The 144179-nt window shown below is 41.8% G+C and overlaps 2 protein-coding genes across 6 annotated transcripts; one reads left to right on the top strand and one right to left on the bottom strand.

Annotated features, from left to right (window-relative positions):
- The first annotated feature begins 24253 nt into the window (after positions 1–24253).
- On the top strand, positions 24254–91009 carry Dcbld2 (discoidin, CUB and LCCL domain containing 2). 2 transcript variants are annotated; one of them, XM_028867536.2, is made up of 16 exons: positions 24254–24733; positions 38821–39048; positions 54127–54264; positions 65556–65607; positions 68959–69031; positions 69328–69461; positions 71550–71590; positions 72462–72677; positions 73407–73531; positions 77142–77292; positions 78255–78335; positions 78491–78616; positions 82080–82173; positions 85016–85065; positions 86175–86312; positions 87344–91009. In XM_028867536.2, exons 1-16 carry the CDS (start codon positions 24529–24531, stop codon positions 87811–87813), a joined length of 2322 nt encoding a protein of 773 aa, XP_028723369.1. In that variant the 5' UTR covers positions 24254–24528; the 3' UTR covers positions 87814–91009. The 2 variants fall into 2 exon arrangements, with proteins under 2 accessions (XP_028723369.1, XP_028723368.1); XM_028867535.2 differs by having other exon boundaries at positions 78255–78341.
- A 487-nt stretch (positions 91010–91496) lies between these two features.
- St3gal6 (ST3 beta-galactoside alpha-2,3-sialyltransferase 6) lies at positions 91497–136165 on the bottom strand. Of its 4 annotated transcripts, none has more exons than XM_028867540.2 (10): positions 136081–136165; positions 120196–120295; positions 112515–112589; positions 110142–110245; positions 108537–108600; positions 99576–99671; positions 96103–96289; positions 95859–95996; positions 94762–94914; positions 91497–92863 (listed from the first exon to the last, which is right to left on the bottom strand). In XM_028867540.2, exons 2-10 carry the CDS (start codon positions 120282–120284, stop codon positions 92777–92779), a joined length of 993 nt encoding a protein of 330 aa, XP_028723373.1. In that variant the 5' UTR covers positions 120285–120295; positions 136081–136165; the 3' UTR covers positions 91497–92776. The 4 variants fall into 4 exon arrangements, with proteins under 4 accessions (XP_028723373.1, XP_028723374.1, XP_028723372.1 ...); XM_028867541.2 differs by having other exon boundaries at positions 120196–120291; positions 136081–136160; XM_028867539.2 differs by lacking the exon at positions 136081–136165 and adding an exon at positions 127259–127571.
- Positions 136166–144179: the final 8014 nt, after the last annotated feature.

The following is a 144179-nucleotide window of genomic DNA, read 5'->3' as shown; positions in this document are numbered from 1 at the left end:
GTCATAATCTCCATTGGTAAAAACAAATCTATTAGTGATATGAAGGAAAGCATCATTGGACGGATTCAGTACTTGCATTTAGTAAACAAAATACACACCAGATGATACAATTATTTCTCAATTATAGTCAACATAGGAGCCTTATTGTCATTATTTTTGGGAGCACACACAACTTATCAGTATTTTTCATAATTGTCAGATTCAAAGTTGTAGAGGAGATTAAAGATTCTGAGTTTGACCCTTCTCTTATTAACAGACAACAAAAGAATTAAATTTCCCTTGCTCAAGAGCCCAGAGACAAAGTGAATGAAGCCAAGAGGCAAGATGAAAACATGCATGATTTTTCTCAAATTCTCCTGGAGGTCCCCTGCAGTGATGTTTATAAACTTTAGTTTTTCTATGTGTTGTGCAAGCATAAATTTTAGTTTCCCAGATATCTTAGAGTGAGATTCCTCAGTCATATGGCAAGCATGTATTTTTGGGGGGGGGGGGGCGGGTAGGAGACTTTTTTTTAAAGAAATTTTCTATTCATTTTGCATACCAAGCACAGATTCCCCTGTCCTCCCTCCTCCCACCACCTAGCCTTTCCCCCCTCAAAACACCCCCCATTCCCACCTCCACCTCCTCCAAAGCAAGGCCTCCCATGGGGAGTCAGCAGAGCCTGGTACATTCAGTTGAGACAGGTCCAAGTCCCTCCTCCCTGCACCAAGGCTGTGCAAAGTGTCTCACCATAGGCACTAGGCTCCAAAAAGCTGGCTCATGCACTAGGGACAGGTCCCAATCCCACTGCCTGGGGGACCCCTAAACAGTTCAGGCTCATCAACTGTCTCAGCAAGCATGTATTTTTAAAATATATTTAATTTTATAGGAAACTGCAAAACTCTCTTCCAAAGTGACTCTACTATTGTCTGTGGTTGCTCTGAATCCTTGTTAGTACTGACATTGCATCTCATTGTTCTCAGCACCTCTTTTATAAGGGTACCCTTCCTATCTGAGAAGACTCCACTCTCATGACCTATTCACCATCCAAAGGTCTCACTTCCCAATACCACCACTTGGAGAGGTAAACAGTTCAGTGTATGAATTCCAAGCAGTCAGACCATATCAGAGATGCTGACCTACTGCTCCAGTGCTTATGTGGAACATTTCTTATTCAAGAGAGCTACTAATGGTGTTCCTTTCCACTGCTGGTGTCCAGTTATTTATCAATACATGAAATACAATTGATATTTGCATGGTATTTTTATAACTCCTAACCATGCTAAACTCAATCACTTTTCCTAGGAATTTTTGCTTTGTTGTATTCTTTGTTGTAGTTTTCTTAGGATTCTGTAATAGGTAACAATAGGTTTCATTTCTAATTTCTATGTTTACTAATTTCACTGCATCGTGGCATTGGTTATGAAGTAGAATAAGGTAGAAAAGACCAATTGTTAGATACTGATTTACTGATTTAACTTTAGTAGTTTACTTAGAGCACTGCTTGTACTACCTATTTGCCGAACACAACTTCACTTGTTACCTGGAACAGAATGACCTGGAGGAATGGCTGAAACAATGGGCTGTTACACTTAACAAGCTGCTGGCTGCTGTAGTACGAATCTTAAAAGGTATTATTAATAAAAACAAACCCAGAGCCAGGTATTGGGGTGAATGCTGGAAGATCAGAGAAGCAGAACAAGCCATAGCCACCTCACCTTGCCAATTCCTCAGCTGATCCTGTTTCCTCAAACTGAAAGCCTCTGTGTCCTCATCCAAATGGCTCTCAGCTGAACTGCTGCTAAAAGCCTAAAAGCTTAACCAGGTCTAGTTCCTGGTTTTCATGCCTTATATACCTTTCTGCTTTTTGCCATCACTTCCTGGGATTAATGGCGTGAGTCACCATGCCTGGCTGTTTCCAGATCCAGATGGATCTCTGCCTCCAGAAGGCTAGGATTAAAGGTATGAGTGCCACCATTTTCTGGCCTCTCTGTCTGTCCAGTGGCTGTTCTGTTCTCTGACCCCAGATAAATTTATTAGGGTGCATGATATATTGGGGAACACGATATTACCACAGGCTGCGGTGTAGGCTTCTGTACAATCAATCTTGCTTGTCCATCTCATTGCTGTTTTAGAACATAAAATGAGAACACAGAGTAATCCAGGATTGAAGTCTTTCAGGAACTCTCTTTGGTGAAGATATATTAGATAGATAGATAGATAGATAGATAGATAGATAGATAGATAGACAGACAGATAGATAGAACTATTCCTTTCAGTGACAATTCCTCTTTTCTGCTCCTACTGGTGTCAGAAGAGAGCTTATTCCAGGAAGATTCCTACAACAGAACTGTTTGTATACTGGTGGATATAAGAGTTGTAATTAAACATCTATGCTGGTCAATTTTAATCAGAGTGACAAAATACCTGAGATGCCTTAAGAGAGGAAGGATTTGCTCTGACTCAGGAACTCAGAGGTTTCAGCCCATGATCACTTGACTACAGTGTTCTGGGGCCCCACATGGTGAGAGGAAACATCATGGTTGGCAGGGGGCATGAGATAAAGGAGAGAAGCTCAACTCATAATGGACAAGAGACAGAGAAGTATGCAGTAGAGTGAAAGGAAGGCTCTGGGGACAGGGTATACTGTTCATAGGCATCCTCCAGTGACCTGCTATGATTTATCAATGGGTTAGTCCATTGATAATATTAGTACCTTCATAACATATTCATCCCACAAAAGTGCTAGCTATCAAGCCTTCAATAAATGAGCCCATTCTGGTTTATTTTCATTCTTTGACAATTTCATACATGTATATGATGTATTTCAGTCACATTCACCCCATGTTCTCTCTTATCCCTCTCTCCCTCTCCATGTACCCCTTCTTCCCAACTAAACTCCCACATGAGCCTTCTTGAGCAATACTTCATATCCAAAGTATAAAGATTTCCATTGTCAAACTTCATCAAGCCCTTAGAGGGAGAATGGTGGCGGGGTTGCCTCTGTCCCACGGAAATTCTTCCTGGAGCCCCCATAGCCAGAGCCACTCTGTTTGTGTGGAGGGGAGAGGGACCTAAAGAAGAAGAAACTATGTCTCCCCACACACTACCTCCACTCCTGAGTGCAGCAGGAAGACTTCTTTCCCCTTCCTGAGTGACCAGGTAGACTCATTAGCAGAGGTTGGTCTTCAGAATTGCAGAGGTCTGGACCTCTTCATGAAACAAGGAGGTCTCTGCATGACTCTGGGAGAAACTTGTTGCCTCTATGTCAACCAGTTAGAGGTAATTAGAGAAAGTTTAGTCATGGTCAGACATAACCTTAAGGAAAGAGAAAAACGATGTCAAGAACCTGAGAATTGATAGCAATCCTTACTCTTCTGGTCCCCCTGGTTAACTACTCTACTTACAACCATTGCTGGGCCATTAATCCTTTTGCTCTCAGCTCCCACAGTACGACCATGCTTGTTCAACTGCCTACTTAACTATGTAAAACAGAGAGCAAATTCTGTTGTTAGTACTGAGGAACACTATAACCCCCTGCCCCATGATGAATCCGCAATTTGACTTATGCCCATAGAATCAGTGGGGAATGTAACAGGCTCCCAGATCTTAGCATGGTAAAGGCAGCAAGGCACCATTCTGACCTACAAAACCAGGACATAGACCCCAACATCTGCCAAAAATGAGAACAAAGACCTAACCCATCATAGTCCACACTTCTAGGAAAGTCCCTAAATGTACCATCCTTGCTCTTTTGGCTTCTGTAGCTGCTTCTTGCTAACTGTTCTTGCTAATTGGAGTCTGTCAACCAGGCTGTGGTTTTTGTTTGTAAAAAGCCAAGAACAGTAAGGCTCACGACTGCTATGATTTGGGCAAGTCCCACCAGCAGCCTCCAGCTGGCAAGTAAACACTTTCTATTCCTCTTTAAGCACGTCCCTGTGTGTTCTCTGGTGGGGTTACCTTGTACCATTAGTTTTTCATCAAGTGCTAGTTAACTATGATCATTTTATACATGTCCTTTATAAGAATAAGGATATTACTATCCATTCTAAGTTTGCTGCATTTCTGTAAAACTGAACGTTGGATATTTTCAACTGCTCTCTTGGACTACCTGAGTGGACCACATGGTTTTTCTTCTCTAGGGTGTTGTTATAAAAGATAACATTGATTAAATTTTCAAAACTTGAACCAAGTGTATATTCTTTTTTTTGATATTCATTTGTTTATTCTTTTTTTTTGATATTCATTTGTTTATTCTTTTTTTTATTTTACAACACCATTCAGTTCAACATAATAGCCACAGATTCCCCTGTTCTCCCCCTCTTGCCCCCCTTCCCCTCCCCCAGCCCACCCCCCATTCCCACCTCCTCCAGATCAAGGTCTCCCCGAGGACCGGGGTCGACCTGGTAGACTCAGTCCAGGCAGATCCATTCCTCCCTCCCAGACCAAGCCAAGTGTCCCTGCATAAGTCCCAGGATTCAAACAGCCAACTCATGCAACGAGCCCAGGACCCGGCACCAACGCACAGCTGCCTCCCAAACAGATCAAGCCAAATGACTGTCTCACCCATTCAGGGGGCCTGATCCAGTTGGGGCCCCTCAGCCTTTGGTTCATAGATCCTGTGCTTCCATTCATTTGGTTATTTGTCCCTGTGCTTTATCCAACCTTGGCTTCAACAATTCTCGCTCATATAAACCCTCTTCTTTCTCACTAATTAGACTCCCAGTGCTCCACCAGGGGCCCAGCCATGGATGTCTGCATCCAGATTCCTCAGTCCTTGGATGGGTTTATGGCACAACTATCAGGATGTCTGGCCATCCCATCACCAGAGTAGGTCAGTTCCTGCCGTCTCTCGACCATTGCCAGCAGTCTTTTGCGGGGGTATCTTTGTGGATCTCCGTGGGCCAAAGGACTTAACTGATGACATGACCCAATTGGACCTAATAGATATCTACAGAACATTCCATCCTAACAAGAAAGAATATACCTTCTTCTCAGCACCCCATGGAACTTTCTCTAAAATCGACCACATACTTGGCCACAAAGCAAATCTCAACAGATACAAAACAATTACAATAACCTCCTGTGTTCTATCAGACCACCATGGTTTAAAGTTAGATTTCAACAACACCAAGTGTATATTCTTATAATTAATCCCCCTTTGTTGTCTGTGGCCTCTTTTTACAGATTGCTAATTTTAGTGGACTCAATGTTGAGTATTTTTATATATGTGCCACTGAGAGGCACTGTAGCTGGGTTCTTCTGCTGTCTTTGACAGGTTTTGGGGTCATTTGCACTGACCACCTACAGTGAATTGGAACACGTTCTTTCTTCTGAAGTGTCTGTAGAAAACTGACATTTATTCTACTTAAATATTTGAATAATTCACTATTAAAACCATTTGAGGAAAGGACTGAAATTATAAACTAAATTTCTTTAGTAGTTATAGAGCTACTCAAATTACCTGTTTCATATTGGATGAACTATAACAGTTTGTGCTTTTGGAAAAATTGGTTCATTTCAACTGTGTTGTTTAATTTATATATTCAAAATTTTTGTGACATTACTTTACTATAATTTTGATGTCTGCTAGGTCAGTAGATCCTGTCATTCCTAATATATGTTATTTGCATGTTCTCTTGTTAGTCTTGCTAGAGGTTAATCAATTTTATTGATCTTTTCAAAGAAACGTCCTTTGTTTCACTGTTTTTATCTATGGTTTTACTGCTGTTGGGTTTACTGGTGTGTGTTATTTTCTTTGATATTTCACACTTTGCTTGCTTTGAGATTGTGCTAATTTTTTTTTCTGATTACTTAATATAGAAAGTGGGATTATTGATTTGAGAATATTCTTATTTTCTACACTTAAGCATTTTGTTTATTTAGCGCTATAAATTTCCTTACAGTTCTGTTTTAATGCATTTCATAAATTTTGACACTTTGTATTTTCTCTTTCATGGAGCACCGTGTATTTTTAAATTTTTCTTTAAGATATTGAAGTGTGGCAGACACTAGGTCCTGGGGCTATAAGATCCACACTTACCATTTACATGAAAATAAAATTATTAAAACATACTGGCAGTTATTTCTTGAGGGCAGTTGAACACTGCCTTTAAAATGCCCTATGTTCTTAATTACTTTTAAATAAATTATGAGAAATAAAATGGGAATAACAACATTTAAATGATGTTGACTTACATGAAATGACACCATTGTGCTATAACTATATGAAAACAGTTTCATGTTATTCCATGAATAAATCTTGTGAGATAATTCATATGAGTCTTCTTTAAACTTCTCATTATCAACCATTTTGGATTAAAGTTAATAAAGAAAAAATATGTAATACAAATCAGAGTCAGAAGTAGGACTCAGACTCTGATGAGGTTTTTTATGAGAATGGATTCCTAAGAGCAACTTAAAAAAGGAAGTTGTAACCTTGACTGGCTGAGTTGAAGTTTTTAGCATATCAGGTCAGGGTGTCAAAATGAACAAAAACTAAATGCCAAAGATGTGATTTCAGATAAGGACCACTTAGATAATTTCCAGTAGCAGATGATAATCTAGTATGCATTAGCCTGAATAATTTACATAACCAGCTGGTTATCAATCTACCTGGGCAAGGTTATTTTAATCTTATCTATTAAAGCAAGGATAATTGTGCTTTATATGTAGTAGTGTTGGTCAGATTTAACTAAGTAACCCATAGCCTGAGTGCTGGAATGAATTAGGGGCCCTATGTACATTAATTCTGCTTTCAATTCCTTCCTCCACAGAATGGGGTGTAGCACTGATTCTCACATGGACTTTGAAGTGTCTGGACCTCATTTTTCATGTGGTCACTGCCAAGTTATATAACTTCTTCATGCCTCAGTTTTGTTTGAAGAGAATTAACAATTATCCCCACCTCCTAAAATTGTTAAGATGATTAAATGAGGCAATATGTGTAATATACTTAGAATACTGAAGGACTAGGCATATTGCAAACACTTCCATAGTCTTGCTGTACTAGTAGTATCAGAAAGCTGGTTGATACTAAAATTTTCATTTTGAAGGAAAACAAAGGAAAGCAGATAAGGAACATGAGGATGGAAGGAAAAAGAGGAAAGTTTGGGGAGGCAAAGAGGAGACAGGAAGGGAGATGGGGGAGGGCAGGGAGAGGACAGGAGGGAGATAAGATTTAAATCACTCTCTTTTTTCTAAGAACTTGAAAGGATCTTCATGTACTAGATAGGATATATGCCACATGAAGTGTCTCTAGTAATGAAATCATGGAGTGTTTGGGACTTTCTTTTTTTATTTGTTTTGAGAATGAAAGCAGGCTATCAGGAAAGTCAGAGAGAAAGAAGGCTTTCATAATCAACAAGCAAGAGGTAGGCAAAGTAAGGACTGGAGAGAGAGGCTGTTCTACAGCGATATCCCAGCCTCATGGACTCCGATTCCAAGAAGAGAGATTGTGAGTGACAGACAATCACTTCATTTACCTCTCGGGTCTCTGGAGACAGTCCTCACAGAGAGTGTCTCCTGGAAGAACTCCTCTGGGGATTTTCCCTTTAATGGTTTGACGTCTTCATAGCAAACATGGTGAAAATAGGTTTTCCTTTGTCTCCTAAGTGTAGAACCTTATGGATTTCTTTTTAATCATCGCTGGCAGCCAGCTCTGCACGACAGCACTGCACACAAATACCACAGATGATGATGAATGGGCTGAGGAATTCGGGCTTGCATTGTACTGAAAGGGTAAGACAGTATGTCTATGCAATTGCTTCATCTCCCGTGGGAGAGACGTAGTTCAAAGAAATGTGAGCATAGATGACTCACAAGAAATTTTGTTGGGGTTATCCAGGAGTCACCTCTCTGATTACATTAAAATCTTCTACTTTCTTCAGTCACCATGGGTACTGTGGATTTCAACCAGGTTTAGATTATTAACTTTCATATTTTTTGTGGCATCTTCCCAAAGACAGAGAGCAATTACAAGCATGAAGGGGTCAGAGACATGTCCGTTTGAAAACTATTTTTCAACATTTTTTTTTCTAGCTGCACTATAAGGAATTTAGAGATTTCGTTTCAGGTATTATTCCTTCATATCTCGTTGCTAGCATTGCCTATCAGTATATGCTGACATGAGTCGTGAGAAGCACACACTAAGTTGACATTTCTAGTTAACAACCGTGTGAGTAACTTTTTTGGATTTGAAATAAAAACTATGCTTGGAAATCTGGGTATTGTAAAGCAATTTTATTGGGGTGATATTCTGATTGCTAACAGACAAGACGCTTAACAAATGGTATGGCCCAAATGCTTTTAGAACTGTGTGGTTGGTGTTCCATTCCTAGTGAAGAAAGTAGCTCGGATTATTGTCTTGTAATGTTTTCAAGGTTTTCACTATTTACCTGATTCTACCTGGTTGTGGTCTGAGATGCACCAGGCCACATTTGCATCATTTGATGATTTTCGAAATAAAATGCTGGTACTGTATACTGTACTGAGCAAGCTTCTATCTCAGCTAACACAGAGTGGTCCCTGGACCGTTAATGTCATGTCCTTAGCCTGAAACTGTTGCTCATGAACTCTAACACCAACTTAAGTAAAACATTCTGGTCTAGTCTTAGGGATCCGAGTGGCCAGAGTGCAATAGGACAGTTACCTTTGTCCTGAACCAAAAATTTCCTTTTCAGAAACATCTCACTTCTCTTCTGTTGAGATCCAGATTGTGAGCAACTAACAACATTGGTCCTTCTTCACATATATTATTAGTAAATCATTTATTTCTTTCCTTTGTAGTTTTTGCCAATATTTTAGCGAACAAAAATATCTATTCTGCCAGCTGAACTAGTACACCATGCGAAAGGCATCAAAAATTAAGGTTAAGTGGATGTGTTTTATGGCCAGATTTCTGGGTCCCAAACCTTACTTCTATCTTTTCCTTGCAGTGTGGCCTTAGACAAGACACTTGAGGTCCTTGCTCTATGTTCAAGTCCTTCATCTGAAAAGTAAGAATTAGATGAGCTAGTTTATATTAACTATGTATGAAAATAGGTATCACGAGCTATGATTGTGTTTCCAACCATTTTATTCAGCCTTGTCTCATAAAAAGTCTAGAATATCATAGTACATTTATTCATCAACACAAGCCATTAATAATAATGCAAATGGAGTGTGAGTGAGAACAGATCTTCAGGATTCTCCTTTACAACCAAGAAGATGTTGGCTTCCTATCCGGACCTTTGGCAGAATCAGCCTTGCCAAAGGAGAATTCTATAGAGAGAACACCACAGATCTAGCCACCAATTACTCAAAGATTATACTCTTCATTGTCCTAATTCTTCTGTAACAATCAATGCTTTTGAGCATCCCAAAGTGAGCCGGGCTTCAAATGGACTGTGGTATTCATATGAAAATGCTCGAAAGAGAATGCAATTTGGTATGCCTTTTTATAGCCTTGCAGTCTGGAAATGGAATGAGTATCAGGATGATCTAGAGTAGATAATGCATCAGGAAATCTTAGATTTGTCCTGAGCTGGGACTTTGTAGAGTATAGAGTCAAGGGCAGAGTGCCATCTGGGTTAGCACACATATACCATACAGTTGTCAAGGCAGGGAAGCACTGTAATTACTCATGACAAAAGCCAAAACAGAAGGGTTACCTCTAGAGTAAAAGTCTATCAAGGGCTCTTTAGGTCAGTTTCAAAGCTGTATGATTGACATACTGGCTTATTTTTTCCAGTTTCTCAATTCTAAACAAATTATTTAAAACAAAAATGAAACAGCAATGGGCTGATCCCTAGCTCACTTACGTACCCAGAAATGCTGATGGAGGTAGTACTGTATCAAAAGTACTTATCACTTGGTGTGGCACATACTCTATACATTCTTGATGAATTGGGGGGGGGGAGCAACAGAGGTAGTTCCCAGAAAGCACAATTATCCACCAAAATTTTCACAAAATTGGGTGCGAGAGGTCAAAATAGCCTACTCAAACAGTCTTAAAGTTCCCCTTCAGGAATCAATGAGCCTCAAGGCTGTAAACCCAGCAAGGATATAGACCAAGCATCCCATGAGGTGAATCATTTTAACAGCAGGATTTTCTCCTTTTCACTGTGTATCTAGAAATCATTACAGTTATCCTTTTGGTCTTCAAAGGAGAAAAGGCTTCATGTGTATGCCAGGGCTCTCTTTGACCTTGACCTGCTATATGAAGCTGGCTGCTGACCGCTGACTGGTGCTCTGGAAATTGCAGCTGCGTTCTTTCCCCTTTGTCCTGTGTGCTCTTCTTCCAGTTCTCCACACACGCCCCAGACCTAGGTCACTCTGACCCTCCCGTTCCTTTGGCCAGATTCTTTGCTCTTGCTTTTAATTCCTTCGCTCTAAAGTATTCCAGACTCTGAAGTGCAAATTTATCAAGCACCTGTTATGAAGTAGCATGTTAGTAGACATTTTGCCTGTATCAGCTTCGTAATTGTTGGCAACTACTGCATAGGGAAAGCTTTATTTGCCTTTGTGTAATCTGAGGCAGCTGCTATCCAGAGGTTATCGAGAAGGCAGAACTGGGATTTGAACCCAGACCGGCCTTACTCCAGATCGTATGTTCTTCGTACAACTTATCACACTCCTAGATTTTCTGTGCTCCCTTTATTATTTTCAAAATACATTTTGTACATGACAAAAGAAAGGAAAAAAGGGAGGGGAAAGAAACTAACACCCAGCCAAATCTTTGTCCAGTGTCGTTTAGGATTTTTATATTTTAGATTTAACATTTATATACAGCCATAAAATTTTCATTTTTTTTTATGTATTGCCCCTAAGAGGTTTTTTTTTGAGTCAATAACAGAAATATTTGGCATGTGGTTGTTACAAGCAAAAGACTGAATGTTTTCTACCTTTCTTTTGGTTCCCTTTGTTGAAATGCTCCTTTAGTTTTTCTAATCTCCTTCCCACAGTCTGGCATCCTCTCCACATTCCAGCCAGGGGAGTAGAATCACAGGCCCACCATCTCTCCACAATGCTTTGATTGTGGAGAGAGACAGAGCTCTCCTTTCAAAGCTGCTTCCGAAGTAGTGCCCCCCCACCCCCACAGTTCTGAGGTGCTGAGAACGGAATCCAATACCCCCTTGTCTTTGAATCAGGTAGAAAATGCCAAGCATTTAATGATGAGAACAGAGTAGGTTATTGCAGAGCAGGGGTCGGCTTTAGTGCCCATGAAGGGTTGGAACCTTCCATCCTGGCCAAGGGCTATCATTTTAGCTGCTGGGAGGTAGTGAGACACAGAGACCTAAGGAAGTGTTACGACGAGGGCAGAAGGAGTGTGACTATTTACTTACAAAGTAGAAATGCTCCAAGATGATATTCTCATCCACTAAAGCTGTGGATTGACTGATTTCCCACTGGGAAAAAGGGAAGAATGGGTGACAAGCCTCTAAGAGGCCCAGGACAGCCCCAGTCTCTACCTGGTTTTCCAGTGCCATTAGTGAGAGCTCCTTCTTAGAGAATCATGTCTGCATTTTGTGGCTTTATAGTATGGTGACTGCATGATATTTACCTAAAGTTGTCCCTGAATAAAAATTATTTTTTACACCCCGGTATAAAGACAAAAAATATTATATTCTTTGACCAAAGTAATACGTAGGGAAAAGCCTCAGACTCTGGAATCGCAATAATTAACAGAGAGAAAATTTAACCTAATCTCCAAACAAAGATTGGAGATATGTGTATGGGGTTTGCAGGATATTGTAGGGAGTCAAGGACATAGTCAACCACACCCAGATATAACAGACGCTGGTGAATCCTGTGACCAAGTTTCCACAAAAAGTAAGAGCTGGAGTAATGACAGAAGACAGGGAATTCTGCAAGGAAATCTCTTCAGCCACAATAAACAAAACAAAAGATGATCCTAAGAATTTCCCATATGACCATAGAGGTACTGCATCATCCAGTGACAAATGTGTCATTCCATAGACTATGTTGTGAATGCATTCTTTATGGACTCAAACAGTGCCTCTTCAACACAGCAACTAGTCTCCACAGCACACACATGGCAGCCTGAAAAGCAACATTGTTCCAGTTTCTACGTACCCCATGTTGGCCTAATTTTTGTAGATATACTTTTTATTAATTAAAATTCATTTCTGAAATCCTTACAGCCTGTTTATTCATTCAGATATGCTTATGAGTATTGTTTAAAGAAAAAAATTAATAGTATTAGCTACTTGGTATCTTTGAAAAAGGACAATCTCTCTGTCCCACCACCCAGTCACAAAGTGTATCACAGACCACACTTTCAAAGTGAAGGAGATAACATGGTGAACAGGAATTCATTAGGGACTTGCTTACACTGTGGAACAATTCACAATGTACAAGCTCTTATCAGTTCCAAGGCTCTGTTTCTTCCTTTGTGTGAAATTCTTCTGCTTTGCAAGGAATGCAATTAAAGGCATTGGTGCACAAGACAGAAGACAAGGATAGTCAAGGAGACTGCCATTATTATACTCCTGATATCATCAAAACAGGCAACTTTCAAACCATCACAGAGAATAAAGATGTCACGGTATGCTCCATGCTCCTTCACAGACATAGGTGCAGAGAATTCACATTTGTGCTAATTTTCTCAAACTGCCATGTCCTCATCCTTCTACTTCTTTTTCAAAGAACTGACGGGGGAAACACATTTTTTAGCAGACGAAAGTTTCAAAGATAGTTGAATTAAAATTTAAATATAAAGTCAAATTGATCTAAAGATTGTTTATAATAGTGCTTGGCATCAAAACAAAGGATGTAAACACCATGGAGTGACATCTCCAGCTCAGAATTATCTAAAATAATATTTTAACACAAGCCAAGAGCTAAGAACAATTAGCGTATTTCATATGGCAATGCTTAAGTCTTCAGATCACACCTCACCTGTTCCCTCCTTCATGCTTGGCCCATCCCATTTGCTTCTTTCAACCTTTATTCTGTTGAAATCTTGCCTATTCTTGTCTGTAAAGCCTTCCAGATCCCCCTGACAACATGCAATGTCACCATCCACTATATCTACTCCTAAGTCATCGTGGGGCCTTGAGCCTATTTTGTATTATACATATTTATGTGGTTGCCTGGCTTACCATTATAAGCCTCTTAAAGGAGACACCACTTCTTATTCATACTCATTTCTTATTCCAAGAGTGAAGAGTAAGTGTTAGAAATTAACTGAGATCTATTTCATTCAGTTGGGGACTAGAGAAGAGCAATTTTACTCTAATTCTGTGCTTCACATAAAAGGGACAGTAATTCTGACCTATAAGCAAAATCTTTACAGTAAGATCTCCTCTTAGAATGTGCTCAGTGTGTACCCACCTACGTTGTAGTTTGTTTTAACTGTCCAAGTACAATTGCATTTGTTTGCAAAGAACAGAAACCTGATAAGTAGTCCTAATTCGAGTTTCTTTTTTCTCCTTTAAAATAAATGTATTTATAGGAAGTAACTCGAGGGTAGGTCTGGATGCCGTTAGGATTTCTAATTCTTTCTGTATTTTCTACTCGGTAAACTTCGTCAAATATCGTCTGTCTTTGTATTCCAAACGACCCTTTGTACCTCCAGGATGTCAGGGAGAAAAGAGTGTAAGTGCCATCGCTGTGCAAGCCTTTCCTCCTTCCAAAAGTTTCCTGGAACCTTCCTTGATGGAATCTTATATTTTACTGGTCAGAACTGGGTCACTTGGACATCTTTACTTGTAAAATACTTTTCATGGATGTGCATATTCAACAGAGTACTTTGCATCCCAAATGAAATTAGAAGTCTCTCTATCAAAGGAGATAATAAAAATGACAATTAGACTTATAAGTAATTGTCACTAACAGATTCCTTATTAATCAATATCAAAATGTAGAAGAGGCTGAAAATTGAAAAAGAGAATGTATCTGTGTTAAATATTCATGTATGCTTTTACTGGTCCATTGTCGATTAAGATGAACAGTGAATGATGATTTCTTAGGGCTTAAAAACATGACACAGGTGTATACAATGTATCTCTTGATCTATGTATCTTGACAGATACATGAAGATACATGGAACTGCATAGAATTAAATGATACCAAAAAAATAGTGCCTTTACTGAGGATTGACTGCTACAAAACACTAAAACTTTTTAATGTGTCTCTTATTTAATCCTTAACAATTCTGAGTCAAGATTCCACATATCCCTCTTTTACAGATTATATGTATTATATGATGGAGGTTCACATCAGAACTTGGATGTGAACCCCAGATATATAATCTGGAATCTTGTGCACCTAATCAGGGAAAATGGCAGGGTAGTTTTGAAATTAGGAAAGGATAAATAAACATTACTAAGATGCTTCAGCATGGAGTGGTGGTGATGATGTCTCCTCAGAACACATCCACATCTAGAAAGAAAGATTGAGTCTAGGAAAAAACTAAAAGCAAAACATGGGGATAGAAAGTCATACCTGAAGGCTAAATAAGAACAGAATTTTTGTCTAAGTAAAAAATAATCACTATTCTTTTATCCATATATTGGTGATTTTTTTTTAAAACCTTCACTGTAAGTCTACTACAGTTTTGTCTACTGACATAAGATGCTCAAATCAATATAAAAACATCCCCTGTTCTCCAGTCTCCAGCAGCAAACAGCTTGGTAACTTAAGATTTAATCAGGTAAGTGGGTTAAATTTCATGTTTTTATGTTGCTCTACCAGCTCTGTAGAAATTAGCCTGCTGTTCTTCAGAACCACGTAGCCCTAAACCAATGCATGCTCTTGTCCATCAGGAAAGTGGCTGTTAAAATGTAAACTTTGCCTTTGGACTTCAGATCGATAGAATGGGCACCGTCACTGAATCAAGCCTGGCATACTACAGCCCACAGCAGGTATACAATAACAGTCAAGCCCATGCATAATACTGATAGGATAGAATGTTCCAGAATATAAGTGAAATTTCAGAATGGCCTATCCTTCACTATTTTTTTATTTTTTATTATTATTTTATTTATTTATTTATTTTTTGAGTTTTCGAGACAGGGTTTCTCTGTGTAGCTTTGCATCTTTCCTGGAACTCACTCTGTAGCCCAGACTGGCCTCAAACTCACAGAGATTCGCTGCCTCCCAAGTGCTGGGATTAAAGGCATGCACCACCACCACCGCCCGGCTTACTATTTCTTTAGATACCCACTGTGACACCAGGGTAGAGAAAGAGCAAAGTGTCCAAGCATTAAACCAACCGACATTCAGTTACCTGGCCACAGCTTCCTTTTCAGCTGTGATTCTTAAATTCCAGCCCTTTTGCCTCAAACCTCTTTTAGACTTGCATTAACTAGGTTAAGATAAGGACTGCCAATGCATTCTCTCTAAACACTAAATTCAGCTCCACACAACTCCAGAACCTGAGCTCGTATACTTTTCAGTATTTCAGACCTGAATTTTTTAATGAAAATTTAGAAAATGTAACAACAGGGGCATTGACTAACACAGCTTTCTAGACAGCCAACTATATCGAATAAGTGTGCAACAACCCAAATGCCCTTTAATTAAATACTTCACTTGTTCCCAAGTGGGAGCAAGCTTTAGAGACAACCTTACTCACTTAATGATAGACGCAAAATCCTCAAAATTGCATGGAGGAAGTGTGATCAAGTGAGAAAAAAAAAGCCATACACAAATGCTCACAGTAAACTTCCCTTGTGTGTCAACCAAGCTAAGTTCCAGCCTAGTCACTGACTAGTGTGCCCATACCTGTAGACAATTATATCCACCTCACTGAGAGCTAGGAGACATCAGCAGTACATTCATAAAATGCTTCATATTGTGTGATGCTTGTCCCTTCCTCCATTGGCTGGAGTGGCTGCTGAGCATGGGAGGTAGTGGTTCCATATTAAAGTTTATGATTCTTCATTGGTTGCTAGAAGGTACTTTATCCTTGTCACCAATAGCCTTCTGGAGAATTCCAGTAAACAAAAATTGTTATGGGTGATCTACTTGCTTAAGGAGAAGGGGTTACTATACAAGCATCATATCTGACCTACTGCTAAGGTTTAGACACTATCTGTAGCCTGGCTTGCTGCCCGTTTCAAAATTAGGGAGAAAATCTTACTGAGTAAAGAATTTGAATGTTTCATATACAGAATATATAGACATGGAAGTTAAAGAATAAGTTACAGAAGAGAGGGCATTATTACAGACCATAATATTTTTATATTTTATTATACATAACTGTTTCATTTTGTTTTCTATGAGTTTTCTATGAATTGTGTTACAGTTTCCATTCTGGGCATGTATAACATTAGTTTCTCTAAATGAATGGCTGCTATAACCATCCTGAGTGGTCACATGAGTTTGTTCATTTGGAGAGAATTTCAATTTAATTAAGCAGTGCTGTAGATATTATTAAAATCCGGGGCTAATTCAGTTTGGCTCTCTAGTGAGGAATATTATTTTGTAGGTGATTTAATTAATGGCATGCATATGTAACTAACAGTAGCTACAGCAAATATATTCATGAGTGATTCATGCTGTGTTTGAAGTACTTTCTGAATATTACTTTTGAATATAAGAGTAATGGAAAATAACAAAAAGACTAAATTGAATCCTGGATTACCTATTTGATAATATATTGGAAGAAAAAAACTAATGTCAAAATATTTAAATAAATATTTGGATGGGTGCTGTTCCAATCTATGCACTTTGTGCATGAACCCTAAATATGCAGGAAATGCATGGCCCTTTGTCACTACATGACTTTTTGTGACTTATTCTGTGATTTTTACAAAGGCCATGCTACTCCCATTTAGTCCAATTACTAATACAAGCTATGTGCATCAAATACTATTATACACACCCAAAATGAATCTTTGGATCCACAAATGTATGTGAAATATTGATTTAGAAGCAGCTGCAGCAAACAATACTATATAAGTGGTAAGAAAATAATTTTATTTCTTCAAAATTCCACACAGACTAGACATGCCCTATTCTTTGAGATGAGAAAAGATAACTAGTGTAGGGAAATGATACTCTCTTTTGTTTCTCTCCTAGAAGTTATCGCAGTCAGCAGTCAGTCCTTCAAAAGAAATGATTCGCCTCTCTCCTTTTGTGCTGTACGTTAGCTAGGAACCAAATAACAGTGTGTGTCAGTCAAATGCAATACTTAGAATGGTATTAAAATCTGACTCTCAATGCAGAAGGTCGTGGAAAATTAGGTTAATCTGAATAATATATCATTTCCTTTCCATCCACAATCTATCATTTTGCAAACCACAGTTAATAAAATGTCAAAAATAAAAAAGAACCTGCTTATATGAAAATATACATCTTCATCTCATTTACATGTTATTGTGTTAGGCGGGCTAACATTAGCTTGCCTGTGAATGCAGCATGAAAGGGATAATACATTTATTTGTTTTAAAAGACCTTATGTCTTCATTTTAAACACCAAAGGATTGATAGTAGAATCCTGTGTTGTTGACTTATTTTAAACTTAAAGAATTTAAATTAGAATTTGATTCAAGGACTGAAAACAAATAGTTGAAGGAAATGATGTGTGTATTCAAAACCTGCTGTTTCCACTTCCGTTCTCTTGGCTCATAGAATATTTAAAATTGATTATATTACTTACTTATCCTAGTATAATGGGTATTAGCTGCCTAGAAGATTGCAAATTCTCTATCTAGCTATGGCTACATTCCCAAATATATTAACCTAATAAGAATTGGAAATCCAGTTTTTTGTCAAAAGGGTGGGGAGTGGCATGGAGATATAAGTTTCTCAAACTTATGGTTCTAATAGTCCTGATCTCTCTTTATCTCTTGAGGATACTGCCCTTTTCTACAATATCAGTAAATTGGATACTGTCTTGATTGTATTTCCTCCCCAATGCCATAAGTTTCATCCAAATCAAGGCTATGACTAGCAAACTGGGAAAAAATCAAAGAAAAGATTGCAATGTATCATATGCAACAAATGCCTTGAAATCACTTACTGGATCTGTCTATTATCATAGCATCTATTTAATTTATTGTGTGAGTTAGTCAGCTATGACATGTAGTATGCCCTAGCCTCGAAGCTGCCCACCTCCCATGAGGCTGAGCTTGCAGGCATGGACCGTCACTCTTGACTTCGTCCTACTTTTATTTTTTTTTTTGGTTTTTCGAGACAGGGTTTCTCTGTGTAGCTTTGCGCCTTTCCTGGGACTCACTTGGTAGCCCAGGCTGGCCTCGAACTCACAGAGATCCGCCTGGCTCTGCCTCCCGAGTGCTGGGATTAAAGGCGTGCGCCACCACCGCCCGGCGTGACTTCGTCCTACTTTTAAAGGCATCTTGGAACTCATACAACTGGATAATTCCATTTCTCCACTCTTGGCAGCTGCAGCTCCCTGCCACATAGCTGACTGGCCTTATCTCTGCTGATTCCGTCTTCTTCTGGCTAATGTTACCTTCATTGCTCCAAGGTCCTGCTTGCTTCCTCCACAGAACAGAACAGTGGTTATTCTTTTAGCCCATCCATGCAGGCATTGCTGATATGAAGTTAGTCATTTTGGGAGTTGCTTTTCGAGCGCCCCTGAAGGTACATTTCTATTCAGAGTGAACATTTCCCAGAAACCGATTCTGTGTTCATCAGCTTCGTTGTTTTCTCCCTTCCCCACATTATGGAGCAGTTTGGAAATGGAGGACTTAGAATTTATCCAAGAGATAAAAGACAGCAGCAGAGCTGGGGACATGGTTCGGTGGGTGAAGCATTTACCACACACAGATGAGAAGGTCTGAGTTCAGATCCCCAGAACCCATTTAAGATGGGTGAAGCAGCGCACATTTATAACCCCAATGTTCCCATGGAGATGCGGGGGGCGGGGGGGGGGGGGCGGGCGGTGTGTGTGTGTGTGTGTGTGTGTGTGTGTGTGTGTGTGTGTGTGTAGGCAGCAGACTCTCCAGAGGCAATTGTTTCACTAAACAGGAGTAGGAAGTGGCAAACAAGAAACGCTGTCCATCAAACCAAACATGGTGCTGGGCAGTGGTGGCGCACGTCTTTAATCCCAGCACTCGGGAGGCAGAGCCAGGCGGATCTCTGTGAGTTCGAGGCCAGCCTGGTCTGCGATCGCAAAGCTACACAGAGAAACCCTGTCTAGAAAAACCAAAACCAAACAAAACCAAACAAAAAAGAAAAAAAAAAAAAAAAAAAAAAAAAACATGGTGGAGCTGAGGACCAGCACCCAACGTTCACCTTTGAATTCTAATTGCATACCATGGCAATACATGCCCACATTTACACACACACAAACACACATTTACACACACAAGGGTAAATAAAGAGATGGGGGGGCAGAGTGAGGAAGGAGAGAGAGGCAGACAATGAAAATATAGAATTATTGACCTTTAAATTTATAATAGTATTCAGCCATTTTCTGAAAATGGACAGAGAAACTTAAGCTGAGGTCTGAGCCTTACAGGAGATTTAACAACCCTTTCAGCAGGGTTTCAACGCATGCACCTTATCCAGGGATGTTATAAAGCAACTGAGTTTCTCAGGTGCTAAACAGCAGCATCTCAGTTCTGTACTTTAATTCTTAACTGTTCCCAGCAAACATCTCTACAGGAAAAGACACAGCACAAAGCCATGGCAGCATGCAGCGACTTCACCTCTGACATACGTGATCTCAGACGCTCTGCTGTTTCTAGTATTTGTACTTAAGTGATATGTTAACCAATCATGTATAATTAATTCTCTCATTTCTAGGCAATTTTCACTGCTCTCACTTCTCTTCATGCCTCCAACAGAGATAAACAATGGAGTGGAGGATTCTTATTTCGAACCATGGGGGAATTAAACAGTTAATTTTATTTACTTATTTTAACTTTGGTGGAAAAAAAAAAAACAAAAAACAAAAAAAAACAAAGTAATCCCAGGGTCTTCTGTGTACTAGGCAAGTACTCTACCACCAAGCTATACTCTCAGTCCCAAATTTCTTGTATTCCTAGAAAAATGAAAGGAGTAAGAATAGGATGGAGAAGGAGAAAGGGAAGGGAGGGAGTTGCAGTAAGAGAAATACAGTAGAAAGGAATCAAAGTGGTCGCTAACATACTGTGATGTTAATCTTACAAGAAAAAAGTCACAACTCATAACCTACTTGTAGGAACTAAATGTCTTCAATAATAAATACATAAATAACTATAACGGACACTCCTGCCTTAAATTTGCTATAACAAATATCTTTTGCAATAGTTGATAAATGTTAAGAAAGCCTGAGGAGTAAACCGGAGAACCTTGTCTGAAAAGACGGGCTAAAGAAACCAACCACATAAAGGGAAGGATCCGTCCAAACCACTTCTGTTCACTTAAGGGGTCATTAGCAGAATTCAGACACTCAGCAACAACCGTGGCTGTAAACATTTGTCCCGACAGTCCACAGGACAAAGAAAACGCTCCTGTGAGAACGGCAACCAGATCTTAGGCCTCCAGTCTTTGAAGTTTGAAATATTTCCCTAGAACTTCCATAGGCTTCTTTCTCTGTGACCTCAGGGGAAGATCACAAATGCAAATTCTCCTTCATCCCCTCCCCCCCACCACCACTTTCAGCTATCCTGCCAAAAACACAGCCACTGATAAAGCGCACCAGTGATTCATTACATACCATCACGGCAAGGTTTCCAGTATAAATGCCATTTTAAGCAAGTCTCTTATGTTTTATTAATGCTTGAAAGACATTTAACAGCAATGATGGCACCAAATGATTCTTGCCATATCATGTCATTAAAACCCAGATGTCTGTCTGCAGGGACAGGAGCGAAGGCTGCCAGCCCCAGGGGCTTTCCCTCTGTTCTCATTTCCTGAGCTCATTTACAAGATGAAATTGTGGGGTGTGACTCCTCATATTTCTTTTTCTCTGTGTGTCCATTCCTGTTTCTTTTTATTGACTAAAAGCAGATGAAAGAAAAGCAAGAAGGGGTGGGGGGGAGACATTAGGGAGGAGAAGATCTGGTGAATTAAAATTCACACTGGCAATCTGTTTCTATTTTTAAGTGTCTTCGAATGGAGTAAATACGAATTAAAATGATACATACTTTAGTTCCTAGTATTTCATATCAAACTGTCCTGTGTGGTGTTTTCCTTGAGTCCTAATCTTCCCCAGAGCCACATTCAAAGCATTATTTCATTTACCAGCCAAAATAGACAACTGTGATGGCCGCTCATGTTCGGGCTCATGTCCAGGAACTCAAGTGTGATGAAGTCTCTACTCGGTTTGGGCTTGTGCTGTTGTTTTGCACTCAAGGGAATCTCTAAAGCTCTCACCTTCTCGAGACTCCGTTGGAAAGCTGAGGGGCCAGGGTTGCCTAGGGGACACATGTTAGCTTCTAGCTATGATTCTTATGATGATGGTCTTCGACAAACCTGTTCACCTTGGGTCCTAATTTTCAGAATCACCATCAGTCTTTTCCCTATGTAGGTGAGGCTCCTGAGCAAAATCATCCAATCCCCCTTGCCTCAGCAGAAGTCAACCTGCGAGGAAACTGAGTCCCAGAGGCAAGGAAAATGGTGAGTTTGATGGAAGAAGTATTCAGAGGGTGGGAGAGGGAATATGAACCAGTACTTGCCACTGGCAGTTACTGTTCTCGACACGAATGCCTGATATATGACTTTTGAGGGAAGTTCCTGAGAAAAATTTCATTATCTCGCGGTAGCCTTCTGAAGCTGGTGGTACCACGGTAATCAGAAGTGGAGAGACAATGTGGGCAGCACATTTCACTTCGCTCACGTCAGTGCTCCACCTATGATTTCCCAAGTTTGGACGCAGAGGGATGTTTGACAGCTGTTCTCCTGCCAAACTTCCAAAAACAAAACTCAGGAAGCTGAAACATAAAAGAATACAAAATAACAGACAGATGGGCGTTACTTTCCAGACACTAGTTGCTCCCTGTCCTCCGGAACCTCCCACCACGTTATTCTCCACTTTGAGAACTCTTTAAAAATACTCAACAGAGAGAAAATGTGAGCCTGCCTCTCTCTTGCTTTAGGGGTATTTATTAACAAGAAATGCGGATGCTTTTCAGGCTGTATTTCCCAGCTGAGCCACAACCTCAGCTTCATCTTTTCTAGAAAGTTTTCCATACGTGCGCTAGTTCACTCTGCTTTCTGGTGCAGTTATACGGTTGGAGGAATACTAGCCAGAAGCTTCAGATACTTTGCTGTGTCCATTCTGTGGCCCACAGTTATCATTAACTGGCCATATGGAAGGGCTGGTCCAATAAGTGAGGGGGTATTGTTTCAGGAACTGTCTATCACTATAAGCCTTGACTTCGGACGGGCTGTTTGCCAGGGTACGTAGGTCCTGATATTGGGTCTGTCGGTCCCTACCTCCAAGTTGGCACTGGTGACAATGGATTCGTTTAAAATGTTTGTCTTCTCCACTAGAATGTAAGCTTCTCTTACTGAACTTTGTGTGACCAGTGCCCATACTGGGCCTATCACGCCAAGGCTTTCTTTGATACCCAATAAATGCTTATCAAGTACATTGAATAGAAGCTTTATCGTGTAAGAAGTATGCAAAAAACTTGAGAAAGATGGCCTCTAGAGTCCTTTCTAACACTCAGATCTTCTTTTGATGATGACAGTCTTTTACATGTTTATGACTATCACATGTATTCATGAATTCCAGATTCAATCTCCACCTTCTCAAACTGACATTTACATAACCTGCTTGTTATATAGCCTCACTTACTTGCGGAGTATACATATCACTCTTTTTTCCTTAAAATTTTTATTTATTTATTTATTTATTTATTTATTTATTTAGTGTGTGTGTGTGTGTGTGTGTGTGTGTGTGTGTGTGTGTGTGTATGGTCAGGGTAATGTTCCACAATGCATATCTGGAGGACAGTGGACAACTTGCAGAAATCAGTTCTCTCCTTCTACGATCATGTGTGTCTCTGGGATCGAACTCAGGTCATCAGGATTGGCAGCAAGGGCTCTTAACCAATGAGCTATCTCTCTGGTTTTGCATCCCAGTATAGATGCTTCTCTGCTTACGATGGAAGTCACATTTGAAAAACCCACCACAACTTGAAAACACTGTAGGTCAAGAGTGCATTTAATACATGCAAGGTAGCAGACATCCTGTGTCAGTATGCTCAGCCTTGAGAATGCCTAGCTGCTGGGAAACTATGGCTCGTTATGGCAGCCAAGCACTGGACTAGGACAGGGCATTGAAGGACATCCTTGCTGGTCCAGTGAAAATCAACCAAGCTGAACCACCATAAGATGGGAGATAATCTCGGTGCCCTATTGTTACTTCCTTTCCTACACAATCTGTTCTACATTACTAATTCTGTTTGTTAAGGGTATCATGCTCTTTTTTAGGGAGTCCCTATTAAAAACATCCCAGATGATATCTTCTCTACCAAAAAAAAAATTTTTTTTTGCCATTTATGTCTGCTCACAGCCTCCATCAAATTGCCTATTAATTTGTACTTGTTTCATTCTGACTTGCATGGTGTGTTGACATTTCTTCCCCATTCCAGAATCTGCAAATTTTCTGTAAGGTGGCTGTAACTCCGGGAACTTCTCTGAGCACAGTTTTTACAGATACATAGCAGGCTCTCGACAGCTCGGTAGTATAACTGGACCAACGTTTATAGATATTAGACTTAATTTGTCTCAGCAGCATGGGTCTTACCGTATACACCCCCTCCAAAGACCTCCACAGTAAAGGACATAGAAAATATAAAAACTGAACATCACATCCGTAGTCGTCCCCAGAGATGTTGCTACAACTGACTGCAGTTTTAATTAAGAAAAACACACTCTGCTGTTTAAAGCAGTCCCTTAAATACAGCTCCCAGCTGAACTCTTCCAGCATCCAGCATCCCACCCCTTCCAGTGGCCTGATGTGCGGCAGGGGAGGAGCCATGAGCAAGTTGGCTCCGGGAAGCCGGAGAGCGCGGGATGGGGAAGTCCCGGAAGTCACTGACCAGAGAGTCTCGGCGGGTTCACTTTGGGCAGTGGTCCCAAAAACTACAAGCTCTCCAGCGGGGCGGAGACCGCTCCCGACCGCGGCTTGGGGGCGGACCCGGATCGAGGGAGGCGGGTGGGACGCTCTCAGAGGTCTAAGGCGATTGGCGAACGCGGATGAGGGGCGGGGGCGCTCTAGGCGAGGAGCTAACAGGTCGACCGAGCAGAGAGCGAGCTGATTGGACGGTACGGAAGGAGCCGGACCAGAGATGGCCGTTCATTGGTTCCGGCGGGCTGAGGAGGCGTGGCCAGCACGCGCGAGAGGGAGGGCGAGCGAGTGGGGCTGGCCTGCCCGCGAGCCGGTCCAGCTACAAGCGCGGCGGGAGCGCGTCCCAGCTCGGCTACGGTCCTCCCCTCCGGTCGCCGCGCTCCGGCTGGGGGTCTCGAGACGCGAAGCGCGGCGAAGCGACGCGGGGCATCCGGCGGCGGGCGCGGGAAGCAGGGCGGAGGGGTCGAGGCGCGCTGCGCTGCCGCCGGGTCCTCGCCGGGTGCTGCGGGCCCCGGGCGCGCGGGGCTCCGCGGCGCGCGCACTATGCGGGCGGATTGCCGGCCGCCGCGATGGCGAGCCGGGCGCCGCTGAGAGCCGCGCACAGTCCGCAGGGTCCCCCAGGCCAGGCCGCGCCCGCCGCCACCGGCCGGGCCGCGCTGCCCAGCGCAGGCTGCTGTCCCCTCCCTCCTGGCAGCAACTCCTCCTCCAGGCCTCGGCTGCTCCTGCTGCTGCTCCTGCTGCTCCTGCTGCTCCAGGACGCTGGAGCCCAGCAAGGTGAGTGGTGGCCAGCACGGGTCGGCCTCCCGAGGCTCCTGGATGTTGGAGGAACCTGCGGATGCACCCAGAGATGCAGCGACACCACACTCGGTGTGCCAAGGGGGGTGCTCTGCCGCTGGGTGTCTCAAGTTTGCGCCGCTTTACTTTTCCGCGAGGCCATTCATTGCTCTCAAAAGAGGTGCATGAGACCCTGCCAATGGAGGCCTCTTTGCAGTCTCCTCCTGGGCTGATGGACGGAGTGGGAAACACATTCAAAAGCATCTTGAGCTTATTAAAGACAGGTAGTGATCACTGTTCTTAAGGAACGCGCCCAGTTTCTAAAGCGAATGAAGCAGATTGCAGTGATCTTTGGAGCCTTGGCATTTGTAATTCGTTCTTTAGAGCACCTGCCCGTTATTGACGACGGTGGTTTGTAGATTGACTTGATCAAACACAGAAGTGACCCAACATCGGTCCTCTACCAAACGGGCAAACTTTTCCATAAAGTGACAAAACTTTTTCTTTCCATCTACAATTCTCGGAAAACCTTTTCCAGGAGGGGGCAAAACTGTTGGTTGATAAATCACCACAATGGAAAGAGAATACAGGACTCAACTTTTTAGAGCTGCTTTTTCAGGCAGCACACCACATTTTGTTTGGCATTAGTAGTTGAACACATTTCCCGTTGCTTTTCTCATTGCATTGCAATGAGGGAAGATAAGGATTGTGTTGTTACTTATTGCTAGAAGGAGTTTTAAAAAAATAAAATGTTCATCTATAAGTCCTATTTCCCGCTGAGGGCACATTTTTGTCAGTAAAGTGCATCTCCAAGGTCATGGGATTGTCTTGAGCAGAAGCTGCTACTTTGACGGCCACGTGAGAGCGTAATCTCGAAGGGAAATACGTGCTTGGTAAAATGTACTCTTTCGTAGTCACGTTTAAGCTAAGTAATTTAAGTGTTAGATGTGTGGCAGGCAGGGTTTCAGTCAGCGCTTACTATGTTAGATTGCGGAAGCCTCTGAAATTTTGGCACCTATCCCCGGATTTTCTTCCAGTGGTGGGCAAACAGACTAATATGGCTTACAGAAGCTTAGTGTGTGGGAGGCCCGGGACTAAGTGGTTCGTGTAAATCAATGCATTTAACCCATGGCTGAGGTGAGATAGCTATTCCATTTCTAACAAAAGGAAACGGAGGCGCAGTGAATGGAGCATATCTTAATATAGATAGGAATATGACTATATAAGCAGCACACTCTTGTGTTTTCATATTTCTTGATGGCTAAGTATATCATGTTTAAAATAAATCTCCAAATAGTAGAGTCAGCTATATAGGAGACTGTTGTCTTTTGGAATATTTTATGGCCAAGCTAATTTAACATGCAACCTTATTTTTAATGATTTTGAATAATTTTAATCAGCATTTTAACAATATATTTGTCTCCCATCTTTCTTATGTAAATACCAGTAGAGATCAACACAAATAGGAATGATACTAGGGATGTTAAAAAGACATGATTTTTATTTCTTCAAAATTGGGTAAATTTTGTTTCGCTTATTTTTAATCCCTTTGTATCTCTTTTCTGTCTTGTTATGAGAATACACATTTCTTTCATAGATTAAGAAAATAAATGATAATAGGCAGTTTTACAAAGGCAAAGCATATTTTTATTATTAATATATAAATAATAATATAAAATATTAATATTTTTCAATGATTAATCCTGAGTTACTAAATTAGTAAAAATAAGGGCTAGTTTGGTCAACATATGAATTATTGTATTCCCTAATCTTAGAAAATCTCTTACCCAAAGGGCCCTAATGACGCTTGCAGTAAGTTTTGTTTGAAGCCTGCCTTCACTAGTGTGGCACATTGCTCCAGGTCATCTGACATTCCCTCACACAAGGTGTGAACTAGTGTGACACATTGCTCCAGGTCATCTGACATTCCCTCACACAAGGTGTGAAGCTCTTTAGCTTTTAAACTTTAGACTTTTAAATAGGAGAATGCCCTCATGTTCCAAGGTGGGATTTATACTCTCTAAGAAGCCTTGGGAAGAAGATTGGAAGGAAATAGTAAACTATCATCAGCTATCTTTGGTGGTAAAATTGTGAGTCATTTCTTTTTACTTTTCCAAATTGTCTGCTGTTTGCATGTAGTTATAGAATTTAAAAAAATACACTGAAAAAATGGTTTTGCTGAATAGGTCTTTTTCTCCTACCTCAGCCTGGCTATGTAGAAATGTATTCTGTGTCTATTCAAGTGCATAAGTGCTTTTTTTTTTTTTATCTTTCTGACATTGTTTTGAAATGATATTATCTGTTACCTTTGTTCCAGTTAGTGCCATGCATAGCGGTTTCTCAGCAGATTTTTCTGCTGAGAATGATTTTTCTTTCTGTTTGGCTTAGAATAAAATTCATGAAGGTTTTGAAAACTTGATCAATCACAACAATGTATCATAACCAGTATTCTTTAGATTTATAAATAGATTCAGTTTATTTACATATATTTATAATGTAGGCATTTTAGATGTAGCTTACATATATGAATTCTAAAATTCATGGCAAGTTCATCTTCAAATTTTTATATTAAGTTTCAGATGTTTATATTAAGTTCATTTTCAAACCCTTTTTAAAAATACACATCTTTTTAACAAAACTGAAATTAGTGGAGCTTGGCCTGATTGCATATTTGCTGCTGTAATAAATTTACATAATAGTTGATACTCTATTGTGATTGAATTGCTCTCTCCAGTTTACATTATGACTAGGAATTTGGGTCACCTCATCACAGTATCCCAGTAGGTCCTCCTTTATATTACAGAAGATTTGTCTGCCTTGTGGGCTAGAATGTGACTTGAACATGATGGAATATCAGGAAATTAATTTTTAAAATCCATTAAGACTGATTTGTTTGCAGCCATTCATATGATATGTTGGCAAGGGTATTGATTTTGGTTTGCAATTTAATAACCTCTGAAACAAATCAGGTTGATTCTTTGAAAGAATCATTTCGGTTAGTCATGATTATTTGTAGCCAATGCATGAAAAAGTTTGTACTCTGGTAGGCAGTTCCTTTATTGGTTTGTGTGGTGCTAAAGAAGTATAGTATTTGCCAATTGTCATAAATGAAGAACTTACTTCTCTCAACAAAGAAACATTCTATCATCATCAATATTAGGTTGACTTTGGATTTTCTGTCTTGACTTAGTTTGATAAAACGTACGGATAACACAGGCATGCTTGAAATCCTAGCTCTTGGCTGAAACAGGTGAGTCAGGATTTCCTGATTAGCTACACTACATTGTGAGACCTTCCCCCCAAAACCTGTCAACTAACCACTAAACCCAAACAGGGCTCTTATGTAGTTGTATTCTGATGCTGCCTTTATGACACTCTACCTAATCATTCTCAAGTTGAGGGAGTAGGATCCATCTATTAGCATGTGTTTAATTTAGGTTCAACAGGTGGTCGTAGTCTTAAAGAACAATATAAGAATAAGACTTGAAATAGTGAACCCGAATTTAATACATGCAAATAGACGGTGGTTCTTTGGAAGGATGTGGAAGGCTGGACATGATGAGAATGAGTAGGAAGAGTGTCATAGTCACCCTGCCTAAAAGTGGGAAGTGAGACAAGTTAGTTTTCCTTGAGGGGCTCCTGGTTTGGTTCTGGACAACTTTGTCACAGCTTCACAGCTGTGGAACTTTGCAGCCGTGACACTTTGAGTATATTTTACGAGACGATGGTGATAATTGTGTAAAGTAAAAATCTTAGATGAGAGTTGTTCACAATTGTCTCTTACTTTATCCGTTTTTTCATATTCTTTCTGGTCCTTATTCACATAGTTTCCTAATTTTAACACAGGTAAACATAGTTGTAAAATACAGCAAATTATTGAATGTAAAATATTATCACAAACTGTTCAGTTTTTATGAAGCTATTACATCACTTGGATGTGCTTTTTCATTATTTTCTCTTCTATTTTATTCAATTTGTCATTCAGGAGAGAATCTTGTAAGGAAGTATTTCTCTTCAAAATGTTAGTTTGGTAAAGTATTTCATGATAATTTTCTAGTTTTCTAGGTCATTACTTAGGCTAAATCAACATAATTCAAGAGGACGGGAAATATAAATATTCAAATAAACTAGTTTTAATGAAAAATGGAATAATATCCATTAAAGCAGACAAGAAAATAGGGACTTCTAAAAGTTACTGAACTTCACTTACTCAATCAGCCCACACTCTGCAGAGTGTGTAGTTTAAAGACTGCTTAATGAAGAATGTAGAATTGAAAGATGGTTTCCTAAGGAGTGCGGCCCAGAATTCTTGGCAAGGCTTTTGTTCAGTAAAGGTACCTGTAGCTTTGGGTTTAAATTGTATTGTTTGAGATGGGAGAGAAGTCCTCAGCACTCTGCTGTATTTTCATCAAGAACTGTCAAGAGTGAAGGGTAGCTGTGATGAGCTCTCAGAAGAGTGGTCATGTGTCAGTACAACCCCATGACGTTCAGAGGAGATAAATCATCACCTTGTCTTCAGAGCTCTGCTGGAGTAGGGTGCACAGTGGTGTGGATTAAAGCAGACGTTTAATCAACAGGAGGGAGTCGAAAGCCTACTCTGCTACAGTGAGTAGCAGGCCTCAGCCGCTGGTCCCTGGCATCATTCCTCCTTGAGTCCTATACCCTTTGTTTCTGCCCAGTCACTTGACAGATAGCTGTTGACTGGTTACTGCCAGTCAGCTGTGATCCCACGGAGCAGGGTGTTACTCTCCGTAGTGACTTTCCTCACATCTGTCATTGGCTCCTGTGGCACATACAGGATACTGTCCACACTTCTATGGGAGTCACACATAGTTTTTAACCACTGGTCCTTCCCTTCATCTCTGCCCTACCACCATCCCAGCACCTGTCAATACTTATAGTTAGGGAATAAGATTGGGCTACTTTGTATTCCACCAATGGGCAATTTTATGACATTTTGTTTGGGTGCCTGTACAGATTTCATCTCGTTATATATTCAGTATCCTGTACTCAGAATGCCCTCTTGCCCTTCCCTTCTCTTGATAATCCTGAGTCTTACTAGAAAATCACCAAGCAGCATCCTTAGAAAAAGTAAGCATCACCACACACCTGTCTCCACTTTGGACTTTCCATGATGGATTTCAAGTATTCCTGTCAACAGAGTGTTGTTTTCCTGTTCCTGATATTTACTGTGCTGTCAGTTACTCAAAATGTTATATTAATTAATTATGGGGTCATTTCTGACCCTCCACATTATTTGGTGTCAGTCCTTCATGCTTTTGGCTTTTGGCTAATCCCCACACATAGCCATGATTCCAGAAGCTTGGGCATTTATCTCATTCTCCTGGGAGTGGAGCCCTCTCTTGAACTTCACTGCCTGCTTGCCCAGGGCCTAGGAATCTATCAGTCTCCCCCAGGCCTCCCAAAAGCACCGGTCCTCTTTGCTGTATCTTGACTGTGGGAGTTCTCTGTCAAGCTGGAACTCTGAATGTAGACATGGGTAATTTAGTAAAATCTTCTCTTGGATTAGCTGCCTTCAAGAATGGTGAACAGTCCAAATCATTGTCATAAAGTTGAACATACTCCTGCTGTGGATATCTCTCTGTATAAATAAAATGCTAATTGGCCAGTGGCCAGGCAGGAAGTATAGGCAGGACAAGCAGAGAAGAGAATTCTGGGAAGTGGAAGGTGGAGGGGGGAGACACTGCCAGCGCCACCATGACCAGCAGCATGTGAAGATGCTGGTAAGCCACGAGCCATGTGGCAAGGTATAGATGTATAGAAATGGGTTAAATTAAGGTATAAGAACAGTTAGCAAGAAGCCTGCCATGGCCATACAGTTTGTAAATAGTATAAGCGTCTGTGTGTTTATTTTGTAAGTGGACTGTTGGACTGCAGGGCTTGGCGGGCTGGGAGAGAAAACTCTCCAGCTACATACTCCTGTGTCATCTCCTTCAGATTCTGACTTCAAGCTTGGTTCTGATAATTGCCACAGCCCTTTTCCTTCTGACTCATGGGAAAAAGTAGTTCAAGAATTCCAGTCCTCACCAATTGTGTCAGAGTTTACAGGCTGCACAGGTTTAAACCTGTCCCTCGGGTCATTCAGTGAGCGAATCAGTAGATGACATTAATTCAGCCATTCTACTCAGCAGTTAAATTCTCCCCCTTTCAGTGTGCGAGACCTACTTCTCCATTCCCTACTCCTGGTCCCCTCTTCATTGCTGTTCATTAGAAATTCCACCCTGCTCAATGAATGGAGTCAAATTCTGCAAGTAGAAGACTCGGATAGCGAAATAAAATCGGATGATTAGCCCGTAGATGGCCACAAAACCACTCAACACTCAATACTGCTCTTCCCTTCTCCCAGGACTCTGTAACTTTTGACACGTCTCACTATCCTTGAACTTCACCCTTTACAATCATTTTGGATTATGATTTACCTTGTCTTTCCTTGCTTACCTGTGTTCACATTGTATCCTGGGAGCTTGCTGTCTGCATGCGAGGCATGGCAAGATTGGTAGGTGTGTTTGAGTTAGGATTCTTTGGGTTATAGAAACTGAAATCCAAAGCTGCTGGATGTAGAGGAGGATTGGCGGATTCTGGGCTAATTTTCAGAGTAGAGTTGTACCTCACTAAGCCCAGGGGAAAGCATGCAGTTGTACCTCAGCCCAGGTTTCTCTGTGTAGAAGGGATCATGGTTGCTGGAAGTCCCCAAGATAAGTGCTAAACTGGAGCAATTCTGGGATTTTCCTTCTTGAGCAAAACACAGAAATTGGAGGGAAGAGTGAGTAGGCACAGGGTGAGTCAGTACCCACCCATGGACCAGTCAGCTACCCAGGAGGCATGAGGTCATATAACTGTTCAGAACTTCCGGACAGTCTCCTGCAGGATAAGGCAGTGGATAGCCAAGGCAGTCTGCACAGGGTAGGAAGAGGGTAGAATTTTTAGAGTATGCTACTTCTAAAGTACAATATTTGTGTTCATGTGTTTGTGAGGCGGGGTCTTGCTGTGTAGTCCTGGCTGGCCTGATGCAAGCTATTTAGCTCAGGCCGGCTTTAAGCTCTCTTCAGCCCTCTACATCAGCCTTCTAAGCATGGTGGCATGTGCCACCTCACCCAGCTTAGTAAGGTCTTACTGAATCCACACAGTTGCCTTGGGAATCTGTGTGATATAAGTCACATTTACGTGAGTTTATGTAGAGTGGTGGAGGGTTTCACAAGTTCTTATCTGGGGGTTGCTTCTAAATTAAGCAGGGTGTGTTAAGAGCTTTGTGTTTTATTCCTGTCTGTAGCTATGCATGTGAGTAGAGTGCATTGCCCTCCAGATTGCACTGGTAAGCTGCCATAAATGTGCATAATTAAGCTTATTAAAATACAGTAATGAGATTTGCTAACAGACAAGGAGTCATGGTAGAACTCACCCTCCCTGGATACTTGCTATATCTGCTCTGCTGTAAACGATATGGGCAGAGCCTACCATGGCATGCAAAAGCTGTCCACTGGAGGCTTGCAGTATATTGAATGTGAAATGCTGTAGAACGGCTGAGCAGTTGTTGATGATCTTTTAAGTAGATAACAGGTTTTGAGGATTCAGAGAAAGATGGAGAGTTCCGGAACTTTCCAAGTGAGTGGGCTGCTCAATTGGAGTAGAAATGCTTAGTAAGGAGCAACTCCTCTGGAATTTTCTATCCTCCATAGTTAGAACAGAGATCATCTGGACCTCTGAAATTGCTACAAATTTTCAAAAGTAAGGGGCCATTGGCCTACCTGTGAATTAGCTAGATTGTAGCCAAATGAATGGTCAACACCCAAAAGATGAAAGCAGCTTGAATGTATTTTTAGTAGTGTTGCTGTACTATTGTGAGAATGGCCACTACAAATGTATATTAAGAGCATGAGTGTGGGTTCTGCCCTTGCTACCAGGTGCTCATAAAATACCTAATTCTCGGGCTGGAGAGATGGCTCAGGGGTTAAGAGCACTGACTGCTCTTCCAGAGGTCCCGAGTTCAATTCCCAGCAACCACATGGTGGCTCACAACCATCTGTGATGAGATCTGGTGCCCTCTTCTGGTCTGCAGACATACATACAAACAGAACACTGTATACATAATAAATAAATAAATCTTTAAAAAAAAAAATACCTAATTCTCAACCCCTGAAGTTTGGACTCTTACTGTCCCCATTTTACAGATGGCAAAACCAGCTTAGCTTAGCTACAGTAGCTAACCCCAAGGTCACAGTGAGTTACTGAGAATGGGCATCTCATCTTGCTGTAGAATTCTGAACAGTTTTGATGATGCTGTCCTGGATAAAGTCTCTGAGTAGTGAGGGTTTGCATAGTCCACATTCCTTTTCAATTCAGATCTGTAAATTGTCTCACGGACTGGGTAACCTCTCGGGGCTGTGCCTGGAAAGGACTCTGTCTCTGGGGGCTTATGCCTGGAAAGGACTCTGCCTCACCTTTCATTACCTTCAGCTCTTCATCCGGAGTAGGGTCCAGGAGATCTTCCCATCTACCGTGGTATGGCATGTCAACTGGTGGTGTCACTGTTGAGGTCTAGTTTAGGCGACTGGATTTTGGAGATTGCGTGGGTGTGGCTTCGCTAAAGCATACGCAAACGAACAACACTAAACAGACTCAGGAGGCTCTATTTGCGTATACATGTGATACACACATACAGACACAATATGCAACATAGCTAAAGAAGAGGTTATGAATTTGAGGGATTGGGGGACATGGCAGGAGTTGGAGAAGGGAGAGGTGGAGATGTTGTAAATACAGTACTCAAGAAATTCCCCAAAATAAATAATAAAGACCACATGGAGAGATGAGTTCAGTACAGGAAAGGATTTTTCTAAAAATTGTCCCTTGACTCTACATACATATCTGCCTTATATTTAGTATTAGGAAAATAATTCAGAGAAAAGAGCCATCAGGCAATAAAAAATGAGGCACAACCTTAATTTCTTAAGTGAAAGAAGCCAGTCTGAAACGTCTGCACAGGGAGTGCTTCCACTTGCTGGAGTTCTGGAAGAGGCAAGGCTGAATAATGAAGAACAGTGATAGCCAGAGGGCCTGTGTGAAGGTTGGGAGCGCCAGCAGGGGCTGAGCATGGTTTGGCCGATGGCATCCAGTCATGTATTTGCCTAAACCCATAGGATGTACAGGACTGAGAAGGACTGTAAACTGAGTTCTGGGAGGTGATGCATCTATTGAGATCTGTCAGCTGTAACCTCCCCTTTGTGAAGAGCCTGTGGACTAAAGCTGCTCTAGAAAAGAAGTCTGTTTACAAATGTAACTACATTATGTGGAAGATATACCACGTGAAACCCATCAAAAGAAAACTATAACACCAACGTTAATTTCTGACAGAATTGACTTCAGAACACAGGATGTTACCAGGGGCAAAAAGCATTAAGAGAAATTAAAGTATTAGACAGTGTTATCTGTTTGTAGTTATACAGTTTAGGAGACCTGGCGGTTTTAGGGCTAGTCTAGTACTTCTGGTGTGAAAATTCACAGTGTGAATAAAACAGTAAAAATTTCACTGTAGCCAAATGAAACTGGATGTATTGTTAACAGTTGTAACTTTTCTTTATGAACTTTCTTCTACTCACTAAATGCTGCATGTTTTTCTTATTATCTCACAGATGCGTGCTGAGGTATGACAAATCGACACTTAGAGGAAGCATAGTCAGACTCACCATTTCAGTGATAAAACTGAAATCCTAGGAAACTCTCTGGGAAAGTCTGAGCTGTAATGAACTTTTCCTTGCTCTCCATTTGGGGCATCTTTCTACAGGTTTCCTGCATTTGTACTTGCTGTTGCTAAAGGATACATTTCTAGGAGCCACAGGACTCCTACTATTAAAATTCAGTAATTGTGTTATGTATTAGTAACCGTATCATTAAAACACAAGGGGGCTGGAGGCACACACTTGTCTGAAAAACACACTTGGTTTAGAGTGTGATTAGAACAGCCTGAAATAAGTTGGCATTTGTAGTTGCATTATTTCATGGTCATTTGAATATGTTCAGTGCTGTCTGTGGGGAAATTCGTAAAAAATAAAAGTAAAAGAGAATCTTTCCATTATTTTCCTGGAACAGCACCAAAATTTCCTATCTGCCTTAACACATCTGGCCTTGCACTCTTCAGAGGAAGTGAGCGCATGATCTCTAAGTAATCCCTGGGTACGTCTGTCCGCAGCCCAGCAATGGAGCAGTCAGATCAAATTCCAGTGTTCTTTTCCCCACTGAAATAAATTCAAAATGGAAAGGACACAAGAGCAGGCGCCCACCCTTTCTGGTCAGTTGCTGTCTAGTGGAGCCCATCCACAGAAGGAGAAGGAAGGAAGTTGGCAGCCGCGGTAGTGGTGATGGGGTTTGAAAGTGTGTAGACTAGAGACAGAAGGATTTGGGGGTGTTGTTTGTTTTTGTTTTTCTGTAGTAGTTACACTTCGTCAGTTCTGTCAGAACATGGATGATAGTGAGTGGTGTGTCCTGGGCACACAGCATTCACTATTTTTTTCAGTATACAGTGCTAGTCAGAAAATCTGGGGACAGCTACTCTGGTCCTGTTGTAGCATCCCCCTCATTCTCTTCTGAGACGGGAAGCTTGGAGCCTCCAGTGAACATTATTTGAGATTGAAGATTACTTAAAAGACTTTCCCTGTAACTTAAAACTTGCTTCAAGCATTAAGAGGTGGGAGATACACGACCCTCTACCTTTTAGCTGAACCCTCAGTGAGTTGAGCAGCTTTGCCCTTTGGCCAGCTAAACCCAGCTGAGAACTAAGCTGCATCTTGACGCCAAGATTTTCTAGCCTTGGCCTTGAGTTGAACTCTTGAACATCAGCACTGCTCACATTTTGGGCTGCTCATTCTCTGTCCTGTCCATCCCGAGATACCTGAGTCGTGTTCCCAGTGAGAGTCCTCTTCTCCATTAGAGACAACTGAAAACCTGCAGTGTTATGTGGGAGAAAGAGGCACTGGGGAGCCTCCTCTGAAAGCAAGTTAGATAGCCTCTTGATACTTTCCTCGGTTTGGGTTTTACTTTTAAATATTTTTACATATGTCAGGTGTTTTCATGGATTGATTTAGTTTTAAGAACCATAAAAATAAGTAGGAAATTGATTGCTACTTTTGAAGTGAAAGCAAGGACATGGTTTTTCCTTAACTTGAATTTAACATGGGGACCTTTCAGTAGTGAGAAGCGTTTTCCACACTGTAGGTGTGGACCCTTTAGTCCACTGGCTCTCAACTCTCTTAATACTGTGACCCTTTAATACAGTTCCTCATGTTGTGGTGACCCCCACACACACCATAAAATTATTTTTGTTACTACTTTGTAACTGTAATTTTGCTACTGTTATGAAACGTAATGGAAATATCAGATATTTCTGATGGTCTTAGGCGACCCCTGTGAAAGGGTTATTGTTTGACTCCAGAGAAGTCAGGACCCACAGGTTGAGAACTGCTGCCTTTTAGTAGATCAAAGATAGTTTAGCAGGTCGGGAATCTGCATGCCAGGGTGCCACGAATCACGATGAAAATGTATTTCTTCATTTAAAGCAACAGGCAGACTAACTGCTGGCCTAGTAAATATGTGTTCTCTGCCTAGCCACCCCTTCCAGCTGGGCTGTTCTAAACACATAGGTGATGGCCAGTTCCATCTAGTTGGGTTAAATTTATCAGAGTCTTTGAAATGTAAAACATTCAAGAATGCTCACTGCAGCAGACTGGAGACATCCTTTTAACTTGGGTTTCTGGTGCACATCATCTGCTTGGAGAGGAGGGAGTGCTGAACTCCAGCACATATTTTAGAGCATTCTTGGCACACTACTGTAGGCTCGTTGGCTATGCCCTCCCTCCCCCGACACAAGATTCTGGAAAAAAAAAAAAAAAAAACAGCTCCGTTTTAATTACTTTCATGATCACTGTGCATGCAAAAGCCCTATTTCTATCAATTATTATTTATTTTGTTAACCTTAAACCATTTTTAATGGTGGGAAGGACAGGGAACAATTCGTATATTTTATTGAAAATTTAAAAGGCTCATGAAGACATCTACAGTTACTCTGAACCCTCTGCGTGTACTCTTTTGTAGCATTCATCTTAACAATCTCAGGTCGAGTGATAGTCAGCAGGGAGTACGTGGACTAAGATGTTGCATTACAGTCACGCAGGAGTCATCAGGAGTCGTCAGGAGTCGACTTTCGGAATTCCATCAACACTTCCAATCACTGCTTTCGCTTTTGCATAGCCAAATAACAGTATATTTTGAAGTATTTAACTATCAAGGGATTGTTTTTTAAATATTTAGACACTTCCAGGAATCACAGGCTAGTTTCAAATGTTTGAATTGTTTTGGGGTAGTTGTTTTTGCCTTTCTAAGGGAAACTGTTAGTAGTTATTCAAAAGTTACTTATATTTCAGTTGCTTATTTTCACAGTGAAGGTTTTTATAGCCTTGTGATTTTACTTTAGATGATATCCAGAAGAGATTCAAGCTATTTTATGGTAGCTTCAGGAGGGAATTTTAGGGTTTTGTTGTGGTGGTTGTTTTGTTTTTCTATGTATGTAAAAGCCTGTTTTATTGTAATAGTTCAATGGGTGTATTTCATGCCCACATTTGCTTTGTTCTTGCCTTATTTTTTTATATTATTAATCCACTATGCCTAGTTCTCATGCATGAATTTGAAAGCAGGGGTCAGAAATAAAGTTTAGTGTTGATTCAAAGCCAAACTTTATATGAGAAGTGTGTTCAGGAAGCAGAATTTATAGGATGGAACTCAAAAGTAGATCAATATGCTGTACTAATGTGGACTGGATAGTAAGACTGCCAGCAGAAGACACGTGTTGTGTCAAGTATTGTTAAAGGAGTCTGGGCAGTCAGTTGTTCCTTTGTGGAGGTTAAATTGCTTTTTGCTAAGTTAAAATTTCTCAATTGCTTCCAGTTAATACACACTTGGCACCTAGTACTTGCTACATCCTACTAGACTGTTGGAATCTTTAATTTGTTCTAGTGAATGAGATCAACAGTACATTGTTAGATAATAAATCAACATGATGCAAGTTGTGTTATAGCTATTCATGACCATAATGATTAAATTAAAACCCAGAAGTATTAATGTTAATGTTTTCTTCTATAAGTTCTGTACTATTCCAAAACATGATAATGAATAACTCTTTCAAAGGAAAAAAATGTTAAAAGGATGCATTCATCATCCTATTAAAAAGAGACTCACTGAGTCCCATTGTTACTGAATGCTGAACATTACCTTGGAGCAATAGCTGAATCTTCTAAGTGTACATTTAGTTAATGACCTGGATGTGCAGTGGAAAATCAACTGAGAAAGTTAAGATGCAAACATTTCATGTTTCCAAACAATATACTGTTACTAAAGCTTTAATGCTCAGTTGCTGAAGAAATTTCTGAAACAAAGTAATCCTGTTGCTAAGATATTACAGTCATTTCTTTTCTAGTCTTCAGTAAGCCATTAACCTTTTGTTTCTTTGTATTCTGAGAGAGTTAAGATTTGGGAAGAGAAGTTAAACAGTCTGATTTCGATGGAATGTAGAATTAAATATCACCAAATCTTGCTTTAGTGCCTTGTCTATAAGATGGCCTGTAGGCTGTGACATCTTAGCATGCATTAATGCTTTTTAAAAATCCTGCTGTTGCTGATGGACACTTGAGCAGCTTGTGGTGTTTGTAAGTCAGTGAAGCTGACCACATTGTTACATTTACATTTACTTTGAATGTCTACTATAAATACATCCTGATAGTCTCTTAATGGTAGGATTTATTATGGTACATATTTAACTATTACATAATTGCATGTCCCAATGGAAAGTACTTTGATATTAGTTTTAATTTTGTTACATTGTTGATTTTGTCCTAACTTGACTTCTCTGGCTCCTTGCGGTGAGTAGATGTGCTCAAAACCATTCATCTGCTGTATACTTTGTAAAGAAGTACTGGCTACATAAAATATGTAATGTCTTACATTGTTGTAAGTCTGTAAAAGTCCTGATTACATGTAAGCTTAAGGTGGGAGAATAATTCATGTTTTTTTTTTTTTTTAAGGTGATGGATGTGGACACACTGTACTAGGCCCTGAGAGTGGAACCCTTACATCCATCAACTACCCACGCACCTACCCTAACAGCACCGTGTGTGAATGGGAGATCCGAGTAAAGATGGGAGAGAGAATTCACATCAAATTTGGTGACTTTGACATTGAAGATTCTGATTCTTGTCACCTTAATTACCTGAAAATCTATAATGGAATTGGAGTCAGTAGAACGGAAATAGGTAGGACATTAATGCATGTGATAAATGTAATATATATATATATATATATATATATCGTTCCCTTAAATTTTAAAACTGAAACAGTTTTTGATACTTAATATTGAATAACTGGTACATAAAATGATGTGAGAAGTTATAGAAAATGTAGAAACTCAAATCAAATTTTCTTTTGGGAAGGGGAGATTCTCATCTGCTTATTGACACATGCCACCTGAGTACAAGATGAACATGGTCATCTTCTTGCATGATGTGCATGGTTACCTTCATGCAAAGTGCACATGGCAACCTTCTTGCAAGCTGCCACTTGGTTACCTTCCTGCAAGATGCACATAGTTACCTCTTTGCAAGATGCCAGGTAGTTACCTTCCTACAAGATACATATACTACCTTCTTGCAAGATGCACAAGCTACCTTCATGCAAGATGCACATGGTTGCCTTCATGGAAGATGCACTTAGTTATCTCCATGCAAAATGCACATGGTTACCTTTGTGCAAGATGTACATGCTATCTTCTTGCAAGATGTGCGTGCTACCCTTGTGCAAGTTGTACTTGATTGCTTTCATGCAGGATGCCATTGTGCTGCTACTAAGAAAATACAAGTTAATTCTCTTATTTTTTGTGTTTTCCTTTGATCATTTTATTTATAGTCAGAGGATACAGCTATAATTCATGCGTACTCAGGAGGAAGTGTAGTATGCAGATCGTGGGTTTAGAATCCCAACCGCTTTGAATTAAAACCTAAGTCTGCCATTAGCCTGCTGTGATCTGTTGAGAGCACCTGACCTGTTTTCTCATTAATGCATGTGTGTATGTAAAGTGCCTGGAATGGTGTGTGGTTCATGGTAGATGCAGAGTATGTAATGGTGACTGTATTTCCAGTGTAAGAGCAGTGGTTCTCAATTAGAGCTGTGTAACAGAGTCACCTGGGAGACTTTAACAGACTGTAGACCTGCTTTCCATCCGAGACCAACAGATTGAAATTGATTGTGTGAGACGGAAGCCTCGGAGTTATAAAAGCTTTCCAGGAAAATCAACTTCGCCGCCAAGATTTAGAAATTTGGCTTAGAGATCAGTACCATTCTCTTAAGAAAGCTGAAAACTCTGTAAAGGTTTTAGTCAACTGACACAAAGTGAAAAGTTCTCTTGAATTCGCTAAGTTTATTTGGAAGCACTTTTGGTATCAATGCATAAAATAGTTTTCAGAATTATGATAGGAAGCTGTTATCTTGTTCTTTGACTCTCCAGCTTGTGGTTATCCACTGACCTCTCCATCTCTAGCCACGTCTTCATCCCAACCCACTTGCTGTTGTCACTGAGAAAATTCTTGATTAACCTGGTAGCTTGAGTAGCTCCAGCGTATCATCAGCTTGTGATGTTGGATAAGGTTGTCATAATGTGGGGACAGCGGTGCCGTAGTACTAGTGGAAGATGTGTGGGTAGTGCCTTCTGAGGATTCAGAGGAGTAGGCAGTAGTACTCCGTGAGCACATTGAAACAGCAGTGAAAAGGGAACACCAGCCTACCACTTTATAGGAAATAGAAGAGATGGAAAAATAAATTGTACATACTCACTAAGGACTAAGTTCAAAATAGGGGAGGTTCTATAGAAACAAATGGCCTCGTTTGGTCTATATATAATAGCATTTAAAAAAGAAAAAGGGGGAGAAAGAGGGGATGGGAAGGAGAAGGAGACTGAAAATGATGTTTGGGTCCTGGTTGTTCTGACTGAAGAAAACTAATTTTAAACAGATGATTTTTTCAGCTAAATTTTGCTTACTTTTTAAATTTTTTTATTTATTTTTAATATGAAAATTGAAATAGAATTTCATCACTTCTCCTCTCTCCTTCCTCCAGCTCCTCTCAGGTACCCCCACTCTAGATTATAGCCTCTTTTTCTTTGAGAGAGAGAGAGAGAGAGAGAGAGAGAGAGAGAGAGAGAGAGAGAGAGAGAGAGAGAGAGAGAGAGAGAGAGAAACCTGTTGAGTCTGAGGGCTTTTGTTTGCATGTATATGATTTCAGGGCTGACCTCTCTGCATTGGATAACCAACCAATAAGGGGGCAAATGCCTGGGAGAGCTTGATTTTTCAACTTCTAGCGGTCAATAGTAGCCTATATTTCTTTATCTGGAGTGAGACTGCCACAAAATCTTTTCCCTCCACATTAAAATATCTGTTGATATTGCCATTGTTCTGGTCTTGTCTATGCAGCCATTTCTAGGACATACTGTTTCACCCCATTCTTCCTGCTCTTCTGGCTCTTGGAATCTTTCCACCCCCTCTCCCACAGTGTTCCCTGAGCCATAGATGCAGGAGCTGTGTTGTAGATGGAACCATTGGGGCTGGACTCCCCATGACCGCTTGAGGTCTACATGTTGTCCAGTTGTGGGTTTTTATGATGATATCCATTGTCCGTAAAGAGAGGCTTCTTTGATGAGAGGTAGCTACACTTATCTGTGGGCATAAGGATAAGATTTAGAATGGTGTCAGGAATTATGTTGGTGTAACAAAGTGACAGTGGTGCATTCTTTTCTAAGATCCATGACCTCACTAGCCCCAGGAAGCTGGCTAGCTCAGTGCTAAGTGTGACTTCCGTCCTGTTGAGTGGGCTGTAAGTTCAGTTAGATACCGTTGGTTGTCACAGATGTCGGAGTGCTACTTCTTGTGCCAAGCACATCGCACCATGCTGGTACTTGTCCTGGTTCATAGATATTGCAGCTCAGGGAAGTGTTTCATGGCTTCCCTCCCTTGACAGCTTGCATAGTATTTTCTGAAGACATGGACACTACATCACAGGAAAGAGGCTTTCGGGTTAGACCCAGCCTGAATCATCCGTGTTTTGGGTCCTAAGTGTGTAGTATCTAAAAAGGCAGCTCAAAGCCTATTAGAGGAATTTGGGGAAGTATTGGCCATTTGCTGATAATAAAGAATGACTGTTTTCGATGTGAAAATGTTTTCATGGTAATTTTTTTTTTAGTAAGACAAGTGAATTCTGTATTTGGAAAATGAGTTGTGGCCTTGTGACTTCAGGGAGGAACAGTGGCATGGGAGACATTGGGGGCATGGATTTTTACATTGCTGTGTCTAGCCAGCACTCCAGGAGCTCCTTGTAAGAGTCCTTCCCACCGGCTGTGAACCTGCCCAGACTTCAGTCGTCTTCTGTACCTTTAAAGGCCTGAATGGAATGATATTTGACCCTGCTGGCATGTACAGGTGTTTACTGGTCTCAGCTCTCTTTTATTTTCCATTCTTTTGCTTTTTTCTCCCCACATCTGCCTTTGCACAAGATAAAAAGCTGCAGGAAGGTCAGAGGGCCACGTAATGATGGCTCCTGCTGAACCTCGGCTTGAAGACCCTGTTCCTTCATGTGAGTGACATGCACTGGTCCTCCATTACCCCACTGTCTATGGTTAGTAGTAGGGATGTGTTTCCTGACCCATCACAGAGAAGTGATAGTCCTTTCAAAATAGGCATTTAACATTCTGGTCAGTGTATCTCTGCAGAGGATTACAGAAGAATTTTTCTTATGGGCTTCAAGACTCCAATAATAGAGGTTAAGAGTCCTTTATCCTTTATCCTTAAGCCTTCACTTACACTTTTTTATTTTTTTTAAATCTTTAATGTAAGGCACAGAATATCCTAGATTCATCTTGCCAGATCTTACAATTCATTATTTCTTAAGAACTCTTTTGTTCTGTTAATGTAGAATAAAATTAGAAATCAGTATCATTTTTAGGTCTGGTACGGTGGGCTGCCATACCCTCTAAATACAATCTTCATAAATTGATGTTGGGTATGCATAGATAAACACTTGTATGTATACATTACATCTGGGTTTTTTTTGTTTCTCTAACTGTATATATTAGAAATGTTGAGTTCATACTGATTTTTAATCATTATTCCGTATTTATTATATGGTTCATTCCATCCTTTTCTGTGTGTATTGTAGCTCACTTCTCTGTATTGTAACAACTCCTCTGTATTCTAACAACTCACTCCTCTGTATTCTAACAACTCCTCTGTATTCTAACAACTCACTCCTCTGTATTGTAACTCACTTCTCTGTATTCTAACAACTCACTTCTCTGTATTGTAACAACTCCTCTGTATTCTAACAACTCACTCCTCTGTATTGTAACAACTCCTCTGTATTCTAACAACTCACTCCTCTGTATTGTAACTCACTTCTCTGTATTCTAACAACTCACTTCTCTGTATTGTAACTCACTTCTCTGTATTCTAACAACTCACTTCTCTGTATTGTAACTTACTTCTCTGTATTCTAACAACTCACTTCTCTGTATTGTAACTCACTTCTCTGTATTCTAACAACTCCTCTGTAGCTTTCCTCGTCCTCTTGTTCAGTGCTCAAACCAGAAAGTTCGGAATTGCTAAAGCTCTGCTTTGTTGAGAGTGTTTAGCTTTTTGTCACTCTCAAATGTCATTGTCTTCAACAAAGTTCATACTCAAGAGCTGTACAGTGGAGTTACAAAAGCAAAAATCTCATCATGTTTTAAGGAAGATCCTGGAGTGTGGACTGCAGGTTGGCCATACCTGCAGGAAACTACTACTTATAGTTACTTGTCTGGAGTCTTTACCTGATGGAATGCTGTCTCCCCACTGTATTTAAAAAAGAAAAAAGAATAAGAAAAAAATCCCCATTCCTCCTCTCTTCCAGACCTTCCATATGGTTGTGTTATCCATTTGAGGTATGGCTTGTTTCATTTGCGTGTCTTCTTAAGAATTATTCAAAGTTTTGATATCTCCTATAAAAGTGTGTTTTTCTGGAAAAGCTCTGAGAGAGTTTTTTTGGTGTGCTATGCATGCTTCCCTGTTGCTTGGCAACAGGTCTGGTTTTACACGTGACAACCCTCTGTTTCTTAGACTAACTTGGTTGTCATGGTGATGGCTCACTATCCTTATAGAAGCTGTGAGCTTTAGAAGAGCCAGGACCTTCAAGCAACACCTTTTCGAGGGATTTTATCAAGAAATTCAAACAGAATGTGAAGTTTACTTCTAGCCAGAAGTTTGTTGGTTTTCCAGAAGATAGCTCTTTCCTGTTTGATCTTAAGAGGCAGGGTCTCATAATGTACCCCAGGTCTCAGCCTCAAGCTTGGAATGATTTTTCTGCCTCAGCCTCCTGAGTGCTGGGATTACAGCACCAAACAGGGTTTCAGAAAATAACTTTTTAACAAAATTGCACTTATTTGTGTGTGTACATATACCTGTGTGTGTGTGTGTGTGTGTGTGTGTGTGTGTGTGTGTGTGTGTGTGTGTGTGTGCAAGCATGCCCACAGTGGTCAGAGGAGGATTTGAATGGAATTTATTTTCTTTTTCAACCATGTGACTCTGTAGGCCCTAACTCATGTCATTGGACTTGACAAGTGCCTTTACCTGCTGGACCATCTTGCCAGGCTCAGAAAATACTTCCGAAGTCCTTGTTAGAGTGGAAGCCTCACCAGGGCGGGCCAGAATCTACTCAGAAGAGTGTGACGGGGCAAAATCAGTCACACTCAGTGAACACTTTAATCCCTCTGGATGCTGTAACCTTTTCATCAGGACACTTTGGTTTGTCCTGTTAGTGCATCTACATGCCCCAGTCAGGTGCAGTTTCAAGAGAGAATATTTCAGGGGGCAATTATAACCAAAGACTTTAAAACTAGCTACATTCCTTCCCTGTGCTTTGGATAAGTGAATACATTTTAACGTTGCAAATTTAACGTTGGTTTGATGAAGATGGTGCTGTTTTTGTGTAGAGGCTGCTGTACTGAGTGTAGTTGGCTTGGATAGTACTCTTGAAGAGTCAGCGCTTAAGAACTTAACTGATAGAAGTGTTAGAATGATGTTTGTTGCAGTGTTAGCATTATTCATTATGTAGAAAACTTGGATGAAAGTCCAACCTCACACTACAGGGATGATGAAGTTCTATCTGTGGTGTGAGCAAGTTTAGGTAACTGATAGACATCACTCTGAACAGCACACATTTCTGTGCCTAGAAGAAGAGTTTAGGGATCATCTGTTGCTGACTATTAGCTTCCCAGACATCACCAGAGGCTTCAGGGTTGCACCAGCTTGCACCTCCCCACTAGAGAATGCGCTCTAATTTGATTTGTGTTGCTGTCCAGGCAGTTTGCATTATAATTTGCTTTGTGTCTCCGTGATGCTTTCTTTTGTGAGGAGTGCAATTTTCTGTACTTTTTCTGTTCATTAATCTCTTTTTTTTTTTTTTTTTTTGTTTTTTGTTGTTGTTGTTGTTGTTGTTTTTGGTTGGTTGTTTGTTTTTTGAGACAGGGTTTCTCTGTGTAGTTTTGGTGCCTGTCCTGGATCTCACTCTGTAGACCAGGCTGGCCTCGAACTCACAGAGATCCACCTGGCTCTGCCTCCCGAGTGCTAGATTAAAGGTGTGCGCCACCACCGCTGTTTTTAGTATCTCACTATGTTGCTGAGGCTGCTCAAGTAGCTAGGGCTGTAGACATGTGTCCCAGTGCCTAGCTTTCCTGGTTTTGTTTGTGTTCTTATTCCTTTGTTGGAGTTCTGTAAATATAGACCAGTTATTAGTTCCTTTTGGACATATACATTGCAAATATCTCCTCTCTTGGACTAGGATTTTACTTGCTTATTGGTATATTTTGAAAAACAGACCTTAAAGTTAATTTCATTTTAATGTAATGCACTTTGATTCTTTTTCCTTTTATGACTAGCATTGTTGTATTGTGTTTAATATATTTTAGCCAGACTTTGCCAAGACAAGGTAGGACAGTCCTTCAAGTTAAAACCTTCCTTTTTAATTAGACACAAAGTGGGAAATGTGGAATATTCCTATATACTGTGTAATAATATTTAATATATATTTTCATAACCACTTCTTGGTTATGAAAGGATTTTCAAGTTTTTCTTTTAGAGCCATCTACAGGTATTTTCCTGGCTTTTTCCAGAGTTGATTTCTTTGTCTGACATATGAGATAGGAGATAGATGTCAGGGTACATTTTCACATGTAGCTTTAACTCATTTTAAATGCCCAGATATCAGATCTATTCATTAAGAAAGTATAGTGAACTAACTTGTGAAGGATCAAAATACACAATCACTTCCCGATAGAAGACATGATACTTTTAAAATAGTCATAACTATCTTTTTAAAGGAAAGGCATATTCATTCTTAGTGATCTTGTTACATGTTTTGGAGTATACTCAGTATCTGGTGCATTTCGTTTTAAATGTTGTATACTTCATAGTCTTTTTGGTGTTTTGAGTCAGGGTTTCTCTGTGTGCTGTGTGTGTAGTCTTGGCTATCCTGGAAATCTCTCTGTGGACCATGCTGGCCTCGAACTCAGAGATCTACCTGCCTTTGCCTCCCGAGTGTTGGGATTGAAGGTTTGCACCATTACTTCCTGGCTTCTATTTCTTATAAAAAGGAACGATATATACTTAATGACACCCTCCTCTGAAAGTGGGTCTTTGTTCAAGCTCCTAAAACTAAGGCTAAATCTCTTTTTAAATGTCAGCTTTTCAGGCACAGTGTGAGAAGATCTGTAGGTGGACTTCTCCTACCTGCCAGTTCCCAAATAAGTGACACAAAGACTCAATATTAATTATAAATGCTTGGCCGATAGCTCAGGCTTATTACTAACTAGCTCTTACAACTGAAGTTAATCCATATTTCTTATCTAAGAAATTTCTTATCTTTCTACCATGTGGCTCATGGCTTATTACCTCATTTTTTTTTACACATCCTGTTCCCTCTGCATCTGGTTTGCAACCCTCTGACTCTGCCCTTCTTCCCAGTGTCCTTAGTCTGGTTCTCCCACCTAGCCTTATCCTGTCCAGCTATTGGCTAGTCAGCTTCTTTATTAAACCAATTACAATAGCATATATTTACACAGTATAAAGGAATATTCCACATTTCCCACTTTGTGTCTAATTAAAAAGGAAGGTTTTAACTTGAAGGACTGTCCTACCTTGTCTTGGCAAAGTCTGGCAGTCACTTTCTTTTGCATCCTGCTGGTCCAGTTTGGACAGTACTTACTGTCAGCAATTGAGGCAAAGGCAGTTTTTTGCTCAAATGGCTAGCTTTTGCCACAAGGAAGGCAAACTCCATATGGAGTTTTCTTTGATGCCCATTATCTTCTCTGAAGTAAAATGGTGCTGCCAGGAGCAGACATGTCTCACTGTCAAGAAAAGTCTTAATGTTATTAAAAACATTTTATATGCCATATTCTGTAGATCTTTGAAATGTATGAAGACCATCTATCATTTATAGATCATTATATCTGTTTAACCTTGAAAACATACCTAATATGACTACAAGTTTGATTGTTATGGATGAATAACTACTAACCTGTTTTTCTTAATTATACATTACATTTTTAAAAGAGTTGCATAAGCACAATACCCCAGACAAGAGAAGACATCTACATATAGTCTTTAAATAACTTTAAATTTGTATTAATAAACCAAAATATATACCAACGTAAAATATTTTGTAAAATATTTTAAAGACATATACATATAGTCTTTAAATAACTTTAAATTTGTATTAATAAACCAAAATATATACCAATGTAAAATATTTTGAGATTGATAGTTGTTTTTTGAATTAAAGTAGATTCAATTATCTACACTTTACCCCCTATCATTTCTATATTATATCACCCTTTTTTCCTTTAGAAGGACATCTTTAAATCTAACTCTTTTTTTTTTTTTTTTTTTTTTTTTTTGGTTTTTTCGAGACAGGGTTTCTCTGCGTAGCTTTGCGCCTTTCCTGGAGCTCACATGGTAGCCCAGGCTGGCCTCGAACTCACAGAGATTCGCCTGGCTCTGCCTCCCAAGTGCTGGGATTAAAGGCGTGCACCACCACTGCCCGGCCATAAATCTAATTCTTGTTTAGCCTTTTCTTTTTAAACTAAGACCAATAAAACTTTGTAACCAACTCTTCCCCAAATGATAATAAACATCCATAACCCATCTTTTGGTAATGTGGATATCATTATTTAGACTATTTTCTGTTGTCTGTGGGTGTTGGTGTCTTTGGGGGAACCTTGAGAAAACTGGGATAATAATGAAGTGCCAGCTGGAGTAGTCCATGAAGTTGGACCATCTCAGCCAGCAGCCTTGAAGCTGTTTTGGATACAGCTGCTTGGAGACTCCAGCAGTGGCATTTTGAAATGCTGGATCACCTAGGCCATCTGTAGATGTAACCAATTGTCTTTTTAAAATAAGAAACACAGAGCCAATGTAAAAGAGAAAGCCGAGAGGTCAGAGCTCAGAGATAAAATCTTACCTCCTGCAGTGCTCCTAACTTCCCCCAGAGAGACAGCTTCTTCCTGTTTGTCTGTCTTTAAATAGTCTTTCTGTTCTGCCTTCTCATTGGTTGTAAACCCAACACATGACTGCCTCGTCACTGCCTGTAAGTACCGCCCTCCAGGTCTTAAAGGTGTATGTCTCCAATACTGGCTGTATCCCTGAACACACAGAAATCTACCTAGCTCTTCTAACTACCACGCTCTTGCTATGGCTCTAATAGCTCTGACCCCAGGGCAACTTTATTTATTAACATAAATTAAAATCACATTTCAGTACAAATAAAATATCACCATAGCCATCCATTTTCATTGTTGTTTGGTCCCATTGTTCTGAAAATACACAAACATTTAAAGATAACATACATTAAATATGTGGTGTGCACAAGTCAGTTAAAGATGATATTTAAAAAAAATTTTTTTTAAGATTTATTTATAACATATACAGTGTTCTGCATTCAGGAATGCTTGCATGCCAGAAGAGGGCACCAGATATCATTATAGATGGTTGTGAGCCACTGTGTGGCAACTGAACTCAGGGCCTCTGGATGAGCAGGCAGCACTTTTAACCCCCAGCCATCTCTCTAGCCCTAAAGATGATTTTTTTGTTTTATGTTTGAGCAGTAAAATATATGTTACATGTCTTGTAGTTCTTCTAGGTTTATTTTTTTTTATGTCTATAGCCATGAATTCAGGGGGTCTTCCCCATCAAACTTGATTTTCTTTAACCCAAAATGAATCCATAGCTTCTCGTTTCCTGTGGAAATAAAAGCATAGCCTTTCCCCCAAAGCAACACACCTTTTGACTTAAATTTTGAAGTTAAAATATTTTTAAAATACATAGGTTGGTTGAATCTAGCAGTTTTTATAATCCAGTGTGTCTTAGCAGCTGTATTAACAATCAGAAAATCTAAAGACAACACGTTAACATACAGAATCCAGACTCTGCGTATTTTCCACCTTTACGTGACTTTTTTATATTATTTTACTCACTTTTTAAGGACTTTATTATTTTAAAACTGTATTTTTATGACTGTCTATACCATTTCTTTTTTGTCTCCCAAGCCTATGTACTTTTTTAAACACACTGTAACCCATTTAGAGGTTTTCTTTTTGTCTGAATCTGTCTTTAGTGGGTATCTGTAACCTTTTTCTGGTAGCATGAGCCTTTAAACTGATAAGCAGCATGGCTAGGTCCTCTGCCTCTGCTTTGGTGGCTGGCTCCTCCCCCACTTGGTTCCCTAAGAGCTTAGCTTCATGGCAGAGGTCTCAGTGCACCCTCTGCGGCTCATAAGCCCCTTTAAGTGTTCGGCAGCAGCGACTCTTAAAAGAGCTGCATTGCTTTTGCCACTAGCACTGAGCCAGGAAGCCATCTCTTAAAGGAGCCGTGCCTCAGCTTGCTGCTAGCAAACAGAGCCTGCCTGAGAAAAGGCAGTTACCTAGAACCCACGCTTGACTCCATTTTTGTATATTTAAAATCCTTTTTTAAGCTTTGCTAAGTCTCATGTGAAAATTCCAGCCTGTTGTTGGAACACCATTTGTAGGTGGACTTTTCTTTCCCACCCACCAGTTCCCAAATAATGACAAGAGACTCAATATTCATTATAAATGCTCAGCTGATAGCTCAGGCTTATTACTAACTAGCTCTTACAAATTAAATTAACTCATTTCTATTCATCTACATTCTGCCATGTGGCGTTACCTCTCTTTCATCTTGTACCTTGTTTCTTCTCCATGTCTCACTGGCAACTCCTCTCTCTGCCCTTCTTCCCAGCATTCTCTCTGCCCCCAAAATCCTGCCATTGGCCAATCAGCTTTTTATTAACAATGAGAGCAACATGTATTCACAGTGTATAGAAGGATTATGCCACAGAGATCCTTCTAGGACTTGTTACTCATTCAGAAGGAGCACACTAAGCCACCAAAGTGGGGCTAACTTGTACAGATGCCCCATACTCTGACCTCTGAGCACAAAGCAGGGAGCCTGGAATGAATTCTTCAAGCTGTTGTGCTAATGGGTGCTGTTTAATGAGAGTGTTCTTTACGTATCTCCCGAGAAGTGATGGCACAGTGGCTCACTCTGCCTGAGAGGCCCTCACTGTGCCTTTGCACGGATGGCTCACTGCATTAAGCCTTTGGAGTGGTAACACTGCCCATGGCACTTCATCAGAGTCCCACCCCCTGCCGGTAGTGTCCCTGGATATCAAGGGCTCAGTGATAAATACTCAAAGCATTTACTTTGAGAATTCTAAATTTTGCTTTAGAGCATGAGGTGTTCCTATTCTAGGTTCTGATTGTCCCTGAATCTATTTTCTTAAACACTAAGAGTAATGTTTTTTAAGCAAACACTGCCTCCCCCAGTGTATGGAGACAGTTGCTGTGCTTCCTCTCTAGGTCATCCTTCTCTGCTACCACTTCCTTCCTAAGGAGCAGTCCCCTAAGAGAAGAGATTGTTCCAAGGCGCACCTCAGTACATTGAGTTTTCATTTAATTGAGAGCATAATTCAAGAAGTTTTTGTTTTAGTTGTTGTTGTTACTGCTACTGTCATAGTTTCAGACAGGGTTAACCCAGGCTGTCTTGGAACTCACTTGGTAGCTTGCGGGAGGCCTGCTCCCGCCTTTTAACGGGTTCCTATGAGGAGGGGAGAGGCATAAGGAATTTGTAGATAGAAATATAGTGGAGATGAGACAGACAGAAGCACAGGATAGCTTCGGGAGGACCTGTATCAAAATCCACCGACCAGTTGTCTCTTCAAAAGAGCTTTTTATAACAATCCCAAGGGGTTGAGCAAAAGACCTTCCCCTTGCTAGATCATACTGCACAGGCAAGTGCAGACCCTTCCAAACACCTGTTAACCATGCGTGTGGTCAAGCCATCCCATTATGCAGCCCATTAAAGCAAGCTCAGATCTCACTAGGAAAACTCTGAGTGCCCCCACAGTAGCTCAGGCTAGTCTTGAAATAATGGCAATCCTCCTGTCTCAGCCTCTTAAGTTCTGGGATTACAAGGTATGTGTCACCTGGCCTAGCTCAAAAACCCAGCTGCTTAAATGCAGTAACCACATAAACTGCATCCTTGGTGTCTCTGAATCACATAGAGCATCCCTTTTCAAACACAGCATTTTGTTTTCACATCGTCAGTGCTTGTTGCTGCTCCTGATCTGCTCAGTGTAGAAGACTGGGGACACTGGAAGAGTGTGACAGCTGTTAGGTTTCTACAGCCTACACAGCTGGATACAAACTCACAACATGAACCAGGTATCTGCAATAAATGAGCGGGAAAGCCTGGGCACTGGAAAGACAGCAGCACTGTCATGATAGTGAATGGTACAGAAGACATTATGCAGGGGTAGGCTTGTGGGAAACTGGAGTGTGACTTACTCTTTCAAAGATGTAACCGTTGTTTGTTTTTGAAATCTGTTCCTAAAAGTTCCATATAATGATAAAAAGGGTCATTTTAAGCAAATTATCACTTCCTGGGTGCAATCTCCATATGTGTAGGTTTAATCATAATGCAGTTAAGGCACGCAAATGTAGCCTTGTTACACACTTAGGGTACCAAAGACAAGCCAGAATGTTTGATGATTTAGTGAAGGGTGAAGCTGGTGATGGGATCTTGATGGAAAAAGTCAAAGGCTATCACTGTGGGAGGGAGGGAGGGACGGAGAGAGGGACGGAGGGAGGGAGGGAAAGAGGGAGTGAGTACTGGACACTCGGCCTCACAGTCCTGCTTCAAAGAAGCATTGTCAGATCCCATCCTGGTGAGGAAGTAATGTGTGGGAGAAAAACAGATGGGTGGGGTACAGAGAAAGTTGTCTTGCTTTATATTAGTGTGACAAGTGTGGTGTAGGCTTAAATATCAGATAGTCATTTCTCAACTTGCTAGAAGCTCCAAGTCTGAGGTCCAGTGCCAACAGATTTGGTGTGTGGCAAAGCCCTCTTCCTGGTTTCTGGTGTGGCCTTCTCCTGTTCCCTCACATAGCCCTCTTCTAAAGGCATGATTTTGTCATGAGAACTCGACTCCCACAGCCTTTTCCTTACCAAAGGCCTGTCTTCAAATACTGTCACAGTAGGACTGAGGCTTTCAACATAAGGATCTGGGGAGGATGCAGTCGTCATTCCTAACAGAAACAAAGGTCTGGACTGACTTTACCACTCACTTGGAGCGTCCGTTTAGGCGACCAAGTTCTCTGCATGATTTTCCAGTTCCCAGTTGTTGAAGGAGGGTTTGCGATAGTCCTCTAACGATCTCTCATCACTAAACAACAGTATCTAATTCTCTGATCTCTTTTTTCTTTGCCTAAAAATAGTTAATTCATGTATAGCTGATACTTCCACTCAGTAAAACGTTGTCTTTGTGTTTCTTTTATGAATCCTGTTAGGTATGTTTTCCATACCACAAAAAATAGCCTATTTTTTAAAATGTCTCCTTTGACTAGCTTGTACATATGTACCTGCACAGACATCACTGCAATTCAGATATAAAAGTTCCCCTAGTGTCCATTTGAAGTGTATTCTCATTTATTCCCAGTTCCAGGCAGCCACCAATCTGCCTTGCACTTCTGATTTGGTCATTGTTTGCCTTTTCCAGAAGTATCATACAATAGCTTCTCTTATTTACCATAATATCTTTGATATTCATCCATGTAGCAAATAACTTCTTCTCTTGTATTAACAAATAGTGTTCCTCCATGTGTGTATACCACATTAGGTATTAGTTGATCAAATCAAATGGTTTTCATTTGAGGCTGAATGAATACTGAATGACCATTTGTAGTCTTTCTGTGGGCATAGCTTCTTTCCTCCTGCAGAGATAACTCTTTTATAAATTGCCAAGCTGTCTCAAAGTTGTCTACTTTATATTTCTGCCATTAATATATGAAAGATCTGACTTTTCCACATCCTCCCTGATACTTAATGGCATGTATAGTCTATGCTATTAACTGCAACCATTCATCAGGGTATGTCATGATAGATCATCATAGTTTGAATTTCATTTCTCTGGTGATGAATGATATATCCCATTAAGTCCACGTTGTTCTTATTCAAATAATGTTGTTGCCACAGCTTGAAACAATTTTTGGAACTCTGTATTCCGGATTTGCTAGTTCCGTTACCAACCACATAAGGAAATCCATTTTCTTGCCTGTTGGTGGCTGTCTCAATGCTCTCCTTCGCTCTTCTTTCGTCATCTACTTAGATTTGTACTAAGAATATGTCCTGTGTTACATGTGTGTTATATATTGAATATATACATCTGAGTTCATGGCCAAGACTGGGTGGAAGTTTAAGCTACTGAGTCCCCAGATCATAGTTGAGGCCAAGAAAGATCTGATAATCCTCAGAGATAAAACTGAGTAGGTCCAGTCTGGGCATTTTTGAGGAGTGTGCTGAGGTGAGGAATCTAGGGGGTCCTGAAGGAACCTTGTAAGGACATTGCTGACTAATCACTTACTTGTGGTTATCACCCTGTCTGGAATGCCTGTTTCTAAAACTATTTCATTATTGTTGTGAAGAGCATATATATGTATTTTATAGAAATTGAATCTCTAAGTTCAGTGGAAATCTGTAGTGATTTTTTTTTCTTTTTAATCTTTAAATATTTATTACTTTGGCATTTAGTTTTTCCTCCAGAATAATGTGATTTTCTAACCTAAGTTTTACTAATTGCTTTTCATCAATTTAGTACCTGGCTTGTTATATTATATGGTTATGTACATTACAAATATTGACTTTATGAGAGTCATACCAAATACATGCTTTTTTTTTTTTTCATTCCTAGGCAAATACTGTGGTCTGAATTTACAAATGAATCAGTCAATTGAATCCAAAGGCAATGAAATCACAGTGCTGTTCATGAGTGGAATCCATACTTTTGGACGAGGATTTTTGGCTTCATACTCAGTTATAGATAAACAAGGTAATTTTCATCTTATGCTGTAGCTCCCACATTTTTTCATTTCTAACAGCAAGAAGGAAAATATTCAAGTACCTATTATCTGACATTGGAATAGAACAGGAAGACTGAACAGCTAATAATGCACAAGAGACAGAAGGACCAGGGTCTGCATTCTGGAAATTGGCTGTATAACTTTTGTCCATATTCTTTTCCTTGTTAGAGGAAATACTCATTTTTCACTTTTGTGATATCAGAACACAAATTGTCATAATATTAAAAGAAATCTATAAAATGTTGGTGTAAACTGTATCAACTTAAAGGTTTATTATCTACAAATTACAATTTTACAATTCTGTATTAAAAGTCATATTGTTGTTTACAAAGACTTGGCTTTCATATCATCAAGAGTTCCCTGAGAAGTGCTGAGACAGAACGTAATAACTGTTTTTTTTTTTTTCATTGTTAATGTTTAGGGTCTAAAGGTTAAAAGCAAGGATATTAAATAGAATAGAATCAAAATTAGTTGAATCTCTAACAGGAAATGCAATACCTATGTAAAATCTGTCATAAATTTGCTCTTACTGCTGTGACTTGTATTTCATCTCTGTTACTAGAGGCACTGGGAAGATGACCTCTCAGAAGTGGTATTATTGGAAGGACTATGAAAATAGTCATTGCATTAGAAAACATGATTATTCTTATGTTCAACAGGAAATATTCTAAGTTGGCCATTTAAATGTAAAAATTAACTTGTGCTTCATGCCATGCAGATAAAAACAATATGAAGACTCTCCTAGGTCTGAAATGTTGAGCTTTGGGAACCACTGAGGACACTGCAAGCTGTCCCTCTTAAACTGGGGTGATTTTTTTTTTTTTTTTGGTCTTTTGAGACAGGGCTTCTCTGTATAGTTTTGGTGCCTGTCCTGGATCTCGCTCTGTAGACCAGGCTGGCCTTGAACTCACAGAGATCTGCCTGCCTCTGCCTCCCGAGTGCTGGGATTAAAGGCGTGCACCACCACCGCCTGGCGGCGCTGGGGTAACTTTGAGATGAACGCTATCTCCCCAAAAGCTTCATTTAGAACCTTCACATGGAGGAGAGGGCTGTGCCTGCTTGGAAGGGAATCTTCTTTCTCATAGTTTATAAGCCATGGACAAGATGTGAAGCTAACAAACTCAGAGACAGTGAGGAAGGTTTAACTCATTTGAATGAAATCATGTAGGAAAAGGAATCATGACTGTAAGGTTAAATGAACAGAAAATGTTTTGACAGAGTCGTGGGAAGGGCACTAGATAGCCCTCAATTGAAAATGGTTTCTGTTGGGTATGGGAGCACACACTGTAACCCAGCACTCTGGAAACAGAAGCAGCAAAGGATCATGAATTGTAAGGCCAGCCCGGCCCTCTTTCAAAAATCAAAATTTAAAAAAAGAAAAGAAAATAAACCTGCTTCTGCCATGTGCTAGCCAGATAATGCCTGTCATGCCACATGGGTTCTGTCTGTGGGGGTGTCCACAGACATGGCACAAGAGGTACACCATATCTCCCCCACCCAGCATTGTGAGTACACATTTGCATTTCCCCCATCACCTAATGGGTGATGTAAAGAACAAAGATGTAAGAGTTACCATCCTCTCATGACATGCTGTGAGCATCTTGGGATGACAGGTGAGAAGGTAAGACATGCAGTGGATTGTACTTCTTACTCGCCTGAAGTTTCTTGGGTTTAAATTCTCATTTTGATTTATATTTTCCCAGTTTTCTGCTCACTGCTTATCAAGTGCAGAGTTCCTGGAAAATAAATGTCTGATTTTTCATTATAAGAAGTGGTGTTTTCCATTAGGTATCCAAATCATGGGTTGTTCTTATTTCTCCCTTGATAACTTGGTGTCCTTACATTAAAGTTCATTAAAGAATTGGTATCAGATAAGAGTCTCAGATGTTCTCAGTGATCTCAGAGTCAGCATGTGGTAGACTTACAAATCTATTTCAAATCAGAGACAGGCTCCTTAGAACTTCTTGACACTAACATGTCCCAAAGTGACACTCTTGAAAAACTCATTGCCCGACTGACTTTAAAGTCATGTTTTTTGGCCTATCCTGTCCCATTCATCAAACATTTGTTTAATTTGACTGAAGTTAGTTGACTAAGACACATTCTAGGAAACACTGGTTGAATTTCTTACTGCCTCTTGTGTGGCCTCTCGGTCACAGTTTTGTTTTTTTTTGTTTTTTTTTTTTTGTTTTTCCTAGTAACTCATTTATTCAGAGGCTGTTTGACTTTGCTTGAGATCTCTGTTTCCATCCAGGAAATTTAGCTGCCACTATGAATTCCTTAAATAAAGATTGTCACTGCATGTCCCTCACTTAGGAGTCTAGTTGAAATTTAGAGTAACAGGGATTAAAATGTCTGAACAGTCTTGTTTTTAAAGCATCATGGGGTGTTATCCCCTTCCCTGTTAATGTTTAGTTATCAGTGAGCAGTAGTGACCAGCCTTTTTCACCATTTTTTTTTCTTTTAGATCAAAAGAAGAGTTATATCAACTGTGAACAAAACAGGTTCTCATTTTCCCTGTTCAGTGGCAGGCAGACAGAAGTACATAGAGCTGGGGGCACTGGAAAGCCTGAGAGAGTCCTATTAGTTACTTTTCTGTGATAAAATGCCCTGGCCAAAACAACCTACAGAAGAAAGGGTTTATTTGGGTTTACATTTGCAGAAGGACAAGGACGAAAGTCCATGACGGCAGAGCAGAGGTAGCGCAGTTAGAGCTGGAAGCTGAGAGCTTGCACTCCTTACCCCCTGAGGGAGAAGGCGTTTATTTTAGCTCACAGTTCCAAGTTGCTGCAGGCAGGAAGCAGAGAGAGCACAAGTCTTTAACCTCCCAGAGCCTGCCTCCAGTGACACACCTTCTCAAAGGCCACGCCTCTTAGCCTCTTGAAACAGCATCTCCAACTGGGGGACCAAGCATTCAAATGCCCGAGACTATGGGGACATCTCATTTAAACCACCACAGCATGGCTGCTGTAAATTGGCATAATCATATCAAATTCCACCTGGACCTTCTGAAAACTTAGAGATGCTGGGAGCCTTTGAGGTACCCTGAACACATGAGCAAGCACTAATGAAGGTAGTATAGAGGTTACAGAGAAAAACTATAATATAGAGAAAAACTCCTGAGATACTGATGCTTTTAAAAGAGAGAGAGAGAGAGAGAGAGAGAGAGAGAGAGAGAGAGAGAGAGAGAGAGAGAGAGAGAGAGAACACATGCATAGCTATGCCCCCGTGTATCTATGTGTGTTATTTGTATGTTCCATAACTGGTGTGTGGGTGGGTATATACAACCAGGATTGGAAAATGATAATCTGGGCACATTTTAGAAAATATTGAATCAAGGGACTGGAGAACTGACTGCTCTTCAGAGGTCCAGAGTTCAATTCCCAGCAACCACATGATGGCTCACAACCACCTATAATGAAATCTGGTGTCATCTTCTGGCTTACAAGGATACATGCAGGCAGAACACTCTATACATAATAAATTAAATAAATAAATAGAGAATATTGAATCAAAACTTTAAAGGAAATACTACATTCTTTATTTAGAGGAAATACTAAAAGTCTTACCAACCCAGAATTTGGAATGGGCAGCCTAAATTTGCCTTTATTTTTCGGGAGGAAAGTAATAAATAGTAAATTGCTTGTGACACAGAATGATCCAGTGTGGATATGCATTTTCTTTTTAGTGTGAACTCAAAAACACATGTTCATTTGTTGCCTCCACCCTACAATTTGCTGACAGTGTACCTAAGACTTCTGAACAGCTGGGCCTGAAAACACCCCAGTTGAGGGTCACTGTTGCAGTATATTGAAGTATTTTTAGAACCAACACCAATGTCATAAAATTTTTCTGATTGCTACTTTCTTTAACTACATATTTTTGTGAGTATTTTCCATTTCTTCTGTCTTAACATCAGAATATGTAAACTGGTGACACATAGGGCAGAATAGATCATTTTTTAATAGAGTTTGAGTTTCTGTTGCTGGTTAATTTTTATCTTCTATATGGAATGTTTTTGGTTTTGAATCTAGGGTATGAATTTTTCAGATCATTTGCTGCCTTGACTGTATGATGATACAGAATCTGTTTTGTGTTAGGTTCTGCTCTTCACCCCCTTTCTATTTGTAATTTCCATGCATGTTTTTAGTTTTTGTTACTGTTGTATCTGACACACATTTGAAAACTTTGAATCTATTGACTGACTCTTGGTGAAGCTTCCGTTTCTAATCCTGTCTCCAGATGTGCCCTTGTTTACAGGCAGATGAATAGTGAGCACACACAGTTGTTTATGTATTATATAAATAGTGTGCTGAAAAACAACTATATTTTGATGTTAATCTAGACAACAAGTATATTGATGAGCAGTTTCTCCAGTTTTGCAGAGAGAATTTAAAACAGGATTTTTCTGTTGAAATGGTTGAGCTGAAGAGGCAGTTCAGCCCATGGAATGACGTTTGCGTCAAGCTGACATGTAGACTATCTGAAGTGTATCACCCTGTTTCTAGTATTTTCTGTGTAGTTGGAAATTCTGTGAAAAAGAACCACATGGGTATTATGCTGAGTTAAGCTAAACAGTCACTAGTTACACTATTGCTAAATACTGCTGCATTGTTTAGTGTCCTAGATACTGTGTAGGTCACAAAAAGAGGCATGCTAGCTTTTGACATGTCTTATATGGATAGGAAGTTAGATACAGTGGGGGTTTCATTTGGTGCAGTTAACCTTATGTGGTTTATAACCCTATCTAGCTATGGTTACTTGCTTAGGCAACTTAGCTGTCCTGTACATCATTGATAAGAAACTTTTCATCACAGAAATGTGCCCAGACTCCTACTATAGACTGTGCTTACACAGCAGTCATTGTAATTTGTTGAAGAAAAGCCTAATATTTAATCTTCACCTTTAAAAATCAAATCAGCCTTATCCCACCCTTTTATATCAGAACAAAGATGTCTACATATGGGAAAACAAGGTTACTGAAACAGTGTTGCTGTGCCAGGGGACTCCCTCAGGCTGGGGGCGTTGGCCCTTAAGGAATTCTAGAGGATATGAGAAACTAGAATTTATAAGTATGTATCTATTTTTTTTCTGTTTTCTAATTTTTGGTAAATAATTATGGTCACCTAGGACCAATACTTGATGTTTTGTTACATTTAGATTCCTTTCCTATAGAAAGAAATTATTACAAGTATATAAGATATTATATGCCGCAACTAACATAACTATTTTATATAATGGTTACTGGTACTACTGGGAGTTTTTTTTTTTTTTTTTTACAATTCAATCAAGAACACAACAGTATGTCTTAGGGAAAATCTGAATAAAAGTAGTTCATAATTACAGTATCTCAGAAATAGCCATTGCTGTAAATCCAAGTATTTCTATGAGAGATACCTAGTATGCTGCTGTTTTAATGATTTGCTAACATATAAAATAGTTATTGTATTTTTACAGTATTATATACGAGTCAACCTAAGATTTTAAAATATGTGCAAATACATTTTCATAAAACAGTTACAAAGTTCTCTATACATTGTACTTAAAATTTATTTTTCAAACTGTATCAAGGCAGCAACGTTGTTAAATTTTGAGTTGTCTTAGAAAAAGAGGATGCTTAGTACAAATATATATCTGAGCCTGGGTTTTCAGAGTTAGAGGAAGGACAGAAGCTTTTTATGGGACTCAGGATTCCCCTCTGCCTGGCTTAGATTCTACTGTCACACCTAGTGAAGAGCTGCTACTGCAGAAGATGCTAGTTCTCCTTGAGCTGCACAGAAGAGCAGGAGGGGAGGCTGCGGTCTCAGGGCCCTGAGACATACTCTTGCCCAGAGCACTGAAAAAACAATACTACGTAATAACGTGTGTATATGCTTTTGTGTATCTTAAGTGTTTGACTAGAATTACAGAAAAGTCCTACGTAGAAGCTCTTAGCTAAGAATGTAGTTAATTACACACGGCCTGTACTTCTAATAGAACACTGATGTTCTGGCATTGCAGATTAATCAAATAGATTCCACAGCAGTATTTATTATTGTAATCTTAAATACTTTACATCTGAGTTGGTCTTTTAAGTTGTTCAGTCCAAAGATCTTGCCATTATGTCTCAAATCCCTAATCATCTGCCAATTCTTGGAATATGTATGAAAATGATGACATGTCAGCAGCTTCACTCTTTCTTTCTTTCTTTTTCTTTTCTTTTCTTTTTTTTTTTTTTTTTTTTTTTTTTTTTTTTTTTTTTTTTTTTTTATTTGTTTTTCGAGACAGAGTTTCTCTGTGTAGTTTTGGTGCCTGTCCCGGATCTTGCTCTGTAGATCTGGCTGGCTTGGAACTCACAGAGATCCGCCTGGCTCTGCCTCCTGAGTGCTGGGATTAAAGGCGTGCAGCACCACTGCCCGACAGTAGATATACTTTCTATATGCAGACATTTTTGTCTGGTTGTCTTACTAATGCCTAGAATATTACCTGGTCATGTTTATATATCTGATGTTTGCTGGGGGAGTAACTGAATGAATTGCCCACCATGGCTCTTGACTGTGCTTTATTTTATCCAGCCATGCGTATGTGGTATATATTAAAGTAAATAGTTATTTGTTCTTGTGATTTTTAATTTTTTTATAAGAAATTTATCAAGATTTAATTCCTATGCAGTATGGTACTCTTGCTCAGAGTATGTAATTCAGTTTTTCAGAGTTTTCAGAATACTGTAATCCTCACCACAGTTGGCGAACATCACCCTAAAAAATCGCCCAGAATTAGTCTCAGTCAGTCTCCACTTACCACTTTTGACTCCCCCCACCCTTTGTCATCACTGATCCACTTCTTGGCTCTAGGTATATTCATTCTGGACACTTTAAGGAGAATAGAGGTTGGGCCGTTTGTGACTGGTGGCTTTGACTACATATTTGCCAAGTTCTTCTGTGTTATAACCAGTACTACTTTGATGTTATAGCCAAAGTATATTCCATTGGCTAGATACACACATGCCTTTTTAATGTTACATCTTAATACTTTTTTATATTGATTCTAGATACTTAACAGATGGATGACTTGTCAAAATAATTTTGTATGCCATTGTATTAATTACTTTTGTATTACTGTGATTAAAAAAAAACAAACGCTGTGACCAATGCAACTTACAGAGAAAGAATTTATTTGAGCATATGGTTTTAGAGTGTTAGAGTCCATAATGATGGGGACAGCTTGTTGGCAGGAGCAGAAAGATGAGAGCTCATATTTTGAACTTCAAGTATAAAACAGAGAGATTAAACTGAAAGTAAGTGAGGCTCTTTAATCTCAGATCCCTCTGCAGTGACATACTTCTCCATTGAAGCTGCACCACTTAAATCTTCCCCAAACAGTGCCATCACCTGGGGACCAGGGGTTCAAATGCCAGAGACTGTGGGGGACATTCTCATTCAAGCCCCATAGCCATCTTTCTCCCTGATACTGTTTTTTGAAGCATAGATGTTTGTAATTATCATTTCAGTTTATCTGAGTTTGATTGCTGTGCTTTTCATCATATTTAAGAAATCAGTTCTTAATCCAAAGTCAAGATTTACTTCTCTATTTTTTGAAAGATCTGCAGCACTACTTCTTAAATTTAGGTCACTTTCAGTTAATATTTGTGTATGTGAGGTAGGTGACTAGTTCTTTTGTGAAGATATGTACAGGGATGTCATTTTATCACAGCATTATTACTAAAAAGATTATCCCACCAACATACTACTTCATTGTATTGTCCAGACACCACAGTTGAAATTTACTTGGCTATAAATTTGAAGTCTAACTCTAGACTCTATGGTTTTAATTCTATCCCATTCATCATGATAATTTCCTATACATTGTTGTCAGAATCCCTGGAGGCAGATAGATTCTTTTTAACTATATTCACTTTGCCCAGGATGTGTTCTTATTCTTTGAGAGCTTTATAATAGTTTTCTGGAAGGCAATATCCTTGGGAAAAGCTTTTAGGAGAGGCACATAACTTCTTAAATCCTTAATTTGGTGGCTTTTATTTGCCTTCGTGGAGTTGTAAATGTTGGTTTGTACTCATGGTTTTTCTTTCCTGCCTTCAGTCTTCTTGGCTCTCAGAGTTGTCCACTTTGGATTCTTACTTTCCTCTTCAGGAGCTCTTGGGAGCCCCAGTGGAATTTGAGATCCAGGTAATTATTTACACATTAGCATGGCCTGGTGTGCTGCTTAAGCCCTGCATGGACTTACTGCTCAAGCACCATTGTACGTGTGGTCTGAAGGTAGTAGAGGCAGCTGGCAGTGACTTTGTAGCTGGGATACCACATCGGAACACACCACTGTCGTTCATTCCAGGCCATTAATTTTAGAAGCTGAGTTTCTCATCTTAGAGGTTGGAAGTTCTTTTGTTAGATCAAGAGAGCAGAAAATTGATTCTCACTGGTGCTGTGCAGAGGTTGGTAGGCAAACCATTCTATTGGTTTCCCCTTCCTAGTGAATTAGCTAAGTGGTAATGAACCCCATGGAGAACTCCTAAAACACAGATTAAATCATTGAAATTGCAGTAGTGCATACACACTGATCTCTACAAGCTACTCCCAAAATGCTGCTTTCCTATCTGCTTAACACTACACTAGGGGCTTTTAAGACTTATTTCAGTTGGGTAGTAAATGTAAGATTTCTTTAGAGTAATAAAATGAAGAAATGGATTGTCCTGGACTTGCTCCTGAGGCTGTTAATGTAGCATTTATGTAGTGACAGGGTGGTAGAAGGGCATCCCAAATGGTTAGAGCTCTTAAGACTCTAGTCCTCATACTGGATTGCCTTAGTACAAGGGAGATGCTTAGTCCCATGGCAGCTTGACATGCCATGCTTTGTTGATAACCATGGGAGGCCTGCCCCTTTCTGAAGAGAAACGGAAGTGGATTGAGCTGGGGCAGAGGGGAGGTAGGGGGAGGGAATGGAAGGAAAAGAGGGAGGGGAAACTGCAGTTGGAGGGGTGAAAAAATAATTTTTAAAAAGAGATCTCAAGTTTTACTGCTGTGATAAAATGCCATGACCAAAACCATCTTGGGGAAGAAGGGGTTTATTTAATCTTACATCTTGTAGTCCATCATTCAGGGAAGTCAGGGCAGGAGGAACTGAAGAAGGGACCATGGAGGACTGCTGCTTACTGGTTGGCTAATTGTTGCTAGCTCATCCTACTTTCCTTTAGACCCAGGGACCACCTGCACAGGGATAGTGCCACTCATGGTGGGCAGGGCCTTTCTCATCAGTTGTTAATCCAGACAGTACCCCACAGACTTGCTTCCATGCCAACCCTATGGAGGCATTTTCTCACATAAGATCCCTCTTCCCAGATATGTCTAGGTTTATGTCAAATTGGGAAAACCAACCAACTTAAAATTCTCATAATACTATCTGTTAATTGCCTGGTCTTGTTCCAGGTTTTCACCCTGGGTCTAGTAAGTTACTGGTTGTAGCCAGACATGCTAACCAACAGAAACTTTTGTTCTTCCAGGAGTTCAATGATAAATGTTCATTGAAAGACTCCTGTGTACCCCACATTGTAATTCCTAATTTCTGTAATTCTAGAAAAGTGAAAACATAGCTCTACTCTTTGTTCAAGGACTAGATGTTAGAAAATAACATTGCTTGTAACTTTATGATTCTCTTAGCAAGTCAGTCTTTTCATAATGCAAGTTATGCTGGGAATATGTATAATTATGTGTTGGATGAAAGAAGCAAAATGGAAGTCCCGTGTATGGATAAAGGGATTGCACATGTGAACAGCTAGGCAGCTCCTTTGAGAAAATGACAGTCAAGTTGAGATGTTAGTGAGTAGTCAGCTGGGTTTGGGGAGCAATAGGAAAGCTCTCCAGAATAGTGTATGCCCAAGGATACAAAAGAGTGAGATCAAGGATTCAGGAGAGTGTGTGTCCAGGCATGCAGGAGAGAGTGTGCCCAGAGATGTAGGATAGTCTGTGTCCAGGGATGCAGGACAGTGTGTGTCCAGGAATACAGGATAGTTTGTGTCCAGGGATGCAGGATAGTTTGTGTCCAGGGATGCAGGACAGTGTGTGTCCAGGAATGTAGGAGAGTGTGTGCCCAGGAATGCAGGAGAGTGTGTGCCCAGGAATGCAGGAGAGTGTGTGTGCAGGGATGCAGGAGTGTGTGCCCAGGAATTCAGGAGAGTGTGAGACCAAGGATGCAGGAGATTGTGTACCCAGGGATGCAGGAGAGTGTGAGTCCAGGGATGTAGAAGAGTGTGTACCCAGGATGCAGGAGGATGCGAGTCCAAGAATACAGAAGAGTGTGAGTCCAGGGATGCAGAAGAGTGTGTGCCCAGGGATGCAGAAGAATGTGTGACCAAGGATGGAGGAGATTGTGAGTCCAGGGATACAGGAGACTGTGTGCCTAGGGATACAGGAGAGTGTGTGCAAGGATGCAGGAGAGTGTGTGCAAGGATACAGGAGAGTGTAAGTCCAGGGATTCAGGAGAGTGTGTGCCCAGGGATGCAGAAGAAAGCCAGGGTGATGAGAAGCCTTAGTGTAAAAGGAGACTTGAAAGTGAAGCAAGGTCCTGCAACATGCTGTGGGCCACAATCTAGGCTTTCTATGCTATCCAAAGACAAGGAAGGGAAGATTCTCAATGTTTTTTAACTAAAAGCTGCTTTTTATGTACCTAGGACTGCATCTTTAATTAGAGATATATTAGCTTTTATTCTGATTAATTGTTAAATTTAAGTTTTCTTTAGAACACTAGGTCTTGAATGTGCTTAGTGATTGCATGGAGCGTTGGTTACAACAAAAGCCTCATTATCTATGGAGTTCCCAGCAGATGTTGATACTGCTGGTCCTATCTGTGGACCAGTAGACGAGACTCTGGATAAAAGTTAGAGCTGTAGAATTAACTTACCTCTTTTTTGTCATTGGTTTTGTTGTGTTTTTTCTGTTTATAAATATCATAAGATCATTTTTAGTCATAATAACCAATAAATATTTTTCTTTGTGTTTTGAGGGATGTAATTTATAGAAACCACTAAGGAATACATAAATTCTGCTTCTCTATGTACTACATATGATCCATGACTTCAGTAGGTGATATGGTAAAAAGCAGTATTAAGGAAACAGCTTCAGAAATGGATCCATCAAATGAGAGAAACTGTTTCACAAAAATTTGTGAGGTTATAGGTAGTAATATTTTGAAATTTAGATGAATACAATTTTATATTATTTTACAGCATTGTAGTAAGTTTAATAAGTCTTATCAAATCTTTTTTTTCTAGATTTAATCACTTGTTTGGATATTGTATCTAATTTTTCGGAACCTGAGTTCAGGTATGAACTTTTGCGTGTGTGTGTGTGTGTGTGTGTGTGTGTGTGTGTGTGTGTGTGTGTGTGCCAGCACACTTCTTTATTCTCATTCTTTTATAGTGCAAGTTAATGTATAAAGTATGATACATAGCTAATCACTGGTTAAGACCACAGTCAAACAGTGCTTATTTAAAGTCGTCCAGTTGCCCTATTTAAATTCTACTTTAACCATAGAGGTTTCCTCTCCAAAACAGAAGTATAACTTTTATTTAACTTTTTCTTTTTATATAGAAGTATATGAGATAGCGTCTTACTGTGTAGCCCAAGCTGGCCTAGAACTCAAGATCCCCCCACCTCTGTGACCAGATGTCATGGTTCTAGGTAACTAGTAGGATGCTCTGAAGGTCAAGCAGTCTCTTAAATCTGGCAATGCTGCTCCTAAAAGTAGAAAAACTATTCCTTCTCAATTTTATCTTAATATGTTTATCCTTTGAAGGTCTCTTACATGTATACAATATATATTGATAATACCCATCTACCACTACCTCCCTTAAACTCCCCCAGTGCCCCCATCCCATCCCCATCCCAACTTCATATCCTCTTCTTTTAATTGTTATTGGTCTTGCCTTTATGTTTATGGGTGAGTGGCCATCCACTGGGGTGTGAGCAGCATACCAGTGGCCAAATCCCCAAAGTGAGTAACTTTCCCTGTCTCAGCCACCATCAACTGTTCTTCAAAGCTAGGGCTTGATAGATAGATAGATAGATAGATAGATAGATAGATAGATAGATAGATAGATAGATGATTGATAGGTAGGTAGATAGATAGATAGATAGATAGATAGATAGATAGATAAACTGGCATAGACTGTAATAGCATTCTTAGTGTTCTTACTCAGCACCTCCCTACAATATATCTGCTTTATGCCTTTGTCTTGTGCTTGGACAAGAATTGACTTCTTGATTTCCCATTTCTAATCTTGGTTGACTTTCTTCTGTTAGTCACATTATTGGCATTTGGTTTTCTAAGCTGCAAGTCTGATACTCCTTCTTGAAACTCTTCATTATAATTTTTTTTTAAACTGTGTAGAATACCTAACCCAGTTTACAGGGTCTTTGACAAGTAACCCTTGGGTCTTCTCTTCAGTTTTGTCTCTGTACACAGTATATATTCCTCACTGCTTAGCAGAACACGTTCATCTTTTCAGTGTCCTTCTCACTAATTTCTGCCATGCTGGCACTCCCCTAAAGAACCTTTATTTTATCTTTAAGAATGGCTTCGGGGCTGGGGAGAGGCTCATCAGTAGTGTAGCTGAAGTTTTTCTGTGTCCTGCCCGGACTGCAGCTACTCAGACCCAAGTAAACACACAGAGGCTTCTGTTAATTAACACTGCTTCGCCATTAGCTCAGGCTTACTCTTACTAGCTCTCACACTTGAACTCAGTCCATTTCTGTTAATCTATATGTCACCATGTGTCTCGTGGCTTTACCTGTGTGCCATTACATGCTGCTCCCTGGACAGTGTGCTGGTGTCTCCTGATTTAGCCTTCCCTGCCTATAACTTCCTGCCTGGCTACTGGCCAGTCAGCGTTTTGTTAAACCAGTGTACAAAATCATTATCCCACAGCACAGTAGAGCCATTGATGCACAAGTGTAAGGGCTTGAGTTCAGTCTCCCAGAACCCACATAAAAGCCAGGCATGGCAGCACACTCCTGTAGTCCCAGTGCTGGGGAGGTAGAGGAAGGAGGACCCCTGAGGCTCAGCGTCAGCCAGCCTAGCCTAGTTGGTGAGTTTGAATTCTAGGTTCAGAGAGAGTATCTATCTCCGAAAACTAAGGTGAAGAAATATATGGGAATGTACCTGACATTGACTTCATCCTCTACACAAATCAACATGCATTCATGCGCATGCACGCAAATACATAGACATGTGTGCACATGAAAGATTGTTGTTTCTGTGGAAAGCGTGCTGCCTTCACTGTTGCTCAGTGTGTCCTGGACAACATGGTGGAAGGGTCAGCTGAGCTCCCTCTACTCTCCAGCGCTGTTGTCACCACTGCCGTTCCAGCTCTCGCCACACCTCCTGAGGTCCACACTGTGTCCTGACTGAGCTCCACACTGTCTCCTGACTGAGCTCCACACTGTCTCCTGACTGAGCTCCACACTGTCTCCTGACTGAGGTCCACACTGTCTCCTGACTGAGGTCCACACTGTCTCTGACTGAGTCCACACTGTCCTGACTGTCTCCACACTGTCTCCTGACTGAGCTCCACACTGTCTCCTGACTGAGCTCCACACTGTCTCCTGACTGAGCTCCACACTGTCTCCTGACTGAGCTCCACACTGTCTCCTGACTGAGATCCATCCACACTGTCTTCCTTGTATTCCCCTAGCTCTCACTCATGAGTCCTTATAATCTCTTTCCTTCCTCGAGGCCAGAATAACCTTTCTAAGAAGCTACTCACTGGGTTGCACATGTAGGCTGTCACAATCCTTGACTGGCTTCCTATTTGTTTTTAGAAATGTATCCCCTGCTTCATAGCCCACAAGGTTTCTGCAGGATCTGAATCCTGCTCCTGTCCTTGGCCTTTCTTGTACTCATAGCACATTTTCAGGAGCACACCAGAGCGTCCCGTCTCAGGGCCATGCTCTTCCTAGCTTCTGGTGTGTATTCCATCAGTGACTTACTTCAGTGACGTCCACCAGCTCAAATAAGCTACGGCAAGCCCTGTGTAAGAGGAGCCTAGCTTTGTGGCTTAGGTGCACAGTTCTTTACTTTCCATGTCTGTAAAATGGAAATATCATAATAAAAGTACCTCCTACATGGGATTCTTGTGTGGATTACCTGAGATACTCAGGGTGTTCCCTCATACATAGCAAATTTGCTAAATGTATGTATTTTATCAATAACAATTCCCCCAGCTATTTCAAAACCCCCTCCTCCACCCCAACTGTCTGTGTAAGTATTGGCTGAATGTGTTCTCCTGCCATTGGAATGTGGACTCAGATGGCAGGACCAGATTTTATTTGGTTAGCATTCGTAAGTCAGAGACCTCATCAGACAACATAGAGGACATTGGCATAAACCTGTGGGACGTGGCGGATAGGTCCTAGAGAGGAAAGATGTCTACTGCTCGTGATGGAGGAAAAGAATCGAGTTGTAGACTGTGAGAACATTTTTGTCAGTGTGTTCAGTGTGTGGGTGGAAGAAAGTCTGAAGGAAGGGGCTTTGTAACAAGGGACGGCTCTGTGCCATGCAAGGTTGTGCTCTACACTGAACCGAATCAGCGGCATGAGGTGTATGGGCTTTCTCTCTGGGGTATTCTCCCAGAGGAAGTGAGCACTCTGTAATCTGTCACGTGTTTTCATTCTCAGTAAATACTGCCCAGCTGGCTGTCTGCTCCCTTTTGCCGAAATATCTGGAACAGTTCCTCATGGGTACAGAGATGTAAGTTGAATACAGACTGACATCACTGCTGTGTATACTGTTGTTTTAGACTCAGAAATGCTTAGGATGCCACCTGGTTGTCCCAAGATGCATCTCTGTCTTTTCACGTGTTTGAAATGATGGCCTTTAGAGTAAAACCTAACTCTTCTGCTGAAATGTGTTTTGTTACAATAACCTGTGTTTGTGAGCAGCTGCCCAGATCAGCTGATTTCTTGAAAAAGTACAAGTATCTTGCTTATGAATAATAAGAAGAAAAGTTCACTTGCCTTTTTTTCTTTGTTTTTTGTTTTTTCAAGTCTTCGCCATTGTGCATGGCTGGAATCCATGCAGGAGTAGTGTCAAACGTCCTGGGTGGCCAGATCAGTGTTGTGATTAGCAAAGGTACCCCATACTATGAAAGCTCTTTGGCTAACAACGTCACCTCCGTGGTGTAAGTGCACATTCTTTGTAGTAAGCATGCTGGGAGGTGGGGAGACATAAATGTCCACCAGAGAGACAACCAGTACCAAAGTCCGCTGTGGTGAACCAATGAGGTTTATCTATCAGGGTTTCTTACAGACATAGGGTGACAGCTTCCTTACGGGAACATAAATTAGTCAAAGGAGGTGTGGGTGACAGCTCACAGAAACTGAAAACCTGGAGCTCACCGCACACACAGCCTGTAGTGCATTCCAGCAGGGTGGAGATGTCCCTCCCGGTGGCTCGGCTGTTCTGCACTGCTTACCTTGTTCTGCTGTACAAAGGTTGTCCTTTGTGACCACTGCGGCTTTTCTTGCCTTTGAAATAGTCTGGAATAAGGGTCTAGGAATTTGTGGACAAGATCATACTTTCTCTGAAGATAAAATTCGGAAGATAAAACCATGGTCCTAGTAGTTTGTGCAATCCAGAGTGGACTGAGACTAACTGATAGATACTAGAAAATAGATTTTGACATAAAACAGGCAGTATTGGAAAGCTCCTCATCACAAAAGAGTAGTGATATGGATGTTCTTTATCTCTACAGTATTCAGGCATTTTGTAAGACATAGACGAGGCATCCAAATCAGGGCCAGTTGAAACATTAAATAAAAATACAGTATTAGCAGTCTGCTTCTAAAACCTTGCTTCTCCCATGTGCTTGGTCCTTCAGGCACTGTACTGATGCTATCTGCAGCCTGCTTCCTTTAAGAACATGATAGAGTAGCAGCAAACTTTTCTTTAAAAATCCATCTAGTGGCCAGGCGTGTGGGCACATGGCTGTATTCCTGGAATGGGAAAGGCAGATGCATAGGGTTATGAGTCTGAAGCCAACTTGCCCTACACAATGAAACCCTGTCTCTAAAACCAAACAAAAACACTCCTCCACTCATTCTGTTTATTTTATCCACAGCCTTTTAATTGCATAGAAAACATTCTTAGCCTATTGCCATGCGAAAAAGGCTTGCTACCTGCCTTTTGTTTTCTGCTATATGATTTTATGCACATTTCATCCCTTTCTGTGTTCTCCCTTTAGAGTTTGGAGGCATGTATAGTTTCTCTTTCATATGTGAGAAAGTATATTTTCTTTGGCATTGCAAGTAACCCAGGGATGACTTCAAGTTGACAGATAGTAGGCTATATACTAATATTATAATTTTACATAAGATATTTGGACATTTGAAGATAGCTGCCAGGGCATATGGGATGGATGTCTGGGACTGGTCTCCACAGACATCAAGGGACAACTGCACGTTTGTAGGTTTCTGATGGAACACAAGATGGGTGTGGTGGTTCCCTGCAGTTCCCAGGCGTAGGCAACGGAAGCAGGAGGATTGGGAGTTCGCATTCAAGCTGAGCTGTTTAGTGAATCCAAGGCCAGCACAGGCTGATGAGGGAGACCCTATCTCAAACCAATAATAATTTGCGTCCTCTTGTGACTATCTGAACATTGTGTTAAGGGCAGGAGTATAACTGAACATCCTCCAGGTCTCCTGCAGTCTTACGTGTTCTTTTGTCCTGTAGCAGGGCAAGTTCTTCTCTTTTCTGACCCGTCCATCCTCATCAGCTCATCCACTCTGCCCATTCCTTTGAAGCCCGGATGTGATGGCGCAGCTCACTCCCGGACAGGCTAATTTCCTCTAAGGGAAATGCAGTCTCTTTGCTAGTAGCCAATTCTTGTGTACTAACCAGGACACTTGAGTCTCACCTCATTCACTGACAACATACCTCTTCATGTTCTTTGACAGAATTACAGAGAAAAAAGTTTTATGTATTTATTTCATGAAAAAAGAAATAAAATAAGAATTAAAGGTTACAAGGTACATTTGTGCAGTTATGTGTGAACCTAGATGCTAGACTTATAGAAAAAGTTGTTCATGGTAATTTCACAAGTTGTTCTACTTAGAAAAAAAAAAACCTTTTTAAATGCATGTTATCTGATTTGTAGTCATAGACTCTTCTTAGCCCTTTAAACAACAAGAGAAATTAATATTTCACTATGATGACTATAAGGAAGCTACATGGTAATTGAATATCACATGAGACCCTTTCTCTCTTTCAGGGACTATTTATCTCCGAGTCTGTTTACATTTAAGACAAGTGGTAAGCCTTCCATGGACTTGGGCCTTCGTCTTTGTATAACAGCTAATGTGGTATTGAGCACCATCAGACACCCAGTGATTGCTGAATTGTTTATTCTTTCTCATTTACTTTAGAGAATACCATGAGTAAAATAGGGACCTAATTATGTAAAGAATAGACTAAATCGGTAGTTCACCAGTCACAGGGTAATTATAAGCAAGTTTGATCCCTCTGAGAGCATGATTTGAACTTGTCTGAAGAAAGAATTCATTCATTCCACTCGTCTGAGCTCAGAGAGGGAAGCCTGTACAGAAGATATACCACATGAGCAAAACCTAGAAGAGGTCCAGGACGAAGTTGTCTTCTAGCCAGCTGGGCACCCCAGAGACAGGATAGTGTATCTCCACAGACTAACAGCTAATGCTTGTAAATACATCTAGTTGACCCTCAAATCCATGACTTTCATATCCACAGATTGGAAAGATTTAGAGGAAATCATGTTTGTGTGCTGTGTAGACTTTTTTTTCCCATGTTGTTTTTCCCTAAGCAATATAGGGTTACAACTGTATGCATCACATTTATATTTTCTTTGGCATTGTAAGTAGGTGACTTAAAGGTGACAGATAGCACACTGTGTCCCAGTATTATCCCATTTTATATAAAAGACTTGAGCATTGGCAGATTTTAGTATCTGCCAGAGAGCACAGGATGTTCAGAACTGGTCCCCCATAGACAACAAGGGGTGACTGCACATTTGTACGTTTCCACTGGGACCCGAAGGCCGAGGCCCAGGAAGCCGTTTCTCATTTCTGCAGTCCAAGCCTCCAGTAAGACTGTTGTAGAGATTTCACATTTACCTCTAGAAACCAGATGATCTTCCTCTCTACTTCAGGCTGTTATGGGACTCTGGGGATGGCATCTGGGGTGATTGCCGACGCCCAGATAACAGCATCTTCTGTGCTGGAGTGGACTGACCACACGGGGCAGGAACACAGCTGGAGACCGGAGAAGGCCCGGCTGAAAAAACCCGGGCCTCCCTGGGCTGCTTTCACCACTGACGAGCATCAGTGGCTGCAGATCGACCTGAATCGGGAGAAGAAGATAACAGGTGAGGAGCCGTGGCTTTCTGCATCGCGGCCAGCACTGCTTTTACATTCAGGAGTTAGGTCGCTGAAAAGTAGACAGCCTCAGCTCTGGTTTTCTTCACGGGCATTGATGTTGCTGGGGATGCTTTTATAAATGTTGCCAAAAGAGGAGTTGGCTTTTAATTTTTAATAGTTCCATTTTATTTTGATATGATCCTTTTAAGGTAGAGTTTCAGTAAAATGATCCTTGAGACTTCTAAAATAGTAGTCTCTTACAGTTATTAAGAAATTCATAGTTAAGGAGAATGCATTTTAAATGCTAGAAGTAACTTATATTCCGCATGTGCTGAGTATAAATTTAAGTTAGGTGAACTTAGCAGTGATCAGGATAATTGAGATTGGTTTAGAGGCTTTTATTGGAAGATTCATTTTGCCTTGCCACTGAAAATACCAATCATCATGCTTAATATTCTTTCCCAGAAAATCATTCTCAGTAGTTGAAATGTATCTTCCAATGGTGTGAATACAAGCTGCAAAGGCACAGGACTGCTTCCCTTGTATGTGCCCAGAATTCTTCCTGTCTCTAAAGGAGCCAAGCCAAGGGCTTAGTAGCCATATGATGAAAACTGCCCACGGAGATGGAAACAAGCCATAGGCAGGAATGCTTGCAGGGTGTGTCGTAGGGGTTTGTAGCTGACTTTGGGAGTCTGTGCCTGTGCACTAATGAAAGCAACTCTTTATTTATTCCACAGGTATTGTAACCACTGGATCTACCATGGTAGAACACAATTACTATGTGTCTGCCTATAGAGTTCTGTACAGTGAGGATGGGCAGAAATGGACTGTGTACAGAGAACCTGGTATGGAGCAAGACAAGGTAAAGTGGGCCTTTGCTGGAAGTTATGGAAGCTCTCTAGTTCATACTTAAATATCATGTCTTACACTGCTCCCTTCTGGGTATTCTAGGTACTGTTTGTTACTGTCCTCACCTTAGGAATAGGCTTAGAAAATTGTCGGTGATTCCAGAGCTTTGTGATTGTATGATAAGTACTGATTTTTGTTACTAAATTTTTATCTAAGTATTTTGGCTACAAAGTAAGAACTTCTAAACAGTTACATTCAATTTCTTGTCTCTCTAAAGTCATTAAATGATGGAACCTTGACTTCCTTCTCAGATTTCAACTATAGGCAAGAGGGAAGGGAGAAAGATCCATTGAAACAGTACATTGAAAGGCCATTTTAAGATCACCTTGCCAGTTTCTGTGTCAGTGAAAATCAGTTTTTCCTACATGCAGAATTCCCATAATGTCCAATGATGCTTATGACATTTTTGTCTTAGTTAACAAGAGATGGTGGAGACACTGGAATTGGCCAGTCAGGTGATAAAGTGGAAGAGGAGGTGGAAGTGTTTCATCAGGGGGTTTATCCCACTCCCAGGTTTCTGGCTTGTGATCCTTGAGAGAGTCTTAAGTGGAGGAATCTGTCCCCAAGAAAGATGAATGCTGTGTGGAGTTGGCGCCGATGGCATTTTCTGTCATTGAGACGTGCAGTGTTTTTCTTCAAATACTTTCTCATCCCACTTATTTCATAATCTCCTGAGGCGATCTCACAGTGGCACTGGTGCTCTGAGCTTCTTTTCTTTCCTTAAAATCTTTTTACCTCTTTATGATTTAGCTTGGAGAGTTCATATTTTTTTTCTTTCCATTGTTTTGTTCTTCTGTAGTGTAGAATCTTTTAGCCCTATCCAATGCATTTTAACTCCAATACTGTATTTTCCTTCTTTATTTTCACCTTGAGTTTCGAATTTTTTTCATGTCTTTCTTCATAGGTGCATGAAACATGGAGCCTATAACTCCTTTGGTGTGCTTATGGTGTGCTTTACCCTACCTATCACAATGCCAGCCATTATGCCATCGATTGCTGCTGGGTGTTTTTATTATTATTAATCCTTTATATGTGTTTGAGCTTTATTCTGGGATACAGTTAAGCTGTTAGGAAACAATTTTTTTTTCGATTCAGGTCTTGATTTTAAATATTGCTAGGCAGGAATGAACAGCTTTGGGTTCTAACTTGCCAGCCACCACTGAGACATCATCCCGTGTATTATGAAGCTTCTCCATGGTGTGTACTGGAGATGTGGAGTGTTTCGAAGCCTGTCATTTTAAGGTTGTTCTGCTAGTCCTGGAGTTATTTTTCTGACTCTAAGCTGTGTCTTTGCTTTTGGCTGAAGACTTAAGGGAAGTCCCCTTGCAGAGCCTAGTGGCCTTTGTCTAGCTCATCCACTCCCGCTGTCTGTCATTCACTCTGTTCCTTTCCAGCTCCTTAACTCTCCTAAACTCTGCCCCAGGAATTCTAGGTGTCCATGGGCCTCGTGCTCTCTGGCTCTGTCTACTCCACCCACAGAGCAGCAGGTTCCCTATGGGATACTCTTGCCCTGGGACCTGGAAATTCACCAGTCAGCACAGAAGAGCAGGGCTTACCTTGTCTGTTCCCCTTCTCTGTGGTTCTTAGCCTCTGCTGCCTGTTGCCTAGTGTTTGAGAACTACTGTCATGCACTTTCCCAGTTTCTCAGTTGTTTATGGCTGAGGTCCAGTTCCTGTGACTCCATTACAGACAGAAGAGGTCTTCTTACATTGATTTGTATCAAACAGCAGTCTTTCTTCTGATTTAAATCTATCCTTCTGCTCATTTCTTGGGTAATTGATATATTTGTTTTCACATTTAGGTCTGCACGTACATACAGAGCCTAAATTTTATTTCCAGAAAACATGATCAATATATCTCCTAAAATTTCATAATCTATTTCTTTCTAATATTATACCATTTTTGTATGTGTTTGTGTGACGAGGAGAATGGGAGAATGTCTGTGATATAATGCCCCATATGACATACTCCTTGAGTAGGGTTTTTACTTCTATTTTTATTTTTTTCCTAAGGGCATCTTAAAAACCTCCCTGTGGACTGGATTCTCAGTAAATGTTGGTAGAGCAACTATAGCATTTTGCTTTTGAGACAGGGTCTCATAAAGCTTAGCCTGTAGCTGAGGATGACCCTGAACTTCTGATTCTCCTGCTTCTGCCACCAGGCAGCTGGGTTATAGACATGTTCCACCATAGCCAGTTTTATGCAGTGATGGGGGCAGGACTTGGGGCTCTGTGCACACAAGCAATCGCTCTCAAAGCTGTGCTACACCCCCAGCCTTTGCCATTTTTGTCCAGCAATGATGTTTCAGTTGGTTCCTGTTCACTAATAACAAACTGCAAGTATCTGCCTGTATCCTGTTTCAGAGCAGTGTCTGAGAAAATCATTGAAGTTTACAGAAGTGGAAGTTATTGGATGCTCAGAGCAAACCTTATAGAAAATAAAAGATCTTAATGTATCTTCCAAAGTGTGTAATCTAGTCACATATGGATGGGCCAAGGGAAATAGTTATCATACTTGGGACTGGCTTGTTCGGTATGTGCATGTTCTCACCTTAGATAATCATAGAAAGGACCTTGTTGATTTGGCACGAGGGGAAAACAAGGCCCTGCTTAACTTAGTGCAGCCCTGTGGTCAAGTCAGAGGATTCAATCAAGTCAGCTTCCTGCCACTGGCCACATTTATTCTATGGGTCACTCTTTCTAATTTGTGGCAAATACATGAAAATACTCTATAAATAAGAGCTGATGGAGTATAAAATGCCTTTGCTTGAAAGAGTGGAATGAGATAATCACTTTAAATCACGTTTTAACTTAAAGATTGTTTATAAAAGCCAAGTGGTGGTAGCACACACCTTTAATCCCAGCACTCAGGAGGCAGAGGCAGGTGGATCTCAGGGCTGTTACACAGAGGAAACCCTGTCTCAAAAAAAATTGATTGTTTATGTAATGCATTTTTATCTGTTTAGTTACAGTCACTATATAGATGGAACACTGTTTCAGTGTTATTGCTACTTCACATAAGCAACAAGTATTGAAAACCCGGGTTGTGACCTGGGGGATGCTATAATGCAGTTGGTCCAGCAGGTGGAGGTATAGGCTTGTTTACACCTGCTAGTCTGTGTTCAGGTCTGGCCTAGGGAGAAAACAATGTACATGAGTAAAGCAGTGAGAGCAGTCCCTTGTGTGATCAGCTCTTTTTCACTTTAAAAATAAAATCAGTATGTTTAAATAATTGTTAATTCCACAGGGACTGGGGCTCATAGTTTATTGATATAATTAACTGTATCAGTGCAATTGAAATGCCTCCCACATTGCCAGTTCAGCACTCCTGTTCAGTTCTTAAGCCGTACTAAAAGCAGTTTTATAGTAGTGTTTCCCTCATACAAACTCCACCGGAAGATGCTCAGCTTCTTAATAACTGTTTTTCCCAATTGTAATTAAGTCATTTTCTGAGAAGTCTGTTCTGTTGTCATACTTTACAGATGTTGTTGAACATGCTTAAGTGGAGCAGTCCAGTTCTGGTCTCTCTTGATGTAAAATACCAATTTTTGTTATTTTTTAAAGATATTTCAAGGAAACAAAGATTATCACAAGGATGTTCGTAATAACTTTTTGCCACCAATTATTGCACGTTTCATTAGAGTGAACCCTGTCCAGTGGCAACAGAAAATTGCCATGAAAGTGGAACTGCTCGGATGTCAGTATACTCTCAAAGGTAAAGAGTCAGTGTGTGTAACAGTGGTCTGCACTGTTTCCCTTGTAAATTACCTGCTTCACCGAAACTTTAGTAACCACGAGTATGGGATGCTGTGACATTTCTGTACTGTATGCAGATATAATGACCAGGGTAACGGTCATCTCTGTCACTTCAAGGAGATACCTTTTTTTTTGTTTTTGAAACCTGTCAAAGTCCTCTCTCTAGTGGGAATTGCGCATTTGCTTTCCTGCTAAAAAGTCACATGTCAGAGAGGTTTACAAACACAGATAAAAAGGCCGCATCATTCTGACTGTAGTCCTAAAGACTCATCATCAGTTTTGTGTGGTGAGGTATGCGCACTGGAGACTTGAACAGCAGCCTTAGCATAAGTACCTTTGATTTTCAAGTAATTAAAATGTAATAATTCACTCAGTCTGTTATAAGATTTTAATGTGATTTACTCTCCTTTTTTTATTTTTTTGTTTGGTTTTTCAAACCAAGGTTTCTCTGTAACAGCCCTGGCTGTCCTGGAACTCACCTTGTAGACCAGGCTGGCCTCGAACTCAGAATTCCACCTGCCTCTGCTTCCCCAGTGCTGGGATTAAAGGCATGAGCCGCCACCACCTGGCTGTTATTTACTCTTCAATCCCACAAAACTACCCCTGTGCCTGATATAGTTGGCTATCCATACATACTTACTAAATGCATTGAGTATGGCCTATGTTGAATTACAGCTATGGAGTCAGTCCAAAGCATTCTGCTTCCTGGTATTCTTCTAAGATTGTTTATTAATGATTTTTTAAAAGCTGGAAAATCTTATTTTTTCTGCATTTAATGTAGAGTATAATTATCGATCTGGATTCTGAGATTTAAATTTTCTCTGCAGAATTGATTTAGGAAATGACCATTTACTACTTGTCTTTTTAAACTATGATTTTTTTTAAAGCAATATGTATAAACATTTCTAAACCATTTTCAAGGCCGTCTTCCAAAGCTTACTCAGCCTCCACCACCTCGAAACAGCAATAACCTCAAGAACACTACAGCTCATCCCAAACTAGGTAAAGGTATGCCTGCTTATACTATAAAAATTTGATATTCCCTGGATTTATGACATAATGCCCTGTGAATATATCTAAAACATTATAAAAATGGACTTACTTAATGAAGTTGCTAACGATAAAAAAAATAAAGATTTCTCCAAACTTTTTTCAAGGTCGTGCCCCTAAGTTTACTCAAGGCCTTCAACCTCGAAGTAGGAATGAACTTCCTGCACGGACGGCACAGACAACTGCCACTCCCGATATCAAAAATACGACTGTAACTCCCAATGTAACCAAAGGTAGGCAGAGCAGGGCGATACTGTGACCTGGTGGGGGGATTCTTGTGTTCGACTCAGGCTTTCCAGCTCTCCAGCTCACTGACTTCATCTGTATTTTTGCAGCTCATTCAAAAAAAAAAAAGCTTCTCTCCTTCGGGAAAAGCCTGCATGTACCTAAGTCTGTTCTCCGGTACATGGAAGCCTGATGCTGCTCTGTAGGCTGCCCCTCATGACCCCCATCAACCGAGCACACGATTCTCAAGCTTATCACTTCTAGAAATTAGTACACCACAGCAGCAAACAAGCTTTTTTTTTTTTTTTTTTTTTTTTTTTTACCCACCTTATGTGTTGACTTACAAGCAGGAGAGTTGATAGAGGAGAGGAAAAAACAAAAGCAGAACTTTTGAGTAGAAACAAATACTTTTAAAAAAAGTACTTTAAGTAACATTCTCATTTAAATACAAAAACCTCTGCTTTCTATACATTTACAATCTTGGTTGTTGTTTTTTTCTGATTATTCATTCAAACATTAGAATTACTTCTAAATTGTATGACGGTGATAGGTACAGTGTTAAAATGGACACACCATTGTGGTTCTTTTTACTTGTTGAAAAGAAAAATTCGGTTAAATTCAGAAAAGAAAGTGCTGGTGTCATGGGAGAATTACAGCCCGTGCTCACAGATGAAAACCGCCCATTTTCAGCGAAGTGTGGAGTAGAAAGCGTTACTAGGGAAACGCTAGTTCCTGCCTCATTAATAAAAGTGCAGAGCCCTAGGATGGTTTTACTACAGCGTGAGAAGGAAGCGGCGGGGCAGGCACACTGTAAATCTCCACAGCTGCAGAGTCGGGGAGGTGGAGAAGAGGAACGAGGAAGTTGGCCAGCAGGGTGTGCAGCTGTGTGGGAGAGGAGAAGGGCCTGGAAGAGTGAGAACCAACTCCCCGCCACGGACATCCGAAAAAGAAGGAAAAGCATGCTTGGTGCTGGTTCAGAGGATAGTGGACTGACCCCAGGCTCTTAGGACCCAGACCGAAGGTTGTACCAGGGACACGCGGTTAGAAAAAAAAGTAGACAGTTTATGAAGAAAGAAAAAGTACATCAAGAGTGGAAGTGGGGTTAGTGAGCTGAAGGAAAGCCCCAAAACTGTTGGGGCACAAGGTGTGTAGCCCTTATAGGACCTTTAACTGCTTCCACACTCCCGTTTGTATCGCTGGTTTTTCTCACGCCTTCTCTGCTTGTACGTGAAGTCTCCGATGGGAAAAGCTTCAAGTCTTGGTGTGGTCTGGTTTCTTTCATCTTGATGTTTCCTTCTCCAGTCACTACTCTCCGCCACTAGAGGGCACTTCATCCACAGTAATGCCCCACCCGCCCCCTTCTAGAATTTAAGAACTACTTTCATTTCCTACAAATTTCTATAAACTCAGATAACTTCCAACAGCTTTCCACGTATGAGCTTCTTTCCTGTCTTCATCTTCCTTCTGGTGTAGGAAAAGCTAGGCAGGAACAAGAGCTGTCCAGGCAGACAGAGCTGAGCCTATCCCAGGAACCCTCCCCCGCTTCCGGGTGATAATGCAATCTAAGCCAAATTGTTTGTGCCTTACATAAGAAAACAAGAGGACAGCCTCAGATGTGTTCCTGTCCACCTTTTCTGTGAGATAGGGTCCCTTTCTGGCCCGAAACTTGCCAACCAAGCTATGTTAGCTGGCCAGCCAGCCCCCCAGATCTGCCTGTCTCTGCCCCACCATGCTGGGATTACAGGCACATGCCGGCACTCCTGGCTTTCCGTGTTTTTAACATGGGTTCTGGAGACTGAATTCAAGACCTTGTGCTTACAAGGCAGCTACTTCGCTAGCTCCTGTGTCTGGGGAGAAGTCTTAACGTCTGGGCCTTAATCAGACTAGCCATGTAAACTTACTCCCTCTAGCTGTTAAAAAATAAAAAATGAGGAAAGGACATATTTGCTTTTCTAATTTCTGAGGGCTTCCTGGCCTCAGTCATGATTTTATTTTATCTACTACTAATGCTATTCCTCCTCTTCCTCCTGCATTTAATTTCATGGAAAAAAATCATGTCGTGGTCAAATGTGTGATGGCAATCTAACGGATGCCTCCAGTAAGCTCTTCCTCTTGTTCTCTACTAAAGCTATTTTAAATACGCCCCACATGCTCAAACACGTGACCAAGAGATTTTTCACTCAACCCCCGCCCCCATCTCCTCTCCATTTTTATGAGGTGGAAACCATAAAAAAGGAAATCCCCTTGGGGGGAGCCTGCAGACTGTCCTAGGCACTGATAAAGGAAGTCTTCCGTGGTACCCACGCGCATCCCTTCCCTAGACCTGGCAGCCATGCATCTGCTTCCTAAATACCTGACGTCATTGTCCACCCTCTCCCTGTGGCTCTCTTCAGTGATGTGTGTCTTCCTCTCTGGGACACAGTGTAGTGGAGAGTGACAGGGACGCCGTGAGTTAGCCATAGTGTCTGGCTGTGAGCCCTCCGTGACTGTCGCCATTTGCTGCTCTTGTCCTGCTCAGTGAGAGAAGAGGGTTGAGGGGTGAAGGAAGGAATTGCTATTCCAAGTAGCTTTGAGCAGACCATTTTCTGTGGGATGAGGATAGACGTCCCCACCACCTCCAACACTGAGTGTAATTCTGACGGGTTATGCAGATCACTTTCTGTGCTGGGCTGCACTGATACCTGGCCATAGCTACAAAGACTTTGTCATGATATTGTAACCTCGTTTTCGGTTGCAAGATTATCTCTTCTGTAGTGAAGATAGCACAGTTCATCACTGGATATTCACATTACTGCCAGTTTTCACTCTTCTGCAGAAATGGGAATGGGCATCTTCGAAGCTGTATCTTTGATTATCTTGATGTCTTTCCAGGAACAAATTCTTGATGTAGAATGGCAGCTTTTAATGGGTTCTTATACATACTGCCTCAAATTCCAATCAGAAATATAGTATTTTTATTCTTATCAACAAACCTGTTCCCTGCTGTCCTCTCCAACAAATACCCATTTGTCTTTTAATGGCTGCCAGTGTCATAAGTAAAAGTAGCACCTTGTTTGGGTTTTTACTGGCAATGCTTTGCAGCTGAGGCTTACTTATATTTTCTTGATGGATTGCTAGTTGACCATGAACTTGTTACTACTTTGTTTTTGACCTGTAATGTCTTACACTCTACCATGGATGCATAAGATGCTTTTCTGATTTATCATTTGTCTTTCAACTTTTGGCAATTTGAAAACTATCCTGCACATATTTCAGACGTGCAGAAGTAGAGGTAAAATAAGGAGCATGCTGAAGGAACTGTCCACAAGGCTGTGTCACCCATTTGTGGCCAGCCTTATTTCATAAATGATGTTTAAGATATTCTTTGAGACAGAAAGCGTTGAGCTGTGCTAATCTGGTTCAACTTGTCTGTCTTTTCCTCCGTGATTTCTGCGTCGCTGTTAATGTGGTGGTTCTGTTTCATGGCTTCAGATGTCGCACTGGCTGCTGTTCTTGTTCCTGTGCTGGTCATGGCCCTCACCACGCTCATCCTCATTTTAGTGTGTGCTTGGCATTGGAGAAACAGGTCAGTACTGAGCTTGTTTACATGATTGATTCCGGGAAACATGCAGTGATGGGAACAGACCCTAAATATATAAAACAATGGAAGTCCAGTCCAGTCCACCTGTTAGGGTAGTCACTAGAATAAAACCTGGTTTCTCCATCAGCTCCAAGGACAGTTAGTTATTGTGGAGTTCCAATGGTAAGTGAGGTCTGCATTGTACATTAAGATCTATCCATTGAGATGAACACTGACATACAGCTATGTGGTAATACTGAAAAAATTTGACTGATTTCCCTAACATGTTTAGCAGGGTTGGCTGACCAAAATAACAAACATGTGTGTTTGGTGAGTGTTATATAAATGAAGTGCTAGGAGGACCATGAGAGTCAGCCTGAAACCCTCTCTTCAGGAAGGACAGCTTCATGTTTTGCCTAAAGAAACAAGATCTGCCCAGATAGCAGAGAATAGATGTCTTAATGTTCAGGTTGAGAGAAGAAAATATCACAAAACAGATGTTTTGTAAATCAAATTTCCTTGTCGTTCTGGAGGCTGATGAGGAGCACATGAGGTGCTGGCCGGTAAGTGGCTAGTGAGAGACCCCTCTTGTGGGTCAGACAGTGGAGGAGGGGTGAACAGGTTCCCCTAGGCCTCGTCTAGGGTGACCAATTCCAGTGAAATCAGGACCTGATCTCTCCCTAGGGCCCCACCTCCCAACACTATCGCTGTGTGGAATTAGGATTCCAGCATCTGAATCCTGGAGAGACACAGGCGTTCAGTCTTATCACAGTTAAAAGGAGCCTAAACTGGGGGAATGGCATAAGTAAAGACAGAGGTAGGACAGTGGGCAAGCTAAGCAGTGAGTCATCTCCTATGAGCCTGGCATGGGGGCGTACCAATGTAACTGTGGAGGTGCACTCTGAGCTTGAATCAGGAAGAGTTTTCTCGTTTTGTTCTATAGAATAGAAAAGTATTTCGTGGGGGCTGGAGAGATGGCTAGAGCCCTGGCTGCTCTTCAGAGATCCTGAGTTCAAGTCCCACATGGTGGCTCACAACCATCTGCAATGAGATCTGGTGCCCTCTTCTGGCCTGCAGGCATACATGCAGGCAGAGCACTATATGCATAATAACTAAATCTTTAAAAAGAAAGAAAGAAAAGGAAAGCTAAATGGACTGGTTATAATCAGATGATTGTAAAATGACAGGTTTGTGAGGTTTGGGTCAGGTGAACAGTAGAGAGGTAAGAAGAGGCATCCAGATGAATCTGTATTCAGTTTGTTCAGGCAGAGGTACAGCACCATGTTTCTACAGAGCGAGCATGGTTTACAGCAGTGTCAGAAGGATGCATGACTAGTTGTATGTGAAGGAAGCAGCAGCGTTCTTCCGGGGTGATGTGAGATGTCTGGCTCTGGAGTTTGATGAGTAGCAATGCCATGATTGAGATAACAACAGGAGGGACAGGTTTGATGGAGAAAGCAGATGACTTCTTTCACCCATTCAGCAAATACTGTATTTGAATACTTGACTGCCACCTTGTGCCAAGTATTGACCCATGTGCTAGAGGATCTGTACATCCTAGAGGACAAAGTAAATGGCTTGAGCTCTTTATGAAAGACACACTTGTGATCTTAAACAAATCATACAGCTATGTGTATCCTCATATGAATAGCAGAATAATTTCTGCTTTCTTGATAGCCTGCCTGTAAACACTAACTTTGGTTAGACTTGATTTGCATGCTTCTATCAATTGCCTTTCATTTGCTAGGTTTTCCTTGTAAACAGCTCTGAATAAGTAGTATTCTTTTTTGTTGTTTTCATAACATATACAAAAAACAATAATACTATATACTTTTATTGAGAATTACATAATTACATTGTGATCATACACCCCCCTAACTCCTCCCAGATCAATCCTCCCCTCATTCCATACCCACCCAACTTTGTGTTCTCACCTATCCAACTTAATCAGTGTTTATATACTCTTGGGTGTGTGGCTATCCACCTACCAGGGGAACACCCTTGGAAAAAAAATTAATTCTCCATCTTCATCTTCAGGTAGCTTTTAATTACCAACAACTTCTCAGATAAGGGTGGAACTTTATGACCACCTCCCTTCTGTTTGCTGGAATTTGATCTGGCTTGATCTTTGCATTTATATGCTGTGTATATGCATACACACATACCATGCTGTCTTGCTTCATCTTTGCATTTATATGCTGTGTATATACATGCACACATACCATGCTGTCTGACTTGGTCTTTGCATTTATGTGCTGTGTATATACATACACACATACCATGCTGCATTGCGGAGGCTAGAGGACAGCTTGTGAAGCTATTTTTCTCCTTCCACCCTGTGGGTTCCAGGGATCAAACTCAGGTTCTCAGACTTGATGGCAAGCCCCTTGACCTGTGGAACCATCTCACCAGCCCAAGGAAGAATGTCTCTTGTGTCAGGAAATGTCCTTTCACTGCTGGTTTCCTTATGTAACAGGCTCTGAGTAAATGGTAATTCTTAACAGAGAACGGTTCTCCTGGCGAGGACAAATCAGAACTCTGAGGTCAGGGGAATAGGCTGGGCATAGTCTTCTTCATTGCTCTTGTGCCTTTTCCTTCCTCACAGACTCTGTAGGGCCTTCCAGGCCTGGAGAAGATTCGCCTCCTCCACTGCCTGTCACTGCTAGTGACAGCATTGTTGTTTGCTGGGATGGTGGCGGTGAGGATGTCTAGACAATTAAGAGAATGGGAGGCTCAACACTTCTCTGGGCCAAAGGATCACATGCTCCTGACTAGTGAAGAACGTGTCTGTCCTGTCATCTGAGAGATTTTACTAGAGGGTTCACTGTCTTCTTACTTTGATTTTCAGGAAGAAGAAAACCGAAGGCACCTATGACTTACCGCACTGGGATCGGGCAGGTAACATGTAGACTTGCTTCTCCTTTCAGTCACAGAGAGATCTTTCCTCAGCTGGGTATAGTGGGGAGGAAAGATGCTCTCAGGTCCTTAGTGATGATGCCTCAGTTAGAAATTAACCTACTCGCCTGGGGCTGGTGAGATGGCTCATTGGTTAAGAGCACTGGCTGCTCTTCCAGAGGACCTCGGTTCAATCCCCAGCACCTACATGGTGACACATAACTGTCTGTAACTCCAGTTTCAGGGAATCTGACACTCGCACAGACATACATGCATGTGAAACACCAATGCACATAAAATAAAAACAAGTAAGTCATTAGGAAAAAAAGAAATTAACATGCTCCCACCATCTGGTTCGTAAGTAATTAAAGGGAGAATATAAATTCTTTTAACACCCACTGTTATCTTTTTCTCTGAAAAGTTGGTCATTTCCTGTGATTATTTCTCTTGAGTCCAGCCTTCCTTTTGGTCTGTGTAAGTACTGAGTAAGAAACAAGGACCAGCTGGGCACACCTTTAATCCCAGCACTCAGGAGGCAGAGGCAGGCGGATCTTTATGAGTTCGAGGCTAACCTGGTCTACAAAGAGAGTTCCAGGACAGTCAAGGCTACGTACACAGAGAAACTCTGCCTCAAAGAACAAAACAACACCCCCCCCCCAGAAAAAAAGGAAAAGAAACAAGGACCAGGGTCCCAGTAACAGTATATGTATGTGACTCTGTCATAGTGATCATCCATGGAATCCAGTTCTTCAGGAACCTATGAGGGCCTTGGTCATCTGAATTGCTGAAAGTCCCCTTCCTAATCTCACTGCTAGGGAAGAGGTCAGTGCATGAACAGAGTATAGCAGGCCACTGGCTAAACAGTCCAGCCCAAGGAGAGCGGAAAAGTGTTGGAGGTCTTGAGAAAAGCTTTTTAAAAACCCTGAGGTGACCCTGTCTGACCATGTATTAGTAGTGATTTGTTTCTGCATGTGCACTGGGTAGAGACTTCTGTCGTTTGCTGCTTTGCGCTGGCCTTTCTGTCAGAGCAGAGTCACCTCGAACATGAACCTGATTTCTGTAGAACTGGTCTCTAAGTAATGCATGGTCCCTGGCTTACGACCCCAATGAAGGTTGGTGGAAAGGAGTGAAGCAGTTTCTCCCAGCCAAATCCGTGGAGCACGAGGAGACGCCAGTTCGCTATAGCAATAGTGAAGTGAGTCACCTGAGTCCCAGAGAAGTCACCACAGTGCTCCAAGCTGATTCTGCAGGTAAGACTATGAACACTTAGGCTTGTTCCGAGGACTGTAGGATTTATGATAGGTTCGATCTTTTTCCTGTCTTAAAGGTAGTCTATGTTCTGGGGCTGGAGAAACAGCTTAGCACTTAAGGGCACATGTGGCTCTCACAGAGGATCTGAATTCTGTTCCCAGCACCCACATAGTGGCTCACAACCATCTGTACCTCTAGTTCTGGGTGATCAGACGCCTTCTTCTGACCTGTGCAGACACCAGGCACACACATGGTACACAGACATGCATGTAGGCAAACATTCATACACATACAAAAATTTTAAGACAAACTGTGTTCTGAAGGTTAACATTTTCAAAAAATAACCTTGAGAGAACGAATCACTTCTGCTTAGGTAGTCTGTCCATAAAACTGAAGCATTCCTTTCTAAAGACACTGGGCATTATATCCCTTAGCCTGGGAGTGGGTTTGCTAGCACAGTACATAGGTGAGCCCCAGGTCTCAGTGAGAGACACTGTCTGAAAAGACAAAAGGTGAACAGCTCTCAAGGAATAACACCCAGTGTTGACCTGTGGCCTCCATACGTACATGAACGCCAGTACACAAAATAATAAACAGTCAGGAGAAGCTGAAAGACCGTGGCATCCTGCTGCCTTAGTCCATGTCCATTCTGATCATTTCCTGATAGTTCCGAAGGGAGAAAGAGGTGGTGTTTCCTAAGACTAATGCTTTTTCATTAATAAATTAATAATTTTACATTAATAAAATATTTGCTCCCATGCAGGAACTGCTTGTAAATCTAAAGAATATACACAAAGACTTGATGCAAAAGTATAGGAATGAGCCTGTTTGTTGTGTCAGGTTGTGAGGTCCTAGAGAACATATTTTTATTTTTCAGCTGGTCCCTCTGGTGGGAATCCTATGGTTTTCATTGATAAAGACAGCAGTGCCATGACGTAATGTTTGGTTTTGGTGCAACCTGTAGAGGTCACCTTGAAAATAATGTAAAATGTTTTCCTAAGTGTTCCATTGTGTCTTGTGGGACCCACAGAATATGCACAACCCCTCGTGGGAGGAATTGTTGGCACACTCCATCAGAGGTCTACCTTCAAACCTGAAGAAGGAAAAGAAGCCGGCTACGCAGACCTGGATCCTTACAACTCTCCAGCGCAGGACGTGTATCATGCCTACGCTGAACCGCTGCCCATCACGGGGCCTGAGTATGCAACGCCAATCGTCATGGACATGTCAGGGCACCCCACCGCCTCAGTTGGTCTGCCCTCCACATCCACTTTCAAAACGGCAGGGAACCCACCTCCTCCCGCATTAGTGGGGACTTACAACACACTTCTCTCCAGGACTGACAGCTGCTCCTCGGGCCAGGCTCAGTATGACACCCCGAAAGGCGGGAAGCCAGCTGCCGCCCCAGAGGAACTGGTGTACCAGGTGCCGCACAGCACCCAGGAAGTATCCGGAGCAGGAAGGGATGAGAAGTGGGATGCTTTTAAAGAAATCCTTTGAAGGTGGTGCTGCTTTTTACAAAGCATCCATTTAAAGCACATGGCTTTTTAATTACTTAGTGGTAGTAATAGTAGTATGTATTATGTATCTGTCACTGAAGTGGGTAGGGGAATGTGGTGACCGAGGTACAAGAAACTACTTATCTTGCCATCTTGCTTTAAAGGTGTTACTGTGTGGCACAGTTATTGCTTGCCTGTTACATTTCAAACATCCTGTTTGTTACTACTGTAAAACACTATTTTTAATACAGAAAAAGCTCCCTATAATGCACTTCAAAGAAACTGAAAATCACTGAGTATTTATTACCAATGCTGCAGGTACATTAATGAACTTGAGATGGTTTGATAAGCCTTGCTGGCAATAATGCATGGTACTGTTCTTGAAATATCAAATGGCTTGAAATTCTCCCTTTGTGAAAGGTAGGTACTATCACGTTCTCCTCCTCTTTCCACCCTGTATTACTGTCTGCAATCTTTTTCTTCACAGCAGCAATCCATAAACCTTATCCTAGCTGCAGCCATGTGCACTGCTCTGTATTTCCCGAGGAAGGTGCATAGTTGGAGCATTGCAACTTGCAGTAAGCTGGGGGGCTGACTTCTTGTTGGATGGCATCTTTTAATGCCTCCTGGCACAGGACCTGGTCTCACCTCTGCTCATCCCACCCAGGACCTTTTGTGGCCTCGCTCCATCCTGTGTTTATAGATGCTCGTGGCCTCTTTCAATAGGCAGTCTAGAGAAACCCGTCTTCCAGTTGTCAAATAGTTTATTTCAGTTTTCTTCAGTAATCTATTATAAGAAAAAGGAAGCCGACATGAACCAAACCTGATGGCACAGGCCTGCAGTCCTAAGTACCTGTGGCAAGAGGATCCCAAGTTCAGTGCTTTGATGTCTACAGAGTAAATTCAGGATTAACCTGGGCCACTCATAAAACCTTGTCTCAAAATAAGGAAGGGGTGCGGATATGTCTTAGTGGTTTGTGCTTGCCTACAGCAGGCGGGAGGCCCGAGATTCAATCCTATACTACAAAAGAAGAGCGGGCCACCATGCCTTCTTCAGTTCTGTGTGATTCTGTGGGAATCTAAGCAGTCCTTTGTGTCAGACCTGGCTGACTCCTGCCATAGCAGCTGAACTGAGCGGGATTCTCCCCAGCGACCTGTCACTGCTTGACATGCCTGCACTCGTTTCCGATAGGGTACATTAGACGCTGTAATGGATTAGCCTGTAGTGCGCATGGAAACCACCTTCTACTGTCTGTAGGCAGACAAGATAACTGAAGAAGCTCATCAGATGTAGACATAAACTCCGTACCCCTCTGCACAGACATGTTCATTGGTTTAGTCTTAAAAGTATACTGGGCCATCAGGTCCTGGTCATTTCTCTCAGCTTGGACCATCCAGGTTGTACATTGCCAAACTTCACTAAATTTGGATAATGATAAAGAGTATTGACTTTGCTTCCTTCCACAAGTCCCTCAGTATTTTAAAACATTGCTTCAGAAACAGCTGTTTGTTTCTGCAGGTTCCCTGCCTCTGCCTCCTCCTCCTCCACCCCTGCTCCTCCTCTTCCTCCGATTTTGTTGCTTTCATTGTAATTTGCCTTTTGTTTTGCAGATTTTGAGGCACAATTTCACTCACTGAAAAATCAATGCACATTTTGTTTCAAGGTAACGAAGCAAAAAGCACAGATACTGAACTTGTACTGAAACATTTAAGAATGTGTAAAGCACATGATGCAGTTGCCCCCTTTCAGGTGGGAACAAAGTAAACCATTTGCTGTTTTATTTTTATTCATGCTTAATACACAGAGAGTATAGTTTTCTTTGAGTCAGATTCCGGGTGGAAGCTTTAAGAGAGACATTTTGTAGATGAAGTCATTTTCCCAAAGAAGCTTGCTATTTTGTGTAACTGTGTCTCAGATAATTTCCCCCAGAAGTTTTGAAAAATAAAGTGAGGCCATGTTCTCTAGTATGATGCACATTGTAAGACTTGATGATTCCTATTGCCACTGTGCTATCTTTGAATTCTGCCAATGGTTTTCATAAAAATACCCAGTTATTTTTATATATTTTTACTTTGCAGATGAAGAGCTGAGCCTGATTCAAATGATTTTTTTTTCTGGTTTTGTGTTTTTACTTTGTTTTGTATTATAGATTGTTTTAGGTTCTCAGTTACTTACATGTCTGATACAGAGCTTTGGAAGACAATCACGTAAAATGTGAAAGGAACCATTTCTTGACCAAATTCCTTTTTTTTTTTTTGCTTGAAATATTCAATACTTCAGTCACTGTGGTTTATTCGGTTTTTCTTTTCCTGATATTACAATTCTAGAAATATTGTAGACAGCAGTGTGGCAAGCGTGGCCTTCAGAGGTTTCAGAAAATCACACTGACATGGCTGTTACTTGATCCTTGGAACCAGCACAGATAGAGTGATTGTGAATTCTGGTTTGCATTTTGTTAAATACTGTATGTAGATCCAAGTAGTCCCTGTTGAAATGTGCCAGGTCCAGTCCAGTTATTTAATTCATGTTTCACTGTTTGCACTTTGCATTCAACAATGGGTTGATTCGCTGTTCACCTGGAGACTTTATCCAGTCATTACAGTTACAGTGTGTTCTGTGTGGGTGCTTCTCTCCCTGTCCCAGGGACGAAGCTTTACACATGGATGTGCCCACAAAGTTGTGGCCAGGGATTGAGCGGGAGCATCTTTGTCTTGGCTCCACATTGTCACCTGGGGAGTAGCAACCCAAGACCACTAAAAAGAACCCAGAGACTATGGGGGACGCTGGAAGGTTTCCAGACCCTCTGAGGAGAACTGGCGAAGCTCTGTGTAGTTGTTGTTAATTCTACCTTTTGGTTTTGAACTTGAAGTCCCTAAACTGCAAAATCTAATGGGTGGGATGGTTAGAGAGGGTGTTTAGGTTAACGGTGGCACCAGTTCTTACTTAGTCCAGCTTTGTGTGTAGTTTCTCTTGTTTTCCATTTGGGGCACTGGGAATGGTAAAAACAAAACATGTATTGAAGTACAGAGGAAGTGACGATGGCTTGAGTGTCAGTTATAATCTCCCAGAATGTATTTTCTTACCTCGGCATGTACTGTAGTCACTTGATATTTGTATATGTTGCTAGAATTTAGGCTGTTGAAAATAGTGAGATTCTAATGTGTTTTTAATAAATTATATATGTGTGTCTTGCTCAGATTATTTGGATTAAATAAAACAACCTCGACATCATCCTCCACCAAATACCAAATCTCTCAACACTGACAACAAGCGCACTTCCGTGACAGGTGTTATCCTGCTTAGAGCATCATTTCAAAATGCTCCCGTGGGTTTTCTCCTCTGCTCCCATGTCACCTCCCCTGCTGCAGCCCTGCCCTTCTCCAGCCTGACTTCTGTGGACATGACCCTGAGCAGCCGGCTCCCTGTGGCCGTGCAGGAAGAGGAAAACACCCCATGAACGTGTAGCGTCATCTAGTACCCAGCTTCCACCCCAAGGGTTGTGAAGATGCCAATATGAGCTAGCCTCTCTGTCTGATCTCTGTCAACTCAGCAGCTAACTCTCCCTCCAACACAAGCCGGTTTTCAGTATTTCATTCATTCTTTTTCTGGTATTTAACTATTTATGTATAATCTCTTTGGGGGGGCAAGTTGGTTGCCAGTAACACCAACATTTCCAATGATGCTTACTGTTCAAAGGACAGCGATTCTTCATTCAGTTCAGATTTCCAACAGGATTTGAATCCATCCTCATCACCTCTACTGTTCTTTTCTCCTCCCATCCTACCCCCGGGAGCCTTCGGTTGTATGTCTCAACAGTTGGAAAGGGAGACTGCTTCACAGAGCTAGCTTTTGTTTGTATTTCAACAGACTTTCCTCTCGTGTACCTGAAGAGGCCCAGTAAATGTTTCAGTGAAGGCTAAATTTAGTCATAGGAAATACCAACTTTTTTTTACCGTAGAAATAAATAGTCATCAGGAATCTTAAGGCTTTACTTTCATTGTTTTACTTTTCTAATTTGCTTCAAATAAACATTTAAGAGTTAATGAATACGTTAAACTGGGAAAATACTGAATTTCCTCATTAGTGATCTGGCTTTGCTTTTTTTAAACTGACATTCCTTTAATCCCAGCACTCTGGAGGCAGAGATAGGCCCATCTCTGAGTTGAAGGCCACTCTGGACTGCACTGTGGTTTTTAGGCCACCCAGAGTTTATATAAACCTTGCCTTAAAAAAAAAAAATGCTCTTTTTTCATTTAAAAAATGATGCTGTGCATCATACGTGGTGGCACAGAGTTGTAATCCCAGAACTTGGGAGGGTGAGGCAAGAGATCCAAGTTCAAGGCCAGCCTAGGCTCACAGTAAGAACCCGCTCCCTGCTCCCCAAAAAATCTCAGAACGCTCATCAAGGTGAGAGTGCTTGTCTGGCATGTACAGGAAAGGCTCTGGTTGACTCCTGAACACTGCAGGCTATTACTGGCTTAACTAATTGCATGGGGAACTTAATTAAACGACTATGAACACACCATGGACTTCTCCACAAGTGGTTCTAATTTTCTGCCCCTGGCCCCCAGTCATATGCCAGGAATAACAAATCATAACAAATAATTGTCTCAGAATGACACGTGAGTGTCAGAACTGGAGACATTAGCTAAAGTGCCTAGAACTCTTAAGATGAAGGAACTACGAGAAGGAATTTTAAAACATCTCAAAACAGTAGCTTGTTTTAAAAACAACACAGTCAAAACTTTACATATTTCCCTGATATCTTAACTAAAAGGGTTTTTTTGTATTTCATAAATAGATTCACAGAAATTAAGCTGGTGGTTATAAATCACCAGGCAGCAACAGACTTAATACACATAATTATTTGATGAGTTCATCCAACATATTTAAAAATAAACTAAAATTTGCAGTACAAAAATAAAACTAATACTGTTTAGCGTCATCTTTTGAGTCTGTATGGTCAATCTTGAGTCAAGTTGATTACCATATTTTTCTCTATAATGGTCTTTAAAAAGAGCTGTTCTGCTGTCACATTGTGATATGCATTCTGAAAGAGAAAATGAAATAGGATTTCATCAGTCCCACTCTCCAGACAGTATCAAAGCCAGACACTTTAATACTCTGAATGTTAAAAGTTACGCAGATGTTAAAGGAAGTACAGATGTTATCAACAAGTTGCACAGATCTTTGTTCCCTGCTTGCTCCTTTTTTGCTTGCGAGCTTCCCCTAAATCTCACTTTCCACATGAGCTCCATCTGGAGCAGTGAATTACAGAGAGACCAGAAATTTAAGTCAGAATATGCAATGTAAGAGTAATACTGGGAATCCATTTTTAAAAAGTGACCTGGAGATAAGATACCGTAAAGCCTGGTGGTTGCAGGGTGGGTGGGTAGGTAGGTTGGTTTGTAACACAGGATTTCTTGGAGCCCACTTATTATGTAGTAAATAATAACCTTGAACTACTGACCCTTCACCTTTAAAACAATTCTGACCCGACATAATTTTGCAATGCCTATAATCCGAGCCATTTGACAAGATAAAACAGGAGGATCATTAGTGAAGACCAGCTTGGATTACAAGGAGAGACCCTGACACAAGATATTTTTTTTTAAGGTCTGAGATATTAGCTCAGTGGTAGAATACTTGCCCAGCCTTCATAAGTCTCTGAGGTCAGTTCCTAATACTGCAAAAATAGTCATTCTGGAGCTGGGTGTATAGATAAGTGGTCATGTACTTGGCCAGCATTGTACAGCACCCTAGGTCCGATCTCCAACACCACCATTTTTTTTAAATCCATCCTATTGATGGATGTCTCCAGGAAGTTGCCTCGGTATTCTGCTCTTGTTTCAACGTTTTACATGTACTGTAGGAAACTAAGGCTGAGGGGAAAGCTCAAAGCTTGTTTAACCTTTGTTCTAAGCTTAAATATTTGTCTCATGTTAAAGGACCAAAAGACAGCAGCAAAATTCAACATGAATGTCACTTCCCCAGCTCCGAGATAGTCAGGGCTTATTTAACGGAGCTGATTTCATGAGCTATTATTACAATATACTTTATAGCAAATCACTCATTTCAAAATTTTAAACATAACATTTTTGTGTCGCTTATGGTGTATCATTCATCTAAGAACCACAACAATAGGAAATCCCTTCTCATTCAGAACTGGACCCTCAGGAGCAAGTCCACCACCATCAGTGTCTGATCAAGAGGATCATGACCTGGTAAAGAGGTCTGCCACTTTGTCGACATGAAGTCTTTCATAGGGTTACATGTTTCTAGACCACCTGTCTACTTAACTAAAAGTGTGAACATAATTACTATGACCTTAGTGAGGATTTGGTGAGTTCGTGTGTCTCAAACACACCAGTTGATTATATTTAAATATTGTAAAAAGAAATCTCAAGTAATATTCGGTCCCTACTGGGGTTTGATGAAACAGCAGTCACCATGAGGCTATCCAAAGAGTCTGAAGCCCACAAGTTAGGAACTGCTGCTAGAATAAAATGGCCACTGGACCAGAATCCTGTTTTCAGCCTTAGGGAGCTCAAGAGTGTGAAAAGGGACATGGGTGGCTAGAGACAAAACTCGGTGGGCAAATTACTTGCAGGGACCCGAGTTCTACCTCCAGCACATGGGTAAAAAGCCAGGTGTAGTGGCATACACTTGTGATCCCAGCTGTGAGTAGGTGGAGACAGGCTTATCCCTGTGACTGGCCGGCCAGACAGCCCAGACTGCTTAGTAATTTCTGTAGCAGTGAGAGACCATTCAAAAAACAAGATGAGGAGTGACACTCAACACTGACCCGTGGCTTCCAGAGACACCATGTATGCACCTACAAATGCGATGAACACATTACACACATTTTTAAGAGTAAGGGTTTTTTAAACAGCAAAAAAAAAAAAAAGGAAAGAAAGAGAAACAAAGAAACAAAGAAAGATAGATTACCTTACTCATCAAAGACATAGTGGCATTTCCATAGTAGTGTAAAGGACTATTTGGGTTGTAAAAGCTGTACTTAAAACCAGCGAGGTGAATTTCACTGCATATGTGAAATGCAAGTGTGATGGCAATAATTCCTGTCGTAGGGTGTTTGGGTTTCTAAAAAGAAATCAGAAACTTAAAAATACAAATAAGCTACATTCTTCCAGACATACCTAGTCTGATGAAAGTGGATTTCTAAACATTAAAAAGATAAATAGTTAAGCCATCATTGTGTTCTAAGACTCAAACCCCCAAAGTAAACATTACTCTAAAAAGGACATATGCTATCACTGGTATCTTGGAAAGCCTCTAAAATAAACTATAGCTGTAGTTTTAGCTCAGAGGGCAGCTGTGGATTGAGGAGTATCCTGCTGGGGTTGTTGGAGCAAAACATCATGAACCCAGCTCCTATGGAAAAGGCAAAGCCTCCGGAGAATTGAGAATATCAACATAATGTCAGGATACTCAGTTCACCATGGCCTCCTGATCAACATGTTTTATCCCTCTTTGCAGCCTTTGAGATGTGAGCACTCTAACACAGTCCCACAGTGGTGTGCTACCCCAGCGTATGTGGGGCTTTCTAACACTGAGCTAAGAGTCTCTTCTTCCTAAATGGTATGCCTCTGCTATTTTGTGTAGCATGAAGTTGACTAACAGAGTGCTCGAGACAGTTCTTTTTACTTGAAAAGCTACATCCTTGTCTTGAAGCTATTCTGCACACAGGGCTGTTGAGCAGTCCATGAGTCATGCTGGCCTCGTGGCACAACACTGAAGACGGGGTTGTAAGAAATAAATTAGCCTTCAGAAAAAGAGTCTATGAAGACCATACAAACACAAAAGAAACCCAAAACACACTTCTCACTTATGGTCATTTTTTTTTTCTTTTTTGCAACCTGTAAAACATCAGATAATATCCATTTGGTGTCTAATTTCTGAGCACAGCTATAGTTCTAAGAAAATACCATCTGAACCATGGTTCTTAGCAGTTTCTGAAAGCTCTAATGTCCCTCTGTCCCTTAGCTAGATCTTTAGTTTGAAACTACGTGATGATACATACATACCTGACCTTTGGGAAACACTGTGGGAAAATGAAGCAGCTGATAAGCTGCTTCTCTGATAATGTATGGATCTAATATTCTGATTTGGTGGCTTTTATAGATCAAGTTTAAGGCTGGCTTCTTCCAAAAACCATTAGTGTTCTGAAATAAAGGACACAGAGAATGGGATGTTGTGAATGTATTTTACTTTGGGGGAGTGGCGGCATACTGAAAGTAATCTGAACCAAAATAGCTTTTGCCAACTTACGACGTTGCGACCAATCATCACTTCCAAGAGCCACCTTAAATCATGTGGTTTAAAGACGATGAGAACCGCTGTAGTATTGGGATCGTTGTGAGTGGGGTCTGAAAAGACAGACTCTGGATAAAAAAGCCTGAAGGTCGTCCTTCTCCCAACATCCTCTTCATGTCCTAAAACAGGACCATTATTCATTCTGTGGGTAGTAAGACAGTATGGACAGGATGAGAGGAGTATGAGCCATGTTCGTCAGGTTCTGAAGCTTCAGAAATGAATGGGCATCAGCCATTATTCCTGTACTCAGAAGCACCAAGACAGTTGATTACTATTTTATAGTACTGACCAGGGAAACTATTACTTTTTATGAGATGGTCATCTGTATTCAGAAACTGCACAGGACTAAAAGTAATGAGACCACAAAACCACAGAATCACCATAGTTAGTAACACTATACCTACTAATTATTGCAATATAATAATCACTATAGTTAGAAGAGAACTTGGTGGATAGCCATACAAACCCACCTTGGATTCACAACTAATGGCATTGAATCCCTGAGAAAGTTATGTGCCTACAGGTTATTCAATTCAAAAGCATGACTGATAAGGCATGAAGAATCACGTTTAAGTTAGGGTGAAGACCCATTGGCTCAGTGGTTAAGAGCATTTGTTGTTCTTCAGAGGACCTAAGTTCAGTTCCCAGCACCCACATGCTGACTCACAACCATCGCTAAATCCAATAGGGAATCTGGTGTCCTATTCTGGTCTCTGCAGGCAACACACACACACACACACACACACACACACACACACACACACACACACACACACTGTACTTACATAGACACAGGCAAACACACATAAAAGTAAATCCCTTTTTAAAAAAATATTCTGAAATTAAATAGCTACATAAAAACTATATCACACTCAGCACAATTAGACAAAGGCCTTTTGCTATTGAACTATAAACACTAAAAAGATCTAATGTTGTATTAGTGTATGTTCAAGGCCAGCGTTAGATAATCACTGTTTATACGTACAATATAAAGGCATTCTATGAAAATGGAATGTTTTGTTTCCAAAACAATGTACCTTAGGAGGATAAATACTGTTCTACCCTTTTGCTACCAACTCTGTGTGGTACAAGACACCTGCAGTGGCTTTCAAAATGGACCCATGGTGTTTCCCTACAAAGACTTGCTGAGGTTCTAAAAACTTATCAGTTAAACATCTGTTAGTGGGAAAATGGATAAATCCAATTGTTTTATAAATTACCACAGATTCTTCAAAAATGGGTAATAAACAGAAAGGAAGATGACTTTGTGATGCAGAACTCAGCTTGTAACCCAAGCAGCCTCAGGGCACACTGCAAGGTCTTCTCAGTGTGGCCACAGTGTCCTAGTACGATGGCTGCTTAAAGCTAACACACACACACACACACACACACACACACACACACACACACACACACACACACGGGGGGGGGAGGGGGTGGCTTTGGGGGACAAAGATGGAAAGAGAGAGGGGGGGGGAGGGGGTGGCTTTGGGGGACAAAGATGGAAAGGGAGAGGGAGGGAGAGAGAATATTAGCCAGATAACAACCTTCCCTCCCCTTCCATTCAGACACGAGAGACAGGAAAGCTATTCCCCTACACTGCGTATCAGAGACTCCTGGTAGCTGTAACCACAGTTACATGGGTCTCCTTTCCATTACAAAAAATGAATCACCCTTGAACTCTTGACCCCATGGCCTCTTCTTCTTATCCTACCAGGCTGACTATCCATTTCAACTACTTGGGCTACAGGCCTCCTTAGATCCTGAAGCCACCTCCTAGGCCCCGCTCGCTGTCACCCGCTCAGAACGTTTCTCAATAGCTGACTACACTGGTTTCCCTCTCTTCTCTGTCATTCTTTCCTCTGTTCACTCCGGTTGGGCTTCTTGCCATATCCTGCCTAAAGCTTTTGTCAAGGGTGACAGTGACTGTCGGGCTGAGAGTCCAGCTGCCCCCCCTTCTGCCCTTGCACAACTTTCCATCGGAGTTGGACCCAGCCGATCCCTCTTCTAAAACACTTAGCACTCTTGTTGGCAACCGGGGTCGCCTTGTTTTCTTCATGCCTCACTGACAGGTGACTCCCTTTATTTATTTATTTTTTTGTTGTTCAACCTCTAAGTCTTAAGAGCCCCAAACTTCAGTGCCAGGCCCTCACATGTCTCTCCATCTCTCTTGAGGGCAATGGTTCGCAACCCGTGGGTCGGACAACCCTTTCACAGGGGTTGTATATGAGATGGCCTGCATATCAGATATTTATTACGATTCATAACAGTAGCAAAATTGCAGTTATAAAGTAGCAACTCAATAAGTTTATGGTTGGGGGTCATCACAACATGAAGAATTGTATTAAAGGGTCACTCCAAGCCCTTGATTAAATATTGCTCATAGACCACTCACTATTGAAAAGTTTAACCTCTTCATGTGACTGACTGTCCACTTACCTGCCACATATCTCAAAGATAACAGTCATACAGAAATTTTTATTTTCTTCTGAACCTCAGCCTAAACCTGTCTTCCAAACTTGCTAAATTTTCCAGCCAATCAAGGGAGTTGAAAACAGCCAGAGGCGCCCTGGCTTCCTTTATTTGCAGTACTTCATCTGGTCAGATCCTGATACCCCTTTTTCCATAATCTAGTTCCAGTCTGCCCTCTTTCCTTCTCTTCCATGACAGTTCTGCCCAGGCATCCACGGCCTGAATACAGCAACTTCTCCTGATGCTTCATACCCTGCCTTGTCCATTGTCTGCTGCAGCCAGAAAGCTTTCAAGACACAACCATATCTCCTAAAGTTGCTATCTAAAAGGCTTCAAAAGCTCCTAATGGACTTAAAGTTAACATGCAATTGTCTAATCTTAAAGGTCCTGCATGGTCTGTTCTTTGCCCACCTCCTCGGTTTCTGGGTAGACCACTCTATAAGCTTGGGTTATCTGCTGCTCCTCACAAACTCAGGATCAAAGCTTCCTAAGGACCTGAAAACACATCCTCTGTCTGGACTGCTCCTCTACTGTCTTCATATAGCTAGTCCTCTAGGGGTCCTTTGGTGTAGCTTAAATTTCTCCTCCAAGTGGTCACCCTTTCCCAAGTAGTTACTTGATAATTGTTTATCATCTCTTATTTGTCTGTATTAAACTTAGGCTATCTTCTTATACATATACTGTTTTTCCCCCTTTCTTTAGAATGTGAACATCACAAGAACATGAACATTCTTATCATGCTATGATCTTTCCTGTGGCTAGGTTTGTCTCTGGCATATTAAGTGGACTTATTAAATATTTGCTAAATCAGTGATTTGAAATCTGGTTTACTGTAGTCAGCAACCAAGGCTGTACAATCAGGTGCATAAACAGTCATTTTTAAAACTCAGCTGTGCTAGAGTGGGAAATCATTCTTTTCAAGCAATTCTAGGTTAGCAAATAGGAGATACATTTACCTTATTATTACGTCATAGGAGTCGATTTTTTCTCCTAATGTCTTATTCTTCAATACTCCTCCATTACCAACCACCACACACCTCTTACAGGGCACACTGTTGAGCAAACAGACAAGTGTGAGACTGAGAAATCACATTTATGATATGGAGTGACTCCAAGAACCTGTTCCTGCTTTCAGGAACTAAGTGAAATTTCCCTTGTCATCCAAGTAGAAAAATAACCAACTGTGCCTGAGGTCCGGAGATTTAGGAAACATAATGCTGTTGGGGAAAGTATACCATCATGGTTGACATCAAGCTTAGCAGCTCATGCACATGTACATTCTCTCCTGCGATCCTTAAAATCACCAGTTTAGAGAGAGAAGCCTGATACACAAAAGAAGGAATAAATTTTGGGGGAAAATGTATCATTCAAAGTCCAAACTCCAAAGAGGTAGGACTAGTATTTGGTTCCGAACTTTCAGAGTTCCAAGGTGTTCCATGGGCATAGGCTTGCAGGTAACTAGCCTAGCTCCCATTATATCGCTGTCTACATTTGAAACCAGTGTTCCCCACTCCTTTTCCACTCCCTGGTTTTCTCTTGCATCATATAAATGTGGGAATGGCCAGTTTGGAATGTGGGAGGGGGAGGGGCAGCCTTCTGCACCCTGCCTGGCTCAGGCGTTGACTGCCCACAGGAGTTTCACCCAAACAGTGTTCACTGTGCTTCGGAAAAGCTTTAAATAGAGCACAGAGGGGACTTCCAGGACAGAGTCAAACCCTGGGGTGGCACAGCATTGGCCCTCGGCTCACGTGACCCTGGCTTGGGGTTTTCTTGCTGTGACCGTCGTCCACTAGGCCTGAGAAATGACAGATCCCTAATGATGTGGCTACAGAAGAGGAGTCTGTGAAGGGCTCCTTCGGAGTCCTCGCAGCAGGGGACGTCTGAAGGCAAACCTGATCCTCAAGCAAGCAGCAGAACAGTCAGCCCCAAAACTCTACGACTTTTAAAAACTTAATGTGCAGCAAAACTGTTCAAATGCTGTGTAATATTTAAACCCGGAGAATGTAGGAGTGGGGAAACATTTTTAACAAACCAGATTGGGTTAAGAGATGACGAATGCACCCTGTAATCAAGTTTACCCTTTTTTACAGAGTCTCATATTTCAATAAATTATGTCATGTTTTAACACTGATATTACCAAAGCACTTCTAAAAATATAAAGTTCCTTACCCATTTTAACTCCCTCTCTCTCTCTCTCTCTCTCTCTCTCTCTCTCTCTCTCTCTCTCTCTCTCTCATGCGTGTAGGCAAGCACGGATGTGGTGAGGAGAGGACAGTGCATGGGAACTGGTCCTCCCTTTCCATCATGTGGGTGCTGACGACTGAACACAGGGCACCACACCTGGCAGTGGGCACCTTTACCCACTAAGCCATCTCACCAGCCCCGCTCCCCAAAACACTTTTAACACACTTTAACCGGGGGCCCTGAGCTCTCAGTGGGCATCAGCTCTGATGGCGTCAGTGTCTACTTCACCAGGTAGGAACAAGAAGCAACAGTTTTGTAGGTGTCAGGAATTTGGGGGCCGAACGACGGGGCATTGTCGAATAAAAAAATGTGCCTGCAAACCTTTGAATGATGGATACATGATACAGTGTGTTCTGGAGGTGTCTTTTTAGGCCTGCATATTTTAAGAAAATCACCTGTCTAGGAAGTGAATGCGATCTGGAAATTATGTGAAATTTCCAAATATAAAAAATATTGTGCTGAAAAAATAATAAAGTAGTAGTTCATGCATTAAGGGAAGGAGGGAGGGAGGGAGGGAAACCTGTCTCTCCTTTATGAACAAGTATAACGTCAATATGAACTGCAGGAAAGGAAGCCCAGCTCATCAAAGCTCCTTGTTCCTCACTGCTGGAGGGAAGATACCCTCCTTTCAGAGTATTATAGCTATTCTCCTCGGGAGATCTATCCCATAAATGCAGCAATTCCCACTCCTGAAACTCGGGGGTTCAGTTCTTTCCCAGGCTGACCCTGCTGAAGCTGGCTCCACCACCCCCCACCCCCCACCTCCCCACCGGAAGCCTTGAGCAAGCCTGGGCACCGAGAGGGGGTAGCTCAGAACAGACAGGTTAGAAATGACAGCTGTTTCCACGAGACAGCCTCAATGGAGACCAGAGGGGAGTATCACTAATTATCAGTCTAACCCCTCAGCCTCCACTGAAGACTGAAAGGCACTTTCAATTCTTCTACCCAGGAAGGAACTGCTTTTCCCTGGGTCCAGGGAGTAACCTCAGCTTTTATCCTGGCCTGTAGCCCCTATCTGATATTGGACAACAGGCTTGACTATACCAATTGCCCAAGAGCAAGGGGCTGTTGGGAGTGAAGGCTGCCGGCATGTCCCCTGGGACTTTACCTGGGGTTTCAACAAAGGATTCCTGGCTCATAAGCTCTACCTCTGAAGTTGATTCCTGAAAGAGGGTAACTGGGCTCAGTCCCAAACTGGGCTGGTGCCATCATGCTGCAATGCACTGACAGTCTGGATCGTAGGATTCCTAGAGGGTACCTCCTTGTCAGACTAGGTTGTATGTGGCCTCATGACCTAAAGATTAAAGACAGCCACCATGGGTCATGCCATGTCACTGACTCCCCTCAAAGTGTGAATCCTGGACCTCCCGCAGACCTTACTGTCAGCCATGAGAACAGAGGACACAGGGTTCAGGCAGATCTCTTCCACGGGGTCCTCTATAACGAGCTCTCCACAAAGTACAGTTTCTGCTCATCACAGTGTCAAACGCTTAGAGGGACTCCATTTCTGTTTCCTTCTTTGTCGGCTTTCCGGGGTACAGGGGAAGAAAGGCCTTTACAGGGGGAAAAGTTCTCCAGGCCTTCCGGGGGAAACCCTGTCACTGAGATCCCATCTTTCCTCAGAGGAAAGGACAGCCACAGAGACCCACTTACTATTCTGAACGTACATTGGCTACAGGGTATTGGGGGCGGTCCTAGCATGGCCCTTTTCCAGCGGTGTCTTATCCACAGCTTCGCTGCATTTCTGGCAGGTACAGAATGGTTCAAACTGTCTGAATCACTCATCTCAGAATTCACTTCTCCCAAACAGATTCGTTTTTTTTTTTTTTTTTCTTTTTCCCAGAGCTGAGGACCGAACCCAGGGCCTTGCGCTTGCTAGGCAGGCGCTCTACCACTGAGCTAAATGTCCAACCCCCAGATTCTCATGTTCCATAAAGGAACCGATGCTTTCCACTCTTCATGATGTACTGCACCTTGGACTCTGTCTGCCCTGACACCTTAGATCTGAGAAATGATTCCCAGAATCCTCTGGTGACTGTAACTTCACCATGTTTACTTTTTGTCTGTTTGTTTTTCGAAGCAGGGTTTCTCTGTGTAGCCTTGGCTGTCCTGGAACTCACTTCATTGACCAGGATGGCCTCAAACACATAGAAATCTGCCTGCCTCTACCTTCCGAGTATTTTGGGATTAAATGAGTGCACCACCACCACCCGGCTCATTATGTTTACTTAACCCCATCTTCCCATACAAACAGCTGCAGTGAATTTTGAGTCCCTAGAAGAAAGAATGTTTCTTGCCTATCATTCTAACTGAACCCACTTAACTCATTTATAGGTATCTTCAAAATCAGTTTGGTTCTCATTAAGTGTGTGGAGGTTATTTTCCTAAAGTGTCTGGAGAAGCAGGTTTCTGTTACTCTACCCTGGAAAAAAAGTCAGGAAATAAACAGATCCCCCCCCCACCAAGAGTCTTACCTACACAATCAAAATAACTGCAGAGTGTCTGAGCTTGTTAAAGACAAACCTGAACAGCTGCTGAGGAAGTAGGGCTAAGATTCACTTCCCCCAGATGAAGGGCAAAACCAAGAGTCACTCCTGTGCGGAGTCACTACCCCACACAAAACACAGAAAGTAAACTGCAGCTACTGTTACAAACCACCCATGATATGTCTTTTTTACTGAGTGCTTTTAGATTGGTAACATGCAAAAACATTAAAACACGTCGCTCTATCTTCAGTGTGAGAATCTATGGCAAATCCTACTGGCCATGTTCTCAATAACCCAGAAGCCTGCTTTTGTAAGCCCACAATGGTGAGCTATTATCCCTGACACTGATTGGTCTAGTGGCAACCACGTGACTCACCCCACACAACCAATCAGATAGTAGGGGAGTCTGTCAGCTGCTTTCAGAAAAGATTCTGCCCCTAGAAAGAGAATAGTGTAAGTAAAACATTATTTTTCACCTGCCCCCTCCTTTCAACTTAGACACTGACACTGGATGGCAGGTTAGAGCTGAGGCAGCCATCTTGTACCTAAGGAGAAAAGAGCCACAGAGAGTCCACCTTGGATCCCTAACACCACTGAGCCTCTATTCAGCCCCTCAACCAGAGACACACCATAAAGATGCTGAGACTACACACAGTCTCAATTTAGGAAGCTTCATTCAGACAACTACGGGTGTAAACTGGCATCCCCTGGGGTTGTACACTTTACGCTCAGTGAAGCCATAGGCTGGTACCCTATAGGAACCACAAACGTGCAGATCGGAAACTACCCATGAGTGATAATGCATGTTCAGTCAGCATCTGTAGTCCTTGCAGGCAAACCCTAAAATAATGTGCAATTAGGGATGGAAGCCAGGTTCTGTACTCATGCTCCCCTAGTGCCTCTAGGAACTTGGTTTGGTGATCTGACCTCTCTCATTTCAGTTTGTATGAAGTACAGAAACCACTAACATCTTTCATGTTTTTTATTTTTATTTTTTATTTTTTGGACAGGGGCCCTTTCCTCCAGCCCGGGGAGCCCCAGCTTCCGTATCTTTTCTCAGCATCTGTTTAGAGATGATAGAAAACAGGTAGTGGTTGCCCCGTGCTTTTCCCACAAATGACCCATCTGTTGATCACAGCTTCCTCTGCCCTCTCGGCTCCCTCCACCCTCCCCCAGGCTTCGAGGTAAACAATCCTTAGCTCAGCAGGATGCAGACCTTCACAGTTCACACAGTGTCCTTTTCTTGTCAACTTTATAGCTTCTGTTCTTTTCAACTCTCCTGACGGGCTCCTGCTCTGCCTCCCCTCCTCGGTAACCAATCCAACCCAGTTCGGTTGAGCTGACATAATGGGTTCTGCTTCAGTGAGCATCTAGACAGCTTTTACAGCCCATCACCCATTTAGCTGCCAACTGACTCAACACAGGTGTTTCCCTTAGTAAGCTATTTAAATGGAGTTACTGTATAACTACCTAGGCTGCAGGACTAAAGCATCTGGTGGGTGGGGGTGGGGAGCGAGTGGGTGCATTTTAAGTGAGAGCTGCAGTTCTGCATTCCAAGGCTTCCTTCTGTGGCTCCTGACTGGGGAGAGATTGCAGTATCCCTGGGGCCAGGACCAGGCTAGAGCAAGGGAGCAACATGGACAACCAGGAAGTCATCAACTTAGAACATGGGCTTGTTTTAAGGGTTCCTTGCACTTTCCTTGTAATGCCCATCTTTAGCGAAGTTCACTGGGCGTGGAAGCGATGCTCGCTGGGCTTAAGTGAACAGAGAAAAGCCTCTATCTGCGAGAAAGCACAGGAGCAGCATGGGGAGGTGTGGCTGCCCTATTTAGCCCAGTTGACTTCAGAATCCTCCATGGCCCAGAAACACCTGTGGACCAAGGAAGTGACGGAGAAAGCTTCTATCACCATGCTTCCTTCCACCCTTAAAAAAACAGGTCATACATTTTTTTTTTAATCACATTTTGTTTACTTAGTGTGAGAGAGCACACTCTGTTCTCTCTTTTCACTCTATGGGCACTGGAGATGTGGCCATCGTGCCAGCCCTGGGACTTGCGGTTTTTAAAAGGTGGGCACACAATGACCTAGACAACAGGCAACATCTCCCATCACCTTTCTAGCCAGACATGGCCAGTGCCTGAGTTCACCCATGGGATGTCATCAGCGGTTGCCAGTACATGTTTAATGGTCTATTCTGAGGGAAGGAGAGAGAGCCTGAGAAGCTCCAGCCTGTGAGACTTGCCAGTTCCCATGATCAAGATACTGGCTCCCCGGCAGACGGCAAGCCTCCAGCTGAGGCTGCTAAATTTGGAGCTGGCAAGAGATATAGCTCTCCCATGTTGGCACCCCTGGCTCTAGCTCATCACTAGGTACAATGAAGAAATCTCTGTGGCTTCTTGAGAGCCACACAGAAGGGCCATAAGGAAGAAGGCAAGCACCATGGGATGGTACATGCCCTTCTCCCATTCCTCCTCTCTTCTGACAGGAATGAAGACATGATGGGTTGTATTATTGAAGGTTCTTGCTCCTTTTTTTGGGGGGGACCACCACCCAGCTACCAAATAAATCACACATGGAGGCTTATTCTTAATTATGAATGCCCAGCCTTAGCTTGGCTTAGTTTCTTGCCAGCTTTTCCTTAACTTATTCCATCTACCTTTTGCCTCTGGGCTTTTCCTGTTCTCTTACTTCTGTAACTCTTACTCTTATTCCTTGGCTTCCTGTGTGGCTGGGCCCCTGGAGTCCTCCTCCTCTGGCTGCTAGATCTCTTTCCTCCCAGATTTCTCCTTCTATATATTCCCTTTGCCTGAAAGCCCTGCCTATCCTTTCTCCTGCCTTGCTATTGCCCATCCAGTTCTTTTTTAGACCATCAGGTATTTTACACAGGCACAGTAACAGAACTTCTTCACAGAGTTAAACAAATGCAACATAAACAAAGTAACACACCTTAAAATAATATTCCCCCAACAGGGTTGAACGCCAACTTTCATTTTGGACCCTAAGGAAGAAGCCATGTACTGAAGAACAGTAGCGTCCAAAGAAGCCTTGGCCCTGGTGACCACAGAATTACTGGGATATCCCTGAAGACTTCATGCATGTAAAAATCCATGAGCTAGATGAAAGTGTCCAACTTATAACCAATATTTGACATTTTCCCCTTCACAGGGGAATTGACCAAAGCGTCAGGTACTCTTGATGAAGTTATCTGAACCAAACTAATGTAGTCTTAAAACATTTACACTTGAAACAGCAACAAAAATGCAATTTTTTTTTCTGAAAATGAGAAAGAGGATAAAATGAAGGGAAAAGGTTCAAGGGTGAATTAGCCATAGCCTGATGGAAGTGGAAGCATTGGTAGCAATGAAGAGGAAACAGAGGGGACAGCCAGACCAAGTCATAAAGAGAGAACAGACAGACACATAGCTGAAGACCTCTCTTTGCCTGAGGATATCCTAGGAAAGCAGCTGAACCAGTCTAGTAGTGACGTCAAAAGGAGACAAGAATGGAATTTCTACTCACAGACTCGAATATGACAGTTTGCGTTTACAGAACTGTTTTCAGATCCCTGCTGGAAACCCTTACAGGGTCAGTTCTTCCTCTCTGCACAGACATCCAGGCACTGGAGCTGCAGCTAATTCTGTTCTCATCCTAGCTCTGCCATCTCCCAGCTGTCTGTCTGTCTGTCCTTACTTTTACCTCTTGGAAAATTAGAGGAAAAAGTTGACCTACAGCATGTAAGCCAACCATCTTTACAAATTAAAACTCTACAAATGAAAGTTGTATAAAATGTGAGGGGGAGGTGTCTGTGTGTATGTGTGTGTGTGTGTGTGTGTGTGTGTGTGTGTGTGTGTGTGTACACACGCACGCTCTTGATATGTGCTAGGTAGTGGTGATACATGCCTTTAATTCCAGTGCTCAGGAGGCAGAGACAGGCAGATCTGTGAGCTGAGGTCAGCCTGGTCTACAGAGTAAGCTCCAGGACAGGCAGGGTTACACAGAGAAACCCCATCTCCAAAACCAAAAAACAAAAACAACAACAAAACCCACCAATCTCTTGATATGCAACCAAAGTTGAAACTGATCAGGAGGTGGCATAGTTTTGAATTACAAATTATAACAAGTGGCAATAAATCAACATGCCATATATATTCCACATTTCAATAATCTGTGTCTTCCACAGACCTGACAAATCTCAATAAAATATAACACACCCACCCATCTCTGTGCTATAAATTCTATCTCCACATTCACTTCACTGTCCACTACACCTTCTACATTCCTCATGTAGCACCACTATACTTTTGGACAAGAAGGAATTCTACCATTTTCCTTCTTAAGTATAGGTTTGATCTCCAAAGACCATCTCCATTCTTATACTGCCCCATAATCCAAATTCTAAATTGTATCTTCAAACTTTTTGATATAAGCCCCCCTTTGTAAAAGTAAGCCTACCTACCAAGACATCCAACTTTGGCAATGAGGTTTCTATGGATTATCTTGGGAAGAAAATTTTCTACACAATAAACTACATTTATAGATAGAAAACATATATCTAAGTAAGCTGTCTGCTTTCTTTAAATGTAATTCTCAACAAAAAGGAACAGAACTGTTTCCAAAGTCCAGCAGTCAACATTTTAAACAAGAAAAAGAGAAAAGGCTGGGTTGGGGGTTTAGCTCAGTGGTAGAGCGATGGCCTAGCAAGCGCAAGGCCCTGGGTTCGGTCCTCAGCTCTGAAAAAAAAAGAGAGAGAGAGAGAGAGAAAAGGCTATCAGGAACCCTTGGGATATGCACAGAAGGTGTGGGAAACCATCGTGGGTGGAGGCTCTGTACTGATTATCAGTGCAAGAGAATTCTTCCTTTAGTACAAACAAATTAGAGATGATGAATATGGGTTAAAAATACCATGGGTGGGATCTCCTGTTGCTCATCATTAAAACACTCTGAAAACTGAGCCAGCCAGTGCTGCAACTTCTATATTAATTTCAGAGTTTGTTTATTTCCGTTGGAATAAGATCAGAAATAACTACTGGAGTTTTAGCAACACACACACACACACACACACACACACACACACACACACACACACAGTAGAATGGTCCAGATTATATGCACTTTGCATTTCTTGAGGCAAATACTTTGAGTTTCTTTAAATAAAGCTGAAAGTCAGCGAGAAGGAAATAAACTCACTTGTCAGGCTCATCAAAAACATCACAACTCTTCAGTTTTGAAAGGACAACTCGAAAATATTCCCCTGGAAAACAAATAAGGTATTATGAATAGATGGATAATCAGACCTTCTTAAGAGTCAATGAGTCATCCAGTTCCCTGACTCGTAAATTCTTTCTAAGCACTATCGAAACATTGGAGATGACCAGTGAAAAATTGACAACTCACCTACAGTTTGCTCACAATACTCAAAAGGCACACTCAAATTAGTAAATGTTTTACAGTTATCTCCCAAGACTGATGATCAATATAAAAGCATCACAAATAGTAATAAAAATTAGCAGTATCAGATGATTCTGAACCATAAAATAGAACTCAGTGAATTTAAACCAATTAGTCAAAATCTTTCATACACACACACACACACACACACACACACAGAGAGAGAGAGAGAGAGAGAGAGAGAGAGAGAGAGAGAGAGAGAGAGAGAGGATTTCATATATTCCAGGTTAGCCTCCAACTTTCTATGTACCTGAAGATGCCTTAAAACTTCTGATCTCCCTGCCTCCACCTCCTAAGTGCCAGAATTACAGGTACGGGCCACAATACTTGGTTTATGTAATGCACTGTACCAACTAAGCTACATCCTAGCCTTCTGCAAATACACACACACATACATATATGGAAAATTTCAAAGCAGGATCAGCTGAAAAAGTAAAATATTTCAAAATTATCACAGGCACCACTTGGGTTTTTAAAGCCTCCCTAAAATCTACACCTTTAAGCTACATGAGCCCCAAAAGCTTTCAGTGAGCAGCAGGAAGATTGCTGTGTTGTTAAGAGGTGGAATAAATCACTCTCCACTTAACAAAAATAAAAACCTACCGGTAAAATGAAAATATTAAGGATCTAGACCTTGCTGATGAAATAAATAAGGGGGGGAATGAGATTGGGAAAGTCTCAGTTAGTAAAGCACTTGCTTACAAGTATGTGACCCTAGGTCAATCCCTGAAACGCACAGAAATAACATGGTAGTCTGTGCTTGCAAACATAGCAAAGGGGAGTCTGTGAAAGAAGGAGATACAGACCCCTGGGCTCACTGACTTGTCCACTCTAGTCTACTTGGAACATTCCAGGCCAGTGAAAGACCCTGCCTCAAAAAAAAAAAAAAAAAACCACGAACAACATCTGAGGTTGTCTTTGACCTTCGCATGTTCACATGCGTATGCACATGTGTCTACCCAGGCACACATGAACACACACACATACACACACAAGGTGAAATGAAGGGACAGGGCAGAAGTTACCCTTCAAGGTTATCCTGCTAATTCCAAACTGGAATAAAGTTAGGCATGTGAGCCCTGCTAAGACCCACTGTGACAGACATTTTCCCCAGTACCACCACCAGAACACAACACAACAAAACAAACAAACAAACAAAAACCCTACTACTTTTGACTCTACACTCCCTCCTAAAGAGTATTTATGTTTAAAACTTTGATTTTCTTTTTTTTTTTGATCCTGTCCCCAAATCATATCTCCTGGAAACCCTTAGGGAACAAAAACATGTGGCTCTCAACAAACATCACTCAAATTAAAAAACAGGATAAGAACAGCATGACTGACCTGATGCCTTTATCCCATAGGGCAGAGCAAAGTTATTGGTACCGTAAGCGGAAGCAATCTTTGCAAAATCAGATGCACACAGAAATGGGTAAAACTGAGGAAACCTGGGAGGAAATAACGAAGCATGACTTGTCAAATGTCTGCTGTGTTCTGAGACATCTACGATCACAACTGAAACTTACGGCAGGGGGTGGCTCAGGTGGTACAAATATTTCTAAAATAATTTAAGACAATACTTAAATGTTAGAGCTTTGCAATTTTCAGGTGCAGGAACCAAATTTATGTTACAGTATAAGCAAAATCACACTCTAAGTGACAAAGTGATGGGCAGGAAGTTATGTTGGTACTGATGCTAAGCTCTTCCAAAATTTAAAAGTGCCATATGCATAAACTGTACCAACTGTAAAAACAAAGATATACTGAAAGTTAAATGTAGCTAGAGAATTCAACTCTGCCCTAATGTCATTAAATTAAGCTTTACTCAAGAACAAAAATTGTGGACATCTGTCTGCTTGCCACATGCTCGGGTTTCAAGATGTGCAGGTGACTCCCACACCTCTCCTTGGAATGTCTGATAAAGACAGGAAGAGCTATTGTGGTATCCAGCATAGAACACAGTTGTTAGTTAACACCTATTTAAGAAGTACATGAATGAATTTTAACTCCAAATCAATTTTAAAGGGCCATTATAAAGTAGGGAAAGTGCTTACGTGTGTTATTAAAGAGAGGGAAAAAGTCTCAAAGTAATAAGATATTTTTTCCCACCAGAAAGACTGGAAGTTACAGGGCAGGAGCTGCCAAGCTCTACTGCAGACCCCACACAGACACTATCTCACTCCATCAGCTTTGTGCTAATATTGAAAAGTGCAGGTGGAAACCAGAGTGAGGCCAGGATTTCCCAATGCTGCATGACAAATGGAAACAGCAATGGCCTGAGAGTGACCTGCCTTCAACTTCATCCTGGTCCTGAGAGCTGCATTACAAATGGACATTAAAGGAAACAGGTAAGAGGCTTGCATTCCCTGACCAAATATAGGTCTGAGCTCCGGCACTGGTAGTGACAGCAGCCGTAAGGGCCAGCCACCCTGCAAAAGTTGTCTCTAAATCAGTGTTGATCCCCAAGTCCAGGACCTACACTGGAAAGGGGGAAGTACCAGGACACCAGTTCAAGCTTGGGGGAGATGACTCAAGATCCTCCCTGTCGTCTTGGAGAACCCAAGGCTGAGAATGAAGCTCCAGCAGGGGCTGGCTCTCTTCTTCAGAGCTGGTCAGGGTGATTGACAGTAACGGTGACTAGTAACTAGCATATGTTTCTAGTCAAACGTCTATCCATAGCTGACATTTACTTTCCAAATGAAATAATTATTTGATACAATATATCAGGCATATTAAGTGCCTCAATAAGTATTATTTTTACCTGTTATAAGTATGATAGTCACATTAAAATGCATTTTATCACAATGCAGCTCTGCAATTGTGACTGGTACAAAAGCCTGCTATATGGTAAGTACGGGCAGCTGAAGCCCCTGCTTGGGGAGGGACCACCAGCCCACAGATGATCAATTTGCAATCGACATAGAGGTCTGGTTCTGAGGGCAGGAGTCCTCCACACAACCCGGGTTCGAGAGCAGAACTTCCTCACGCTGCCTGGCTTTCATCCATCTCTCAGAAAATGGCATGCTCAAGGGAGCATCCTTGGAGAATACTGTACAAGTGACAAACACGGGCCTCCATGTCCCTTTAACTGCAGTCTTAGATGCTCACTTAGCAGTCTTGAACGAATACCATAACCTTGGGGGAGGAGGGTCTCAAAAAATGTGTTATAGAGTTAAATACGCCTAAACGAGTTTGTCACTGCTTTTGCTATCTATCAAAGTGGCAGAGCACACAGGGAGAAGAAATATCTGTAGATGGAAGAATAAACTAAAATTTCTGGCAGCCACAATGGTCGCTCACCATTCACATTGTATGTAGATCAATCATTTGCATTCTACACGTGAAAGTGAGGGGAAATTTTTAATAAAAAATAATTGTACATCTGCTCCCGTCAGTCGCTGGATGAAAGCCTCTCTGAGAGGGGGAGGAGGGAGAAACTAAGGCACATCTCTGTTTTTCTAATCAAATCCAAATAGGCCTCTCCAGTCTCACCTGAGTTAAGCGAATACCAGCTCCAGTATCTTTCCTTAAACTACTCAGAGCTCTGGCTGGATGCACAGCAGCAGGCTATTCAGGCTCCTTACACCCGTCCTTACACACGCAGCGTCTACCAAGTACCAAGGTTTGCACGGAACGGCCAACAGTGTTAAAAAAAAAAATGACCACAACCACATTCTGCAAATGTTGCACAGCGGTCGTTCTTTGGTCTATTTTTACCTCAGCAGAGATGCGAAAGCTGGTGCTTTTGAACACGGCTTGATAGTTTTACTCTTCATATCCACCAGTGGTACCCTAGGAGAAAGAAACAGTGGACGTAAGAAGCCAGAGCTAGGAATCCTGCCCAAAGAGGAATGTGTACAGTACACCAGGAACCCACTGGGCTCCACTGCTGACCAGTCTGGAGGCAGAGGACAAAGACAGACAGACACACAGAAACACACAGACACAGACACACACACACACACACACACACACACACACACAGCCCTGACATTTGGAAAGGCCATGGTCACCTAAGGAACTGGGGGGAGCAGTGAGTCCCAGGAACCTCTGGGAAGGGTGTCCACACTGCGGAAGCCAAAATCACACTTTAGTTTTAGAAATCCTCAAAGGCCTTCGAAGCCATACCGACCAAGTGCACATGGCTTGCATCCCCAAGTCCTAGGTGGGACCGCATAGTGACAGCACCTAGTGCAAACATCCGACGGAGCAGCTGGACAGACCCCTGCCTGGGGGGGAAGGGGTCACAAGACACACCACTGAGAGCTGTATCTCACTGTCCTCAGTTCTTGGCTCAGGTGGTTCCTAAATGAGGGTCTTGTGAAACACAACAAGAAAGGAAATGGAGCGGGGAGGGGGAGCGGGGGGAGGAAACAGCCAGAAGAGAAACATGGCTTCACTTCACTCGTTGGTGATGGATTATATGAAGAACCGGTGCTTTAAAAATTAAGTGACTGGCCGGCCGGTGGTGACGCCCGCCTTTAATCCCAGCACTTGGGAGGCAGAGGCAGGCGGATCTCTGTGAGTTTGAGGCCACCTGGGCTACAAAGCGAGTTCCAGGACAGGCTCCAAAGCTACACAGAGAAACCCTGTCTCAAAAAACAAAAACAAAAAAATAATAAATAAATAAATAAATAAATAAATAAATAAATAAATAAATAAATAAAGTGACTGAATGAGAAAAAGAAAAGGTAATAACAATCAGTATTTTTCTATCATCAATAGGACTCAATCTGAATAGACTGGACATTTTGTAGACGTATAATTCTTTTTCTGTTTTTTTGTTTGTTTGTTTTTTGTTGTTGTTGTTTTGAGACAGTTTCTCTATGTAGTCCTGCCTGGCCTGGAACTTGCTGTGTAGACCAGGCTGGCCTGGAACTCACAAAGATCTGCCTGCCTCTGCCTCCCAAGTGCTGGGATAAAAGGTATATTGCCACTACAACCAACTTAATTTTTTTTTTATATTTATTTTTACCATTTTATGAGTCTTTTGCCTGCATGTACATCTGTGTACCACATTCATGCTTGGTGCCCAAGGAGGTGGTGAGCTTCCATGTAGATGCTGGGAATCGAACCCAGGTCCTTTGCAACAGCAAGAAATCCTCTTAACCACTGAGCCAACTCTCCAGCCCTAACTTTCACTTTTTAAGTGTAAAATCTCCATACTTAGAACTAGGAAGCTATTGAACTAAGGGATATAAGGACATAAGTGAGAGTTTTGGGGAATAGTACAATGGCAAGGGCCACTTGGTTTACACATAAGGACGACACACATGGATATGGTAGACAAGCACAGCAGGCTATAAACACTGCTATATTCAAGGGGCAAGATGAACTTGACTACTTAGACTGAGAAGCAACCCAAAGACTGAAAATAAACAGCTGTTTTAGAATAGTATGAAGATAAACTTTGTTGTTTTGAAAACAAAGAATCATCTTTGTTTTTCACGTGTATATGTGGTATGTATATCACATATGTGTAGATGCACCCACATGTGTGCATGTCTGAGCGGAGGCCCAAGGTTGATATTAAGAATCTTCCTTTGTTGCACGAATCCTAAATGGTCTTATAATAAAAACCTGGAGCCGGGTATCAGGGTGAAAGCTAAAAGATAAGCGGAAACAAGCCACAGCCACTTCTCACATCACCCACTCCTCAGCCAAAAAGAGAAGATCCTGTCTCCATGAATCCTAGATTAAATGCCTCTGAATCCTCAGCCAAAAAGGGCCTAATTCCTGTCTCCTCCCGTCTTATATTCCTTTCTCTGCCCAGCCATATCACTTCCTATCTCAACCTTCCTAGTGCGGGGATTAATGGCAAGTGTGCTTCCCAAATACTGGTAGCAAAGGCAGGAGATCTCAAGTGCTGGGATTAAAGGTGTGTGCCAACCACTGCCTGGCTGTTTCTCTTTTAGTTTGGATTAATCTCACGTAGTTTAGGGTGGCCTTGAACTCACAGAGATCCAGACAGATCTCTGCCTCTGCCTTCCAACTGCTATTGGATTAAAGGTGTGTGCCACCACTGCCTGACCTCTATGGCTAACTCTGTGGCTGGCTCTGTCTCTGATCTTCAGCCAAGTTTTATTACAGTACAACAAAATTATCACCATATCCCTTGATCACTCTTACTCTTTTGAGGCAGAGTTGCTTACTTAAGCCCAGAGCTCATCATTAACATGGTAGTCTTGAGAGCAGCTTGCTCTGGGGAATCTTTGTCTCTTGGCCTTGCAAAGCTGGGACAAGAGGCGAGCTCCCCCACGCACCATGCATTCTGGGGATCCAAACTCTGGGCCTCATACTTGCATGGCGAATGCCTTAGCCGAGTCATCTCCTGTCGGTGGCGTTGTATTGCAAGTGGTTGTGGAGGCCAGAGAACCGCTTTGGCTGTGGTTTCTCCTTAGGTGCCAATCTACCCTGCTGTCTCGGAGTCTCTCACCGAGAACTGAGATCTACAGATTAGGCTGGGCCCACTGGCCAGTGAGTACTACCACTCCTGGCTGTTTATCCAGGAGCTAGGTCTTTGTGCCTGTATGGAAAATATTTACCAATCGAATCATCTCCCCTGCCCCTTTAATTGTCTCCCCAGTATAAGGAAGAGAGAAGTCCTGAATGAATGAAGTCCTGAGTGTCCATGTCAAAGATCCCATAGCCTCAGGCTCAGAGGGACACCAAAGCATTTTTAGGGACTGATTCTGAGTGCTGATAGTCTATGCACACAAACAAAACAAACAAAAAAAGCCTGGCAGTGCTGGCGCATGCCTTTAATCCCAGCATTTGGGAGGCAGAGCCAGGCTTGATCTCTGTGAGTTCAAGGCCAGTCTGGGCTACAGAGCGAGATCCAGGACAGGCACCAAAACTACACAGAGAAACCCTGTCTCAAAAAACAACAACAACAACAAAAAAAAAAAAAAAAAAAAAGTTGCTCCTATCACATTAGCTGAACCTGTCACTTTGATCCAGCTGTATACCATAAGCCCTACCTTCTTTTCCAGCTGTATACAATAAGCCCAGTCCTCTTTTCCAGCTGTGTGCAATAACTTGGCCTCTCATTTCAACTGTCCATACTAAACACACCGAGTTTCCAGGGTTCTAGGCTTCTCTGGCAGGCAGCCCAGACCATCCACCAATCCCAGATTTTCTACCCATATGTCCATCTGTCTGTCTTGTCTTTATTCCCTCGCTGCCCCAGTCAGGTCCATCCCTAAAGGCTATGCAAGGACTTGGTACCCCAGCTCCCCTTAAAGAGTTTTAAAGGAAGCAAGACCATGGTGCACACTCACATTATCTGTGACCTCCATGTACTGTCGATGAGTAATGTTAGCTTAGTTTGGACCCTCTTCAAATTCTGGTGACAAAAGACAGCAGTGAATTCAAAATATTTTTATTATCTTCTTTATCATTTCCTTTGTGACAAACAGGAAGTTAAGATGGCAGATAATCTAATCTTATGAGATTTGGAATTAACTAAGAGACATGCCTTTGGGTGGGTCTTGAGGACATTTCTAGTAATAATTAATTAGGAAAAGACCCTAGCCCAGAGTGAATGGCACCTTTTGGTAGGTAGCCCAGACAGAAAAAGTTCAGAGGAAAATACAATGTAGCTTGCCTACCTCTTTTGCTTATGAGTACGTCTGTCCTTCACTGATATAAACTCCAATTTCTTCTGTCTTCTGACAGTACATGGAGGTCACAGATAACGTGAGTGTGCACCATCGTGAACTAAAACCCAACAATTTTAAAGGAATCCTCCAGGTCTTCATCACAAGATAGGGACTGCTGAAGCAAAAGCCTTTTAAGATGAACCACCACTGTGACCTGAGCCTCTCTCCAGGGTTCAGACAGCCACTGTTGGACTATCCAGTCCCTATCATGGAAGCCATTCTAATAAACCCCCTTTTATAATATATTTACATTCTATGAGGTCTATTCTTCTAGAGAACCCTGCCTACTACAAATAGTAGCATAGCAACCTTTTTGCTTTTTCTTCATTTCTTTTATTATTAGAAGGTGGCAGATATGAAGGGAGAGGCTCCTGTGGGATGATCTTCATTGAATGAGACTTCAAAGCTCTCTGGCCCAGAATTTAGGTCCAAAGGCTAAAGCTGTATGTCCAAACCACTGGACTGGTGTTAGGTTTTCTTCCAGTAGCATTTGCCCAACTTTCTTCCATGAAAAGCACTACAATAATCTTTCAGTGATGAGATGGAAGAGCAGAAACGGAAACATAGGATTCTTATTCATCTAGCTAGAAACAACCTAAGGTCTTCTGTTGAAAAACTGACAAAATATTGCCTAAGATGGGAAGTTATGTTCTGATCTATTTGGATTTAATTGTGTACTGACATCCATTTAGGATTTAAAGAACACCAAAATTTTATTTGCAGCCAAAGGACTGAAATGGGAAGTGTGAAAAACACACTTAATACATTTTCTATGCAGTAAAATTATGCCTTAAAGTTTTAGAAGTGCTTTATATAAAAGCTATTTTGAAAGACATATTGTGTTTTTAAACAAAAGGAACTGACTGTGGTATGTGGTTGTTAGTAGTAACAACCTAAAACTCGACTGATGCTGAGTCCAAGAACCACTTAATTAATTTAAGAAAATGAGTTACTGTATAAATATACAATGTTATATCCTGAAAATAGTCAATACTATTGCTTTTCTGGAGAGTCAACAAGAAATGGATTGAGGCTTAGAGGCTGAGAGCTCATACTGCTCTTGAAGAGGACCTCAGGTCAGTTCCCAGCACACATGTTGGATGACTCATGACCACCTGTAACTTAAGCTACAGGGGATCCGACACTGTCTTTTGGCCTCTACAGGTATCCACACACACATGCAAATAATCACACAGAAATACACACACACTTTAAAATAAAATAAATACCTTTTAAAGAAATAGGGCTATCCAAAAGGGTTTTTTTTTTCTTCAATTAAAAAATCTCTCTGTGTGTCTCTGTGTCTCTCTGTCAGTATGGCAACTTCTCAGAAAATTGGGAATTAATCTACCTCAAGACCCAATGATACCATTCTTGGGCATATACCCAAGGAATGCTCAATCATACCATAAGAACACTTGCTCAACTATGTTCATAGCAGCATTATTTGTAATAGCCAGAACCTGGAAACAACTTAGATGCCCTTCAACTCAAAAATGGATAAAGAAAATATGGTACATATACACAATAGAGTACTACTCAGCAGTAAAAAAACAATGACATTAAAAAAAAAAAACAATGACATCATGAAATTTGCAGACAAATGGGTGGAACTAGAAAATATCATCCTAAGTGAGGTAACCCAGACTCAGAAAGGCAAACATGGTATGTATGGTAGATGTTAAGCCAAAGCTAATCAGACCACAACCCAGAACTCCAGAGAAGCTAGGAAACAAGGAGGGCCCTAGTAGGGATGAATGGATCACCTTGGGAAGGGGAAACAGGAGATCTCCATGAGCAAACTGGGGATGGGGGGGGGGCAATAAAGGTAAGGGGATGGGAGATGAAAACATGAGGGAACAGGATGGTCGTGTTGGGGAGGGATGGAGTGGGCGAACAATGAAAGAGCTATCTTTTTTTGAAAGAGATATCTTGATAGAGGGAGACATAGGGTAAGGGAGAAACCTGGTGCTAGGGAAATTCCCAGGAATCCACAAGGATGACACCAGATTCGACTACTAGCAATAATGAAGAGGGTGCCTAACTGACCAACCTTGATAATCAGATTGGTAAATACCCTAATTGTCATCATAGAGCCTTCATCCAGCAACTGATGGAAGCAGATGCAGAAATCCACAGGCAAGCACCAGGCCAAGCTCCAGGAGGGAAGAAAGATTATATGAGCCAAAGGGGGAGGCGGGGGCAAGATCATAATGAGAAATCTACAGAGACAACTGAACCAAGCTTGTAGGAACTCACGAACTTTAGACCAATAGCTGTGGAACCTGCATGGGACCAGACTAGACCCTCTGCATACATGAACAGTTGTGTAGCTGGGCCTGTTTGAGGGGCCCTGGCAGTGTGATCAGAATCTATCCCTGGTGCATGAGCTGGTTTTCTGGATCCCACTGCCTATGGTGGGACACCTTGCTCACCCGTGATGCAGAGGGGAGGGGCTTGGCTCTGCCTCAACTGAATGTTCCAGCCTTTGCTGTTCCCCCATGGGAAGACTTACCCTTTCAGAGAAAGGGATGAGGGGTGGGCCGGGGTGGGGAAAGGCTGGAGTTGGGGGAACAGGAGGAGAGATGAGAGGGGGATCTGTGGTTGGTATGTAAAATGAATTTTTTTTTAATTTTTTAATTATAAAAATTTAAAAAAAAATCTTTGTGTCTCTCTGTTTCACTGTCTCTGTCTCTCTGTGTCTCTGTGTGTCTGTCTCTCTCTTTGCGTGTGGGTGTGTCTGTATGTGTGTGTGTGTATGTATGTGTGTGTGAGTGTGTATATGTGTGTATATGTATGTGTGTGTGTATATGTGTGTATGTGTGTGAGTGTGTATATGTGTGTGTATGTGTGTGTGTATATGTGTGTGTGTGTGTATATGTATATGTGTGAGTGTGTATATGTGTGTGTATATGTATGTGTGTGAGTGTGTATATGTGTGTGTGTGAGTGTGTATATGTATGTGTGTGAGTGTGTATATGTGTGTGTATATGTATGTGTGTGAGTGTGTATATGTGTGTGTGTGAGTGTGTATATGTATGTGTGTGTGAGTGTGTATATGTATGTGTGTGAGTGTGTATATGTGTGTGTATATGTATGTGTGTGAGTGTGTATATGTGTGTGTGAGTGTGTATATGTATGTGTGTGAGTGTGTATATGCATGTGTATATGTATGTGTGTGTGAGTATATGTGTGTGTGTATATGTATGTGTGTGAGTGTGTATATGTGTGTGTGTGAGTGTGTATATGTGTGTGTGTGAGTGTGTATATGTATGTGTGTGTGTGTGTGACGTTTTTGTCCTGCTGCCCACTTTCCCCTTGACTCTCGAGACAAAGTCCCTCATTAACCCTGGAGCTGAAGCTGATTTTGGCCGGCCTTCACCAGCACCCATCCTGTTTCCAATCCATCCCTCCTCCCCAGTGTTAGTCACACGGGTTCCAGCAATCTACACCCAGGTCCTCATACATGTGCAGCAAGCACGTGACCCTCTGAGCCATCTCCTCAGACCGACTCAACAGTTTGCAATGGTTAGAGAAACAATCTACAGCCTAGGAAACCAGAAAACAGCGAGAGTAAAATCCCAGTGTACCCTGAAAAGCTAGACAAGCTCCAACATGTTACAACAGTGGATACAATACCGTAATACAACACAACAAAATAACTCTGCAAGATTCTCTAGATAAATAAGCGGAAGACTAGTTTGAAAGTCAAGTAAAGTAAGAAAACTGAAACTTACCAATAGCCATTCATTCCCCACAGGATACAGTGTAGCACATAATAGAGGAAGACGGAACTCAAGAAGATGGCCACGAGGTACCCTCTCATGGCTGGCCTGCCTGAAACAGGGTCCAAAGACAGAGGGGATGATTAGACAGAGGGTTTTCCACAATGGTTCAAAGACCTGAATTAGTAAATAAATCTATGAAGAGAGAAGGGAAAATGACATGGGTCTGTAACATTGTATTTGCTCACTGAATGTACAGAAAGAACACTTATTTCTGATTAGTCTTAGCAGTTTATCAACAGATGATGAGGTTCCCAACAACCAGTTCTGTGGTGTCAAAGCTAGGGGCTTCCCTGGAACTTTCTCATGTGAGGTAAAAAAGTAAAAATTCTTCAAAAAGAGAATTTATTTATCTCCACGCCCAAAACCTTTCTTCAAAAACACTAAAGAATATCCTTTTTTTTTTTTTTATTCTTCCCAATAAAAAGTGAGTGTGTGCTTCAAGATGTGAATATTTATTTCACTCCTTTGGGGCCAGAAGTGACATCAAATATTATGCGTCATAGTTTCAGTGCCCTTTTTCTCAGTTTGAAAAACGGGGAAAAAACTATGAAAACCTTTCAACTTTTAGACGTTTGTATTCGACTTTTCAACATCACAGCATACGTATGTTCAGCTTTGTTTTGCATTAAAGTGTTCCTCACTGTACCTTTATAGACAGACAAAATGTAGATGATAACCTCCTCTGGAATGTAAACACACACACACACACACACACACACACATCACTTTATGGAATGTAAAGTATAAGTAGTGGTTCTCAACCTGTGTGTGGGGGGGAGGGGAATGTCACATACCAGATATCCTGTATATCTGTCATTTACATTACAATTCTTAACAGTTACAACATTACAGTTAAGAAGTAGCAATGAAATAATGAGGAACTGTATTCAAGGGTGGCAGCCTCAGGAAGGTTGAGAACCACTGGAAACATTTGAAGTATGTTTGCTTGGTACCCCTGCCCTTTGTTTCAAAATCAGTCCCGAAAAACTCCTACTTTACTATGAGACGAAATGCAGAAGGCACACTTTTTAATTGTGCATCTGACAGGAAGTGGGTAAATGATCGCTTTGCCTCCCTTATCAAGGTCCCGGATGATCTAAACAATTGCACTTATCATTCCTTTCTTTCTTCTTATCCATATCTAGCTAGTAACCTCAATCCAGGTACCTGAGTATACAAAGTGAGGGGAGGCTAGAGCCATTTCCAATTCCTTCTAAATGAAAAGCTTTGTTTGTTTTTTTTTAAGTTGTGTGTGTTTGTGTGTGCACATACACATCACACACATGTATGACTGCATGCATGCACGTGGAGTTCAGAGCACCTTAAGTGCCATTCCTCGTCAATTGCTGCCTTTTTTTTTTTTTTTTTTTTTTTTGGCAACTGGTGAGACAACTCCAGGGCCTTTTCAGTCCCTGCCTCCCCAGCACCAGGATCCTAAATGTCTGCTACCATGCCTAGCTTCTTCACGTGGCTCCCGAGGGGAGAATTCATGTCCTCACGCTTGTATTGCAAGCCCTCCACTGACTGAGCTGTCCCCTGGCGAGAAATCTTCAGCCACTTTTTGTCTTTGCAACTGGAACACACTAAACACCACTCAAGTGTTTTATTTGATCTGTTTGTTTTTATAACAGAGGGTCATCTCAAGTCTGACAATTGCCCTGGACTTCTCACGGCTGGACTCACTGGTGTTATGCTAATAATGCAGGAGATCGGCTAAGCAGGCCTAAACTGAACAACTCCCTGGTCTGGCCTGGCCGAGCTTGCTTGTCACCTCTGACGGTCAGCTACTGCTCTGTGCAGCCGCCACTCCCCCGTAATTTAGAATAAATTAGTGCCAAGTGAGGGGAGAAAGCAAGTAAACAAGGGAGGTAAGTGCATGAACTTTAGTCCGCACATACTTGTAACTGAGTTCATGTAATTCCTGGGAAATGACAGGATCCACAGCCCAACTCCACCTGAGGCCTCGGGCCTTAGGTCAATCGGTTTGTTTGTAGCTCGAGTGCGCATACCTGTCTTATAAGCAAAAGCACACCCTCATTCTCAACAGGTTGTCATACTGGCCTGGGAAGCAACTGACCACAGTTGAATGTTATCACTAAAAACCTTACCTGAGTGTTCACAATAAGGATTTAAATTTCTACTCAGAATAACATACTTCATGTAAATATCTAGTAAAGATAACTTACTAGTATCAGCAAAATTTTAAAAATATAGTTACAAATAATGGTCTAGAAAAGATGTCAGTATTTAGCATTCAGTCTGCTTATCTATCTCTAAAACATACTGGGAGTTGGGGTAATTTTATAAAGCATGGCATTATGGGTCTTATTACTGTCTTGTTTTTCACTCACTAATATGTGGTTTAACTGAAAACAAAGAAGTATAAGAAATCGTGGTGATATTTTATTTGTGCACCCCAATAAAGCTTATCTGGAGAGCAGAGGAAAAAGCCAGCCACTATAGTAAACATAGAAGTCAGGCAATCATAGCACATGCCTTTAATCCTATCACTAAGGAGGCAGAGATCCATCTGGATCTCTGTAAGTTCAAGGCCACACTGGGCTACATGAGAGAAACAGAGCCAGGCAGTGGAGACACACGCCTTTAATCCCAGGAAGTAATGTGGCAGGACACAGAAAGGCATACAAGGCATGAGGAAACAGGAACACTCTCTCTTGGGCTGAAGATTTCCTAGGCTTCTTTTTGCTTCTCTGATCTCTCAGTTTTCACCCCAATATCTGGTGAAAAATAAGACCATTTAGCAATTTGTCTTACAAGAAAACGTTCTTTTTTTCTTTCTTCAAAAGCTAAAATAAAGCCGGGGCAGTGGTGGTGCATGCCTTTAATCCCAGCACTCAGGAAGCAGAGGCATGCCTTTCTGAGTTCGAGGCCAGCCTGGTCTACAAAGAGAGTTCCAAGACAGACTCCAAAGCTGCACAGAGAAATCCTGTCTCGAAAAACAATAAATAAATAAATAAATAAATAAATAAATAAATAAATAAATAAAGCCTGCTTTTGAAGAGGTGTTGTACACAGCACCTGGGGAAAAAAATAAGGGAGCTCAGGCACTTTCTAGAATTTCATGGCCAACTGAAAGCTTTGATATTCAAGAGGCAGAGCAGACCAGGGCCAACCAGGATATCCTGGTGATAAACATGTATGGTCCCTCTGACTATTCACAGGAAAAAGCTTCCACAAATAGACCAGTTCTTTCATTTTAACCCTATAAGTGGAATGACTGTGTTGCTTTGAGCAAGAGTATTCAAAGGAAAAACAGCCAGGATTTCACAGAGGATGTGCGGCTTTGAAAAGCCATAAGGGTCTAGAACGCGGCTTCACTAACAAGCAAGCACATTTTACGATCCTGACACGAAACACGAAGGGTGGATCAAGCTCATCCACTGTCTCACTTATCCAGAGGGCCTGATCCAGTTCCACGGAGACTCCTCAGCTATTGGTTCACAGCTCATGGGCTTCCACTAGTTTGGCTATTTGTCCCTGTGCTTTTTCCAATCATGGTCTCAATATTTCTTGCTCATAGAATCAATCCCTCCTCTCTCTCAATGATTGGACTCCTGGAAGGAAGACCTTGCCTTGGAGGAGGTGGGAATGGGGGGTGGATTAGGAGGGAAGGCTGGGGGTGGGAGGAGGAGGACAGGGGAATCCGTGGCTGATATGTAAAATTAATTATAAAACAAAATAATAATAAAAAAAAAACCACGAGCCGGGCGTTGGTGGCACACGCCTTTAGTCCCAGCACTCCGGAGGCAGAGGCAGGCAGATCTCTGTGAGTTGAGGCCAGCCTTGGCTACCAAGTGAGCTCCAGGAAAGGCGCAAAGCTACACAGAGAAAACTTGTCTTGAAAAAAACAAAAAGAAAAAAAAAAAAAAAAAAAACCACGAAGGGTAGCTGACTTTGGAGTGCAGGTGCCCTTCGAACGAGGTACCACAAAACTGTCACTGTTTTAACATGTGGGCTGGGGGCCATGAGGAAGTCAGAACTCACACACAGAGGGCAAAAGGTAATCATTTCTCAGTGCATAAATGATTTTCAAGTGCCAAATTAAGCCCAGAAACGGCAACAGTCTCGGCTGGGGAAAAGGTTCATTCTGTAGGACCTGAGTTGAGACCTCCAAAAAAAGCTCCATGTGGATGTGTTTTGTGTAACCCCAGCACTGTGTAGAGTTGGTGGGGAACACACAGATCCCTGGGGCTCACTGACAGCCACACAGATGAACTCCAGGTTCTGTGAAAGACCTGGCCTCAAAAAAAAAAAAAAAAAAAAAAAGCAATTGGGAAAGATGTTGACCTCTGGCCTACATACACATAGGATTAAGTACCCCCGCTCCAACACACACACACACACACACACACACACACACACACACACACACGCGCGCCTTTTTTTTTTTTTTAAGACAAGGGCTTTCCCTTCTCTTCAATAGCAAAAGAATGTACTGTTTATATTGAGTCCTAAGATCACAAAGAGCCTGTATGGCTAGCATTTCCTGAAAGGGTCACAATAAGCTTGCTAAGTGGATGTGTGGGTATGATTCTCCAGATGACTGAAGAAAAAAAAAAAAAAAAAAAGAGTTGCCTCCCATCACACAATTTAAGAGACTAGAAAGAGAGTTTGCTCTGTCCCTTAGAGATCTATTCCTGGATCATCCTTGTAGGATAAAAGGGACAGTGAAAGAAATCCACCCTGGTCCTAAAACTAGAGTCAAAAGGCTAAAAAGAACCAGTGAGCCCGGCAGTGATGGTGCACACCTTTAATCCCAGCATTCGGGAGGCAGAGCCAGACAGATCTCTGTGAGTTCAAAGCCAGCAGCCTGGTCTACAGAGCGAGATCCAGGACAGGTACCAAAACTACAAAAAAAAAAAAAAAAAAAAAAAAAAAAAAAAAGCCACTGAAAGAAACACACTTTGTCCCTGAAACCAGAGCCAAATCTGCCCCTGATCAACTGAACACGAAACCAATCAATCCCTGAGCAGGCAAACCAACTAGTCCCTGAGCAGGAAATCTAGCTAGACAATCTGAGCTTGTCCAAACTCAAGGGGATTGAATCCGACCAATTCCCACTCTGAAAATCTTCTCCCTTGGAAAAACTCTGTCCCTAAGAAGCCCTGTATGGGCCTTGTGCTTGTTCAGTTAGCGGTTGCTTTTTTCACCCTGGCAGAGGCGGCCACCCTCCTGGATGCTTCCCTCCCAATAAATCTCTTGAATGAGGTTTGGGTGAGACCTCCTTTTGCTGGAGCTGAGCCTGGGCAGAGCAGAGCGGAGCCTGAGCACTTTGCTGGGGAAACATTCCCCTTGCAGAGCAGAGGAGCAGAATTGTTACACTCCCAGGAAACCTGAGCAGAACTGTAACAACCTCTCTGGGGAAACCCTCCCCTGCTGGGGCAGAGTTGTTACATTGGGGAAACCTTCACCTGGAACAGGGCTGTAAATTGCTCCGCTTACAATGACTTGTGGTATTCCTTGGCTCCCGATTGCTAGGATCCCTTTCTATCTGAGCTGAAATGCTTACAATCCTATGTGGTGATATTCTGTGTGCTCTAACAAATAAAGCTTGCCTGGAGATCAGTGTGGAGCTAGCCACTAGAGGCCAGACAGTGGTGGCACACACCTTTAATCCCAGCATTTGGGATCTCAGGCCTCTGATTCCTGTACTTGGGAGGCACATGCCTTTAATTCCAGCACTTAGGAGGAAGAAACAGAAAGTGATAAGGCAGGGTAGAAACAGGAACTCAGGCTTTTTTCAGTCTGAGGATTCCCAGAGGTCAAGAAGTCTTTCTAGAAGCTGGCTGCTCTGCTTCTCTGATCTTTCAGCTTTCACCCTGATTTCTAACTCTGGGTTTTTATTATTAAGACCAATTAGAATTCGTGCTACAATCCTGTCCTCTCAAGATAAAAGACAAGAGGAGAACCCAAAAGAGAGAACTGTGATCTACAATTACCTCATTTTCATGGTGCTTTATTGTTTTGGAAGTGCACATCACAATGAAGGGAGCTATCTCTAAGTAGAGCCCAAGGGTCAGCAACATCCAGGGTGAGATGGGAGCCAAATTAACACCCCTGAACATGAGGTTCTTAATACATACAAAAGTCTGAGAAGCGCTGCTCTGGGACTTACTATAGAAGGTAGAAAAAGAAAATTGGGGGTTTGTGGAGACCATAACACGTGGTACAGTAAATACCCCCAAAATGACCTCGGGTGACCTGAAAGCATGCATGCACTCCCTTTCTTATTTCCTTCCTAGCACGGGGCCTGTCTGTCACACAGAAGTTGCCAAGTAGATGGCTGTTGAGTGTAGTTACAGATATCAGAACTCAATGCTCTCTACTAATTGTTCATTCTAAATGCCTAGCATGTGGCACATGTCCAAGGACTGAGGATGACATGAATTCATTGAAAAAGCAAGCATTGGCATGTGCCAAAGCATCTAGGAAAGGGTCCGGTGTATCACCACTTGCCACTCTTACAACCATGAGGAAGTGAGTGGTAGGCTTACAATTCCTATTTTAGAGACGAGGGAACTGAAGGGCTGGGAGAAGTTTCCCACCTGACATGTGACAGAACCATGTGACTCACACAGTGGCTTTCAGACCAGTCAGCCCCTGTACACTGTCTCTCCCCCGGGGCACCCCTTCACAAATGGGCAGGTCCAAACTTTTGATACCAGATTAAACATTACAGAATGTTTCTCTAACTGTCAGTTCCACCCATTTCTTCAGCGGATTAATTCTGTGCCAATTAATAAAATGGAGGGCTTACAGTCTCTGACACAAATTCTGCTGAAATAAAACTCAACCCTCCTCCTCCCAACCTATTCCTCCCCACTATACTAGTATTGTTTGCAGAAAGAAAGCAAACTCTCAAAAAACGACACTAGAAAAATGGCCCTATTTTTCTTTGGGGGATTCCTAATGTTTTCTCCAGCCGGAGGGAGCTTGCTAATCTAAACACCCAAAAAGAAGAAAACATGTTTCAACAATAGTGAAAACTCACCAAGTACAAAAGCCCAGTGGGTCTCCGAAGTCAGTCTCATTCAACAGCAGGTCAGACACAGCCGTGGTGTTTGCTTTGTCCACACTGAGCATTGGCAGCCCCCTGCTGTCTGGTTTCTATGGCCCCATTTCCTCTTGGCCTTTCTCCAGAGGCTTTTGAATGCCCATCTGTACTCTAAGCCACCCCAAGATCTGGTGCTGCTCTTGGTTCAAGGAAAGGGAGCCTGCAGAGCCCGGGGCTAGCAGCTCAACAGTGTGATCAGGTTCCTGTAGATAGCATTCATTGGCCAAAGCTGGTTCCCATTGGTAGGTTCCTACAATGGATCGCACTTTCTTAATGTCTGCATTTATTTGCTCATACTCTCTCACTTGTCCTTCCCCCTAGCAGCTTGGTAGCCAAACTTTTATCTATTTATTTACTTATTATTTTTAAATTCCTAAGGTCCTAAACCATGTCCCCATGCTCTCTGTGGCAAAGCGTTCTTGCGCTTCCTGCCTGGTCAGCGATGCATGGCTCAACTGTCCGCGCTAGGCCTGCTCTCATACCCGGTGGGCTGCTGCTGCTAAGCTCCAGTGAATGACATATCTGTGCAAACCAGAAAAGAACACCCTACTGGCGGGGTCCACACATCCCCGTGAGCACCCATTATCTCTGATTTCAGCCCAGCTAGACTGGGGCTGTGACTTTCCCTTACTCACATCCTGCCTTCCTTCCTCTTTCTACTTACTATTCTCTGCAATTACATACCCATGTGAAGACACCCACAAGCCGGAGCCTGTGCTCATTTCTAATGCTTAGATTCAGCCCTAAGGCTAAGCCCCACAGGCCCAGCCATCTCTGCTTAGCTCAAGTCTTACTAGAAACACTGGAAACGCCTCAATCTTCTCAACTCACAACCTCCTTCTGAAGTACAGGTCCTTATTACTTTACCTGATGGCCTCAATGTGCAGGGATGGCCGTCTTACATACCGAGGCCTTCCATTCTCTGGAGGCCATGGCCATGTAAATAATAGCATAGTTTATTGTGCATGTAGTAAATGCATAGCATGGTAATAAACCCTTTTGTATATAATAATTAAATCAAGAGTTTTAAAATACTCAGTGTTTAATACTCAGACCAGCGGTCAGAATTCAAACTGGTAACTCTCTGATTTCATAGTCCAACATTTTAAACTGTGTATTAAGTAAAACTATAATAACTGAATTTTTAGCTATAACACTTTGAACTTAATGATACATTTTAAAATAAAAACAAAGAGACTGGGGTGTAGCTCAGTGACAGAACATGGGTTTAGCATGTATGAGGCCCTAGATTCAATTTCCAACACTAAGCAAATAGAAAATAGATAATGTTATAATACACAGTGTTTATTAAAATACACTGACTTATAAACACTTTAATCTGTCTCACAAAGAGATAGTTTAAGGCACTGATGGAATTTTCTGCTAGAAACATCTCAAATTTTTCAGCCATAATTAAAGAAATGAAGCACATATACAAATAAAATGCACTATTATGCCAAAAGAAACTATCTGTGACTTTAAATCTAAAGTTATTAGCTACTACTATTTGATTTAAAAAAATATGAAGAGGGGAAAACACCTACAAATAAACCAATAGAAAATTATAACTTGATTTTTATCCCCTCTCCAAAAAAATAAAAAATAATAATAATTTTGAGAAGTCTCAACAAACTGTTCCCAGCTACATAAATTCTGGCCAATTTCTAAAGCCGTGGCTGTTTTCTTCTTCCTGGCAGAAAAGCAACATGGTGTGTAATTAAGGGTCTTTCTCTCCCACCCTCAGTTGCTTGGATAATGCACCAGTGTTCAGCCACGCCCACTGTTCCCTTGCAGTCTGTGGGGAAAGCCAGTGCTTTGCCAGACAGATTTCATCCTGTGCGCATGCAGACAGCCTTCCTCATCTCCTTGGATGTGAGCTGCCATTGCCAAAGCAGACGACTGCACCCCCTCCCCCCACCCACAAGGATCATGCTCCTGGCAAACACGAAAAGGAGAGCAACGACTCTCAGCAGAGTTTTTATTTCTAATAGCACAGCTGGCACAAAAGAGCACTCGGCTAACAGCCACTGCATTGGATGCTGAATATTGGATGCTAAAAATAAATGCACTGAAGTTCCTATTCTTAGAACCTCTCACTTGATACTTGATACTCTGTTCCACTGCACATACGCAAGGAAGTTTCCAGAATTCCTATGTTCCCTCAGTACATTCCTGTTTTCTCTCAGGGATCTCCCCCCGCCCCACCCCCCCCCGCCCCCCAGGGTTTCTCTGTGTAGCCCTTGCTGTCCTGGAACTCACTCTGTAGACCAGGCTGGCCTTGAACTCAGAGATCTGCCTGCCTCTGCCTCCCAAGTGCTGGGTGTGCAACACCACTGCCTGGTGATCCACTTGTGAATTCTCTCTCTCTCTCTCTCTCTCTCTCTCTCTTCTCTCTCTCTCTCTCTCTCTCTCGGGTTTCATATAGCCCAGGCTGCCTCCAACTCACTACTATAGCAGAAGCTAAATTTGAACTCCAGATTCTCTTGTGTCCACCTCTTGCGTGCTGGGATTATTGGCATGAGCCATCATTAGCAATAGCCTGGCCTATTTTTCTATTTTAATATTCTATTGGGAAAAGATCAGCTGCAAAAAGTATTTAATAATATAAATGTGTAATGACTGTGTTCAATTTTAAAAATTAGCCTTATTGTAATAAAAATTCTGTATAGTAATTTCATCAGTTCAACTGTACAATTGGACGAGGTATGGAGAACGTAGACAATCCTGTAACAATCATCCCTGTGAGGGTACCAAATGTTTTCATCAAGCCCAAATTCCCTTTGTCCTCTCTGCAGCTAGCTCCCTGCCCCTCCTTCTTCTGGATCCATGCGACCTGATGACATCACCATTGTTTGGTTGCCTCTATAACTTCATAGAGATGCAGCCACACAGGGTGTATCTTACTTATGTTGTTATAATGCTTTAAGAGCACATTCATTGTTGCTGCTGGTACCCAGAGTTTATATTGCTAGGTATATTCCTCTGTGGCCAGGTGTTCAGGAATTGACTTATGTCCCTGGAAAGAAGACTTCGATCTCTTTGCAGATTTTCGTGTACTGTAAATAAACTGCAATGGACATTCAAATACAGCTTTTGGGGTGGAACTATGTTTTCACAGACAGTATAAGTGCTATCTAGTTTTTGTCAAGTTGACACAAACTAGGGTCACCTGTGAAGAAGGAGCCTCAACTGAAGAATTACCTTCATCAGAGTGGCCTCTGGGGATGTCTGTGAGGCATTTGCTTGATTGATGACTGGGTAGAGAAGGGCCCAGCTCACTGTGGCTCCGGATTCTATAAGAAACCAAGCTGAGCAAGTTGTGTGCTGGATAGTTTTATGTCAACTTGGCACAAGCTAGAGTCGCTTGGGAAGAGGAACCTCAGCTGAGAAAACACCCCCACTGGATTGTCCAGTGGGTGGGTCTGTACTGAATCTTCTTGATTGAGGTCTGATTGTGGGAGGGCCCAGCCCACTGAAGGTGGTACCACTTTGGACCCAGCGAACCTGGGTTGCAGAAAAATAAGCTCTCAGAGCTGAACAAGCCCATGCTGAGCAAGCCAGTAAACAGTGTTCCTCCATGGTCTCTTCAGTTCCTGAAACTACGGGTCCTGCCTTGATTTCCTCACTTGGCTTCCTTCAGTGACTGACTGAACCTATAAGCCAAAGAAAGCCTTTCCTCCCCATGTTTGTTTTGGTCAGTACTTTATCACAGTAATGGAAATCACGCATAGTATAGTAAATATTTTCAACTTTATATGAAAACTTTACATTGCATCTGATACCTATTTTTAAATGACATATTTGCTTCAGTTGGTTAAAATGGTGGGGGGGGAAGCTGTTACTGATGCTATTGAATAACACAAAAAACACTGAACAAAAGAAGTTCTAAATGTATTAATGATAACATATTGATTATGTACATATAATTAAACATAACGCATATGTACCCCAGGATATGGAGAACAGCACTCAGTACTGTGGTTGATATACTGTGCACCCCAATAAATTTATCTGGTGGTCAGAGAACAGAACAGCCACTATATTAAACATAGGTTTAGGCAGTGGTAGCCCATACCTTTAATCCTAACATTCAGAAGACATAGATCTGTCTGGATCTCTGTGAGTTCAAAGCAACATTGGAAACAGCCAGGATTGGTGACTCACACCTTTAATCCCAGGAAGTGATGGCAGGAAGCAGAAAGGTATATAAGGCGTGAGGACCAGGAACTAGAACCTTTTTAAGCTTTTAGCTTATAGCAGCAGTTCAGCTGAGATCCAGTCAGATGAGGATTCAGAGGCTTCCAGTCTGAGGAAACAAGATCAACTGAGGAATTGGCAAGGTGAGGTTGGCTGTAGCTTGTTCTGTTTCTCTGATCTTTCAGCGTTCACCCCAATACCTGGCTCCGGGTTTGTTTTTATTCATAAGACCTTCTAACAATTTGTGCTATAGAGTGTGGTATGGATGTTAAGCTACACAAAGTCAAAAATCATTCTGGTTATCTGTAAAGGAAAAATATCTAATTTTTCTAGTACTCAAATATGGCCCAGAAGTAGGCATGCACAGGAAGGCAACGGAAATACACACTCTTGCCCTGACTGATCCTCTGAGTCAGAATAGGGACTTTCAAAGATGCCTGGTTGATGCATGCTTACAAAGCCCTACTGGAAGTCACAGGACCCCACCAAGAGGGTCAAGCCCTCATGCAAACTAGGGGTTTTGAGGCTTCAGAAGTTCCTTCCAACTCCCATGCTTCAGCCTTTGGGCATCTCTCAAAAATGACAAATAAATAGAATTTTCCCTGAAGAAAAAAATCAAATACCCTTTGAGGATAAGGATTGAAGAAAAGATCCACTCCCCACAGTAGGGAATGTCTGTGGTTTATTTGTAGATTCACCAGACACGGTTGTTCCTACAGAACTGCTAGTTTAATCCCTACCTGCTACCGCCTTCCCATGACACTACTCATGTTTTGAGGAAGAATTATGTAGAACCTCTCCTGAACCTGAGTCCAACCCCCAGGACCCACGTGATCAAAGGAGAGAACCAACCAAAGGTAGACCTTTGGCCACCTCTCTCTCTCTCTCTCTCTCTCTCTTCTCTCTCTCTCTCTCTCATTCTCACTCACACTAACACACAAACACACACACACACCAAATAAGTAAGTAAATAAATAAATAAATAAAAACAAATAGAAATAAGTGTAATTTAAAGGTCTTTTTAAAAGACCAAATGAATCACCATTCAAACACTGACAACAATATTTCCAGTTACTGTTATTTACAACTTGGATCCAGAAATTACAATCTTAGCACTAGAAAGGGATCAAAAATTTAGGACACTTAGACAGAAAGAGGCCTTACATACTAAACTACAGCAGAGTAGCCAAGATTGTAGAAAGAAAGAAAGAAAGAAAGAAAGAAAGAAAGAAAGAAAGAAAGAAAGAAAGAAAGAAAGAAAGAAGGAAGGAAGAAAGAAAGAAAAGAAAAGAAACTTGAAAACCTGTCAAAAGTGTTTAAGTAACAGAGCCTGGGCACACCAGAGCATTTTAGGTGGATTAAAACCTCACCCCTTGGCACAATTCCTGTCCCATGGTGAAGGCACAATAGTACTTACTTATTCCATGAATAAACAGATCAATAAGGAATGAAATGATACTGCTGACATCACTGGTCTTTCATTTGTCCCATTCTCGCTGATCTCTAAGGTGTTAAATATCTCTCCCACCTCCCTCTGGGTGGTGGTGTAAGAGCCTACGCTTCCAGATCTCCACTTCCACCTCTCTTCATCCACATTCAGGCTCCCAGGCTGCTCTCTTAATCTTGTTTCTCAAATCCTCATTCTCATTATGTCTCACTCAGCTACTCGTAATGATCTCTAATCTTCCCTTTAAACCAGCCCACATGTTAGAACTGGCATTAAGTTCTCAAAGGGCAGTCAGTCCCCATCTTGTCATGGACCCACAGTAAAACTTTCACTGGCTAGCTAACCACAGGCACATAACATCACTGAGCCCAGAATTCTGGACTTCTATATAATTTAGCCCTTCCATTTACTTCCCATCATTTTCTTCATGCAATTTACAGTTTGTAGGCCACAACAGAATTGGGTGTTAAGATTGCCTGTTTGGCAGTTACACCCCTTAGAGCTGAGTCACAGCAATTCCTGACTACTCAAAAGACCCTAGAATTTGCCTAGTTTCTTTGTCTCATTTTCCTCTGCAAAATGGGGAATAATGATGCAATGTAGCAGAAGTGTTACAAGTAATAAATGTAATTTAAGCATCTGTCAGATTATAATAACTTTTTAAATATTATTTTAATTTTTCTTTTAGAATTAGTGAAACTGGCCATACACCAAGTCTTTATTCAAAACTATCTTCTTGAAAACACAAAAGGTAAAGATTGTACAGAAATGCTAATAATAGCTTCAAAAATGCAATTTCTGTTACCACAGCAACGATTATGTCTGTACACTGACTTTGACATTTCTAAGTAACAACTGGCAGGAAATCTTCCTTAATCATGTGCTTCTGAATGTAAAATTAAAAGGCATTCCAAACAGTACTGGTAATTCTTTGGCCAAATTCAAAATTAAATCACCCTCCTGCTAGGGAAACTATACCTTCTTACGATTTTCATAATAAAACTACACAGATACTGAGAAATAATAAAAATCAAGCAAATCCCAATTAACAATCAGCATTTCAAATGTTTCCATTTCTTCTTGAAATAGGTATCCCATGGCCAGCTGTCCGACAAGCTCACTCTATGTAGCTAGGCGGCTGCGCCTTCTGCCTCCACTTCCCAATTGCCGGAATTACTGGTGTTTACCACCCTGCCTTGCTTCACATTTGTCTAAAAATAATAAGTAGAATCAAGAACTTTACAAATACTGTGAGCTGGTGAATAGGTTCATCTTTACTAGGATCTCTTAAGGCGTTGAGAAAGAGTCAGCTTTCATGGTCTAGATGTGGAAGCAAACACCGTGACTCCACACGTTTAAGAAGGTGAAGACTGAAATCATCTAAGCTCTCCAGCAGCCAGCGGATACAAAGGAATAAACACACGGCATGCAGTAGCCTGCTTTCTATTGCTGTGATGGCCAAAGGCAAACACCGATTAAACCCTGCGGCGTTTCCTTTCGGGATTATTTCACATCACAGATTACAATCCATCACCAAAGGAAGTCGGGAAGGAACCTGGGGGCAGGGACTGAAGCAGGGGCCATGGAGAAACGCTGCTTACTGGCTCGCTCCCCAAGGCTTTCCCACAGAACTCTAAATACACCTTCCCCGAAGCAGCACAGTCCACAGTGGGCTGGACAGTCCCACAAGGGGAGGCATGTTCTCATCTGAGGTTTCCTCTTCCCAAACAACCCCAGCCTGCCAAGTGGACAAAACCCAATCAGCACACTGAGCAGCAGATGACAACAAATAGCTAAAATTTACCAAACACTTGTCTGGCAAAACTGTTCTGGATGTTCTAGATGTAGAAATCTTTTAGTCATCAGAGGCAGCCTCTAGAACGGGTGTTTACTTTGTCATCCTTTTCATACAGATGGAGAAACTACACAGAAAGAGTAAAACCCAGCCAAGGACACCCACAAGGTCTGCAGTGGGGCCGGAACTTGAATCCATGATGTTTGTTATCATAAGGACTCTCAAAATTATCCCGTCTCCTTGATACCAGAAAATGGAAAGACTGACAAGAAAGGCACACTCAAGATTACAGGCCAGATCCCATCAAGAGCAGGAAGAAATTGGGATCTCATCTGACCATCCAAGTCTAGATTCACTATAGTGCAGTGTTGCTCCAGTCTAGTTAGTGACCCCGGGGTATCCTGGGGTTGTGGTGGGCTATAAAACACCACGAATAATCTCAGGATTACTAAACAGGAACTCAATAAATTCTCAAAGACTAAGTTCCAATGCCGCTAAAGCATAATACTCTCAATTAAGATGTGTCCCGTCCAAAAAGAGTTCCATAAGACAGTACTGTTGAGCCAGCAAGATGGCCTAGTGCAGTGGTTCAACCCGTGTGCCTCTCAGATATTTACACTGCGATTTGTAACAGCAGCAACATTCCAGTTATGATGGAGCAATGACAGAATTTTATGGCTGGAGGTCACCACAGCATGAGGAACTGCATTAAAGGGTCACAGCATTAGGAAGGTTGAGAACCCCTGACTTAGTGGGGAAAGGTACTTTCCGCACAGGCTGACAAGCCGAGTTTGGTCTATTAGGAGAGAACTGACTCCCGCAACTGGTCCGCTGGCCTCCACACACACACACACGCCACAGCATGCGTGTTGGCACACAAGCATGCACAATGGAGCTCAGGTCTCAGAGACACACAGAGACAAAACATAATAAATGGCTTAAAAGGCTGTACTGTAACAAATTTGCAGGAGCTCATGGGGGTTTGTTTGTTTGCTTTTAAGTAGCTGGTTCCTGGTGGGTATTTTTTACTTTAAAGCTTTCTCAGAACAAATGATGAATTAGTGTATGAAATTTGTCAAAAAAAAAATTATATATACGTATAAGCTTCCAGGCTCCGTAGCCCGCCTTGTGGAGAGGCTGAAGAGGAACTGATTGGTTCATGTCTCCTGGGCTTCCTGGCCACCTGCAGAACCCGAAAGGAAGAAAACAGCATGCAGCTGGAAACAAACACGCTCACACCACCTGCGAGGAACTCCACATTTCCAGTGCTGAAATCCACATCTAAGGAACCCGAGACGAGGCTGAGTGGCCTCCACTGACCTGCACTTTAAGGGTGTGTTTCCCGAAGGCCCGCTCTTTCTGAAAAACGTAGTGAGGAGAGATGGAGGAGGATGGAACGCATCAGGAGTCTACTGCTGACATGTGGAGGTCTTGGTACTGGAAATAATCCAAGATGACGGGGGTACGCTGCTGCTTCCCTTGCAAGTGCTGAAACAAAACACAGCATGGAGATGGCACATTTAGAGAACGGCAAACTGCCAGAAGCCGAGGCCATTAACAAATATAATAAGAACACTGTTTCAGTCAGATCATCTATGATTTCCTAAAAGCTGCTTTATGGGATGATGAGATTACCAAACACAAAACCTAAACAAAACAAACACAGAAACCCAACAGCCAAGCAAGCCCCATGTTACATTTCTGTCCTCCCAGACTGATTTTCCAAAGGATCCAGCTCAATCGCTTTGAAAAATATTGTATTCAGCTCCATGAATCCAAAGCAAGCTGGAAGTGAAAGAAACAACTGTCTGACTTTTTTTTGGGTTCTCTAACAACAGAGAGAGAGAGAGAGAGAGAGAGAGAGAGAGAGAGAGAGAGAGAGAAGAGAGAAAGAGGAGGAGGGAAGGAGGGAGGGAGGAGAGCGTTTACTGTTAAATGCAGAAGGGAGGGGAAGAGCTATAGCTCTCAAAACCTTAGGAGGTTAAGAGTGGAGGAAAAGAGGATGGAGAGGGATTGGGAAGGACAGAAACTGGAATGAGCAAGACAGCAACATGGACACAGTACAAGCACAGCCAGCAGCCAGTGTCAGATGTGCCGTGGGCCACTTCCTACAAAGAGAAGGAAAAAAGCTGAGAAGAAATTTTGAGACGGCTCCTCACATACCTTCTCTTACACGAGGTTCACTGGAACAAAGACTAACCAACCAACCAACCAAAACCTCATGCTCACTTCTGTTAAAGACATTTGGGGAAAATAAATAAGTGAAATTCTTAGAAAATGGGTATACAAAAACTAAAACAGGGTTGGCTTTTATTTGTGAAGTCTAGGCCAATAATTATGCCGATTATAAAATCACTGAGTGCCAGGCAAAGACAGAGTCCACCAAAAATGGACTGCAAAGTTGAGCTCACCATGGTTAATGGAGTGTGTGTGTAGACAAACACGTGTGACCAGACTGCCGGGGACCATAAACCAGGTGACACTCTGAGCCATGCAGGAGGATTTTTTTTTTTAATTTTCACTTGTAGAAAAAGATAAAAATACTATTTTTATATACTATACATATTTCTATTTTGAAGCACCAAGAGGTTGGCCCTTTTAGAATGCAGAAGTGGTGCTTCGGATGGCCACTCTTGCATGTAACGACAAAGTTCTGTGAGGCATAACTTTGAACTTCAAGAATTATGAATTATAAAGAATCCTGATTCTAATGTTGGAAAGGTTCTTTACGGTCATTTAGTCTGAATAGATCATAAAGAAATGGCCAACAATGTCACACCAAAACCAGTTGGGAGATAGAGATATAGGTACACTCAGAGAAAATTAATTTGGGAGAAGAAAGAGCCCAGTCTCATGTTTGAAGGATCTTCATGAAGAAGAACTGTGTGGTTTGAAATCTATTTACAGAGCTAGGTCTGAGCTCCTTCCTCGGGGGAATTTCCTAAGATTTAGGCTACCTAAAGATAATAGCAGGTTTCATCATGGGCTAGTGAGTCACTTGTTACTAAAGATACATACTCTCCTCCCCAGACTACTTGGTGGGATTTGCAGAGCAGCACTTAAAAACCATTGGCATCAGCTGGGCATGCCAATTCTGATTTTGCAAAACCTCATCTTCCCCGCCCCCAGCAGACTCCCAGGTGATTCCAATGTCACTAGTCCATGGCCCCACATTTTCTGTAGCAAGGATGGAGCATGAACAAGAACCAATGTTTCCCAAATGCAGTCCTGTGCTGTCTTTTTAAACACACACACACACACACACACACACACACACACACACACACACACACACACCAAAAGTCCTTTCCACCCCCGATTTGGGGGCAGATGGTTAATAACAGGTTAACAGGTTTTATGAGGACATGCCAAGTTCCAGAAAAAGTGTGACATCAAGCTATTTTGAGAACCTTACAGTCACATCTTGAGTAGTGATTATACACAACTGCAAAGATGTGGTTCACTTCTATTTAAAAAAGGGAGGGGTGCTCTCACCCTGAGTTTTGAAAGTAACCACAACCAATAATTTATTAGTGTATGGTAACACAGAATGTGAAAAAGAAAGCTCTAAAGTAATTCTTCCCAATGATGTCTATAAAATTGAGTATCTGCAAAAAGGAAATGCAGTCTCTCAAGGCCACAAATTGTAGTCCTCCTGTGGCTTCCTGTTCTTTTCCGAGCCCTGGCATGTCACCTAACACCCACCTGGATCATCGATTGGTCATAACTTGTTCTGCTCCCCGACTCGTGTAGTAAACTGGGGCTTTCAATCAGTTCTTCACCTTATATAAAACCTTCCCTGGAGAAATAGACAGATCTGAATGTAGCCCTTTCTCCAACTGTATGCATTCTTTATAGTTTCTCTCCCGGGGAAGATAATACCACAATCGACAAGGACCAAGCCAGACCTGCAGGTCTGTAGTCCCTGCTACTCTAGTGGCTGACACAGAACAACAAGGCTAGCCAGCCTGGGCCACCAGTAAGATCCTGTTTCCACAGAAACAAGTGGAGCTGGGGAGAGAGCTCGCTAGGGACGTGCTTGACTGGCATGTGTGAGGCCCGAGTACGGGGCAAAGAAAGGACAAACAAACAAACAAACAAACACCTCTTGTGTTGCCTTCCTGAAGTTACAACAGCCTCTGATTGACAGAAGCCCCCCTTTTATTTTTCTGAATGAGCCTAGATCATTCTGTCCCTCCCATCTCTTCTCTGCTATATCCTCCCTCTTGGCCGCTTTAGCTACTTTTAAAATAAAGAAAGGAAATCAAGCTAAGAGGAAACAGAAATTAAACCTTAAGATCCCAGTGTTAGAAATCGTCCTGCATTTCAGGGCAAACACGTGACAGCATGTGCACCCCATTAGATGATCTCCTAACCTGAGTTACAAATGAGAGGTGGGTCTTAATTTGGGGTACTATGTATTTATTACAAATAAACCATTAGTTATGTCTTTTTATGAAACCATACATTTTATATTTACTTCCTAATGTCAGTAGACTAACAATCCTTATAGCAAAGCGTGTTGACTAAAATTCAGTATTTGGTAAAACAACTTAAGAGCATTGTTTTCACCTCTCAAGTGATGTTGTTGATACTCAATAAAGAAATTACCAAGGTCTACTCAATGCCAGACATTGTTCTGGCCACCAGGGATACAATGCCTCAGAGACATACATCAGCCAGCCATTCATGAACGTTTATCAAATTATGGTTGGGAACTATCGGAACTGATCCAGGCAGGGAAAGGCAGGAAACAGTTTCTGAAAGATGAGGGTGGATCACATGACACAGGCTAGGAAGGAAGAACATTCCAGACAGAAGGACAAGCACCTGTGACCATTCCAACAGCAGCCTGAGAGCAGTCACCAGAACTAACAGGGCAGAAGGAAATCTATTTTCAATTGCTGCATTTTTAGCTCAAGGATATTAGAACAGGGTATACTATAATGGGTAAACTGAAGTCAGAGCTACAAATATAGTAAGACTCCTCTATGGGATTCCTGCACTTTCAACATTATTTTTATAAACATGTAAAAAAAAAAAAAAAAAAAAAAAAAACAACCCCATCCTCAAGCATTAGATATTTCAAAATATGTATAATGATCTGCTCAATGTCCATGGTTTTCAAGAGAAGTGCATTTCTCTTTGGGGTGGTTTGATCACACATCATTCCCAAGGTGGGAATAAAAAAGAAATTTGTGTTTCCAATTCATGAAGTAATGCCAGCACACCGGAGTCTCCACGGAATCCAGCTATGTGGTTCCGCTTTCGCAAACAGCTACAAAAATGCTTTAGCACATTCCATAGGCAAGGCAAGATCGTGCCTCTTAGTTCCTGGCTGAAGCCCAAGAAATCCTCCTGGGCTGAGGAAAACCCTCCCAGCCTTCAGGAGACCACCAGGCAAACTCACCTGAAATCCCATTAGTACTGTAGTGAGAAAACTGGGCGGATGAAGGGAGCAGTGACTTATCTGTCCCCCGCTGCCACCTGTCTACCTACCCCTCCATCCTAGATTGACTGCCCATCTATCAGGTACCACAGAATCTCAGGATGCAAGGGCTGAGCTGCAAGCAAGGCCACCTGCCAGGCAAAGCCCCAGTTACACATTTAAACACAGTTAACCCAAACATAAACAGACCCTTTTGTTCTTCTCTTGACCTCTTACCTGATCATTCAAGGTTTGCTGCCTTATAATTTACATTATAATAGATAAATATGGATATTTATATATTGTCTGGAAGATACGAGTAGCCTAAAACCCCCTCCCTTTTCTCCAGGTATAAATGCCAAGAACTAGAAGTTGAGAGACACTCAACGGACTACAAAATGACACAAGAACCGGAAGACTAAATGAACATTTCCTAAACTCCCCGAAGTTTCATGTTTGTGTTTTTAGGTGCCCTCAAGATGTTCCCGTAGTTACTAACAGCACAGAAAGGAAGGGAAAGCCAGACGGTGCATCCCTTCTCTGCAGCGACTCTAGGCTGAGGACATCCTTGGAGACTAAAAGACAGCCCATGCTCAGAGCATGTCACAGAATTGCTGCCAGTGGAGTCCCTAGGCCTGGAAACCAGGCCACCATCACAGGGCTCAGGAATTGGGCCGTGTCTCTGGACCCGCCCTGGGGATTTCAAAACAGTACCTTCCTTGTGATCACACTAGAAACTTAGCCCCAAATAAAAACTAGATTAAGTAGTAAGGCAGTTGGAAACCAATCTTCACTGGGGAAACAAACAAACAAAACAAAAACCCTCTAAGCTCTGCAGTCTCTTGCAGACCTCTGCACCACGGTCCCTTGCTAAAGCGAATCTAATCTTTTGAGCGGAAGGTTTTATTTTCTCAAAAGAAAACTGTTCTTTAATATGCCCGAGTTCAGCAGAATGAAGCTTAGATTCACAAGACACCACATAATTCAAAAAAGAGGGCCTTCATTTTAAAAAGCAGCCTGCCGATTTGCTTCCTCCCACCCCTTTCAAAGATTATTGTGGAGCAGAGAAATGGGAAAAATTGCACCCACAATATAGCTTCAGCCTGGGTCTGGGGAAAGACCTGTTCAGAGAGAGCCAGATGAAGAGTAGAAGCACTGGTGTTCAAGGTTCAGTCCGGATCTTAATCGGGAAATCAAGTGGGCCCTTGAAAGTGCTCTTGAAAGGCTGAGAAGGGAGAAGGCAGAGTCACGTGAGGTTACTGAACCCTGACATCCAGTGAGGCTCTTTAGGGCAGAGAGGAACAAGGGGCCAGAGAGCAACCCTGGGAGTCAGCTCAAAGGGAACTGAGGCAGAGGCTGCCTCTGACTACCCAGGCAGGCAAACCTGAGCCCCAGAACCAGGTGAATACCAGTGACACCCAAAGAGAGGCAGAGCATCAGCCCCCTGCAGACCCTCTGGACCAGTGTCCTGCAGACCCTCTGGACCACTGTCCTGCAGACCCTCTGGACCAGTGTCCTGCAGACCCTCTGGACCACTGTCCTGCAGACCCTCTGGACCACTGTCCTGCAGACCCTCTGGACCAGTGTCCTGCAGACCCTCTGGACCACTGTCCTACAGACCCTCTGGACCACTGTCCTGCAGACCCTCTGGACCAGTATCCTCCAGACCCTCTGGACCACTGTCCTGCAGACCCTCTGGACCACTGTCCTGCAGACCCTCTGACCAGTGTCCTGCAGACCCTCTGGACCAGTGTCCTGCAGACCCTCTGGATCAGTGTCCTGCAGACCCTCTGGACCAGTGTCCTGCAGACCCTCTGGACCAGTGTCCTGCAGACCCTCTGGACCACTGTCCTGCAGACCCTCTGGACCACTGTCCTGCAGACCCTCTGGACCACTGTCCTGCAGACCCTCTGGACCACTGTCCTGCAGACCCTCTGACCACTGTCCTGCAGACCCTCTGGACCAGTATCCTCCAGACCCTCTGGACCACTGTCCTGCAGACCCTTTGGACCAGTGTCCTGCAGACCCTCTGGACCACTGTCCTGCAGACCCTCTGGACCACTGTCCTGTAGACTCTCTGGACCAGTATCCTGTACACTCTCTGGACCAATGTCCAGGGCTTCAAGAATGGAAATGGCGATGCGTGGGGGACTTAAAGCAATAGATAAATGCTTTCTCACACAGTTCTGAAGTCTAGAAGTCAAAAGGAAGGTGTTGACAGGCCCATGTTCCCTCTGAGAGTTGTGGAACCGATCCTCATCTCTGGCTCTGCGTGCTTTGCTGTCAATCTTGAGCATTCTGTGGCTAATAAATACATCTCTCTACCTTCACCTCATGTTTCCACCAGGCCTCAAACCTTACACCAGTTCATTGTTTTAAGGGCCCACCCTATTCTAGTATGACCTCATCTTAATTACATCAGATTCAACCCTATTTCCGAATAAGACCACAGCTCTGGTCAGAGTGTTAGGGCTGACATATAACAGCTTCCAGGGAGGTCAGGCCCTCACAGCACCATGGAGTCTTCAGAGTCCACAACAGCAGTGATAAAGAGAGGCAGCCAAAATGCTACCAATCATGATGAAAGTCAATGTCACGGTCACATATGAGGAAAGGAGAAGTGACTGATTAGGAGCAGGTGGTGCCCTCCTGAAGTCAGGAACATTCTTTAACTTCATCCAAGGCAGCTGACCTGGGTCTGTTTACAGTGACGGAATTTATCAAGATTTACTCACATGGGTTGTGTAGTCCTCTATACATCTAATATATCTCCATAAAAGGTTGAAGAAAATAATACTGTCCAAGACATAGGGGTCTTGCCAACCCAGTTGAAATTTCACCCGGAGTCACATAACTGGGACTCTCCCTACAGACAGATGGTTTAGACATCCGCCCGAGTGATCAATTCACCTGAGAGCAACAGCTCCCAGGAGGCAGGTGTGACTGGAAATGCAATGCAATCTGCTTATAAGAAGACTATAAAGCCGGGCAGTGGTGGCACATGCCTTTGATCCCAGCACTTGGGAGGCAGAGGCAGGCTATCTCTGTGAGTTGAAGGCCAGCCTGGTCTACAAAGTGAGTTCCAGGACAACCAGGCAACACAGAGAAACCCTGTCTTGAAAAACATAAACAAAAACAAAAACAATTTTTTTTTAAAAAAAAAAAAAAAGAAGAAGAATATTAATGCCCAAAACTCTATCTATTTGAACCAGCAAACTGGCAAGTTCAATAAGCAAACCCAAGAATGACAATTACACTTATCTGTTTGATAAGCACATACTCATAAGGGTACACTCTGCCCTGCACAGTGCTGGCAATGTGCTGAGATATCTGCTTTCTATTTTCCTATCCTCCTCGTAGACCTCTCCCTTACATTCCATCTCCAGGCTAATTACAGCTCAAGTAACTGCCAATGTTCTTCCTTCCACATCTATTTCTTCCCTAGGGTTTTAAGTTCTTAAGGTTAGAATGTGTTGGGTCCTACTGCCTAATTTCCAAGGAAGCAAACCACCAGAATGAAAAGCAACTAGGCAACAGTAGGTAACACTGGTAACATCAGATCTGGGGAGTAGATAAGGTTTCCGAGAGTTAAATATAATGCAGACATTCAGTGTCACTAAACAGTGAATGACAAATGGTTCATCAGTTCAAGGGAGAGAAAGGAAGCCAAAATTTAACTGCAATGCTAACAAATACATATCAAGTATAATGGACCAAAATTTGCATATAAATTATGAAAAATATAATTATACAAAAGGAAGCTGTAGATAGATTCACACAGCTTCTATTACATAAAATAAGATCTTAGTAGCACAAGTTTCAAAGCATATATTTTCAGGAAAGCTATTGATGGATTCCCATTGGATGTCTCTATTACACTGCATTTAGACTCCTACACCTCAGAAATTACAAGTAATAAATAATAATTTATTTATTAATTATTAACTGTGTTGCCTGGTTGTCCTGGAACTCACTTTGTAGATAGTAATAA

The sequence above is a fragment of the Peromyscus leucopus genome, chromosome 12, assembly GCF_004664715.2.
Source record: "Peromyscus leucopus breed LL Stock chromosome 12, UCI_PerLeu_2.1, whole genome shotgun sequence".
Classification (NCBI taxonomy): Eukaryota; Metazoa; Chordata; class Mammalia; order Rodentia; family Cricetidae; genus Peromyscus; species Peromyscus leucopus.
The sequence above is the reverse complement of the archived record's forward strand: the minus strand, read 5'-3'. Positions and strand labels throughout refer to the sequence as shown.

Coding starts and splice junctions, on each gene's coding strand:
- St3gal6 (XM_028867539.2), bottom strand. CDS start 127,298: ATGAGACTGACTTCGGAGACCCACTGGGCTTTTGTACTTG. Junction 112,590..120,195: donor TGGGGAATGAATGGCTATTG/GTAAGTTTCAGT, acceptor TCTTTCTCCTAG/GGTACCACTGGTGGATATGA. Junction 110,246..112,514: donor GCTTTCGCATCTCTGCTGAG/GTAAAAATAGAC, acceptor ATTTCCTCCCAG/GTTTCCTCAGTTTTACCCAT.
- Dcbld2 (XM_028867535.2), top strand. CDS start 24,529: ATGGCGAGCCGGGCGCCGCTGAGAGCCGCGCACAGTCCGCAGGGTCCC. Junction 69,032..69,327: donor TTCCTCATGGGTACAGAGAT/GTAAGTTGAATA, acceptor TGTTTTTTCAAG/TCTTCGCCATTGTGCATGGC. Junction 78,617..82,079: donor AACTCCCAATGTAACCAAAG/GTAGGCAGAGCA, acceptor TCATGGCTTCAG/ATGTCGCACTGGCTGCTGTT.